The sequence below is a fragment of the Ranitomeya imitator genome, chromosome 3, assembly GCF_032444005.1.
Source record: "Ranitomeya imitator isolate aRanImi1 chromosome 3, aRanImi1.pri, whole genome shotgun sequence".
Classification (NCBI taxonomy): Eukaryota; Metazoa; Chordata; class Amphibia; order Anura; family Dendrobatidae; genus Ranitomeya; species Ranitomeya imitator.
Genome location: NC_091284.1, coordinates 812,034,632 through 812,171,253, shown reverse-complemented (window position 1 = coordinate 812,171,253; position 136,622 = coordinate 812,034,632). Strand labels below are relative to the sequence as shown.

General features: G+C 45.3%; 2 protein-coding genes across 11 annotated transcripts in view; one reads left to right on the top strand and one right to left on the bottom strand.

Moving 5' to 3' along the window:
- Window positions 1-59,445: 59,445 nt before the first annotated feature.
- On the top strand, window positions 59,446-105,284 carry CCDC83 (coiled-coil domain containing 83). 2 transcript variants are annotated; one of them, XM_069759294.1, is made up of 11 exons: window positions 59,446-59,530; window positions 82,506-82,624; window positions 83,772-83,856; window positions 85,378-85,546; window positions 87,689-87,856; window positions 90,071-90,162; window positions 90,711-90,779; window positions 91,033-91,154; window positions 101,566-101,657; window positions 103,055-103,185; window positions 104,808-105,284. In XM_069759294.1, exons 2-11 carry the CDS (start codon window positions 82,518-82,520, stop codon window positions 104,967-104,969), a joined length of 1,197 nt encoding a protein of 398 aa, XP_069615395.1. In that variant the 5' UTR covers window positions 59,446-59,530; window positions 82,506-82,517; the 3' UTR covers window positions 104,970-105,284. The 2 variants fall into 2 exon arrangements, with proteins under 2 accessions (XP_069615395.1, XP_069615396.1); XM_069759295.1 differs by lacking the exon at window positions 59,446-59,530 and adding an exon at window positions 80,710-80,787.
- A 19,078-nt stretch (window positions 105,285-124,362) lies between these two features.
- The window catches only part of PICALM (phosphatidylinositol binding clathrin assembly protein), an 81,052-nt gene continuing 68,792 nt past the window's right edge, over window positions 124,363-136,622 (bottom strand). For 4 of the 9 annotated variants that reach the window (XM_069759286.1, XM_069759289.1, XM_069759288.1 and 1 more), the window contains 3 exons: window positions 131,752-131,811; window positions 131,043-131,147; window positions 124,363-125,822 (listed from right to left, as the gene is read on the bottom strand). In XM_069759286.1, coding sequence (XP_069615387.1) covers window positions 125,808-125,822; window positions 131,043-131,147; window positions 131,752-131,811 — 180 coding nt within the window. In that variant the 3' untranslated portion in view covers window positions 124,363-125,807. Of the gene's footprint in view, window positions 125,823-127,788; window positions 127,900-131,026; window positions 131,148-131,751; window positions 131,812-136,622 lie in introns of those variants that run through there. The other 5 variants (XM_069759292.1, XM_069759285.1, XM_069759284.1 and 2 more) reach the window with 4 other exon arrangements.

The following is a 136,622-nucleotide window of genomic DNA, read 5'->3' as shown; positions in this document are numbered from 1 at the left end:
TGTGTTGCCTGTTTACCTGCAGTGTTTGCTGGGGATAATTTTTGGACACATCCCCATCTCTATGCATTCTCTCGGTACTTTACTCAGCAGATCAATTGTTGCAGAGATGAAAGGAGGTAACTTTTAGTGCAGGAAGTTTGCTGAAGAAACAAGTTCATTGACTCATCGGGAATTTCCTGTTTCCTGCTAGCGGCTATTATAGGCCAGTAGGATGGTCATATGTGGCACAGAGATATGGCCCTGGCATGGATAAAAATATTGTCTAGTGGTTCTTATAGAAGCTTTGGATATATGTAATGTCCCATTTATCATAATGTTCACCCCCTTGATATTCCAAAAGGTCACTAAGAGTGGGCAACCTGTTGAGCCACTACCAAAGGTTCCAGCCGACCGCAGGTTGTCCACAGCACAATACCATCCATAAATTATCGTCAGGTATGCTTTGTGCTGCTATAGCTTATAGTGTACCTATCATTATTTTCTAGATTAATCCCTCCCATGTGTGAATGCATGGAAATGTTATCATGGGAAGTTACAACTTTCTCAGCTTCCATCAGTATGTAATTTCCCTTTTCCTGTCTATAAACCCAAGAAAAATGTTCAGAAACCTTCTCAATCACCAATGAATCCATCTTAGTAAAACAGTACAAAGAAGATAGGGAGGAGAGGAGGGGGATGCAGCAGCAGTTCATCCATCAAGAAAGTAGGAAAACATCAGGAGAAGGGGGAGGAGGAGCAGGTAAGAGATCGAAGGACACTGCTCAAGCCAGGAAAAGTCTTCTGACTCAGGACACGTGATGAAAAAATGGACATTTACAGAAAACACTCATGATAGCAGGTAATTATGATTTACATTATGGATATGATCCCTTATAGCTCCATGTAAAATACTATCACCATCTATTTTCGGCTTCAGATTAAGAACCCAAAATGTGACTTTTATTAGATTGTGAGTCAAAAACAAAAAAATTTTTGGACAAAACAAACTGCCCAGAAAACTGTTGGTGCTCAGAAGATGCGATCCTCTAATGTCCAACATCACCCGACTTGTAAGACTTTTTGGCGACTTTGGTTCCATGGGGGTGGCCTGTGCCCGTTTCACTCATCCAAAAAATATCGATAGTATTCAAACTTTGCTAGTCACCTAAGCTCGTTTGCATTTTTTCTAGATTTGTTTGGTTGTTTTTGCTAACTTCTTTTGTGGGATGTTAATATGGGTGACAGTTTTTATTCCAGTCTGTTTGTGGTAGACAATGTGACCGGCTGGGCAGAAGATAAGTTCCATCTTTACAGATGATCTATGGAGATACAACAAGTGATGTTCTTTACAAAAATTAGGAAGTGGCAGAAAAGGAGCTCGTATCATAGCTATCGAGGTTTCCCTTACACTTGAGCCCAGGAGCCTCAGGGGGTGCTGTGGGGCAGATATATTAGTCTTTTTATACCAATATTTGCTCTATATGAAAGTCAGCCATAATCAAGGCACTTTTTACTAATAAAACTGGTCAAAATGTAGTCCGAGGAGATTTTTGATATATGAATCGTTTCCTTCAGGCTTCATGTTAACACTCCACCTTTTTACGTCCTTCCGTGCCACAACTGCACATTAATTATCATTCTTCAGATGACAGCACTGTCAGGATTCACCGCACAAAAACTTCCTTTAGAGATAGAACTATTCAGAATATTTTGCAGCTTTTTAAGCGTTATCAGAAATGTAGCATTTATTTTAACACTTAATTATAATTTTTGTCATTTTTTCCTAAATGTAGATGTATGATATCATTTTGTGGAACAATTTGAGAATACAAGTAGATGCAAACCCATTCTACCTTTTGTGTCCTATAACAGGACTATATAGTTTTTTTCTGTTATAATATACTGAAATACTTATGTGCGTTATTGTAATTTGCGCCTGTCACATAAGCACTTGCATCCACTAGGCAGTACCACTTACCTCAGTGGTGGCCTCCTTTGCTTGACATTATGGGCACTGAGCAGTGGTGGTGTAACTAGAGTCCGATGGACCCTGGTGCAAAATTTGGACTTGGTCCCCCACCTGCATGTTGGTCAGGTCAGATGTGTATTGGCCTTTGTAGCATTCTAGATCCTATAAAGACATGCGTGTTCACTCCCATATAATAATGTACCCCGTCCTGGCCCCCAATGCTTCAATAATATCTCTCATCTTTGGCACCTTCCTAAAATAATGTCCCCTCTCCTATGCCCCTTCCTGTTGTAATATCCACTTTCCAGGACCTCTTCCTGTTATAATGTTCTCCATACTGAAACCTTCCGGTATAATGTCCCCCATGCTATAACAATTTCCCAGATCCTTTAACAATGTCCCCTCTTCTGGTATACTGTCCCCCATCTTGGGCCCCTTCTTGGTATAATGACCCTCATCCTTGGCCTCATTGTGGTATAATGATCCCCCATCCTGTGCCCCTTCCTGAAGTAATGTCGTTCTGGGTGACTTCCTGGTATAATGTGCCCCATCCTGGTATAATGTCCTCCATCCTGGGCCACTTCCCGGTATAATGTCCCCCATGCTGGTGTAATGTCTTCCATTCTAGGCCACTTCCTGGTATAATGACCTCCATCCTGTGTTCCTTCCTGGTGTAATGTCCTCCATCCTAGGCCACCTCCTGGTATAATGTCCCCCATCCTGGTGTAATGTCCTCCATCCTGGGCCACCTCCTGGTATAATGACATCCATCCTGTGCCCCTTCCTGGTGTAATGTCCTCCATTCTGGGCCACTTCCTGGTATAATGACCCCCATCCTGGTGTAATGTCCTCCATCCTAGGCCACTTCCTGGTATAATGACCTCCATCCTGTGCCCCTTCCTGTGTAATGTCCTCCATCCTGGGCCACTTCCTGGTATAATGTTCCCCATCCTGGTGTAATGTCCTCCATCCTGGGCCACTTCCTGGTATAATGACATCCATCCTCTGCCCCTTCCTGGTGTAATGTCCTCCATCCTGGGCTACTTCTTGGTATAATGTCCCCCATCCTGGTGTAATGTCCTCCATCCTGGGCTACTTCTTGGTATTATGTCCCCCATCCTGGTGTAATGTCCTCCATCCTGAGCCACTTCCTGTTATAAAGACCTCCGTCCTGTGCCCCTTCCTGGTGTAATGTCCTCCATCCTGGGCCACTTCCTGGTATAATGATCTCCATCCTGTGCCCCTTCCTGGTGTAATGTCCTCCATCCTGTGCCCCTTCCTGGTGTAATGTCCTCCATCCTGTGCCACTTCCTGGTATAATGACCTCCATCCTATGCCCCATCCTGGTGTAATGTCCTCCATCCTGGGCCACTTCCTGGTATAATGTCCCCCATCCTGGTGTAATGTCCTCCATCCTGGGCCACTTCCTGGTATAATGACATCCATCCTCTGCCCCTTCCTGGTGTAATGTACTCCATCCTGGGCAACTTCTTGGTATAATGTCCCCCATCCTGGTGTAATGTCCTCCATCCTGGGCTACTTCTTGGTATTATGTCCCCCATCCTGGTGTAATGTCCTCCATCCTGAGCCACTTCCTGTTATAATGACCTCCATCCTGTGCCCCTTCCTGGTGTAATGTCCTCCATCCTGTGCCACTTCCTGGTATAATGACCTCCATCCTGTGCCCCTTCCTGGTATAATGTCCTCCATCCTGTGCCACTTCCTGGTATAATGACCTCCATCCTGTGCCCCTTCCTGGTGTAATGTCCTCCATCCTGTGCCCCTTCTTGGTGTAATGTCCTCCATCCTGTGCCCCATCCTGGTGTAATGTCCTCCATCCTGGGCCACTTCCTGGTATAATGACCTCCATCCTGTGCCCCTTCCTGGTGTAATGTCCTCCATCCTGGGCCACTTCCTGGTATAATGACCTCCATCCTGTGCCCCTTCCTGGTATAATGACCTCCATCCTGTGCCCCTTCCTGGTGTAATGTCCTCCATCCTGTGCCACTTCCTGGTATAATGACCTCCATCCTGTGCCCCATCCTGGTGTAATGTCCTCCATCCTGGGCCACTTCCTGGTATAATGACTCCTATCCCGGGTCCCTTCCTTGTATAATGCACCCATATTGTGCCCCTTCCTGGTATAATGTTCTCCAACACATTAAAAAAAGATTGTTGTTGCCTTCCTTTGCTTCCATGACGTACAATGTCCTCTTCTGTAGCTGGCAGATGACTTTAGAGTGCAAACACTGGCAGCGCATGACGTCACTTCCATGTCCCGCCATGACAGGTACGCAGACATCAGCTGCCGATCAATGATTGGCCATTGGCGTGTTTTGAAGTGCAGGGAACTAGGGCATCCAACTTCAGCTGAATGTGCCTCCTTCGCCGAACATTCAGCTGGAATAGGCGTTGACGTTGCATGCGTAAGGTCGCTCTATTTACTTACTGTATAATTAGAGGATGTCATGTTTACCGGGAATTTTTTATCTAGAATCACACAGTGCTCTGGAATTTTTATGATCTACAAACAGAATCTTAGATGAAAAATATGAAAAAAAAAGCAGTCAGGGTGGCGAGCTTATCACATGCGTCGGACACAATGCATGGGAAATACATATCATCAAAACTGGTGGCCTGTCTCTTCTGGACCAAAAAAACTGTTGGGATCTTGAGTAAAGAGGTTTGCGTGATTGAAAAATACAATTTGGGGATGAGGAATTAAGGAAGAGTAACTTTCTTATCTTAATAAGGGGAACAGCTAAAATGTCTCTGGAGGACACATCATGTCACTGCGCTACATAGACAGTTACTGATTTAATTAGGCACCATGCAATTCTTTGGTTCACCACTAGTTGTGCTGTCGGGTAAATAACAAATTGCTGCTGGAGTCGCTAACAGAGGTCACCACCCTATACTAAGCAAAATGGAGCTGATATTAGATAGCTATCAGCCAAAATATTATCCAGCCAACAGCTATCTATCTCAAAGAAATGCTCTGCTCTGATGAGCTCTCCAGTGTCCTCTCTGAGAGTCACCGTCAGACTCCTCTAGCAGCGACTTATCTCTGCACCAAGCTAAAAAGACCACCCGTTGAAATTGATTCTCTACCCAAATTCATTAGTCTGGGTGTGTCGGCAGACCCCTATATACAGTTATATGAAAAAGTTTGGGCACCCATATTAATCTTAAGCTTAATGTTTTATAAAAATTGTTTTTTTTGCAACAGCTATTTCAGTTTCATATATCTAATAACTGTTGGACACAGTAATGTTTCTGCCTTGAAATGAGGTTTATTGTACTAACAGAAAATGTGCAATCTGCATTCAAACAAAATTTGACAGGTGCATAAGTATGGGCACCCCGCCAGAAAAGTGACATTAATATTTAGTAGATCCTCCTTTTGCAAAAATAACAGCCTCTAGTCGCTTCCTGTAAGCATAATGTTTTTGATCTAGTCGCTTCCCTTAGCTTTTAATGAGTTCCTGGATCCTGGATGAAGGTATTTTTGACCATTCCTCTTTACAAAACAATTCCAGTTCAGTTAAGTTTGATGGTCGCCGAGCATGGACAGCCCTCTTCAAATGATCCCACAGATGTTCAATGATATTCAGGTCTGGGGACTGGGATGGCCATTCCAGAACAGTGCAATTGTTCCTCTGCATGAATGCCTGAGTAGATTTGGAGCGGTGTTTTGGATCATTGTCTTGCTGAAAGATCCATCCCCTGCGTAACTTCAACTTTGTCACTGATTCATGAAGATTATTGTCAAGAATCTGCTGATACTGAGAGGAAGCCATGCGTCCCTCAACTTTAGCAAGATTCCCGATGCCGGCAATGGCCACACAGCCACAAAGCATGATGGAACCTTCACCAAATTTTACTTTGGGTAGCAAGTGTTTTTCTTGGAATGCTGTGTTTTTTGGCCGCCATGCATAACGCCTTTTTGTATGACCAAACAACTCAATCTTGGTTTCAACAGTCCACAGGACCTTCTTCCAAAAAGAAATTGGCTTCTCCAAATGTGCTTTTGCATACCTCAGCCGACTCTGTTTGTGGGGTGCTTGCAGAAACGGCTTCTTTTGCATCACTGTTATTTATGACCTGGTGGTTAGGAGCACCCGGTACGACCTGATAGTTAAACTCACACAGAACAAGCTCTGGGATGTGGGAGCTCTGCTGACCGCAAGCCCTAATCCTATCACAACAACTAGAAATAGCCGTGGAGCGTTCCTGACTCTCCCTAGACGCCTCTTCACAGCCTAAGAGCTAGCTAGCCCTAGAGATAGAAAATAATGCCTACCTTGCCTCAGAGAAATTCCCCAAAGGAAAAGGCAGCCCCCCACATATATTGACTGTGAGTAAAGATGAAAGTCACAAACGCAGAAATGAAACAGGTTTCAGCAAAGGGAGGCCAGACTTATTAAACAGACAGAGGATAGGAAAGGCATCTTTGCGGTCAGCACAAAAAACTACAAAAGACCACGCAGAGTGTGCAAAAAGACCTCCGCACCAACTAACGGTGCGGAGATGCCACTCTGCATCCCAGAGCTTCCAGCTAGCAAGACAAAATCATGATAACCAGCTGGACAAGGAAACAATGAACAAATAATAACTATCAGGAACTTAGCTTCTGCTGGAGAAGACAGGTCACCAGAAAGATCCAAGAGCGAACTGAACCAATGCAGGAACATTGACAGCTGGCATGGAGTAACGATCTGAGTGGAGTTAAATAGAGCAGCCAACCAAAGGATAAATCACGTCACCTGTGTAAGGAACCTCAGAAGCAGCAGCTTCACTCACAGCCACCAGAGGGAGTCCATGGACAGAACTCGCCGAAGTACCATTCATGACCACAGGAGGGAGTATGACAACACAATTCACAACAGTACCCCCCCCTTGAGGAGGGGTCACCGAACCCTCACCAGAGCCCCCAGGCCGATCAGGATGAGCCAAATGAAAGGCACGAACTAGATCGGCAGCATGAACATCAGAGGCAAAAACCCAGGAATTATCTTCCTGACCATAACCCTTCCACTTGACCAGGTACTGGAGTTTCCGTCTCGAAATACGAGAATCCAAAATCTTCTCCACCACATACTCCAACTCCCCCTCGACCAACACCGGGGCAGGAGGATCAACGGAGGGAACCATAGGCGCCACGTATCTCCGCAACAACGACCTATGGAACACATTATGGATGGCAAAAGAAGCTGGAAGGTCCAAACGAAATGACACAGGATTAAGAACTTCAGAAATCTTATATGGCCCAATGAAACGAGGCTTAAACTTAGGAGAGGAAACCTTCATAGGAACATGACGAGATGACAACCAAACCAAATCCCCAACACGAAGTCGGGGACCAACACAGCGCCGGCGGTTAGCGAAACGTTGAGCCTTCTCCTGGGACAATGTCAAATTGTCCACCACATGAGTCCAAATCTGCTGCAACCTGTCCACCACCGTATCCACACCAGGACAGTCCGAAGGCTCAACCTGCCCTGAAGAGAAACGAGGATGGAAACCGGAATTACAGAAAAAAGGAGAAACTACAGTAGCCGAGCTGGCCCGATTATTAAGGGCGAACTCAGCCAAAGGCAAGAAGGACACCCAATCATCCTGATCAGCAGAAACAAAGCATCTCAGATATGTTTCCAAAATCTGATTAGTTCATTCGGTTTGGCCATTAGTCTGAGGATGGAAAGCCGAAGAAAAAGACAAATCAATGCCCATCTTAGCACAAAAGGACCGCCAAAACCTCGAAACAAACTGGGAACCTCTGTCCGAGACGATATTCTCTGGAATGCCATGCAAACGAACCACATGCTGGAAAAACAATGGCACCAAATCAGAGGAAGGCAATTTAGACAAGGGTACCAAATGGACCATCTTAGAGAAGCGATCACAAACCACCCAAATGACCGACATCCTTTGAGAAACAGGGAGATCAGAAATAAAATCCATGGAAATATGCGTCCAGGGCCTCTTCGGGACCGGCAAGGGCAAAAGCAACCCACTGGCACGAGAACAGCAGGGCTTAGCCCGAGCACAAGTCCCACAGGACTGCACAAAAGAATGCACATCCCGTGACAAAGAAGGCCACCAAAAGGATCTAGCGACCAAATCTCTGGTACCAAAGATTCCAGGATGACCAGCCAACACCGAACAATGAACCTCAGAGATAACTCTACTAGTCCATCTATCAGGGACAAACAGTTTCTCCGTAGGACAACGGTCAGGTCTATCAGCCTGAAACTTCTTCAGCACGCGCCGCAAATCAGGGGAGATGGCAGACAAAATTACCCCCTCTTTAAGAATACCCGCCGGCTCCGGAACACCCGGAGAGTCAGGCACAAAACTCCTTGACAGGGCATCAGCCTTCACATTCTTAGATCCCGGAAGGTATGAAACCACAAAATCAAAACGGGAGAAAAAGAGCGACCATCGAGCCTGTCTAGGATTCAACCGTTTGGCAGACTCGAGATAAGTTAAATTCTTGTGATCCGTCAAGACCACCACGCAATGTTTTGCTCCTTCAAGCCAATGTCGCCACTCCTCGAATGCCCACTTCATGGCCAGCAACTCTCGATTGCCAACATAATAATTGCGCTCAGCAGGCAAGAATTTTCTAGAAAAGAAGGCACATGGTTTCATCACCGAGCCATCAGAACTTCTTTGCGACAAAACAGCCCCTGCTCCAATCTCAGAAGCATCAACCTCGACCTGAAACGGGAGCGAAACATCTGGCTGGCACAACACAGGTGCGGAAGAAAAACGACGCTTCATCTCCTGAAAAGCCTCTACAGCCGCAGAGGACCAATTGATCACATCAGCACCTTTCTTGGTCAAATCAGTCAACGGTTTAGCAATACTAGAAAAATTAGCGATGAAGCGATGGTAAAAATTAGCAAAGCCCAGGAACTTCTGCAGGCTCTTCACAGATGTCGGCTGAGTCCAATCATAAATGGCCTGAACTTTAACAGGGTCCATCTCGATAGTAGAAGGGGAAAAAATGAAACCCAAAAATGAAACCTTCTGAACTCCAAAGAGACACTTTGACCCCTTCACAAACAAGGAATTCGCACGAAGGACCTGGAACACCATTCTGACCTGCTTCACATGAGACTCCCAATCATCCGAAAAGACCAAAATGTCATCCAAATATACAATCATCAATCTATCCAGGTACTCTCGGAAGATGTCATGCATAAAGGACTGAAACACAGATGGAGCATTAGAAAGCCCGAATGGCATAACCAGGTACTCAAAATGGCCCTCGGGCGTATTAAATGCTGTTTTCCATTCATCGCCCTGTTTAATTCGCACAAGATTCCTATGAGGAGGTAGGGCACCGGATTTGGGCTCTTCAAATACATCCCGGTAATCTGATAAAAACTCAGGGACTTCAGAAGGAGTGGAAGGCGAAATTGACAACAATGGAACATCACCATGTACCCCCTGACAACCCCAGCCGGACACAGACATAGATTTCCAATCCAACACTGGATTATGGACCTGTAGCCATGGCAACCCTAAAACGACCACATCATGCAGGTTATGCAACACCAAAAAGCGAATATCCTCCTGATGTGCAGGAGCCATGCACATGGTCAATTGAGTCCAGTATTGAGGCTTATTCTTGGCCAAAGGCATAGCATCAATTCCTCTCAATGGAATAAGACACTGCAAGGGCTCCAAGAAAAAACCACAGCGCCTGGCAAACTCCAAGTCCATCAAATTCAGGGGAGCGCCTGAATCCACAAATGCCATAACAGAATAGGACGACAGAGAGCAAGTCAGAGTAACGGACAAAAGAAATTTAGACTGTACCGTACCAATGGTGGCAGACCTAGCAAACCGCTTAGTGCACTTAGGACAATCGGAGATAGCATGAGTGGATTCACCACAGTAAAAATCCAGCCCATTCCGACGTCTGTGGTGCACAGCATTGCGGTCACGCAAGCGCCGATCGATCTGAATGGCCAAGGACATAGACTCATTCAGACCAGCAGGCGTGGGAAATCCCACCATGACATCCTTAAGGGCTTCAGAAAGACCCTTTCTGAAAATTGCCACCAGGGCACACTCATTCCACTGAGTAAGCACAGACCACTTTCTAAACTTCTGACAGTACACCTCCGCTTCATCCTGACCCTGACACAAAGCCAGCAAGATTTTCTCTGCCTGATCCACTGAATTAGGTTCATCATAAAGCAATCCAAGCGCCAGAAAAAACGCATCAACATCACGCAATGCAGGATCTCCTGGCGCAAGGGAAAATGCCCAGTCTTGAGGGTCACCACGCAATAAAGAAATAATGATTTTTACTTGTTGAACGGGGTCACCAGAGGAGCGGGGTTTCAAAGCTAGAAACAGTTTACAATTATTTTTGAAATTCAAGAACTTAGATCTATCCCCAGAAAATAAATCAGGAATAGGAATTCTAGGCTCTAACATAGGATTCTGAACCACAAAATCTTGAATGTTTTGTACCCTTGCAGTGAGATGATCCACACAAGAGGACAGACCTTGAATGTCCATATCTACACCAGTGTCCTGAACCACCCAAAGGTTTTGGGGAAAAGAAAGACAAAATACAGTGCAAAGAAAAAAAAATGGTCTCAGAACTTCTCTTATCCCTCTATTGAGATGCATTAATACTTTGGGCCAGCTGTACTGTTATGACCTGGTGGTTAGGAGCACCTGGTACGACCTGATAGTTAAACTCACACAGGACAAGCTCTGGGATGTGGGAGCTCTGCTGACCGCAAGCCCTAATCCTATCACAACAACTAGAAATAGCCATGGAGCGTTCCTGACTCTCCCTAGACGCCTCTTCACAGCCTAAGAGCTAGCTAGCCCTAGAGATAGAAAATAAAGCCTACCTTGCCTCAGAGAAATTCCCCAAAGGAAAAGGCAGCCCCCCACATATATTGACTGTGAGTAAAGATGAAAGTCACAAACGCAGAAATGAAACAGGTTTCAGCAAAGGGAGGCCAGACTTACTAAACAGACAGAGGATAGGAAAGGTATCTTTGCGGTCAGCACAAAAAACTACAAAAGACCACGCAGAGTGTGCAAAAAGACCTCCGCACCGACTAACTGTGCGGAGATGCCACTCTGCATCCCAGAGCTTCCAGCTAGCAAGACAAAATCATGATAACCAGCTGGACAAGGAAACAATGAACAAATAATAACTATCAGGAACTTAGCTTCTGCTGGAGAAGACAAGTCACCAGAAAGATCCAAGAGCGAACTGAACCAATGCAGGAACATTGACAGCTGGCATGGAGTAACGATCTGAGTGGAGTTAAATAGAGCAGCCAACCAAAGGATAAATCACGTCACCTGTGTAAGGAACCTCAGAAGCAGCAGCTTCACTCACAGCCACCAGAGGGAGTCCATGGACAGAACTCGCCGAAGTACCATTCACGACCACAGGAGGGAGTTCGACAACAGAATTCACAACACATCACTCTCCCATACAGTTTCTCCTTGTGCAAAGTGCGTTGTATAGTTGACCGATGCACAGTGACATCATCTGCAGCAAGTTGATGCTGCAGCTCTCTGGAGGTGGTCTGAGGATTGTCCTTGACTGATCTAACCATTCTTCTTCTCTGTCTTTCTGATGTTTTTCTTGGCCTGCCACTTCTGGCCTTAACAAGAACTGTACCTATGTTCTTCCATTTCCTTACTATGTTCCTCACAGTGGAAATTGACAGGTTAAATCTCTGAGACAGCTTTTTGTATCCTTCCCCTGAACAACTATGTTGAATAATCTTTGTTTTCAGATCATTGGACAGTTGTTTTGAGGAGCCCATGATGCCACTCTTCAGAGGAGATTCAAACAGGAGAACAACTTGCAAGTGGCCACTTTAAGTAGCTTTTCTCATGATTGCATACACCTGGCTATGAAGTTCAAAGCTCAGTGAGGTAAGAAAACCAGAAAAAGTGCTTTAGTAAGTCAGTAAAAAGTAGGTAGGAGTATTTAAAACAAGAAAATCATAAGGGTGCCCATACTTATGCACCTGTCAAATTTTGTTTGAATGCAAATTGCACATTTTCTCTTAGTACAATAAACCTCATTTCAAGGCAGAAAAATTACTGTGTCCAACAGTTATTAGATATTTGAAACTGAAATAGCTGTTGCCAAAAAAACTATTTTTATAAAACATTAAGCTTAAGATTAAAAGGGGTGTCCAAACTTTTTCATATAACTGTAAATGAGATGGTCATGCGGTGTAATGTGTATGAGGTCCTTTAGTCTGGCTCAGGATTACACCTTTTGGACGCGGTTTACATAAACTGGTGACTTTTGCCCATTGACAATAATGGTAGTTGGACAGTAGATCGTAAGGTCCTTCTGACATAAATAAAGCCCTTAAATTCACATAGTTGTTTAAATAAGGGATTGTTACACCAAATAATGTTGTGACTTAATTGAAAGCTTCTTGTAGAACTTTTCGCCTCTGTCCAGCACTTGTCGTCTCCTTTATGCCGTCCCCGGCAGCCCACGCAGAGGCGGTGATGCGACTAATCTCTCAGCCGATCTTCATTCTCTTCCTTTTTACACAGAAGGGTTGATATTAACCTACGCTCAATATTTGCATTGAGGGAGGGAGCGTTAGGAGAAGCAGCATTGCCCGGAGAAATGTTCGATTCTTTCTCTCGTCGTAACATCCAACATCCATATTTTTTATTCTATAAATTGATGATTTTTGTTTTGTGGGTTTTTTTTCGATACCAGTTAGTGCACCTGATCAATGTCAGCAAGAAGTTCCTTCCCACGTGAGACGTGACATTCTGAGCGCTCACCCTCCATGTTTACAGTCCTCCATCATAAACCAGGGCTGGGAGTAGATGATAGGTTAGGCAGAGTAGGCAGCAGTCTAGGGAACCATAAAGAAGAGGGGCACAATTCCAGTAATTATCAAATTCCTGCATTTTACAAATATTGGGGTATACACCAGAATTTAATGAGCACACTGCAAAAAAAAAATGGGGGGAAGAGTACAAAGGTAGAGCCTGAACTTAGCCTGTATTCAATATAGCATCAATCAGCTGTATAAAAGGCACAAAGTGAAGTGACAAGAGTGATAAATGTATGGCAAATACTTTTATGTCAAAAAAAAAAAAAGGATCACATATTTATTGTACATCAAGTGTAAGAATTAATGGGTCCTCCAACAATTGGTGTCGGACCCCCACTAAACTGATTTTAATGACCTTGGACATTCTTGGAAAATGTGACGGCTTCATCTGGATGTATGTGATAATCGTGACTGGTGGTCTCTTCTAGAACTACTTATTATTAGGATCCTATTCAAATTCCTCCTAAGGGTCCAGAATTAATAGAAGGGGTCTCCCATTAAATTGAATCTGTCACCATCTGCCTTGTGGCTAATCAGAGACCCGGACACTAGCGATGTCTCACTTATTGGGCTACTTGCTGTTGTTTTGATCAAATAATTTTTTTCTCAACAGGAGGGGACTGGTAAACCTGCTTCAGGAACCAAGTCTATGTATGAGCTCAGTATAAGTCCTCCCCCACCACTGATAGGCAGCTTTCTGCCTATGCACAGTGTACACAGAAAGCAGCCAATCAGTGGTGTGGGTGGAGTTATACAGGAAAATAGAAAAAATTGGAGTCCGGCTTAACATGACTGGATTTTCCTTTTCATTTTATTTATAGCAATAGTAGTTCTTCTCACCTAACAACATACTCCAGAGCTGAACTCACTGTTCTGCTGGTGGAATCTCTAAAATGTGACATATTTATGCCATGAATCTGTAGAGCATACAGAGCCCTGCCGGCAGTAAAACAAAATTCACAAATGTTTTGGAAGATTCCCTTTAAGACGTGAAATACTATATTTTGTACACAAATTCTTTAGGTGAACACACAAGACATCACATGTTGGGCCATGTTATCACCAGACTTCCCTGCATCCCCAGTAGCCGAACACAGTGCGGTATTGTGAGGTGGGTAAAAAGAGGGAAACATTTGTACAATGGAGACGTTGTGCTCCCAGCTCCTGACCAGTTCATCCCAGTAATGTCCATTGAACACCATTGTTTTCAGGAGGGATCCATAGCAGACATCTGACTCTGTGAAGAGGCCCCGGCCGTTCATTCAGGTATTGTTCCTCACGCCTCAAGCTGATCTTATTTCACTTCTAACAGCTGTAAAAGCAAAAGAAGGGTCTCAAGATGGCGGCTACAAAGCACGGAGCTGGCGGCATCACCACATTGCCACAGATTTTAACGTATCGATTCCCGTTACCTCCTTGTTTTCATTTGTAGATTGTGAGTCCTCACGGGCAGGGTCCTCTCTCCTCCTGTACCAGTCGTGACTTGTATTGTTTAAGATTATTGTAGTCGTTTTTATTATATATACCCCTCCTCACATGTAAAGCGCCATGGAATAAATGGCTCTATAATAATAATACTAATAATCCACTATAAAGAAAACATATATTGTCGGTTATATAATGTACATAAAGAGCAGTATTATAGTAGTTATATTCTTGTACATAGGAGGCAGTATTATAGTAGTTATATTCTTGTACATAGGAGGCAGTATTATAGTAGTTAGTAACATAACATAGTAACATAGTTAGTAAGGCCGAAAAAAGACATTTGTCCATCCAGTTCAGCCTATATTCCATCATAATAAATCCCCAGATCTACGTCCTTCTACAGAACCTAATTGTATGATACAATATTGTTCTGCTCCAGGAAGACATCCAGGCCTCTCTTGAACCCCTCGACTGAGTTCGCCATCACCACCTCCTCAGGCAAGCAATTCCAGATTCTCACTGCCCTAACAGTAAAGAATCCTCTTCTATGTTGGTGGAAAAACCTTCTCTCCTCCAGACGCAAAGAATGCCCCCTTGTGCCCATCACCTTCCTTGGTATAAACAGATCCTCAGCGAGATATTTGTATTGTCCCCTTATATACTTATACATGGTTATTAGATCGCCCCTCAGTCGTCTTTTTTCTAGACTAAATAATCCTAATTTCGCTAATCTATCTGGGTATTGTAGTTCTCCCATCCCCTTTATTAATTTTGTTGCCCTCCTTTGTACTCTCTCTAGTTCCATTATATCCTTCCTGAGCATCGGTGCCCAAAACTGGACACAGTACTCCATGTGCGGTCTAACTAGGGATTTGTACAGAGGCAGTATAATGCTCTCATCATGTGTATCCAGACCTCTTTTAATGCACCCCATGATCCTGTTTGCCTTGGCAGCTGCTGCCTGGCACTGGCTGCTCCAGGTAAGTTTATCATTAACTAGGATCCCCAAGTCCTTCTCCCTGTCAGATTTACCCAGTGGTTTCCCGTTCAGTGTGTAATGGTGATATTGATTCCTTCTTCCCATGTGTATAACCTTACATTTATCATTGTTAAACCTCATCTGCCACCTTTCATCCCAAGTTTCCAACTTATCCAGATCCATCTGTAGCAGAATACTATCTTCTCTTGTATTAACTGCTTTACATAGTTTTGTATCATCTGCAAATATCGATATTTTACTGTGTAAACCTTCTACCAGATCATTAATGAATATGTTGAAGAGAACAGGTCCCAATACTGACCCCTGCGGTACCCCACTGGTCACAGCGACCCAGTTAGAGATTATACCATTTATAACCACCCTCTGCTTTCTATCACTAAGCCAGTTACTAACCCATTTACACACATTTTCCCCCAGACCAAGCATTCTCATTTTGTGTACCAACCTCTTGTGCGGCACGGTATCAAACGCTTTGGAAAAATCGAGATATACCACGTCCAATGACTCACCGTGGTCCAGCCTATAGCTTACCTCTTCATAAAAACTGATTAGATTGGTTTGACAGGAGCGATTTCTCATAAACCCATGCTGATATGGAGTTAAACAGTTATTCTCATTGAGATAATCCAGAATAACATCCCTCAGAAACCCTTCAAATATTTTACCAACAATAGAGGTTAGACTTACTGGCCTATAATTTCCAGGTTCACTTTTAGAGCCCTTTTTGAATATTGGCACCACATTTGCTATGCGCCAGTCCTGCGGAACAGATCCTGTCGCTATAGAGTCACTAAAAATAAGAAATAATGGTTTATCTATTACATTACTTAGTTCTCTTAGTACTCGTGGGTGTATGCCATCCGGACCCGGAGATTTATCTATTTTAATCTTATTTAGCCGGTTTCGCAACTCTTCTTGGGTTAGATTGGTGACCCTTAATATAGGGTTTTCAGTGTTTCTTGGGATTTCACCTAGCATTTCATTTTCCACCGTGAATACCGTGGAGAAGAAGGTGTTTAATATGTTAGCTTTTTCCTCGTCATCTACAACCATTCTTTCCTCACTATTTTTTAAGGGGCCTACATTTTCAGTTTTTATTCTTTTACTATTGATATAGTTGAAGAACAGTTTGGGATTAGTTTTACTCTCCTTAGCAATGTGCTTCTCTGTTTCCTTTTTGGCAGCTTTAATTAGTTTTTTAGATAAAGTATTTTTCTCCCTATAGTTTTTTAGAGCTTCAATGGTGCCATCCTGCTTTAGTAGTGCAAATGCTTTCTTTTTACTGTTAATTGCCTGTCTTACTTCTTTGTTTAGCCACATTGGGTTTTTCCTATTTCTAGTCCTTTTATTCCCACAAGGTATAAACCGCTTACACTGCCTATTTAGGATGTTCTTAAACATTTCCCATTTATTATCTGTATTCTTATTTCTGAGGATATTGTCCCAGTCTACCAGATTAAGGGCATCTCTAAGCTGGTCAAACTTTGCCTTCCTAAAGTTCAGTGTTTTTGTGACTCCCTGACAAGTCCCCCTAGTGAAAGACAGGTGAAACTGTACAATATTGTGGTCGCTATTTCCTAGATGCCCAACCACCTGCAGATTTGTTATTCTGTCAGGTCTATTAGATAGTATTAGGTCTAAAAGTGCTGCTCCTCTGGTTGGATTCTGCACCAATTGTGAAAGATAATTTTTCTTGGTTATTAGCAGAAACCTGTTGCCTTTATGGGTTTCACAGGTTTCTGTTTCCCAGTTAATATCCGGGTAGTTAAAGTCCCCCATAACCAGGACCTCATTATGGGTTGCAGCTTCATCTATCTGCTTTAGAAGTAGACTTTCCATGGTTTCTGTTATATTTGGGGGTTTGTAACAGACCCCAATGAGAATTTTGTTACCATTTTTCCCTCCATGAATTTCGACCCATATGGACTCGACATCCTCATTTCCTTCGCTAATATCCTCCCTTAAAGTGGACTTTAGACAAGACTTTACATAGGGACAAACCCCTCCTCCTCTCCGATTTTTACGATCCTTTCTAAACAGACTGTAACCCTGTAAGTTAACTGCCCAGTCATAGCTTTCATCTAACCATGTCTCGGTTATTCCCACTATGTCAAAGTTACCTGTAGATATTTCTGCTTCTAGTTCTTCCATCTTGTTTGTCAGGCTTCTGGCGTTTGCGAGCATGCAGTTTAGAGGATTTTGTTTTGTTCCAATCTCCTCGCTGTGGATTGTTTTAGAAATGTTCTTACCTCCCTTCTGAGTATGTTTTCCTGGATCTTCTTTGTTCAAGTCTAATGTTTTTCTTCCCGTCCCCTCTTCTTCTAGTTTAACGCCCTAGTTATATTCTTGTACATAGGAGCAGTATTATAGTAGTTATATTCTTTTACTTAGGGGGCAGTATTATAGTAGTTATATTCTTGTACATGGGGCAGTATTATAGTAGTTATATTCTTGTACATAGGGACAGCATTATAGTAGTTATATTCTTGTACATAGGGGGCAGTATTATAGTAGTTATATTCTTGTACATAGGAGCAGTATTATAGTAGTTATATTCTTGTACATAGGAGCAGTATTATAGTAGTTATATTCTTGTACATAGGAGCAGTATTATAGTAGTTATATTCTTGTACATAGGAGCAGTATTATAGTAGTTATATTCTTGTACATAGGGGCAGTATTATAGTAGTTATATTCTTGTACATAGGAGCAGTATTATAGTAGTTATATTCTTGTACATAGGGGCAGTATTATAGTAGTTATATTCTTGTACATAGGAGCAGTATTATAGTAGTTATATTCTTGTACATAGGGGCAGTATTATAGTAGTTATATTCTTGTACATAGGAGCAGTATTATAGTAGTTATATTCTTGTACATAGGGGCAGTATTATAGTAGTTATATTCTGGTATATAGGGGCAGTATTATAGTGATTATATTCTTGTACATAGGAGCAGTATTATAGTAGTTATATTCTTGTACATAGGAGCAGTATTATAGTAGTTATATTCTTGTACATAGGAGCAGTATTGTAGTTATATTCTTGTACATAGGAGCAGTATTATAGTAGTTATATTCTTGTACATAGGGGCAGTATTATAGTAGTTATATTCTTGTACATAGGAGCAGTATTATAGTAGTTATATTCTTGTACATAGGGGCAGTATTATAGTAGTTATATTCTTGTACATAGGAGCAGTATTATAGTAGTTATATTCTTGTACATAGGGGCAGTATTATAGTAGTTATATTCTTGTACATAGGAGGCAGTATTATAGTAGTTATATTCTTGTACATAGGAGCAGTATTATAGTAGTTATATTCTTTTACTTAGGGGGCAGTATTATAGTAGTTATATTCTTGTACATGGGGCAGTATTATAGTAGTTATATTCTTGTACATAGGGACAGCATTATAGTAGTTATATTCTTGTACATAGGGGGCAGTATTATAGTAGTTATATTCTTGTACATAGGAGTAGTATTATAGTAGTTATATTCTTGTACATAGGAGCAGTATTATAGTAGTTATATTCTTGTACATAGGAGCAGTATTATAGTAGTTATATTCTTGTACATAGGAGCAGTATTATAGTAGTTATATTCTTGTACATAGGGGCAGTATTATAGTAGTTATATTCTTGTACATAGGAGCAGTATTATAGTAGTTATATTCTTGTACATAGGGGCAGTATTATAGTAGTTATATTCTTGTACATAGGAGCAGTATTATAGTAGTTATATTCTTGTACATAGGGGCAGTATTATAGTAGTTATATTCTGGTATATAGGGGCAGTATTATAGTGATTATATTCTTGTACATAGGAGCAGTATTATAGTAGTTATATTCTTGTATATAGGAGCAGTATTATAGTAGTTATATTCTTGTACATAGGAGCAGTATTATAGTAGTTATATTCTTGTACATAGGAGCAGTATTATAGTAGTTATATTCTTGTACATAGGGGCAGTATTATAGTAGTTATATTCTTGTACATAGGAGCAGTATTATAGTAGTTATATTCTTGTACATAGGGGCAGTATTATAGTAGTTATATTCTTGTACATAGGAGGCAGTATTATAGTAGTTATATTCTTGTACATAGGAGCAGTATTATAGTAGTTATATTCTTTTACTTAGGGGGCAGTATTATAGTAGTTATATTTTTGTACATGGGGCAGTATTATAGTAGTTATATTCTTGTACATAGGGACAGCATTATAGTAGTTATATTCTTGTACATAGGGGGCAGTATTATAGTAGTTATATTCTTGTACATAGGGGCAGTATTATAGTAGTTATATTCTTGTACATAGGGACAGCATTATAGTAGTTATATTCTTGTACATAGGGACAGTATTATAGTAGTTATATTCTTGTACATAGGGGGCAGTATTATAGTAATTCTATTCTTGTACATAGGAGCAGTATTATAGTAGATATATTCTTGTACATATGAGCAGTATTATAGTAGTTATATTCTTATACATAGGAGCAGTATTATAGTAGTTCTATTCTTGTACATAGGAGCAGTATTATAGTAGTTATATTCTTGTACATATGAGCAGTATTATAGTAGTTATATTCTTGTACATAGGAGCAGTATTATAGTAGTTATATTCATGTACATAGGGGCAGTATTATAGTAGTTCTATTCTTGTACATAGGAGCAGTATTATAGTAGTTCTATTCTTGTACATAGGAGCAGTATTATAGTAGTTCTATTCTTGTACATAGGAGCAGTATTATAGTAGTTATATTCTTGTACATATGAGCAGTTTTATAGTAGTTATATTCTTGTACATAGGGAGCAGTATTATAGTAGTTATATTCTTGTACATAGGAGGCAGCATTATAGTAGTTATATTCTTGTACATAGGAGCAGTATTATAGTAGTTATATTCTTGTACATATGAGCAGTATTATAGTAGTTATATTCTTGTACATAGGAGCAGTATTATAGTAGTTATATTATTGTACATAGGAGCAGTATTATAGTAGTTATATTCTTGTACATATGAGCAGTTTTATAGTAGTTATATTCTTGTACATAGGGACAGCATTATAGTAGTTATATTCTTGTACATAGGGACAGTATTATAGTAGTTATATTCTTGTACATAGGGGGCAGTATTATAGTAATTCTATTCTTGTACATAGGAGCAGTATTATAGTAGATATATTCTTGTACATATGGGCAGTATTATAGTAGTTATATTCTTATACATAGGAGCAGTATTATAGTAGTTCTATTCTTGTACATAGGAGCAGTATTATAGTAGTTATATTCTTGTACATATGAGCAGTATTATAGTAGTTATATTCTTGTACATAGGAGCAGTATTATAGTAGTTATATTCATGTACATAGGGGCAGTATTATAGTAGTTCTATTCTTGTACATAGGAGCAGTATTATAGTAGTTCTATTCTTGTACATAGGAGCAGTATTATAGTAGTTCTATTCTTGTACATAGGAGCAGTAGTATAGTAGTTATATTCTTGTACATATGAGCAGTTTTATAGTAGTTATATTCTTGTACATAGGGAGCAGTATTATAGTAGTTATATTCTTGTACATAGGAGGCAGCATTATAGTAGTTATATTCTTGTACATAGGAGCAGTATTATAGTAGTTATATTCTTGTACATATGAGCAGTATTATAGAAGTTATATTCTTGTACATATGGACAGTATTATGGTAATTATATTATAGTGTAGGGAATAATATTATTGTCATTATTTGCTTGTACACAGGCATTGGTATTATCGCTGTTCTAGTTTTTTCAGCCATGGCCAATAGTATATTAGTCATTGCTTTTGCATCGTAGTTTGTGGGGCTTGTGACATAATGGACCTAATAACTTGTGCTGTCGGAGTAATCCAGTAATGCGCTTACAAGGTTACGAGCAGTTCACATTCTTCCTAGTCTTTTCTATTATTGGAATTCTTTGCTCATGTAGGGATTTCAGGAATAGCTGTAGATCGAGGAATTGCCATTTATGCCATTTTATTCTATATTAGTGAAGATTTACCAAAGTTGACCCTGGGCTTTGATGCATTGTGCGGTGTCTGTGTGCATTAGGTGTACATGTGAAGAACATTATCTACTGTACATATTTGGGTATCAGCTTTTCTTCTTAGGGCCTATTAATACTCAGAAGTGACTCATTTCTGCGGGGAGGAGAATATTAAATATTGGTAGAATACACAACTAGTGAGTGACATGTTATAGATAATGGTGGATAGGATGACATCACGTGGAGGATTGTCGCTGCATACAGGGGTCTGAATAATACTGTAGATTTACTTGTAGATTTACAGCCGATAGAGCTGTGATAGCCGAAACACACAAGCTAGTAATCTCTAGAACAAAGTGGTCCAGTTCTGGGGCTGAACCTTCAGAATGGGGCTGGTTCTGTCGTATACTTACTGATAAGTCCAATGTAGTGCCCTGGTAATGGGCTACTACTAGCCTCAAAGTGAACCGACATCTTGAATTGCTTATTGTACTGATTATAACTCAGTCTGCAGTAAGCTCCCCCTAGTGGTGGCTGCAGGCGGACAGAATTTTATCTTTTAACTTTTTTGGCCAAGTAAAACGGAGTACTTGTTATATGCCTCACAAACTACTCCAAATCAGGGTGACAAGTGCCTTGGCTCTTTTTATGAAACCCTCCCCAATCCCCTTTCTATAATATACAATGCTATTCTTTGCTGTTTTCTGGAGCCCCCTGGGAGGTTTGCGAATGGTTTAGGGATGAGAGCCAGAGCACTCGCCTGGTCTTGACACTAATTCAGAACACCCCTCTGTTCAGGCACTCATTGCACCCCAGTCCTAATTTAGAATGACCACTATTATCAATGATCATATTTAAGACACGACCATAGTTGTTATGACTCTGTCTTCTCAACTCTATAGCCTATCAATGCTCTTTATGCCAATACATTATTCCATCCCATAGATCATCTTTCCTTTAAAGCGGTGATCCGGGACTATTTTTTTTACTGTGGGCTTAAGAACTAACAGGCAGATACTTTGCTACTTACCTGCCTGTTGTGTCTGGCGTCGATCTCCGCCGGCACAGAGTGGTGACAGACCGCTCCTGCCGGCGATTCAGCAGCTTCCAATGATGACACGTCGACAGAGCAGCCGATTCTCTTTCCCTCTGCACTATTGACGGTCAGTCACTGTTGATGTCATGCCCATTGCCTAACTGCAGGAGTCGGCTGTCAATCTGCATGACGTCGGCAGTCAGGCCCTTCGACAGAGCAGCCCGGAAGAGGAAGAGTTTCACAATTGATGTGGAGCAGCTGAATCACCAGCAGCAGCGGGCAGTAACCACTCTGAGTTGTGCCAGCAACTACCTGTCTGCTAGTTTTTAGGTCCATAGTAAAAAAGAAAAAAGTCCTCGACAACCTCTGATGTCACCTGGAAATTTTAGTTTATGCTTCTTACAAGTTAGTTTAAAGTTGTCCAAACCCAATGATTGGGCACCCGTTTTATTTCTCCCCAGAAAAACAAAGTATCACACATTTAAATGTTTTGAGAAAAAGTGTTTAACCCCTTCCAGATTTCTTATTGTTTTGCATGTTTATCACACTTAGGCCTCTTTCACAAAAAAAAAAACATGATCCGTCGCTGAATTCCTGCGAGTGACGGTCAGCGACGGATCCTGCGTCCATAGGCTTCCATTGTAGCCGACGACGGACAACGCAGGACCCGTCGCTGAACGATTTTCCGACATGGACACTGCCGACGGAAGTGTGAAAGAGGCCTTAAATGTTTCAGATCACCAAACACATGTACTGTAAATATTAGACAAAAATAACACAAGTAATCACAAAATGCAGTTTTAAATTGAAGGTCTTTATTATTAAGGAAAAAAGAAATCCAAACCTACATGACCCTGTGTGAAAAGGTGATTACCCACCCCCTTAAAACATAAATTATCAGTAGTTTATCGCATCTTTGGAAAGCTAAATTCCAAAATTCCCTGGCCACACCCAGGCCTGATTTCTGCTACAGCTGTTCTCAATCAAGAAATCACTTAAACATGACATGCCTGACAAGGTCAACTAGACCAAAAGGTCCTCAAAAGCTAAACATTATGTCGTGATCCGAAGGAATTCTGGAACAAATGAGAAACAAAGTAATTGAGATCTATCAGTCTGTAAAAGGTTATAAAGCCATTTCTAAATCTTTGGGACTCCAGCGAACCACAGTGTGAGCCATTATCCACAAATGGTGAAAACATGGAATAGTGGTGAACTTTCCCAGGAGTGGCCGGCCAACTAAACTAACCCCAAGAGCATAGTGACGATAAGTCACACTGTTGACTTATGTGCAGTCTGTGTTCTATTAGTATACTGTTGTGAATTCCGCTCTTGGGCTCCTTCCGGTGGTTGTAAGTAGCATTTTTGTGAGTTCTGCTCTTGGACTCCCTCCTGTGGTTTTGAGTGGTATGGCTGCTTCTTGGATTTAGCTTCAGCAGCTGTTTTCACTGATCGTCTTTCTGGCTCGGCTATATTAGTCTGGCCTTATCCCTCATTCAATGCCAGTTGTCAATTGTTCCTGCCTGGAGTCATTGCTCTTAGGATTTTCCTGACACTCTGACCAGTTCAGCAAAGCTAAGTCCTTGCTTGTCCTTTTGCAGTTCACTTGTTGTGGACTTTGTTGTTCAGCACTTTCTATGTTTTGCTCATTTGTCCAGCTTATCAGTATGGATCTATTCAGCTAAGCTGGAAGCTCTGGGCAGCAGAGTTTGCCCTCCACACCTTTAGTCAGGTGTGGAGATTTTTGCATTTCTCTGCGGTGGACTTTTTCTAGTTTTTTACTGACCGCACAGCGTTCTGTCCTGTACTATTTCTATCTAGCTAGAAGTGGCCTCCTGTGCTAAATCTTGTTTCATACTACGTATGTCATTTCCTTCTCCTCTCACAGTCATTATTTGTGGGGGGCTTATCTATCCTTTGGGGATTTTCTCTGAGGCAAGATAGTTTTCCTGCTTCTATCTTTAGGGGTAGTTAGCTCTTAGGCTGTGACGAGGTGCCTAGGGAGAGTTAGGAGCATCCCACGGCTACTTCTAGTGTTGCGTTGAGCTTAGGGACTGCGGTCAGTATAGTTACCACCTGCTCAGAGATAGTCGCATGTCGCTCCTTAATCACCAGACCATAACAGTATACCAAAGTCTTTTTCACCCGTGCTGTTGCTTAGTTATATTCCTCCCATTCTATAGATGTAATGTTTATTTTTCTTGCCCCGATGTAGAATCTTGCATTTATCCCTGGTAAATACAGTTCTATTAGTTACTGCTCATTGTTCAAGCTTATCTAGATCCTTTTGAATCTTTTCTGTCTTCTTTAGTGTTAGCTGTCCCTCCTAGCTTTGCATCTATTGCAAATTTGATTAGTTTACCTGCAGTTCCCTTATCTAGATTTTTTATACAAATGTTGAACAACCCTGGGGCCAGGACAGAGCTTTGTGATACCCCATTTGAAATACTCTTCCAACTGAATGTGTAACCATTTATTACCACTCTTTGAGTACAATCACTAAGCCAGCTAGGAATCCACTTAACTGTAGCTTTGTAAATCCTACACTTAGTCATATTTTCAATAAGGATAGTATGAGATACTTTATCAAATGGTTTCCTGAAGTTGAGATATACTATATCTACCACATTTTAATGATCCACCCAGTCAGTGATTCCATCATAGAAGAAAATTAGATTAGTCTGGCATGACTTGTTTGCTACAAGCCCATGTTGGCTCTGGTTAATAACTGTATTGTTATCCAATTACAGTACTTACATACATGCTGTTTAATATTTTGTTCAAAGATCTTTCCTGGTGTAGGAGTAAGGCTCACTGGCCTGTAATTTCCTGCCTCAATTTTCTTTCCTTTTTTGAAGATAGGGACAACATTTGCCCTTCTGCAATCTTCTGGGGCTACTCCTGTTCTCCAGGATTTTTCAAAGATTCTGGATAGTGGTTCTAAAATTTCCTGTTCTAACTCTTTCAGTACCCTAGGATGTAATTCATCTGAACCAGAAGATTTAAATTTATGTAAATTAGCTAAATGTTCCCTCACCATCTCATCATCTCCATCTATCTATTCTATTTATTATCTATCTATCTATTATATATCTATCTATCTATCTGTTGTATTATATATCTATCTATATCTGTATATAACATTGCTTTATTAGTTTGTAAACTTGCTTTAAGTTACATAGAGAATTACAATATGTAAAAGATTATGTTAAAAACGCATCGCATACAGATACTAGGTGAGGAAAAAAAGGCACGCTCGCATGGCACCCGCATGACATATGGAATGACATATGGAATGACATACTCCTGACACTCGTCCAACTTTTTTTTTTCCCCATGCACTAACCTTCTTCACTTTTGTGTTGTCACACTCTTTGTGTACAGTTTCTTCATTGCTCTATGACTTTCTCTCCCTATGTCTATGTTGAAGCTGTGAGTTGTGACGTTTTCTCACTATTCAGATTCAACACAAAGTGGCAGCTGCATTCCTTGCTTCTGCTTTTATACAGGCTGTGATAGTCCCTCCTTATTAGCACTACTATGGCATGTAATGTGATAGTTGCAAATCGTTATGGGAAAGCCAGATCCATCTCAAATGTATAAAATACCATCTGCAGTTTTACATGAGTTGCATACATTTTCAATTTGAACAAAGAAAATTACAAATTCCCCAAAAATTTGGCACAAATTCGATTCACGTCAAATCACTTTCCTCATTTCTAATAATCCAATAAGATTGATCAACCGCAACTAACCTATTACTGAAGGTTTTTAGAAAGCAACATTATGTTTTTATATAACACAAACATAAAAGTTAAGTGAAAACAGAAATGAAACATAATAAAGAAATATTATGAAGATGCCGATATTTTATAATTGCTGACTATAGGGCTAGTCCTAATTAATGACAGAGTATCATTTTAAATGCCATCTATTATTCCTCTTTTCAATAAGAGGGACACAGTCACAGGTTCAAAAAACTTACTGAGGCATCACGATTCTTGCAGCAAGGTGGGGCGGACAGGAAGGAATTTCACCTTTTACTTATTCTGCATTTGTAGTTTCAGAAGTCGATAAAAAGAATGAAAAATGTTATTTCTGACAACCGTGTTCTGATTATACATAAAGGATAGCTGAGCCTGCATTAAACAAGTTCTTAGAAATCCTCAACGAGACTTCATAGATGTCAAGTGCATGAAAGTAACTGTGATCTATGTAGATTTACTAAAGGCAGGAGAAAGAACTGGAAATGTTAGAGTAATAAAATATTAAAGAAACCCTCACAACTTTTTTTTACGCTTTGTATTTTTATCAACTCCTGCTGACATCACTGCGGTTAGAAGAGGGTGAAAAGGAAAGAATACTTTACAGGATTTCAAGAGATTGTGCCTTTAATTAGTGGAGCTTAAAAGTTGTCAATCATTCAGAAAGACCGCCCACTGGACTCTGAGTGAGCATAGATTTAAAGGGCAAGTATCGTTGCTTTTGACTAATTGATATTCATGCTCCTTTTTTTTTGTTTTAATTAATTCTGTTGGCTTTCCATAATTATGGGGACAGTTATTTTGCCTGAGTTGCTTAGTCAGTTTTATTTCTAGCTGGATGTAAGAAAACTAAGGCAGAAAACAACTTTTACTTTAACTTTTGACTTCTACGAGTGAGTGTTGTGGGCATGCTCTCTGATCAGAGCATAAATCAAAGGGAAACTAATAGGAAATTCAAGCCCTCCATACATGTTAAATAGCTGTCGTCCAAATGGTTGTGTGGCAGTTACACAAGACAGGTCTTGGCTCGGCCGAGAGCTCCTGTGTTCTCTACGAGAAGCCCTCTCTTCCAAGCTCCTTGGGTTATGTCTCCGTGTACAAAAAGAGTTGGCAGTCCAAAGTCAGACATGCCAAATCCTTCTCTCCCTCAACATCATCTATCTGGTGACAGTCGGGAGGATCCCATACGCAATCCCACCGATATGTCAACATGTCCAGCTGTTATACCGGCCTTCTCTGACGCTGCGGTCCCTTCTCCTGTCGGCTCCTCTCACTGCGTCTCCACTCGCCGCTCTCAGCATCGCACCGGTTCCCCGGTTCCTCTTCCTGCTGCTTGGGGATTCCGGCGTGGTGTCCGGGCTTCCTCCTTCCTCCGTCCTGTGCCTGCTCCGCACATGCGCCTTAGGTCGCGGGCGCGCGCTCCTTCTTCCTCTTAGCCCCTTCCGCATCCTCTCTGCTCCTGGGTTCTCCAATCAGGTAGTTCCTTGGGCTATATCAGGCGTCTCCTCCATAATGGAGGCGCCTGATTATTGTGTGCAGTTCGTACTCAGTTCAGGCCTTGTCTGGTTCTGATTCTTGTCCGCTCCAGACTGGTCTGTCCTCGCAGGCTATTTTCCCGTATTATCCTCTTGTCTCCCTCCGTTTTCTAGCCCTGCCTCCTGTAGTCCATTCTTTGTTTCCCGCTTCCTTTTCCTTACAGTCCTGTTAGTCTTCCCTCCTCACTCCCGTCCACCCTCTCCTGTCTCTTCCAGAGCCGTCCCTCTTGGTACCGGCTGTTGCGGTATTTGTCCCCCTCGGGCCTGCTCCCAACTATCCCTGTATAGGGGTTTGCATCCCGGGTTCGCTCGCCCCTGGGTGCGACAGTACCGTGACCCAGGGGGTCCACTCTATTTTCGTCATTCTGAAACGTCACACCAGCCAACTTTAGGCCTTTGCCGTGCAAAGAGAAGGAGGAGGAGCTGTTTCCAGTACAAGTGGTTTGATCAGCAGAGGTCCCAGAGGTCAGACCCCCGAGCCATCAAACCATAAAACAGTATAGAACATTTACATTACTTTCCTGATTCTTTACAGTGGTACAAACTGTTATTTCACCGGCCATCCAGACCCTCCGATCTCCCACCTTCTATGAGTTTCTTGTCCATTTATCTCTACTTCCCTCACTGGAACTGGTTCACATTGTGCTTCATTAGAAATCTCATCTAGTGCGATATCAAATGTAAGTTTAAAATCTGCATTTTGCTCAATAACTGGTTAATTTCCCCATAAAAAGAAATGGCGGATAATGCCGGAGCCTGGACTGGAGGACATGAAAGAGATTTTCAGAAGAACGGGTTTAGACAATACTGAGAAAAGAATCTCACCCAGTGACTTGTAAGAAAATATGTTACACAAACGTTAGATACAGTACTTGTGTTTGTTTGCATATTATTAAAGAAAACTTTTTTTGGGGGAAAAATATGGCCGCCATAGTCACCATTCAATTATCAGGGATCTAGAATATGCTTCGATATTGGGTATCCAGTCGCTATCTCTGTGTATAATGAGACATAAAGCTGCACAGTATTCCAGGTGCGGGCTGAGCAAACGATTGTTCCTTTCCATGCATCACGTGATTTTATTTGCCTTGGCAGCAGCTGTCTGGCATCGGTTAGCACTAATGCTGTTCTCGAGTCCTTTTCATGCCATTCTAACCCAAGTGTATCTGTTTAAGCCGTAGGCAGCACATTTGTTGTGGCTGTCTGAGTGCGTAGCCTTACGACTATCCCTGTTTTAACGCCTCTACATTTCTCTACTTGCGTTTTCAATTTCTATCTATTCCCCATTATTACACGCCTCAAAGGTGAAATTGCAGAACAAAGAAGGAAACGTCGTGGGTTTATGGAAATCACAAAATGGACAGATACGTTACTGATCTGCAAGCGATAAAAAGATAATGTCAAAATATCTGGATTTATTCAGTATGGGGGATGAGCGCCACGTGCAGAAATCCCGGCATTTAATGCCTTCGGCTGCTATCGATGAGGTTATTATTGGTTGGGTGAGGAGTGTTCTGGATGCGCTTGGGAAAATCATCAAGATCCGCTGCTGGCAGCTTGCTTTACAATTACTGACCAATGACGTCCCACGTGTAACATGCAAACCGATGTTGTCATGTTGAAAAATGTATTTTAGGACACTTTGGAGTAATGGCAGCATCCAGAGGTATAGCTAGGGGTTTAGGTCAGATGGGGCAAAACATCTAAGTGGGCCCCTAACCGGAAAACCATGATTACAACTATGGTGGGGAACCTTAATTGTAGGTATAGGGGAACCTCAGCAGGAGACTGCACTGTTAAAAGTAAATCTTTGCATAAAGACCAACACTGATATTACCACCATATGGTCACATATATTGGTAGCTACAAGTCCTGCAGAACATATAAGAGATTATGAGTCGCCCGCCAGGGCCATGGGGTACTCGACATTGGGTTTGGTCAGCTTACAGGGAGATGTCACGGTGGCGGCGAACCGGTCCGTGGCCCTGGGCGCCCATGTCAAAGGGAATGTCTTTAAAGAGATGTGGTGAATAAAGTTTATGTTCGTGACGCCACCTGTGGTTTTCGTTCAGTAGGGACCAACGCTGCTTAAAGGGGTCCTCTGGGGTGATGTTACTGCAGCAAGATGGTGACGCTTCCCACAGGTGAAGCGGGGTCCCCAGGGCTCGCAAGGTGCATAGCACAGATGGTGTGGTGGATGGTATAGTAAAGAATGGAGGACACAGGTTTGCAGTCTTTACCTGGTTTACTGATGGTAGCAGTCAGCCTCAGTCCAGGGTACCAAGTACAGGGGTAGCTGTGGTCCGGCCGGCTTGGAGGCAATAGAGGATCTCTATCCCAGGTGAGGTCTGTAAGCCTTTCCTACTCGCGTTACATGGCGAGGTCCCTGCTGCTTGTAGCTTGCTGGCAAAGTCCTCTCTCTCCTGTCCTGAGACAGATGTCTGTATGATAGGCAGTGTGAGCCGTTTTATAGGGTCTCTATCTTGACCCGGCCTCTCAAGTTACTGCTTCACCTCTTTGTGTGGGCAATTGACATACAGTCCTCCTCCGGTTCTGTCGCGCATCCTGGAGAACAACACAACCTCGGGCTCCCAGTACCCAGTTACTACGCTTTGGCTCTGAGGGTGTCCGGTCGCTGTTCCCCTCTGAGCCTTTTCCTCCACTGTGCTTCTTTCCTCTTTAGCTCCCCTACAATTCAACCCCTCAGGTTATCTCTCTCTCTCTTTTCCAGAGGCTGCAGCTCCCACGTGGCTGCTAGGCCTCTCTGTCTGTTCCAGACGTCCTTCTGCTATCTCTCCCTCCGGGAGATTCAGAATGTGTTGAATGTAAGTGCTTACCTGGTAAAAAGAATCCTCCTTGCCTCCAAGCATGATATCACCCTCCCCGAAGGGAAGGCAACATCACTGTAACAACCGGTTACCTGGGGTGTTACAATTACAGTACAGTAATTTATAGTGACTTACAGATGACCTTCTTTCTGGTAGAGTCGTTCACTTTTGCCATCTTTTCCATCTGGCCCGGACCTATGTAACCACTTCTCCAGCCATGACTCATCTGCAGAGATTACAACAAATACACATTTGTTCACATTTCCTGCACTGTCCCCATCTATCCCCAACCTGCCCACACTCCTCCACCCTCACGAGAACCACCAGGGCGACCAGGATGAGCCCTATGAAATGCACGGACCAAATCAGCAGCATGAACATCAGAGGCAACCACCCAAGAATTATCCTCCTGACCATAACCCTTCCACTTGACCAAATATTGGAGTTTCCGTCTGGAAACACGAGAATCCAAGATCTTCTCCACAACATACTCCAATTCTCCCTCCACCAGCACCGGAGCAGGAGGCTCAAGCGAAGGAACGACAGGCACCTCATACTTCCGCAACAACGACCGATGGAACACATTATGAATAGCAAACGATGCCGGGAGATCCAAACGAAACGACACAGGGTTAAGAATTTCCAAGATCCTATAGGGACCGATGAACCGAGGCTTGAACTTAGGAGAAGAGACCTTCATAGGAACAAAACGAGAAGACAACCACACCAAGTCCCCAACACGAAGTCGAGGACCCACGCGGCGACGGCGATTAGCAAACTGCTGAGCCCTCTCCTGGGACAACTTCAAATTGTCCACCACATGACTCCAAATCTGATGCAACCTATCCACCACCATGTCCACTCCAGGACAATCAGAAGGCTCCACCTGACCAGAGGAAAAACGAGGATGAAACCCCGAATTACAAAAGAAAGGAGAAACCAAGGTAGCAGAACTAGCCCGATTATTAAGGGCAAATTCGGCAAGCGGCAAAAAGGTAACCCAGTCATCTTGATCAGCAGAAACAAAACACCTTAAATAAGTTTCCAAGGTCTGATTAGTTTGTTCCGTCTGGCCATTCGTCAGAGGATGGAATGCAGATGAAAAGGACAAATCAATGCCCATCTTAGCACAGAACGTCCGCCAAAATCTAGACACAAACTGGGATCCCCTGTCAGAAACGATGTTCTCCAGAATCCCATGCAAACGAACCACGTTCTGAAAAAACAGAGGGACCAACTCAGAGGAGGAAGGCAACTTAGGCAAGGGTACCAGATGAACCATCTTAGAAAAGCGGTCACACACAACCCAGATGACGGACATTTTTTGAGAGACAGGGAGATCCGAAATAAAGTCCATGGAAATGTGCGTCCAAGGCAAAGGTGACAACAATCCACTGGCCCGAGAACAGCAAGGCTTAGCCCGAGCGCAAACCTCACAAGACTGCACCAAAGAACGCACATCCCTCGACAAGGAAGGCCACCAAAAAGACCTGGCCACCAAGTCTCTAGTACCAAATATTCCAGGATGACCTGCCAACGCAGAAGAATGGACCTCAGAGATGACTCTACTGGTCCAATTATCCGGAACAAACAGTCTTTCAGGCGGACAACGATCAGGTTTATCCGCCTGAAACTCCTGCAAAGCACGTCGCAAGTCTGGGGAGACAGCCGACAAAATCACCCCATCCCTAAGGATACCAGTGGGCTCAGAATTTCCAGGGGAGTCAGGCACAAAACTCCTAGAAAGAGCATCCGCCTTCACATTCTTTGAACCTGGCAGGTATGAAACCACAAAATCGAAACGGGAGAAAAACAGTGACCAACGAGCCTGTCTAGGATTCAGACGCTTGGCAGACTCAAGGTAAATCAGATTTTTGTGATCAGTCAAGACCACCACACGATGTCTAGCACCCTCAAGCCAATGACGCCACTCCTCAAATGCCCACTTCATGGCCAAAAGCTCCCGATTACCAACATCATAATTCCGCTCAGTGGGCGAAAACTTTCTAGAAAAGAACGCACATGGCTTCATCACTGAGCAATCGGAGCTTCTCTGTGACAAAACCGCCCCCGCTCCAATCTCGGAAGCATCAACCTCAACCTGAAAAGGAAGCGAAACATCTGGCTGACGCAACACAGGAGCAGAAGAAAACCGGCGCTTAAGTTCCTGAAAGGCCTCCACAGCCGCAGGAGACCAATCAGCAACATCAGCACCCTTCTTAGTCAAATCCGTCAAAGGCTTAACAACACTAGAAAAATTAGTTATGAAACGACGATAAAAATTAGCAAAGCCCAAGAACTTCTGTAGACTCTTAAGAGATGTAGGCTGCGTCCAGTCACAAATATGAAGACACAAAAGAGAATGGTAAAACCAAAAACACTCAGTTTGAAAAAATGTTTGCAGTAATCCGCAAGTGCTAGTAAAAGATGTAAATAACAGGGTATTTGGTTGATACGTTTTTTGCAAAAAATGTATACTAAGCTGCTCTACCAATCTTCACGGTATACCCATATCAGAGCAGTCCTAACTAATGTATTCAATCCCTATCTGATGTATTTAAAAACCTGATCATCTGTATATTACCTGTGTGAACAGGGTTCAGAGAGGAAAAATCCACAGCCGCAGGAGACCAATCAGCAACATCAGCACCCTTCTTAGTCAAATCCGTCAAAGGCTTAACAACACTAGAAAAATTAGTTATGAAACGACGATAAAAATTAGCAAAGCCCAAGAACTTCTGTAGACTCTTAAGAGATGTAGGCTGCGTCCAGTCACAAATAGCCTGAACCTTGACGGGATCCATCTCAATAGTAGAAGGGGAAAAAATATACCCCAAAAAAGAAATCTTCTGGACTCCAAAGAGACACTTTGAACCTTTTACAAACAAAGAATTGGCCCGCAGGACCTGAAACACCTTCCTGACCTGCTGAACATGGGACTCCCAGTCATCCGAAAAAACCAAAACATCATCCAAATACACAATCATAAATTTATCCAGATATTCACGGAAAATATCGTGCATAAAGGACTGGAAGACAGAAGGAGCATTAGAAAGTCCAAAAGGCATCACCAAATACTCAAAATGGCCCTCAGGCGTATTAAATGCGGTTTTCCACTCATCACCCTGCTTTATCCGCACAAGATTATATGCACCCCGAAGATCAATCTTAGTGAACCATTTAGCCTCCTTAATGCGAGCAAACAAATCAGTAAACAATGGCAAAGGATACTGATATTTAACTGTAATCTTATTGAAAAGACGGTAATCTATACAAGGCCTCAAGGAACCATCTTTTTTGGCCACAAAAAAAAAAACCTGCTCCCAAAGGGGACGAAGATGGACGGATATGTCCCTTTTCCAAGGACTCCTTAACATAATCCCGCATAGCAGTATGCTCTGGCACTGAAGGTTGAACAAACGACCTTTAGGAAATTTACTGCCAGGAATCAAATCTATAGCACAATCGCAATCCCTGTGAGGAGGAAGCGAATTGAGCTTAGGCTCCTCAAAAACATCCCGATAATCAGACAAAAATACCGGAACCTCAGAAGGAGTAGATGAAGCGAAAGAAATCGGAGGTGCATCATCATGAACCCCCTGACATCCCCAGCTTAACACAGACATTGTTTTCCAGTCCAGGACTGGGTTATGAGTTTGTAACCATGGCAGACCAAGCACTAAGACATCATGTAAATTATACAGTACCGGGAAGCGAATCACCTCCTGATGAACGGGAGTCATACGCATGGTCACTTGTGTCCAGTACTGAGGTTTATTCATAGCCAAAGGTGTAGAGTCAATTCCTTTCAAAGGAATAGGGACTTCCAGAGGCTCCAGACTAAACCCACAGCGGTTGGCAAATGACCAATCCATAAGACTCAGGGCAGCGCCTGAATCCACATAGGCATCGACGGAAATGGCTGATAATGAACAATTCAGAGTCACAGACAGAATGAACTTAGACTGTAAAGTACTAATGGCAACAGACTTATCAACCTTTTTTGTGCGTTTAGAGCATGCTGATATAACATGAGCTGAATCACCACAATAAAAACACAACCCATTTTTCCGCCTATAGTTTTGCCGTTCACTTCTGGACTGAATTCTATCACATTGCATTGTCTCAGGTGCCTGTTCAGAAGACACCGCCAAATGGTGCACAGGTTTGCGCTCCCGTAAACGCCGATCAATCTGAATAGCCATAGTCATAGACTCATTCAGACCTGTAGACGCAGGGAACCCCACCATGACATCTTTAATGGCCTCAGAAAGGCCATCTCTGAATCTTGCAGCCAGGGCGCACTCATTCCACTGAGTAAGCACCGACCATTTCCGAAATTTCTGACAATATATTTCTGCTTCATCTTGCCCCTGAGAGAGAGCCAATAAAGCTTTTTCAGCCTGAATCTCTAGGTTAGGTTCCTCATAGAGCAAACCCAATGCCAGAAAAAACGCATCCACATTGAGCAACGCAGGATCCCCTGGTGCCAATGCAAATGCCCAATTCTGAGGGTCACCCCGCAGGAAAGATATAACAATCTTGACTTGCTGAGCAGGGTCTCCAGAAGAGCGAGATTTCAAAGAAAGAAACAACTTGCAATTGTTCCTAAAATTCAGAAAACTAGATCTATCTCCAGAAAAAAACTCTGGGATAGGAATTCTAGGTTCAGACATAGGAGCATGTACAACATAATCTTGTATATTTTGAACCTTAGCAGCAAGATTATTCAGGCTGGAAGCCAAACTCTGGACGTCCATGATAAACAGCTGAGGTCAGAGCCATTCAAGGATTAAGAGGAGGTAAGACGCAGCCAGGCTGCAATTAAGGCTATGCAGCAAACTCTGAGGGGAAAAAAAAAAAAAAAAACTTCCTCAGACTACTTTTCCTCCTACTTGAGCCAATACGATTACCACTTTTAGGCCGGCTATACTGTCATGATCCCAATGGCAGGGGATCACAAAAGGACAAGCACAAAAAACAAAACAAGCTCTAGGGTGATGGAAACTGAGCTGACCGCGATCCTGAACCTCAACACACAACTAGCTGTAGCCGGGGAACGTGCCTACGATGATTCTAGACGTCTCGCGCCAGCCGAAGAACTAACTTTCCCTATTAGAAGAAACACAGACCTCTCTTGCCTCCAGAGAAACACCCCACAGAAATAGCAGCCCCCCACATGTAATGACGGTGAAATGAGAGGAAAGCACATACGTAGTTATGAAAACAGATTCAGCAAAATGAGGCCCGCTAAAGCTAGATAGCAGAGGATACAAAAGTGAACTGCGCGGTCAGCGAAAAACCCTACAAAAAACCATCCTGAAATTACTTGAACTCATGTTCCAACTCATGGAACATGAGGAGTAATATCAGCCCACTAGAGCAACCAGCAAAAAGGAATCACATATCTGCAAGCTGGACTAAGACAAAAATTAAGCAAAACGTGGAACAGGAAAATCAAAAACTTAGCTTGTCCTGAAGAATACAGAAGCGGGAAGCAGAGGTAACAAGACACACTGATTACATTGATAGCCGGCGAGGAAATGACAAGAAAGCCAGGTTAAATAGGAAACTCCCATATCCTGATAGAACAGGTGGACACCAGAGACCGCAGAGAACACAAGTCACCCAGTACCATCTGTAACCACCAGAGGGAGCCCAAAAACAGAATCCACAACAGAACCCCCCTAGACAGACTCTATATAGTATAATGCACTCTCCATAGGCAGACTCTATATAGTATAATGCACTCCCCATAGGCAGACTCTATATATAGTATAATGCACTCCCTATAGGCCTGAATATAGTATAATGGACTCTCCTCAGGCAGACTCTCTATAGTATAATGCATTCCCTACAGGTAGCCTCTATATATTATAATGCACTCCTCATAGGCAGACTCTATAGTATAATACACTCCCATAGGCCTGTATATAGTATAATGCACGTCCCATAGGTAGCCTCTATATAGTATAATGCACCCCATAGGCAGACTCTATATAGTATAATTTACCTCCCCTAGGCAGACTCTAGATAGCATAATGCACCCACATAGGCCTCTATCGTATAAAGCCCCCTCATAGGCAGACTCTATATAGTATAATGCACTCCCCACAGGCAAACTCTATATAGTATAATGCACTCCCCATAGGCAGACTCTATATAGTATAATGCACCCCCATAGGCAGACTCTAAGCACTTCTTGTAGGCCTCCATACAGTATAAGGCACTCCCCATAGGTCTTCATACAGTATAATGCACTCCCTGTATATTGTATAATGCACTCTCCATAGGCACACTCTATATAGTATAATGCACTCCCTATAGGCAGACTCTATATATTATAATGCACCTCCATAGGTAGATTCTTTATAGTATAATGCACCCCCATAGTCCTCTATAGTATAAATCACCTCCATAGGCTGACTTTTTAGTATAAAGCACCCCCATAGGCAGATTCTATAGTATAATTCACCCCAGTACACACTCTTTATAGTATAATGTACTCCCATAGGCAGACTCTATATAGTATAATGCACTCCCCATAAAAAATTAAATTAATACAATATTCACCTCTCCTCCTCGTTCCCCCATTTCTCCGAGCACCTGCTCATCTCAGGACAGCAGGCATCAAATAATGAAGTTATTGCGCCCGCTGTCAGTGTCAACGTTATTGATGTCAATGATGATGGGGAAGTAGCATGTCTCTCCCTGTCTCATCATTGCTTTCAACTTTCAGCATCCAGCCAATACAGTTAAACTTGCGATGACTGGCGGTGCTGGCATCGGGCCCCCCTCCTGCTCAAGGCTCCAAAGCGGCCGGGTGGTAGTGCAGGAAGATCGAGTCTCCCTGCTCTGCTGCATTGTGTAACTATATGGGTGCACCCATACATTTAACAGTGGCGTAGCTCTGAGAGGGCTCCTCAAAGCTTGGGGCTCAGGGCGAACACCCCCTCTGTCCCCCCGGTAGCTATGCTACTGTCGGGGACTCATGAGAGCAGGCACACCCTGCCATGATTTGGCAGTCTGCAGTCAGACTTCAGACATTTATTCCTTAACTTTATAATAATAAGAAGAAATAGCTTATTATGAAATTACTAAATATAAGGCAGCTCGTGCCATGGTTACTATATGGGGGCTTTTTATACTAACAGGATGGGGCATACCGTACAGACCAAAAGTTTGGACACACCTTCTCATTTAAAGATTTTTCTGTATTTTCATAACTATGAAAATTGTAAATTCACACTAAAGGCATCAAAACTATGAATTAACACATGTGGAATTATATAGTTAATAAAAGTGTGAAACAGCTGAAAATATGTCTTATATTCTAGGTTCTTCAAAGTAGCCACCTTTTGCTTTGATGACTGCTTTGCACACTCTTGGCATTCTCTTGATGAGCTTCAAGAGGTAGTCACCGGAAATGGTCTTCCGACAATCTTGAAGGAGTTCCCAGAGATGCTTAGCATTTGTTGGCCCTTTTGCCTTCACTCTGCGGTCCAGCTCACCCCAAACCATCAGGTCATCTGGCGTAGCACCCCATCACTCTTCTTGGTCAAATAGCCCTTACACAGCCTGGAGGTGTGTTTGGGGTCATTGTCCTGTTGAAAAATAAATGATGGTTCAACTAAACGCAAACCGGATGGAATAGCATGCCGCTGCAAGATGCTGTGGTAGCCATGCTGGTTCAGTATGCCTTTAATTTTGAATAAATCTCCAACAGTGTCACCAGCAATGCACCCCCACACCATCACACCTCCTCCTCCATGCTTCACGGTGGGAACCAGGCATGTAGAGTCCATCCGTTCACCTTTTCTGTGTCGCACAAAGACACGGTGGTTGGAACCAAAGATCTCAAATTTGGACTCATCAGACCAAAGCACAGATTTCCACTGGTCTAATGTCCATTCCTTGTGTTCTTTAGCCCAAACAAGTCTCTTCTGCTTGTTGCCTGTCCTTAGCAGTGGTTTCCTAGCAGCTATTTTACCATGAAGGCCTGCTGCACAAAGTCTCCTCTTAACAGTTGTTGTAGAGATGTGTCTGCTGCAGGAACTCTGTGTGGCATTGACCTGGTCTCTAATCTGAGCTGCTGTTAACCTGCGATTTCTGAGGCTGGTGACTCGGATAAACTTATCCTCAGAAGCAGAGGTGACTCTTGGTCTTCCTTTCCTGGGGCGGTCCTCATGTGAGTCAGGTTCTTTGTAGCGGTTGATGGTTTTTGCAACTGCACTTGGGGACACTTTCAAAGTTTTCCCAATTTTTTGGACTGACTGACCTTCATTTCTTAACCCCATTACCCCCAAGGGTGGTTTGCATGTTAATGACCGGGCCAATTTTTACAATTGTGACCACTGTCCCTTTATGAGGTTATAACTCTGGAACGCTTCAACGGATCCTGGTGATTCTGACACTGTGACATATTGTAATTCATGATAGTGGTAACATTTCTTTGATATTACCTGCGTTTATTTGTGAAAAAAACAGAAATTTGGCAAAAATTTTGACAATTTCGCAATTTTCCAACTTTGAATCTTTATGCAATTAAATCACAGAGATATGTCACACAAAATACTTAATAAGTAACATTTTCCATATGTCTACTTTACATCAGCACAATTTTGTAACCAAAATTTTTTTTGTTAGGGAGTTATAAGGGTTAAAAGTTGACCAGCAATTTCTCATTTTTACAACACCATTTTTTTTTAAAGACCACATCTCATTTGAAGTCATTTTGAGGGGTCTATATGATAGAAAATACCCAAGTGTGACACGATTCTAAAAACTGCACCCCTCAAGGTGCTCAAAACCACATTCAAGAAGTTTATTAACCCTTCATGTGTTTCACAGGAATTTTTGGAATGTTTAAATAAAAATGAACATTTAACTTTTCTTCACAAAAATTTTACTTCAGCTTCAATTTGTTTTATTTTACCAAGGGTAACAGGAGAAAATGGACCCCAAAAGTTGTTGTAAAATTTGTCCTGAGTACACCGATACCCCATATGTGGGGGTAAACCACATGACAGAGCTCGGAAGGGAAGGAGCGCCATTTGACTTTTCAATGCAAAATTGACTGGAATTGAGATGGGACGCCATGTTGAGCTTGGAGAGCCACTGATGTGCCTAAACACTGAAACCCCCCACAAGTGACACCATTTTGGAAAGTAGACCCCCGAAGTAACTTATCTAGGTGTGTGGTGAGCATTTTGACCCATTAAGTGTTTCACAGAAGTTTATAATGCAGAGCCGTAAAAATAAAAAAATCATATTTTTTCACAAAAATGATGTTTTCGCCCCCAATTTTTTATTTTCCCAGGGGTAAGAGAAGAAATTGGACCCCAAAAGTTGTTGTACAATTTGTCCTGAGTACACTGATACCCCATATGTGGGGGTAAACCACTGTTTGGGCGCATGGGAGAGCTCGGAAGGGATGGAGTGCCGTTTGACTTTCCAATGCAAAATTGACAGGAATTGAAATGGGACGCCATGTTGCATTTGGAGAGTGACTGATGTGCCTAAACATTGAAACCCCCCACAAGTGACACCATTTTGGAAAGTAGACCCCCAAGGAACTTATCTAGATGTGTGGTGAGCACTTTGACCGACCTAGGGCTTCACAGAAGTTTATAATGCAGAGCCGTAAAAATAAAAAAATAAAAATTTTCCCACAAAAATTATTTTTTAGCCCCCAGTTTTGTATTTTCCCAAGGGTAACAGTTGAAATTGGACACCAAAGGTTGTTGTACAATTTGTCCTGAGTACGCTGATACCCGATATGTGGGGGAACCATCGTTTGAGCGCATGGCAGAGCTCGGAAGGGAAGGAGCATCATTTGGAATGCAGACTTAGATGGAATGGTCCGCAGGCGCCACATTGCGTTTGCAGAGCCCCTCATGTACCTAAACAGTAGAAACCCCCCACAAGTGACACCATTTTGGAAAGTAGACCCCCTAAGGAACTCATCTAGTTGCGTTGTGAGAGCTTTGAACCTCCAAGTGTTTCACTACAGTTTATAACGCAGAGCCGTGCAAATAAATAATATTTTTTGTCCCACAAAAATTATTTTTTAGCCCCCAGTTATGTATTTTCCCAAGGGTAACAGGAGAAATTGGACCACAAAAGTTGTTGTCCTATTTGTCCTGAGTACGCTGATACCCCATATGTTGGGGTAAACCCCTGTTTGGGCACACGGGAGAGCTCGGAAGGGAAGGAGCACTGTTTTACTTTTTCAACGCAGAATTGGCTGGAATTGAGATCGGACGCCATGTCGAATTTGGAGAGCCCCTGATGTGCCTAAACAGTGGAAACCCCCCAATTCTAACTGAAACCCTAATCCAAACACACCCCTAACCCTAATCCCAACGGTAACCCTAACCACACCCCTAACCCTAATCCCAACCCTATTCCCAAACGTAAATGTAATCTAAACCCTAACTGTAACTTTAGCCCCAACCCTAACTGTAGCCCCAACCCTAGCCCTAGCCCTAACCCTAGCCCTAACCCTAGCCCTAACCCTAATGGGAAAATGGAAATAAATACATTTTTTTAATTTTTCCCTAACTAAGGGGGTGATGAAGGGGAGTTTGATTTACTTTTATAGCGAGTTTTTTAGCGGATTTTTATCATTGGCAGCCGTCACACACTGAAAGTAGCTTTTTATTGCAAAAAATATTTTTTGCGTTACCACATTTTGAGAACTATAATTTTTCCATATTTTGGTCCACAGAGTTATGTGAGGTCTTGTTTTTTGTGGGACGAGTTGACGTTTTTATTGGTAACATTTTCGGGCACGTGACATTTTTTGATCGCTTTTATTCTGATTTTTGTGAGGCAGAATGACCAAAAACCAGCTATTCATGAATTTCTTTTGGGGGAGGCGTTTATACCGTTCCGCGTTTGGTAAAATTGATAAAGCAGTTTTATTCTTCGGGTCAGTACGATTACAGCGACACCTCATTTATATCATTTTTTTATGTTTTGGCGCTTTTATGCGATAAAAACAATTTTATAGAAAAAATAATTATTTTTGCATCGCTTTATTCTGAGGACTATAACTTTTTTATTTTTTTGCTGATGATGCTGTATGGCAGCTCGTTTTTTGCGGGACAAGATGACGTTTTCAACGGTACCATGGTTATTTACAATCCATCTTTTTGGTCACGTGTTATTTCCACTTTTTGTTTGGCGGTATGAGAATAAAGCGTTGTTTTTTGCCTCGTTTTTTTTTTTTTACGGTGTTCACTGAAGGGGTTAACTATATAGTTTTATAGGTGGGGTCGTTACAGACGCGGCGATACTAAATATGTGTACTGTTATTGTTTGTTTTTTTTATTTAGATAAAGAAATGTATTTATAGGAAGAATATATATATATTATTATTTTTTGGAATTTTTTGTTATTTTTTTTTACACATGTGAATGTTTTTTTTTTAACACTATAACATTGCCCCACACATTTCATGAGTGATATCTATTGTAAATTCTACAATAACTCAGAAACCGGAAAGTATAGTCCTCCATAAAGTATTATGGGCACCACATAGTGCTCCATACAGAATAATGAGCCCCATATATTGCTCCATACTATATTATGGGCCCCATATATTGATCCATACAGAATGAGCCCCATATAGTTTAATGAGTCCCATATATTGCTCCATACAGAATAATGGGCCCCATATAATGCTCCATACAGTATTATGGGCACCACATAGTTCTCTATACAGTATTATGGACACCACATAGTGCTCCATACAGAATAATGAGCCCCATATATTGCTCCATACTATATTATGGGCCCCATATATTGCTCCATACAGAATGAGCTCCATATAGTTTACTGAGCCCCATATATTGCTCCATACAGAATAATGGGCCCCATATAATGCTTCATACAGTATTATGGGCACCACATAGTTCTCTATACAGTATTATGGACACCACATAGTGCTCCATACAAAATAATGAGCCCCATATCTTGCTTCATACAGAATGAACCCCATACATTGCTCCATACAGTTTAATGAGCCCCATATATTGGTCCATACAGTATATAATGGGCACCAAATAATGCTCTATATATAATGGGCACCATATGATGCTGCAGTATATGAGGGGCCCCATATATTGCTCCATACATAATGGACCCCATATAATGCTCCATACAGTATATGGTGGGCCCATATAATAGACACCCCTGGTATTGGATTTCCCCTTCAGTTCTTCCTCTTGTTTGCTAGTAATAAGGTTCCTCGTGGGAGGGGACTTCTTCATAAATCCTTGCTACTCCCCAGGGATCTGCTTCCTCCAGGGACACCATGGTCATGACTATACCCACCAATTCAGTAGAGGTGGTACCAGCCGCATCCTTTGTGATTCAATAGCCAATTGTAGACTTGGTGGGCTCTCATGTGCCCACTCCATACATGAGGACACAAAAATATATTGTTAATGCTTAGTATAAACTTTTGCCCTTTTTCCAGCTGCAGTGTCTCTCTCGCTCTAGTGCATGGATAGATGTTTTCTTCTTGGCACCATTGACGCCAAGAAATTATGTTGTGAGAAACTGGACTCAGAATAGTGATTGAATGTTGTCCTGTGACAGAAGGTTAATCCTACCAGCTATCACACCTATTTTGTACATAGAACTGGTGATAGGACATTCCTGACCTGTTTTCTGACTACATGCTTAAAACCACAATGGGGGAGGACTTGAGCATCAGAGTCAGCACAGGACACACAGGGATGAAATAGCAGAGTCCAGCAGCATAACAGAGTTGAGTTTGTCAAGTCATTTAGTGGAACGAGGGAGTAGAATCCCGCAATGTAACAAAGCTGAGTATGCCAAATCCTTCACTGGAACGATGTAGCAGAGCCCAGCAGTGTATCAGAGTTGATTATGTGAAGTCACTCACTGAAGCAATGAAGAAGAGTCTGACAGATTTGGTTATGTTAGAAGACTCACTGTACTGTAGCAACGTAGCAGGGTTGAATATGTCAGAAGACACAAAGGAATAATATAGAAAAGTCTGGCAATGTAGCAGAGTTACACGTCACTTTCTGCAAAAATATAGCAGTCGCAAAGTGTAGCAAAGTTGAGTATGCCAAGTTACTCGATAGAACGATGTAGCAGAGTCTGGCAGTGTAGAAGAGATGAGTATATCAGAAGACACTCCTGCAGTCAGGAATAGTAGAGCATTGAAGTAAGGAATGGTAGCTACCAAGCCAATTACCTGAATACTCAGTCAGCAAGGCGCCACCTGAGCTGGCCTATAAGGCCTAGAAACGTCACCTTGGGGACTCACACACACGCTTACTTGCACACAGAGACTCCATCGTGAGTGCAGCTCTGGAGTATAATGCAAGATGAAATTGAGGATCAGTGCAGGAGCAGTAATGTATGTACAAAGTGACTGCACCAGCAGAATAGTGAGTGCAGCTCTGGGGAATAATACAGGATGTAACTCAGGATCAATAGTGTAATGTATGTACACAGTGACTGCACCAGCAGAATAGTGAATGCAGCTCTGGGGTATAATACAGGATGTAACTCAGGATCAGTAATGTAATGTATGTACACAGTGACTGCACCAGCAGAATAGTGAGTGCAGCTCTGGGGTATAATACAGGATGTAACTCAGGATCAGTAATGTAATGTATGTACACAGTGACTGCACCAGCAGAATAGTGAGCGCAGCTCTGGGGTATAATACAGGATGTAACTCAGGATCAGTAATGTAATGTATGTACACAGTGACTGCACCAGCAGAATAGTGAGTGCAGCTCTGGAGTATAATACAGGATGTAACTCAGGATCAGTAATGTAATGTATGTACACAGTGACTGCACCAGCAGAATAGAGAGTACAGCTCTGGGGTATAATACAGGATGTAACTCAGGATCAGTAATGTAATGTATGTACACAGTGACTGCACCAGCAGAATAGTGAGTGCAGCTCTGGGGTATAATACAGGATGTAACTCAGGATCAGTAATGTAATGTATGTACACAGTGACTGCACCAGCAGAATAGTGAGTGCAGCTCTGGGGTATAATACAGGATGTAACTCAGGATCAGTAATGTAATGTATGTACACAGTGACTGCACCAGCAGAATAGTGAGTGCAGCTCTGGAGTATAATACAGGTTGTAACTCAGGATCAGTAATGTAATGTATGTACACAGTGACTGCACCAGCAGAATAGTGAGTGCATCTCTGGGGTATAATACAGGATGTAACTCAGGATCAGTAATGTAATGTATGTACACAGTGACTGCACCAGCAGAATAGTGAGTGCATCTCTGGGGTATAATACAGGATGTAACTCAGGATCAGTAATGTAATATATGTACACAGTGACTCCACCAGCAGAATAGTGAGTGCAGCTCTGGGGTATAATACAGGAGGTAACTCGGGATCAGTAATGTAATGTATGTACATAGTGACTGCACTAGCAGAATAGTGAGTGCAGCTCTGGGGTATAATACAGGAGGTAACTCAGGATCAGTACATTACAACTACTGGATTACCAGGAATGAAGAATTAACCACTGGATCACCAGTAATGGATGCTTACCAACTGGATCTCCATGAATGAAGGCTAAACTATAAGATTACTAGGAATGGAAGGTGCCATAATGATAAGAAGCGAGGAAAACTAGAAGGATAGAATAAAAATATATGATTATTGGTTACAAAAGAATAAAAACATGATAAAAAGAGAGGGCAAAGAAATGGCCTCCAATAAAGGGTGGAGAGCAGCAAATAAATTGTATTAACAGGTACACTGTGGGCCAGTAGGACTTGAAAAATATATACACTGCTCAAAAAAATAAAGGGAACACTAAAATCCCACATCCCAGAATTTTTATTCATTGCATAGTGGAATGTGTTCAGAACAATGAAACATAACATCACTTTAAAGCAAAATGAATATCTCACAGAGTTCTGGATTTGGAATGATACTCAAAATCAAAGTGGAAAATCAAATTACAGGCTGATCCAACTTCAGTGGAAACGCCTCATGACAAGGAAAAGATGCTCAGTAGTGTGTGTGGCCTCCACGTGCCTGTATGATCTCCCTACTGTACAATGCCTGGGCATGCTCCTGATGAGGCGTTGGATGGTCTCCTAAGGGATCTCCTCCCAGACCTGGACTAAAGCATCCGCCACCTCCTGGACAGTCTGTGGTGCAACGTGAGGTTGGTGGATGGAGCGAGACATGATGTCCCAGATGTGTTCAATCAGATTCAGGTCTGGGGAACGGGCGGGCCAGTCCATAGCTTCAATGCCCTCATCTTGAAAATAGGAGGAAGACCGAGTGTACTGGGTTAAAAATACAATACTTTATTATAACATCTCTAATATAACAAACAGTACAAAAATATCTAAAACCAGAAAAGGATGTATGGATAAACCCCGGGACCCATCAGCCCACCATAGCTGTAGAAGGTAACTCAATGGTAAAGCGCCAACTCCCCATATAACATACAAATCCAACAACCAAGTGGTTAAATATGAGCACAGTATGCTAACGCAGCGCTTACCAGAAAAATAAGTGATGAGTACACAAAGCCGGGTGGCTGGTGGGACCAGGTAGGATCTTGCAGACGCCCCAACGTACATTTCGCTTCTTTAGTACGCAGCTTTTTCAAGGGGATGCCGCCATAGATCAAGAGGGACCTTTTATGCGCCGCATTACATCACATGAGGCCGCTCACATGTTGTGAGACGGCCAATCATATTGGCATAAGCGGCGCATGCGTCCGGCAACCCGCGGGTCCCGTTCCGGCCGACGGCGTCAAGCGCAAGCGCGCACGCGCGAGAGGCTAAAGAGACGCCGCGACCGAAAGAGGAAACCGCGGCAGCCGAGCGCATGCGCACAGCCGGATAACCATAAGAAGAGAGGGGGGGGGAGAAGACACACATATCCGCAGAAGTACAAAATCCACCACAGATAAAGAAAATCCACTAGTGCAATCGTGTTCCATTAGTCCATATAAATTCCAGGATGATATTCACAGTGGATAATCCTTCAACGGCTGTGATGTCTCCACATAGCATATATTCTTGCCGTGGTATCAAATTCCATCCAAATTTATGCAGTGCCACAGAGTCACTATGGGCACGAATAGGCGCATTAAGGTCCATATCCTGAGCATAACTGAAGACATAAAGAAAATTAAACAAAAATTAAAAACAATATAAAAATATACCCAAAGGATCCAAATCAAGATCCCGGGGGAGCAAGGTATTACAAAAATGGGGACGTTTTCATGACCGATTTGGAAATATGTGTAAGATCATAAGAATGACGCAAAGCTCAACGACTCGTTTAGCCCATATGGTACCATTGTATTGAGGCGCACTATCCAGCTTGCCTCTCGTTGGGCTAAAAGTTTTTTATAATTCCCACCTCTAACGCCCAGGTGTAGGCTTTCGATCCCCCTAACCCGAAGGGACCCCGCGTCACAATCATGGAAAGTCCTGAAGTGACGCGGAATCGTCCTCAGCCCAGAGGGGTCAACCACCGCCCTGGCCGCGCCAATGTCCCGAACGTGCTCACGCACCCTAACCCTGAACTCCCGAGACGTAAGACCTACATAGATCTTAAAGCACATGTGGCATAATAGATGACATTTTTTGTGCTACACGTAATGTGCTGTCTAATTTGGACTTGTCTCAGCCCGTCGGAAGTTTCAAAGGTAGAGGTGCGCTGGACATTGGCGCATGCCACGCAGTGGCCACACTGAAAGCAGCCCAAGGGGGGGCCCCTAGTACCTAATGGCAGTCAGGCTACCTCTGCTGAGCACATGGAGGGCTGTGCGGCCCTCCAAAGATATGCCACCCCACACCATTACTGACCCACTGCCAAACCAGTCATGCTGAAGGATGTTGCAGGCAGCAGATCTCTCTCCACAGCGTCTCCAGACTCTGTCACGTGCTCAGTGTGAACCTGCTTTCATCTGTGTGGTGAATTTGCCAATCCTGATATTCTGTGGCAAATGCCAAGCATTCTGCACGGTGTTGGACTGTGAGCACAATCCCCATCTGTGGACGTTGGGCACTCAGTCCATCCTCATGGAGTCGGTTTCTAACCGTTTGTGCAGACACATGCACATTTGTAGCCTGCTGGAGGTCACTTTGCAGGGTTCTGGCAGTGCTCCCCCTGTTCCTCGCACAAAGGCTGAGGTAGCGGTCCTGCTGCTGGGTTGTTGTCCTCCTACGGCCCCCTCCACTTCTCCTGGTATACTGGCCTGTCTCCTGGTATTGCCTCCAGCCTCTGGACACTACACTGACAGACACAACAAACCTTCTTGCCACAGCTTGCATTGATGTGCCATCCTGGATGAGCTGCACTACCTGAGCCACTTGTGTGGGTTGTAGAGTCCGTCTCATGCTACCACGAGTGTGAAAGCACAACCAACATTCAAGTGACCAAAACATCAGCCAGAAAGCATTGGTACTGAGATGTGGTCTGCGGTCCCCACCTGCAGAACCACTCCTTTATTGAGGGTGTCTTGATAATTGCCAATAATTTCCATCTGTTTTTTATTCCATTTGCACAACAGCATGTGAGATTGATTGTCAATCAGTGTTGCCTCCTAAGTGCACAGTTTGATTTCACAGAAGTTTGATTTACTTGGAGTTAGATTCTGTTGTTTAAGTGTTCCGTTTAGTTTTTTGATCCGTATATATATATATATATATATATATATATATATATATATATATATATATATATATATATAGCAAACAAGGCAACTCCCTAAGAAAAACAACAAAACTTACGGGTGCTCAAGATCTTTCCCATAGAGATTGAAAACTACTAACATAGAGCCCAATAATGGAGCTGAGTTTTGCCAGTGCAAAGTTTGAAAGATCTTAGGGGAGAAAATTGGGTCCAGTAAGTAGGATGCACAAATAGAGGGATATATCCATGTGCCATAGGTGTATATATTCAATCCATACCCAGCAAGCCAAAAGGACAAAAAACACCCATGTAATGGTGTTGTATGAAGTTATTTTACCTGTTAGGTGTATAATGTAGCTTAGGACAGTGCAGCTGGGTGAAAGCAGCCTTCCAACTCTGGGCAGGGTTGTAAAGCTACTTTCACCCACCTGTACTGTCCTACAGCTACATTATACACCTAACAGGTGCCCTGAACGAGAGCTGTGGGTATAAAAGGTGCCCGTCTCTCTCTGCAGTGAGAGGCTACAGGACAGCAGGCAAGGAACCTCGGCTCCAACTGGTGGACTACAGATCTGCTCCACTGCCCACCACTGAACCAATGAAGCCGTCTGGAGCCGCTACCACTTCTCTGTTGGTGCCCACCAAAAGCAGGGTGCTACTGGTTGGGAAAGTTGTCCCTGGATGTCCCGAAGTCGCAGATGTTCCAGTCCCCAGCGAGCCAGCAGAAGGGTGAGCCTTTGTCATTTGCACCATCTTGTGTGCTTGCTGGGACTGTACTATATGTTATTTACTTTTGGTGACCCAATAAAGTCTTACCGGAGTGCGGCACCCTCGCTCTGTGTTGTCTGAGTAGTATTCTTCCCACGGGGAAGGAATGCGGGCGTCCAGTGAGATGAGCCCTGGCCCGTGCGCTCTTTCTAAAGACTGCCAGGCCAGCGGACGATAGCACCTACTGCCCCCCCATCACCTTCCATCAGCTACAATTACCGTGCAGTGGCCACTACAGGTGGACTGTAGTATTACACGCTGGCCATCCACTGAGTCCTCCAGGGCGTGAACCATCCTTTGAGGCTGCTTTATGATGGTAAGTAAATCATTATGTAACATGCATTATTGCAGTATTGCTGTTTGCCTATTATATTGCTTTTCCCACCAGACTGTGACTCAGTCGTGTGAATTTTAGAATCAAGTGGTTTTTTTTTAAAAGATTTTGAAGCTAAACCTGTTTGTGAGACATCTCAGCCATGACAAGTATTTGGCACAGGAAAGTTCTTGCCATGCTTGACTAGTTACAAAGATGCCTCCAAGGGATTAATAAAGGTCGTTGCTTCTACAGCAGAAGATGCAGCAGCGCCCTCCGCTGGTTACTTAGAGAATTACATCTGATGCTCGGGACATCTTTCTATAACCCGTAAATATGAATTTACACTGTCGAAGATTTACAGTTGTGGCCAAAAGTATTGACACCCCTGCAATTCCGTCAGATAATACTCAGTTTCTTCCTGAAAATGATTGCAAACACAAATTCTTTGGTATTATTATCTTCATTTAATTTGTCTTAAATGAAAAACACAAAAGAGAATGAAGCAAAAAGCAAAACATCGATCATTTCACACAAAACTCCAAAAATGGGCCAGACAAAAGTATTGGCACCCTCAGCCTAATACTTGGTTGCACAACCTTTAGCCAAAATAACTGCCTTCCGGACAGATGTTACATTATCACTAGTCACACATATAACCCTAGACATATGTCCCTACGCACATATACGTAGATATATATATATATATATATATATACACACACATATTTCACCACATTCTGCAGCACTTTTTTCCACACCTGACTAAAACTTTTCCTCTGTATTTGGTAATATTACTAGTGTCCTTGAATAAATATATAATAAACATTTATATACCTCGGCCAAAGGGACCCATGGTAGTGATCACCGTATAGAGTCTGGAGAAGACTATTTAAAAGGGCAGTTCAGCTCTGTATGCTACGGTATTGTTTGTCTCATAGCCTGGGCTGTCTGTACCCCCATGCTGGTCAGGATGATGGCGTCTGACCATGAAAGGTGCCATTTCTATGGATAGCTGTAGGAGGTCTTCACCAAGGATGGCAGAATAAGAAACCAACCATCCTCCGGTACCTGCCATCACTTGAGATGCAGATTTTTCTCTCTCACCTATGGAAAATCTGGGAACAAAAAATACGGAAACGAGTCCATGCCCTCACCCTCATAATGCCACCTTAGGCACTGGACCTCGAGGATCAAAGATCTGCACAGGTTTTTCTTTAGTTCCCCACACAGCTGTGCCAGGGCATCGCAGATTTGTAGTGTGGATACAAGTTGTGTATTTCTGCCTTAAGGGAATTGGCAGAAAATAACATTATTTTAATCAATAAATGTTAAGCATTTTTTTTTTCAGTTTCATGGTTTCTAAGGTTGAAGGTAGACATAAGTCCATCGAGTTCAACCTATAGCCTAATGATGGAAGCACCATAACCAGCCGCGGCCACCATTGATTTTAAATGGTATAAAAGAGACTACTGGGCCATTATGCACATATGGACTGACCCCCTAGGACGAAGCTAACGCGAAACGCGCGTCGGGGCGCCACGTTGCATTACCAGGTCATGTATATCTTATTTACCTTAAACTCTTACTTCCTCTCATTGGGATTTACCATTTAGCATTAAGCTTACCTTTAGCACAATGGGATCTTCTTTAGATATAACCTTTGCTATATGACTCCACTTGGAAATTCTATCTTTGAACATGGTATTAACTTAGATCTGATAGAAGGTTATTTAACTATTTATTGAACCTATTTTTGTGGGAAAGGAAGCTTATATTACTGAAGACTCTCAACCAATTGCTTTGAACTATATATATATATATATATATATATATATATATATATATAGTGAATTGCTTTGAACTAACTGTTGTTGGTAATATTTGTACGTGGAGTCTTGCAAGAACTAACTGCTTTTGAAATCAATGCTTTTGGGCTAGTCTAGCCACCTTTGACTATAGCCTTGATACAAAATTAAATCAGTAACTGCCTCTTAGACTGAATGTAGCACTTCACGTTAGTAATATCCTGAAATTATTCAGCGAAAATCTTTATAAACAGTGAAAGGTATATTACCTATCTATGTATGGTGACTCCTATATGAAGCATACTGTGCTCAGGCCTTTATCAGCTGGGACCACCATTTTTTTTATTTGAGTCTCCATTCAATAGATTTCTGACTTTCCAACATACGGTTATTTATTGAAGTATCTATACCTTTTAAAGGGCCATTTTTTTTTGCTCTAATTAAGCAGTTTTTTGTACATGAACTATTAAGATAAACTCCTGTGTTTGCAGTCATTTTTGTATCCGTAATTATGTTTTAACCTTTTTACATTATTTGTTTAATAAAGAATATAACTTTTACATACAGGTCCTTCTCAAAAAATTAGCATATAGTGTTAAATTTCATTATTTACCATAATGTAATGATTACAATTAAACTTTCATATATTATAGATTCATTATCCACCAACTGAAATTTGTCAGGTCTTTTATTGTTTTAATACTGATGATTTTGGCATACAACTCCTGATAACCCAAAAAACCTGTCTCAATAAATTAGCATATTTCACCCATCCAATCAAATAAAAGTGTTTTTTAATAACAAACAAAAAAACCAACAAATAATAATGTTCAGTTATGCACTCAATACTTGGTCGGGAATCCTTTGGCAGAAATGACTGCTTCAATGCGGCGTGGCATGGAGGCAATCAGCCTGTGACACTGCTGAGATGTTATGGAGGCCCAGGATGCTTCAATAGCGGCCTTAAGCTCATCCAGAGTGTTGGGTCTTGCGTCTCTCAACTTTCTCTTCACAATATCCCACAGATTCTCTATGGGGTTCAGGTCAGGAGAGTTGGCAGGCCAATTGAGCACAGTAATACCATGGTCAGTAAACCATTTACCAGTGGTTTTGGCACTGTGAGCAGGTGCCAGGTCGTGCTGAAAAATGAAATCTTCATCTCCATAAAGCATTTCAGCCGATGGAAGCATGAAGTGCTCCAAAATCTCCTGATAGCTAGCTGCATTGACCCTGCCCTTGATGAAACACAGTGGACCAACACCAGCAGCTGACATGGCACCCCACACCATCACTGACTGTGGGTACTTGACACTGGACTTCAGGCATTTTGGCATTTCCTTCTCCCCAGTCTTCCTCCAGACTCTGGCACCTTGATTTCCGAATGACATGCAAAATTTGCTTTCATCAGAAAAAAGTACTTGGGACCACTTAGCAACAGTCCAGTGCTGCTTCTCTGTAGCTCAAAAGTGGCTTTACCTGGGGAATGCGGCACCTGTAGCCCATTTCCTGCACACGCCTGTGCACGGTGGCTCTGGATGTTTCCACACCAGACTCAGTCCACTGCTTCCTCAGGTTCCCCAAGGTCTGGAATCGGTCCTTCTCCACAATCTTCCTCAGGGTCCGGTCTCCTCTTCTCGTTGTACAGCGTTTTCTGCCACATTGTTTCCTTCCAACAGACTTACCATTGAGGTGCCTTGATACAGCACTCTGGGAACAGCCTATTTGTTGAGAAATTTCTTTCTGGGTCTTACCCTCTTGCTTGAGGGTGTCAATGATGGCCTTCTTGACATCTGTCAGGTCGCTAGTCTTACCCATGATGGGGGTTTTGAGTAATGAACCAGGCAGGGAGTTTATAAAAGCCTCAGGTATCTTTTGCATGTGTTTAGAGTTAATTAGTTGATTCAGAAGATTAGGGTAATAGGTCGTTTAGAGAACCTTTTCTTGATATGCTAATTTATTGAGACAGGTTTTTTGGGTTATCAGGAGTTGTATGCCAAAATCATCAGTATTAAAACAATAAAAGACGTGACAAATTTCAGTTGGTGGATAATGAATCTATAATATATGAAAGTTTAATTGTAATCATTACATTATGGTAAATAATGAAATTTAACACTATATGCTAATTTTTTGAGAAGGACCTGTATTTGGCATTGGCTTCCTTATGCTTGTAGGTGGATAACTATAGCCTAATGAGTTGATCCAGAGGAACTCAAAAACGATCATTGGAAAGATTTCAGTGCTGTCCCTTCATATAGTACTTGTGTCCTTATTACATAGTAAAAAACAAACAAACACTAAAACCAGTGCAATTTTCACACTGGGCAGTATCTATCTTTAGGGTAACACCTCTTGTCACTTTAAAAAAATATTTCACCTCTAGAAAGGCCGTACTGGGGGCCCACGGCACGTAAAGGGAGGCCGCCATGACGGGGTTACGTGGGACCTGGGGAGCTGGAGCAGTTAGAAGGGATACGGTGGTAAGGGGTTAACTGGGAACTTGAGGGGTGGCTTTAGGGGCATTTTTTGAAAATAAGGTGTGGAACTAGGGGACTGTGGGGAGGGGGCACATAAAAAGGGGCACGCTCCTCACGCAGGCATCCATTTTAGGTGCCTGCGTGACAAGTGAGGAATCTCTGTCACACTTACCAGAATGGACGTTGAAGCGATCCTCCAGCGTCTCCGGACGGCAGCCAGCTCCCAGGGGACAGATTGGCTGAATGCATCCGTTAACAGCCTTCTCCAGGGGACATCGGGAGCACCATCGCAGGCACCGCAGGACGGGCGCCGGCCGCGGAGGACTAGGCCTCCGGCGCGCCTATGCCCGGACATCATCCCCAGGGCCCGGCGCCGAAATAGGAGCCCCTCTGCGGACCCTCCGGTAAGCAGCGCTGTTCCCTCCACCTCACAGCGCGGCGCCGGGAGGAATCCTCCAGTGCGGCGGGGCCTACAACGGGGGGTGGATCCTTCCTCCCCTCCTTCAGTGTCCGGGCGACGTGGGGCGGCAGGAGCAGGAGCCGGTACGGCGGCCGTCAGCATGCCCGCTGGCGCCGCTCAGCGTGGGAGGCAGCGACAGCCGAGGAGACGGGGGTCAGGTGCGGTGGCCCCTCAGCGCCGAGGATTATGCGGGCGGCAGTCGGCTGGCCCTGGCATCAGCGTGCGGCCTTCTGCAGCGCATAGCTCTGGAGTCTTCAACGCAGCAGCGCCCTCTGCTGGTGGTGGCCTGGATATTGCTAGTTCTGCGCCCTCTGCTGGTGTTGGCCGGGATTTTCCTGCAGCTGCGCCCTCTGCTGGTGATGGCCGGAACTTTCCTGGATCTGCGTCCTCTGCTGGTGGTGGCGGAAATTTTCCGGATTCCGGCAGGCGACATTCCGTCGCTTCGGTACGCAGTGCCGGGGACGTATCCGTGGCAAGGAGCCGCACATCTTCCATCGGGCGGCAGGATGCTGGCTCGGCCTTTTCCCTTTCCGCAGCACCAGGGCAGTCGACGGCATCACCGAGTCGCCAGGACACGGATACGGCCGCCAGGAGTTCGGCGGGCAACATCGCGGATCAAGCCGGTCGGGATGCAGGACACCTTCGGCTGGGAGCTGGATCTTCGGCTGCTGGGCTCACAGCACCCAGGCAGCTAGGTGAGAACATTTTCCCTATCTTTAATTTGCCAGGCATAGTTTCCCCTGAAGCTAGGAATAGTGACATTACTTCGGGAGTTGCTAGCGGGGGTATGGGTTTAATCCTTAGAGGTTTAGGGGAGCTAGCGGGCTTGTGGGGGTCCGGTCTTAGCAGGGGGTCTTTGCCGTCAGCTGCTTGGTTGGGAAATACGGGGTCGTTTGAGGGGTCTAGACAGTTGTCTGAAGTTACGGGTACATCCAGCAGTGCGGGTCCTGCGGCAGACACGGGGAGCTCATCAAGGGAGAAGGACGGAACAGCACCAGGGCCTGGGTCAGGAATTGATGCACCAGGTGAGGGAGCTTTGCAGGATAAGGAAAAGGAGGATGTACCGCAACTAGACGATGCGGCTAGGGGGGAGGTCTATGTCTGCTTCGAGGGCCCGTTAGGGGCACATTTAAAACAAGAGGTTAGGGAAAAAATCTGGAAAGGGGAGTACATAGAAATATTTTCTCTTTTACCCCTAGAGAGATTTAATTTGGATAGACCTAGAAGGGAGGACTCTAAAAAAGAAGATGAGGAGAAACGGAGATATAGGCTGATTCCCAGATCATTTTCAAATTGGCTGCAAGCTTTCGCTATTATGGCTAGCATAATCGGGGAGAAGGCCCCGGAAAATTGCTCGGCATTATTTTGTTACTTAGATGCCATAGGGGAGGCTTACAGGACCTATGGGGGACAGGGTTGGTTACGCTATGACGAACAGTTTCGTCAGCGTAAGGCTTTTAGGCCAAGTATCAGGTGGGATCACAAGGACATAGCGTTGTGGATGAGAGTTATGGTCCCGTCCCGTTTAGGTCAGACTAGCCAGCCTTTTCACGGGGGCGCCGGGAGTTCAGGGCAGTCAGGACACTCGGCGGCTTTGCAGAAGGGACTGTGTTTCGCCTTCAATGATGGCATATGCAGATTCGGGAGCAAGTGTAAATATAGGCACGAGTGTTCAACCTGCGGGGGGGTGCATAGCGCTTCAAAATGTTTCAGGGGTAACAGGAAAAAAGTTGGAGATTCAGCTGACAAAAGGGGTGACTCCGGTGCAGTGGGTCGTGATGGAGGCCTTTCTAAGTAGATACCCTGATAGGTCAGCTGCAGTTTTATTGCGCGACGGTTTTAAGGAGGGTTTCAAAATCCCTTATGTTGAGCAGGATGTTAGTTTAAAAAGAAAAAATTTGAAATCGGCGTTACAATTCCCGGAGGTCGTGTCGGAGAAGTTGAATAAGGAAGTTGCTCTGGGAAGAATGGCAGGCCCGTTTGTCGCCCCTCCGATTGCAAATCTGAGGGTGTCACCTCTTGGCGTGGTCCCTAAGAAAGAACCTAATAAATTTAGGTTAATCCATCACCTGTCATTTCCGAAGGGATCTTCGGTTAATGATGGTATTGATCCCGAGTTGAGTTCGGTGTCGTACTTATCATTCGATTCAGCGATGGAGTGGGTTAGAGCATGTGGAAAGGGGGCTAAGCTGGCTAAGACCGACATCGAAGCGGCCTTTCGTTTGTTGCCAGTTCATCCTGACAGTTTGCATTTATTGGGTTGTTTTTGGGATGGCGGCTTCTTTGTTGATCGTTGTCTTCCCATGGGTTGCTCGATTTCATGTGCTTACTTTGAGGCCTTCAGCACGTTCCTAGAATGGGTGGTGAAAGATGTGTCTGGAATACGCTCATGTTCGCACTATCTGGATGACTTTCTGTTTATAGGGCCAGCGGAATCAGCAGATTGTTCGATTTTGTTGCATACAATGGAGAGTGTGACAAAAAACTTCGGGGTGCCTTTGGCGGAGGATAAAACAGTTGGTCCGGTGACAGTGTTGAGCTTCCTAGGCATTGAAATCGACACGGTAGCAATGGAATGTAGGCTACCTGCAGACAAGGTTACCGCGTTGCGCCAAGATGTGGTTAATACGATTGGTTTGAAGAAGATAAATTTGCGCAGTTTGCAATCGTTGTTAGGGAAACTGAACTTTGCATGTAGGATCATGCCGATGGGTCGAGCGTTCTGCCGCCGCCTATCCTTGGCAACAGTAGGGGTAAAGTCCCCTTTGCATTTCATCAGGATAAAGAAAGAGTTTCGGGACGATTTGAAGATGTGGGCGGATTTTCTGGACGAGTACAATAGCAGATCTCTGTGGATTCAGCCGGTGGCAGATGCTACCTCCTTGGGCATTTTGGTGCATGTCGTTGAAATGAGTGGCTTTGGTCTTTTCTTTCATGGTAGATGGTCAGCAGCGGCTTGGCCGGAAGAATGGAAGGAGGAGGGGTTAACAAACAACCGGCTACTGTTGCATTTGTTCCCCAGGGTAGTTGCGTTGGCCCTGTGGGGTGACAAATTGAGGAATTTGAAGATTTCTTTTCATTGTGAGCATGTTGGAACGGTGACGGCGGTAAACTCGTTGTCAGCGGCTACGCCTGCAGTAGTGAAGGTCTTGCAGCACTTGGTTTTCCTGGGTCTTAAGTTTAACTTATGGATTGTATCTGAAGTTAGCTTGTCAGCGCCTGATCCAATAGTTGTTGCTCTTTCTCAATTTCAGTGGCAGCTTTTCCGGGATTTGGCACCACAGGCGGAGAGCGCGGGCCGGGATTGTCCAGTGGAGTTGTGGAACCTGCCGCGAGGGCCGTAACAGAGTTATTTACCAAATCGCTCGCGGATTCATCTTGGTCTCATTATAATCAGGCTTGGAGCTTGTGGGAATCCTGGATGTCAAGTATGGACCAGGATGTGGAGGAGGAGTATGGTTTGTTGTTGTTCTTAGGTCATCATTGGGAGGCAGGTTGGTCTGTGACACGTTTGAATAAGTTTCTGGCGGGGCTAGCCTTCAACCTTAAATGGAGGGGGGGTAAGGATATAACGAAATCCTTCTTGGTTCGGCAAGTTGTTCGGGGTTGGAAGAAAGGCTGGAAGGCTTCGGACGGTCGCCGACCCGTGTCCTATGAGGTGCTTTCAGCCATTGAGCGGAAGTTGCAAGAGGTGTGTTTTTCCGAATGGGAAGTGGTTCTGTTCTGTGCAGCCTTTTCTTTGGCCTTCTTTGGGGCATTTCGGTTAGGTGAGTTGGTTAGCCCGTCCGTTAGTAAAAAAGGTATTTTGTTAAGAGAAAACGTGGATGTCGAAGGGAATAAGGTGGTAGTGTTTATTAAGGCTTCCAAAACGGACGTGTATGGGAAAGGGTGCAAAGTGGTGTTGTTCAATGTTGAAGGATCCCCGGTGTGCCCGGTGGCATCCGTGAAGAAGTACATGGCAAAGGGCGGGGTGTTAGACGAGCCATTCTTGGTGCACGAAAATGGGTCTTTCTTGTCCCGTTTTCAGTTTATTTCTGTTTTTAGGAAATGTTTGGCGGCAGCGGGCTTACCTGCAACACAATATAGTGGTCACTCCTTCAGGATCGGGGCAGCGACTGAGGCCGCTAGGTGGGGCCTTGGTGAGGATGTGGTTCGGAGAATTGGGAGGTGGGAATCTTCAAGATTCCAGTCGTATGTTCGCCCAAACCTATTGTTAGAAGCTGTGTTAAGTTAATTGTTTGTTGCCTTTCTTTCTGTGTTGCAGGGCCTGATCCGATGCTCGTCTGGATCATGGGGCATTCGTATGTTGTATGGGCTGCGTTGCGTGCTGCGGTTCGTCCGGACGGTCGTCAGTTGGGTCTTTCTCGAGAGACAGTGACTTTACGATGGATCGGTAAAAGGGGGATGGTGTGGAAGGAATGGTTACCTGAATTTCATCGTTTTGTTAGACTGGATAGAGTGCCGGAGATCGTGGTGATACATTTAGGGGGGAATGATTTGGCTAAACGGTCTTGTAGGGAGCTGATTAAGGATATCAAATTCGATATCCTGAGGTTCTGGGTCATGTTTCCAAAAGTGTTGTTGGTGTGGTCCGACATCATTCCCCGTAAAAGATGGAGAGGTGCTAGATCACACGAGGGGGTGAACAGGACCCGGATTAAAATAAACAGGGCCATATCTCGGTTTATGGTGAGGAATGGCGCGTTGGCCGTGAGACATGTGGACTTGGAATCGGGTCAAGGAGCTTACTGGAGAGCTGATGGCGTGCACCTGAACGCGGTGGGTAATGATATGTGGTGTTTGGCTATCCGTAGTGGCATTGAATTAAGCTTGAAGGTGTGGAGGGACATGAATGGCTAAGGTGTCAGGCCATTCGTGTTCGTGGCGGGGGTGGAGGTCCTCGAAGTCGGTGGAAATGGTAAATCGTGGTTCAATGGGGTGGGGATCTTGAGAGGTCCTGGACACCCCATGAGAGAATTTAACAAGGCGCGGTACGGTTATTCCGCGTGAGGTGGATTTATGGACCCCTGGCATGGGGGTGGGTTCGGTGGACCAGGATTGGTTGTTATCTATCCCTGAGCTGGTGCTTTACGGCTGGGGGTAAGACTCATCCTGGGCTGAACATTGTGGAGTTTTTGGGATACTGAGTTTTTTATAACTTTGGGGCTTCGAGGACCGCCCCTCCTATTCTGGGTTGTCATAAAAGTTCTGTTATCTTTTATTTAATAAAATGGCTGCTGTGGCCAATTAAATCCAACATATGTCTCCGTCTGCTGTTTTGAGTACGTTAGAAGTTTATTCTTTAGATTGTTAAGAGATCTGTTTAAGGGGTTTGGGGTAATTTTTTCCAGGTCACGGAACTCACGTATACCCTATGTCAAGCATAGGACAGAGATCTTGTTGTGTAACATTTTAAGTGTCCAGCAGGTGTCGCTAGAACACTGCAGGCAGCATAGAATGCAGCACAGATTCAATGTAGCTAGTCAGTTGTTGCTATGGTGATAGAATGTTGTGAACTGTACAGGCTGCTGCATGGTGTGGGGAGATCCAGGAACAGTTTTCCTCATATGCTGGACACAGGTGGGTGAGGAGTCCACATTCCAGTATTAATATATGTATACTCAAGAGCTGACACTCGATGGTGCCTGTACTGGGCAGGGTGTAGAACTATGATCCATTTCTAGTGGGTGTAGTCTGTTTTTAGGGTCGTTTTTCAGCACAAGGTCCAGCGTCGGACTGGAGCACCTTGGGCCCACCAGAGAAAATCATTCTTGGGGCCCACTATGTAGCTACATAGAAATAGATACAAGACCACCAATTGTGCGGTAAAAAGCGCTATCGGGGTATAATATAAGGTAGTTCACGTCGGTGAGTCATTGGACGTGGTATATCTCGATTTTTCCAAAGCGTTTGATACCGTGCCGCACAAGAGGTTGGTACACAAAATGAGAATGCTTGGTCTGGGGGAAAATGTGTGTAAATGGGTTAGTAACTGGCTTAGTGATAGAAAGCAGAGGGTGGTTATAAATGGTATAGTCTCTAACTGGGTCGCTGTGACCAGTGGGGTACCGCAGGGGTCAGTATTGGGACCTGTACTCTTCAACATATTCATTAATGATCTGGTAGAAGGTTTACACAGTAAAATATCGATATTTTCAGATGATACAAAACTATGTAAAGCAGTTAATACAAGAGAAGATAGTATTCTGCTACAGATGGATCTGGATAAGTTGGAAACTTGGGCTGAAAGGTGGCAGATGAGGTTTAACAATGATAAATGTAAGGTTATACACATGGGAAGAGGGAATCAATATCACCATTACACACTGAACGGGAAACCACTGGGTAAATCTGACAGGGAGAAGGACTTGGGGATCCTAGTTAATGATAAACTTACCTGGAGCAGCCAGTGCCAGGCAGCAGCTGCCAAGGCAAACAGGATCATGGGGTGCATTAAAAGAGGTCTGGATACACATGATGAGAGCATTATACTGCCTCTGTACAAATCCCTAGTTAGACCGCACATGGAGTACTGTGTCCAGTTTTGGGCACCGGTGCTCAGGAAGGATATAATGGAACTAGAGAGAGTACAAAGGAGGGCAACAAAATTAATAAAGGGGATGGGAGAACTACAATACCCAGATAGATTAGCGAAATTAGGATTATTTAGTCTAGAAAAAAGACGACTGAGGGGCGATCTAATAACCATGTATATAAGGGGACAATACAAATATCTCGCTGAGGATCTGTTTATACCAAGGAAGGTGACGGGCACAAGGGGGCATTCTTTGCGTCTGGAGGAGAGAAGGTTTTTCCGCCAACATAGAAGAGGATTCTTTACTGTTAGGGCGGTGAGAATCTGGAATTGCTTGCCTGAGGAGGTGGTGATGGCGAACTCAGTCGAGGGGTTCAAGAGAGGCCTGGATGTCTTCCTGGAGCAGAACAATATTGTATCATACAATTATTAGGTTCTGTAGAAGGACGTAGATCTGGGGATTTATTATGATGGAATATAGGCTGAACTGGATGGACAAATGTCTTTTTTCGGCCTTACTAACTATGTTACTATGTTACTATGTTACTATGTCTTAATAATGTAGCAGGGGTTGGGGTAGCCCCCTCACAGAATATAATGTAGTCCCCTGAGAGAATGCAGTTCCACCATAGAATATAATGCAGCCCCCCCCCATAGAGTATACTGTAGCCCCCCATAATATAATGTAGTACCCTGAGTATAATGCAGTCCCCCCACAGAATATAATGTAGCCGTATTTAGATTTTCTGCTGCCCTAGGCACTCTTAGTGCTGCCTCCCCCATTGGTGAGTATGACACTATCGGCAGTGACTTTGGCAAGAATCACTGATGTGAAAGTCGCATTTTGCAGCAGATCAGGCAGTTTTTCTGCATCTGCCGCGTAACGGATCACTTACAGGAACACTGCGTTCAGCCTCATTCATTCCCTATGGGATTTGCGGCACTTGCCGTGATCTGGCAAATGTTGTACCATACCTCCCAACTTTTGAAGAAGGGAAGGAGGTATAAAGTTTGCGGCGCGCGTAGTGCGCTGCCGCAAATTTTAGGCCATGCCTCTGACCACACCCATTTCACAACTAGTCACACCCATATCCACGTCCCAACCACAGCCATTTAGCACTGCTGATCACACTGTTTTACATACAATAATTATAAACAAAAAGAAATATGGCCACACAATAGCCACACATGATGCTCCATACTGTATAATGACTGCACATGATGCTCAATACTGTATAATGGCCACACATGATGCTCCATAATGTATAATGGCCACATAGTGCTCCATACTGTATAATGGCCACACAGTGCTCCATACTGTATAATGGCCACACACAGTTCTCCATACTGTATAATGGCCACACATGATGCTCCATACTGTATAATGACTGCACATGATGCTCAATACTGTATAATGGCCACACATGATGCTCCATAATGTATAATGGCCACATAGTGCCGTATACTGTATAATGGCCACACATGATGCTCCATACTGTATAATGACCGCACATGATGCTCAATACTGTATAATGGCCACACATGATGCTCCATAATGTATAATGGCCACATAGTGCTCCATACTGTATAATGGCCACACAGTGCTCCATACTATATAATGGCCACACATAGCGCTCCATACTGTATAATGGCCACACACAGTTCTCCATACTGTATAATGGCCACACATGATGCTCCATACTGTATAATGACTGCACATGATGCTCAATACTGTATAATGGCCACACATGATGCTCCATAATGTATAATGGCCACATAGTGCCGTATACTGTATAATGGCCACACAGTGCTCCATACTATATAATGGCCACACATAGCGCTCCATACTGTATAATGGCCACACACAGTTCTCCATACTATATAATGACCACACATGATGCTCAATACTGTATAATGGCCACACATGATGCTCCATACTGAATAATGGCCACACATGATGCTCCATACTGTATAATGACCACACATGATGCTCCATACTGTATAATGGCCACACATGATGCTCCATACTGTATAATGACCACACATGATGCTCCATACTGTATAATGGCCACACATGATGCTCCATACTGAATAATGGCCACACATGATGCTCCATACTGTATAATGGCCACACATGATGCTCCATACTGTATAATGGCCACACATGATGCTCCATACTGTATAATGGCCACACATGATGCTCCATACTGTATAATGGCCACACATGATGCTCCATACTGTATAATGGCCACACATGATGCTCCATACTGTATAATGGCCACACAGTGCTCCATACTGTATAATGGCCACACATGATGCTCCATACTGTATAATGGCCACACATGATGCTCCATACTGTATAATGGCCACACAGTGCTCCATACTGTATAATGGCCACACATGATGCTCCATACTGTATAATGACCGCACATGATGCTCCATACTGTATAATGGCCAAACATGATGCTCCATAGTGTATAATGGCCACACATGATGCTCCATACTGTATAATGGCCACACATGATGCTCCATAATGTATAATGGCCACACAGTGCTCCATACTGTATAATGGCCACACATAGTGCTCCATACTGTATAATGGCCACACAGTGCTCCATACTGTGTAATGGCCACACATGATACTCCATACTGTATAATGGCCACACATGATGTTCCATACTGTATAATGGCCACACATGATGCTCAATACTGTATAACGGCCACACACAGTTCTCCATACTGTATAATGATCCCACATGATGCTCAATACTGTATAATGACCCCCCCCCCTCCTGTATGCTTAGTGGCTCATATCCCCCCCTCCTGTATGCATGGCTCTTATTCCCCCCTCCTGAATGCATGGCTCTGGCTCATATCCCACCCCCCTGAATGCATGGCTCATATTCCCCCCTCCTGTATGCATGGCTCTGGCGCATATCTCCCCCCCCCCCTCCTGTATGCATGGCTCATATTCCCCCTCCTGTATTCATGGCTCTGGCTCATATCCCCCCCCCCTCCTGTATGCATTGCTCATATTCCCCCTCCTGAATGCATGGCTCTGGCTCATATCCCACCCCCCTGAATGCATGGCTCATATTCCCCCCTCCTGTATGCATGGCTCTGGCTCATATCCCCCCCTCCTGTATGCATGGCTCATATTCCCCCTCCTATATGCATGGCTCTGGCTCATATCCCCCCCCCCCCCCGAATGCATGGCTCATATTCCCTCCCCCCCCCCAATGCATGGCTCATATTCCCCCCTCCTGAATGCATGGCTCTGGCTCATATCCCCCCCGTGAATGCATGGCTTCTCTCCACCACCCCACCACCCCCCGCTCCCACTCCTGCATGCTTATGTTCACCTTCATCCCCCCGTCCCCCCTGTCCCTCCCGTCCCGACTCCCGGCGCAGCACCTTCTTCCTGCGTAGCACCTTCTTCCTGCGTGAGCGGTCATGTGATACCGCTCATTAAGGTCATGAATATGCGCATATTCATGACATTAATGAGCGGTACCACGTGACCGCTCATTCAGGAGGAGCTGCAGACACCGTGACCAGGCATCGCTGGAGCATGGTCAGGTGAGTATCGTCTTCAAGGAGAATGGGTGGGAGGGAGGCGGGCGAGCGTGGGGGGGGGGGGGTCCCTGGAGCAGTGGGGGCCTGTCCGAGCCTGACAAGGTCCCTATTGTCTACAACGCACTGGAGGACCCAGAATCAAACTACAACTTCTCAATATTTATCTGTGTATGGTGATAATATTTGGACATTGAATTGCAATGTTCCGTATAAATGTATAACTCTACAATGTAGGATGTACATTGGGGAAAATAAGTATGGTTTCTGCTCCCACCAAAGATCTTCTATTGAGTTCAGGTCTGGAGACTGGCTAGGTCACTCCAGTACCTTGAAATGCTTCTTATGGAGCCACTCCTTAGTTGCCCTGCCTGTGTGTTTCAGGTCCTTGTCATACTGGAAGACCCAGCCACGACCCATCTTCAATCCTCTTACTGAGGGAAGGAGGTTGTTGGCCAAAATGTCACAATACATGAACCCATCCATCCGCCCTTAAATTCGGTGCAGTCGTACTGTTCCCTTTGCAGAAAAGCACCCACAAATTCTGATGTTTCTTCCCCCATGCTTCACGGTTGGGATAGTTTTCTTGGGGTTGTACTCATTCTTCTACTTTCTCCAAACACAGCGAGTGGAGTTGATATAAAAAGTTCTATTTTGGTCTCATCTGACCATATGACCTTCTCCCATGCCTCCTCTGGTTTATCCAGATGGTCATTGGCGGATATCAAACATGGGCATGTGCTGGCGTGAACAGGGGGACCTTGATTTTAATCCATGACTTTATATGTTATTAACAGTAATATTTAAGACTGTGGTCCCAGCTGTCTCCAGGTCATTGACCAGGTCCTCCCGTGGAGTTCTGGGCTTATTACTGACCTTTCTCGGAATCAACCTTTCCTCAGATGGCAATATCATGCATGGAGCCCCAGACTGAGGATGATTGACAGTCACCTTGTATTTCTTCCATTTTCTAATAATTGCTCCAACATTTGTTGCCTTCTCACCAAGCTGCTTGCCTATTGTCTTGCAGTCCACCCCAGCCTTGTGCAGGTCTACAATTTCGCCCCTGGTGTCCTTAGACAGCTCTTTGGTCGTGGCCATGGTGGAGAGGTTTGAGTGTGATTGATTGAGTGGACAGGTGACTGTTATACATGTAGCAAGTTAAATATATGTCCAAGTAATACAGGTAATGAGTGCAGAGTAGTAAGACTTCTTAAAGAAAAACTAATAGATCTGTGATAACCAGAATCCTCTGTACAAGAATATAGCGACAATAATACTGCCCTATGTACAAGAATATAACTACTATAATACTGCTCCTATATACAAGAATATAACTACTATAATACTGCCCCCTATGTACAAAAATATAACTACTATAATACTGCCCCCTATGTACAAGAATATAACTACTATAATACTGCCCCCTATGTACAAGAATATAACTACTATAATACTGCCCCCTATGTACAAGAATATGACTACTATACTACTGCCCCTATGTACAAGAATATAACTATTATAATACTGCCCCTATGTACAAGAATATAACTACTATAATACTGCTCCTATGTACAAGAATATAACTACTATAATACTGCCCCTATGTACAAGAATATAACTACTATAATACTGCCCCCTATGTACAAGAATATAGCTACTATAATACTGCTCTTATGTACAAGAATATAACTACTATAATACTGCTCCTATGTACAAAAAAATAACTACTATAATACTGCCCCTATGTACAAGAATATAACTACTATAATACTGCCTCTATGTACAGGAATATAACTACTATAATACTGCCCCCTATGTACAAGAATATAGCTACTATAATACTGCTCTTATGTACAAGAATATAACTACTATAATACTGCTCCTATGTACAAAAAAATAACTACTATAATACTGCCCCTATGTACAAGAATATAACTACTATAATACTGCCTCTATGTACAGGAATATAACTACTATAATACTGCCCCTATGTACAAGAATATAACTACTATAATACTGCTCCTATGTACAAGAATATAACTGCTATAATACTGCCCCTATGTACAAGAATATAGCTACTATAATACTGCCCCTATGTACAGGAATATAACTACTATAATACTGCCCCTATGTACAAGAATATAACTACTATAATACTGCTCCTATGTACAAGAATATAACTGCTATAATACTGCCCCTATGTACAAGAATATAGCTACTATAATACTGCCCCTATGTACAAGAACATAACTACTATAATACTGCCTCCAGGGCCGTATTTGCCACTAGGCACTTGAGGGCACGTGCCTAGGGCGGCGGGATGCGGGGGGGCGCCCTTGAGCTAGGTTTTTTCCTTTTTTTTATTTTTTTTATTTTATAAAACTCCGGGGTCAAGTTTCCGCCCCCCCTCCTCCCTCCCCCCTTCCCGCCCCCCCCCTCCTCCCTCCTTCCCGCCCCCCTCCCTCCCTCCCTGAAGACGTAATACTCACCTTCCTCCAGCGGTGGCTGCAACTGCGTCTCAGCGCCGTCCTGTCTTCAGCGGTCACATGGTACCGATCATTAAGGGTGATGAATATGCGCATATTCATCACCCTTAATTAGCGCTACCATGTGACCGCTGAAGACAGGAAGGAAGACGCTGAGATGCCAGGAAGTTCTGTGCTGCGCGCCGGTGAGAGGTAAGTATGACAGGGAAAAAAGTGGGGTGCCGTGCACACAGGGGAGGAGGATGGGGAGCCATGCATACAGGGGAGAAGGATGGGGAGTCGTGCATACAGGGGAGAAGGATGGGGAGTCGTGCACACAGGGGAGAAGGATGGGGAGCCGTGCATACAGGGGAGAAGGATGGGGAGCCGTGCATACAGGGGAGGATGGGGAGCCATGCACACAGGGGAGAAGGATGGGGAGCCATGTACACAGGGGAGAAGGATGGGGAGCCGTGCACACAGGGGAGAAGGTTGGGGAGCCGTGCACACAGGGGAGAAGGATGGGGAGCCGTGCACACAGGGGAGAAGGATGGGGAGCCATGTACACAGGGGAGAAGGATGGGGAGCCGTGCACACAGGGGAGAAGGATGGGGAGCCGTGCACACAGGGGAGAAGGATGGGGAGCCGTGCATACAGGGGAGAAGGATGGGGAGCCGTGCATACAGGGGAGAAGGATGGGGAGCCATGAACGCAGGGGAGAAGGATGGGGAGCCATGAACGCAGAGTGGGAGGATGGGGGAGCCATGAACGCAGAGTGGGAGGATGGGGGAGCCATGAACGCAGAGTGGGAGGATGGGGGAGCCATGAACGCAGGGGAGAAGGATGGGGGAGCCATGAACGCAGGGGAGAAGGATGGGGAGCCATGAACGCAGAGTGGGAGGATGGGGGAGCCATGCTTGCAGGGGAGAAGGATGGGGGAGCCATGAACGCAGGGTGGGAGGATGGGGGAGGCATGAACGCAGTGTGGGAGGATGGAGTATAAATATGGAGTATAAATACTGGGCCCTATAAGGGGGACACAGTGTGAGAGGACAGTGTGAAGAGGGGACTGGTATAGAAAGGAGAGGACAGTGTGAAGAGCATGTACCATAAGAGGGACAGTGTGGGGGTCATACTTTGTGCAGACAATATAGTGAGGGGCAATTTTTTATTTGGGAGCATTATAATGACACTTGTATCTTTAAGGGCGTCATGTGGAGACTTTCTGCAAAAGAGCGGCGAAGATGGAAGTCTGCAGAGACGGCTGTGGATGAGAAAACTCATCATGGGATCTGGACAAGATGAAGAAAAGGAGAACGGCTCCAGAGGCGACGTCATCTATCAGGTACCTGGATGTAAATGTTATTTGTGATGCTAACTCTCATGTTTTTATATATGTTAGGAGATTTAAAGGGACACTGTCACCTGAATTTGGAGGGAACAATTTTCAGCCATAGGGGTGGGGTTTTCGGGTGTTTGATTCACCCTTTCCATACCCGCTGGCTGCATGCTGGCTGCAATATTGGATTGAAGCTCATTCTCTGTCCTCCGTAGTACATACTGTACCTGCACAATCTGCAATCTTGCCTTGCGCAGGCGTGTACTATGGAGGACAGAGAATGAGCTTCAATCCAATATTGCAGCCAGCATGCAGCCAGCGGGTAAGGAAAGGGTGAATCAAACACCCGAAAGCCCCGCCCCTATGGCTGAAAATTGTTCCCTCCAAATTCAGGTGACAGAGTCCCTTTTAAAGGGGATGTCCAGGCTTGTGATGAGTCTGCAGTCATTCTTTGTGACTGCAGACTTCTGAATTCTCACAGTGCACACTGCACGCTGTCAGGATTCTCTCATGCTGGGGATTTACATTAATGCGATCACGTGCTGACTAGACATGCGTGACCTCCGTCAATGAAAATGAACTGAGCGAGGCCGGGCACATCTAGTCAGAATGTGGTCAGAAGTCTACAAATCACATACTTGTGCTGACATGACCGTCCACCGGCAAGGGAGAATCCTAAAAGTGCAGTGCATGCGTTGTGAGAATTCAGAAGCTGCGATGTCAGGATTCAGCTCTGCAAGTTCCAGTAGTCGTCACATGGACACGTCACTCATATGCGATTTTTCAGACTTAGGGTGTGTGTCCACGTTCAGGATTGCATCAGGATTTGGTCAGTATTTTACATCAGTATTTGTAGCCAAAACCAGGAGTGGGTGATAAATACAGAAGTGGAGCATATGGTTCTATTATAGTTTTCCTCTAATTGTTCCACTCCTGGTTTTGGCTACAAATACTGATGAAAAATCCTGACCAAATCCTGATGCAATCCTGAACGTGGACACATACTCTTATGGTCCTGCGACATCGAGCTTCTCTTCTGCTTCTCTTAGTTTTTCACTGAACATTGAGAGCATTAGGGAGAGGAGCTCGTGGGCACATGACTGAGTGTGCAAATCACATATGTCCTTGGCGGAGGGGGGGCACCAAAATGAATTCTTTCCCCGGGTGCCAGAAACCCTAGATACACCTCTGCTGGTATGCTACTGCGAGCGGTGATTACCGGGTGCGGTGGAGGGAGGTCTGTGCACAGGCAGTGAGGCAGGGACTGAGGGTGTGCACAGAGAGGATGGAGACCCGGAGACTGCCCGTCCCAGTCTACGCCGTAGCCTAGAGCCCTCATTATCATAGGAATATGGCAGTTAATAAATTGCTTTTCTGAAGCTTTATAGTGTAGTTTTAGGTCAGGGAGGGTTGGATAGGGATGAGCTAGCAAGGTGCAGGGACAGGTAATGATGGCTACTTGCGAACATGTGCGGCAATTGCGGTTTTGCACTTACGATGATACATAAAACACTGCTAGTAGTGTTTTTTCTCATTGCTGCAAGTACCGCATTTGCCGGATGGCGGCAAAACCGCAAGAGCCGCACATGTCTGTAAGTCCCATAGGGAATGAATGAGGCCGAACGCAGTGTTGCCCTAAGTGATCCATTACGCGGCAGATGCGGAAAAACTGTCGGATCTGCTGCAAAAGGCGACTTTCACATCAGCGATTTTTGCCAAAGTCACTGCCGATAGTGTCATACTCACCAAAGGGGGAGGCAGCACTAAAAGTGCCTAGGGCAGCAGAAACTCTAAATACGGCCCTGACTGCCTCTATGTACAGGAATATAACTATTATAATACTGCCCCTATGTACAAGAATATAACTACTATAATACTGCTCCTATGTACAAGAATATAACTGCTATAATACTGCCCCTATGTACAAGAATATAACTACTATAATACTGCTCCTATGTACAAGAATATAACTGCTATAATACTGCCCCCTATGTACAAGAATATAGCTACTATAATACTGCCCCTATGTACAAGAATATAACTACTATAATACTGCCTCTATGTACAAGAATATAGCTACTATAATACTGCCCCTATGTACAAGAATATAACTACTATAATACTGCCCCTATGTACAAGAATATAACTACTATAATACTGCCCCCTATGTACAAGAATATAACTACTATAATACTGCCCCTATGTACAAGAATATAGCTACTATAATACTGCCCCTATGTACAAGAATATAACTACTATAATACTGCCTCTATGTACAGGAATATAACTACTATAATACTGCCCCTATGTACAAGAATATAACTACTATAATACTGCCCCTATGTACAAGAATATAACTACTATAATACTGCCCCCTATGTACAAGAATATAACTACTATAATGCTGCTCCTATATACAAGAATATAACTACTATAATACTGCTCCTATGTACAAGAATATAGCTACTATAATACTGCCCCTATGTACAAGAATATAACTACTATAATACTGCCCCCTATGTACAAGAATATAGCTACTATAATACTGCCCCTATGTACAAGAATATAACTACTATAATACTGCCCCCTATGTACAAGAATATAGCTACTATAATACTGCCCCCTATGTACAAGAATATAACTACTATAATACTGCTCCCTGTGTAAACAGATTTCTGCTGCTGCCTTGATGTTCTGATTGCAGTAATGCAGGGCCGGCGTCAGCACCCAGCGCACCTGGGCAAGTGCCGGGACCCTGAGCAGGCAGGGGGCCCACTCGCCGTCGGGGACACTGGCGCGCTATAGTGCCGACCCCTGCGAGTGGACCCCCCGCCTGTCGGGCCCCGGCTCTTGCGATACTTACCTCTCCCGGTTCCAGCGTTGCAGCGTCTTCCATCCTCTGACTATATAGGAATACACGCGTGCACAGCCGTTAGAGAGGTGCCAGAGTAGGTTCCAATACCATGAATAATAGCAATAAACTCGGCACTCAGACTTAGCTTAATCAGATAAAGTGATTTAATGGTGTCCACGGTAAATAACAGGAGAAACGTTTCGGTCCTATAGCCGGATCTTCATCAGTCACAATATTTGATCGTGAACGGAAGCTAGTGGACCCGAAAGATTATGGGTTTTCATTAAGGTCATAGATATACAGTTAGGGCCAGAAATATTTGGACAGTGACACAATTTTCGCGAGTTGGGCTCTGCATGCCACCACATTGGATTTGAAATGAAACCTCTACAACAGAATTCAAGTGCAGATTGTAACGTTTAATTTGAAGGGTTGAACAAAAATATCTGATAGAAAATGTAGGAATTGTACACATTTCTTTACAAACACTCCACATTTTAGGAGGTCAAAAGTAATTGGACAAATAAACATAACCCAAACAAAATATTTTTATTTTCAATATTTTGTTGCAAATCCTTTGGAGGCAATCACTGCCTTAAGTCTGGAACCCATGGACATCACCAAACGCTGGGTTTCCTCCTTCTTAATGCTTTGCCAGGCCTTTACAGCCGCAGCCTTCAGGTCTTGCTTGTTTGTGGGTCTTTCCGTCTTAAGTCTGGATTTCAGCAAGTGAAATGCATGCTCAATTGGGTTTAGATCTGGAGATTGACTTGGCCATTGCAGAATGTTCCACTTTTTGGCACTCATGAACTCCTGGGTAGCTTTGGCTGTATGCTTGGGGTCATTGTCCATCTGTACTATGAAGCGCCGTCCAATCAACTTTGCAGCATTTGGCTGAATCTGGGCTGAAAGTATATCCGGGTACACTTCAGAATTCATCCGGCTACTCTTGTCTGCTCTTATGTCATCAATAAACACAAGTGACCCAGTGCCATTGAAAGCCATGCATGCCCATGCCATCACGTTGCCTCCACCATGTTTTACAGAGGATGTGGTGTGCCTTGGATCATGTGCCGTTCCCTTTCTTCTCCAAACTTTTTTCTTCCCATCATTCTGGTACAGGTTGATCTTTGTCTCATCTGTCCATAGAATACTTTTCCAGAACTGAGCTGGCTTCTTGAGGTGTTTTTCTGCAAATTTAACTCTGGCCTGTCTATTTTTGGTATTGATGAATGGTTTGCATCTAGATGTGAACCCTTTGTATTTACTGTCATGGAGTCTTCTCTTTACTGTTGACTTAGAGACAGATACACCTACTTCACTGAGAGTGTTCTGGACTTCAGTTGATGTTGTGAACGGGTTCTTCTTCACCAAATTAAGTATGCGGCGATCATCCACCACTGTTGTCATCCGTGGACGCCCAGGCCTTTTTGAGTTCCCAAGCTCACCAGTCAATTCCTTTTTTCTCAGAATGTACCCAACTGTTGATTTTGCTACTCCAAGCATGTCTGCTATCTCTCTGATGGATTTTTTCTTTTTTTTCAGCCTCAGGATGTTCTGCTTCACCTCAATTGAGAGTTCCTTTGACCGCATGTTGTCTGCTCACAGCAACAGCTTCCAAATGCAAAACCACACACCTGGAATCCACCCCTGACCTTTTAACTACTTCATTGATTACAGGTTAACGAGGGAGACGCCTTCAGAGTTAATTGCAGCCCTTAGAGTCCATTGTCCAATTACTTTTGGTCCCTTGAAAAAGAGGACGCTATGCATTACAGAGCTATGATTCCTAAACCCTTTCTCCGATTTGGATGTGGACACTATCATATTGCAGCTGGGAGTGTGCACTTTCAGCCCATATTATATATATAATTGTATTTCTGAACAAGTATTTGTAAACAGCTAAAATAACAAAACTTGTGTCACTGTCCAAATATTTCTGGCCCTAACTGTAGGTGGACACAGCCAGTGTCCCAGTGTCTCAGTGGGATAAGTCCGGCGGTATTGCCCTCTGTGGTATAGAGCCTGCGTGTCCTGGTCAGTGGAGGACGTGGTATCCACCGCACAGACTTGTGGTGAAGACCGCATCCTCCACTGACCAGGACACGCAGGCTCTATACATATATATATCAGTAGGCAATACCGCCGGACTTATACTCCTTATCTTTCAGGTCCACTAGCTTCCGTTCACGATCAAATATTGTGACTGATGAAGGTCCGGCTATAGGACCGAAACGTTTCTTCTGCTATTTACCGTGGACACCGTTAAATCACTTTTTCCATCCTCTGACTGTGACGTTCAGGTCAGAGGGCGCGATGACGTCACCAGTGCGCACCCTCTGCCTGAGCAGTCGCAGCACAGAGAGCAGGAAGACGCTGACGTTGAGGAGTCCAGAGCAGAGCAATGACAAGCAGCGAGAGGTGAGTATTTAATTTTTTTTTAATATTTGGAGCAATATATGGGGACCATCAGAAGGGGCCCATATATGGAGCATTATATGGGGCCAATTCTATAGGGAGTATCTTATGGGGCCAATAATATAGGGAGCATCTTATGGGGCCAATTCTATGGGGAGCATTATATGGGGCCGATTTAATATGGAGCAGTATATGGGGCCAATAATATATGAAGAATCTTATGGGACGAATTATATATGGAGCATTTTATATGGCCAATTATATATGGAGCATTATATGGGGCCCATTATACATGGAGCATCTTATGGGGCCAATTATTTTTGGAGCATTATATGGGACCCATTCTGTAAGGAGTATATGGGGCCCATTCTGTATGGAGCAATATATGGGACTCAGTATACTGTATGGGGCCGATCATATACTGTATGGAGAATTATATGTGGCTCACTATACTGTATGGAGCATTATATGGGGTCAATTCCGTATGGAGCAATATATGCTGCTCATTCTGTATGGAGCACTCTGTGGTGCCCATTATACTGTATGGAGCATTATATGAGGCTCATTATTCTGTATGGAGCATAATATTGGGCCCATTATTCTGTTTGGAGCAATATGGGGCTCATTATTCTCTATAGGGCACTATGTGGTGCCAATTATACTGTATGGAGCACTATATGGGGCCATTATACTGTATGGGGCAATATATGGGGCTCATTATTCTGTACAGAGGACTATGTGGTGCCAATTATACTGTATGGAGCACTATATTGGGCCATTATACTGTATGGGGCAATATATGGGGCTCATTATTCTGTATAGAGGACTATACTGTCTGGTTTCTGAGCTAATGTAGAATGTACAATAGATATCACTCATGTAATGTAAGAAGTAGGTGAAATCTTTGGCATTGTACTATACCTTTATTTCTCTGCCGTATCCGTACATTATGAATTGTGGTATGTGTTCAAGGGGCCCACCGGGACTCTTTCGCCCAGGGCCCATGAAATCCTGGATCCGGCCCTGCAGTAATGCACTGTATCTTTGATGTTGGCTCTGGGGTTGCGCACAGATGAACGTATATAATTGTGCAGCTGATGCTACAGTTTATGTTGTGAGTTGCGTTGTTTCTGTCCTTTCTGTATTTAGACTTTTATGAATGGGCCCGTTTGATGCGGAGTTTCCCGTGTACCATACGAATCCCCCAGTAATTCAGGACCTGTTACAAGGCTTTGCTTTCACGCCGAGTATAAAATCTGAGGATAATGAATTTTTTTTGGCCGAGACCTTCCCTTCCTGTCTACTCAGCTGTTCTTCATCCACAACAGAAATCACCAAACAGAACCCAGTCCTATTTCAGCTCATAAATGAAGTGATTCTTCCTCCGATGACGACACATTTTCCTCTCGGGATAAGAGCCAGGAGGGAGTTTTCATCAGGAGATGCTGTCCCTCAAGTCAAGATTCAATAAGTACCCAGATCCAGCTGTTTACTGCGCCTTTAGTTCCAGCCAAGATGTAGGATCCGGGCGGAATCCTGGGATTTTTTGCTTTATTTTTACCCTTCTTGTAATATTATATAATCTGTCGAAAAAAGCCGGCACTTATTCCTCCTTAAAAGAATTCTTTATTGCTTAATCCATCTGTTTAGACACGGATACATAGTAACGCGTTTCGGAAGTAGATTCCTTATTCATAGATCTATGAACTGAGCAATAAAGAATTCTTCTTAACTGCAATTTATGCTTCTACACTTGCTCTGACTGCCGAGCACTCGGGATGGAATTGTTGCAGGTGTTGTGAGTTATTTTGCATTTTCGTTGGATTATATAATCTACATCCATCATATTTAGATTACAATCACACACTGCTGACCATGGCTCTACTGCTGCAGCGAATTTCGCCTATGATATGAATGTAAATCTTGAGGGTTAAAAAGGTCTTCCTGACTCCACATACGCAGGGCTGCCACTAGAAATTTCGGGGCCCCATACTGGCAAATTTTTCGGGGCCCCCTTGAGACTCTGCCCAGGCTCCACCCCAGCCCCGCCTCCACGCTCCACCCCTCGAACTGTCCACAGTCCCACCACTCTCATTAACAGTTCCCATCACCAGATCACACATATAGCCAGCAGCTTTTGTTTTGGCCAAAAGATTTTCTAAGCTGCCACCATAACACGGTAGACACTTTTGGCCGGGCCCTACTCTGCTGTAACCTATTAAATATTTGTGAAAATATGCAATATAATTTAGGTATATTTTTATTTATTTTTCAATTTTTAAAATGACAAATAATATCACATACAAGGAACAAATACCACCGCACCATGTCAAGACCACATATTACCACCACAGTGATCGAATAACATCACATACAAGGAACAAACACCACCACATCATGACCAGACACCATATTATTACCACATAGTGACCAAATAGCACATACAAGGGACAAATACCACCGAACCATGACCATACACCATATTATTACCACAAAGTGATCAAATAGCACATACAAGGGACAAATACCATCGCACCATGACCAGACACCATATTATTACCACAAAGTGATCAAATAGAACATGCAAGGAACAAATACCACCGCACCATGACCAGACACCATATTATTACCACAAAGTGATCAAATAGCACATGCAAGGAACAAATACCACCGCACCATGACCAGACACCATATTATTACCACATAGTGACCAAATAGCACATACAAGGGACAAATACCACCGCACCATGACCACTTTCATCCAGCACGGACCGCCGTCACTTCTTCCAGCCAGGACTCGTCTCTGCAGGAAATAACACAGTTATCTCGAACTCCGCTTGTAGAACACATTACTTAATTTTTCCCAACTTCTACATTACACCACATGAAGAAAAAGAGGCGACATAGTATCACTCTTCACAGTAACAGGACCGCCCCCCATTTAAAACAGTATACTCAAAAAATAAAATAAATACGTCACTGCAGTAATAATATCCCTTAATAGCCCCTATGGTAATAATATCCCCCATCCTCGCCCCCGTGTGCCTCATTCCTGTATCCAGCCATATGTTCTCGCATCCTGCCCTCATGAGTATCCATTCTGCCCCATATGATCTCTCCATCCTGCCCCATATGATCGCCCCATATGATCTCCCCATCCTGCCCCATATGATCTCCCCATCCTGCCCCATCTGTCGCCATCGCATCCATCCTGCCCCATGATCCTGCATGATCTGTCTCCAATCATGTCCCCATGTCTTTCATTCTGCCCCGTGTCTCCATTTTGCCCCCAGTGTCTCCAGCATTTCTGCCCCCAGTGTCTCCAGCATCTCTGCCCCCAGTGTCTCCAGCATTCTGCCCCTGTGTGTCCAGCATCTCTGCCCCCACTGTCCAGCATCTCTGCCCCCAATGTCCAGCATCTCTGCTCCCAATGTCCAGCATCTCTGCCCCAGTGTGTCCAGCATTTCTGCCCCCAGTGTCTCCAGCATTCTGCCCCTTGTGTCCAGCATCTCTGCCCCAGCGTGTCCAGCATCTCTGCCCCAGCGTGTCCAGCATCTCTGCCCCAGCGTGTCCAGCATTTCTGCCCCAGCGTGTCCAGCATCTCTGCCCCAGCGTGTCCAGCATTTCTGCCCCACTGTGTCCAGCATCTCTGCCCCAGCGTGTCCAGCATCTCTGCCCCAGCGTGTCCTACATCTCTGCCCCAGTGTGTCCAGCATCTCTGCCCCAGCGTGTCCAGCATCTCTGCCCCAGCGTGTCCAGCATCTCTGCCCCAGCGTGTCCAGCATCTCTGCCCCAGCGTGTCCAGCATGTCTGCCCCAGCGTGTCCAGCATTTCTGCCCCAGCGTGTCCAGCATCTCTGCCCCAGCGTGTCCAGCATCTCTGCCCCAGCGTGTCCAGCAGTTCTGCCCCAGTGTATCCAGCATTCTGCCCCAGTGTGTCCAGCATCTCTGCCCCAGCATGTCCAGCATTCTGCCCCGGGGCCCCCTGGATCGCCGCTCTCAAAAAAAAGCAAAAAACACGAGTTCTTACCTGGCCGCGCTCCTGCGGTGGGCGAAGCTCACTCTCTCCACGCAGGTGAAGCACGCACTTGCCGGCGGCTGACAATGACAATCAAGTCAGCTGCCAGCCTCCGTCAATAGGGTGCCGCAGCACCTGTAGGGGGGGCCCGGTGAGCAGATGAGACAGGGCCCGATGCGGGTCCCCTCTGCCCACCGAGCCCCATATGCAAGTCAGGGCAGTAATGCCCTGATGGCGGCCCTGCACATACGCAATCAGACTAGTTCCCTGGATCAATGTCACATCACAGAATCTAGTGCCTATAACCTGTAATAATATATTTTTTAAAAAATTGTATCCAACTCTCGCTTGAATTTTACACCATCATGTGGCAGAGAGTTCCATAGTCTCACTGCTCGTACAGTAAAGAATCCATAGTCTCACTGCTCGTAAAGAATCCATAGTCTCACTGCTTGTACAGTAAAGAATCCATAGTCTCTCTGCTCGTACAGTAAAGAATCCATAGTCTATCTGGTTGTACAGTAAAGAATCCAGTCTCACTTCTCATACAGTATAGAATTCATAGTCTCACTGCTCGTAGAGTAAAGAATCCAGTCTCACTTCTCATACAGTATAGAATTCATAGTCTCACTGCTCGAACAGTAAAGAATCCAGTGTCTCACTACTTGTACAGTAAAGAATCCATAGTCTCACTGCTCGTACAGTAAAGAATCCATAGTCTCACTGCTCGCACAGTAAAGAATCCATAGTCTCACTGCTCATACAGTAAAGAATCAATAGTCTCACTGCTCGTACAGTAAAGAATTAAGTCTCACAGCTCATACAGTAAAGAATTCATAGTCTCACTGCTCGTACAGTAAAGAATCCACAGACTCACTGCTCATACAGTAAAGAATCCATAGTCTCACTACTAATACAGTAAAGAATCCATAGTCTCACTGCTCATACAGTAAAGAATCCATAGTCTCACTGCTCGTACAGTAAAGAATCCATAGTCTCACTGCTGTACAGTAAAGAATCCATAGTCTCACTGCTCATACAGTAAAGAATCCATAGTCTCACTGCTCGTACAGTAAAGAATCCATAGTCTCACTGCTCATACAGTAAAGAATCCATAGTCTCACTACTAATACAGTAAAGAATCCATAGTCTCACTGCTCATACAGTAAAGAATCCATAGTCTCACTGCTCATACAGTAAAGAATCCATAGTCTCACTGCTGTACAGTAAATAATCCATAGTCTCACTGCTCATACAGTAAAGAATCCATAGTCTCACTGCTCATACAGTAAAGAATCCATAGTCTCACTGCTCATACAGTAAAGAATCCATAGTCTCACTGCTCAGAGTAAAGCATGCATAGTCTCACTGCTCATACAGTAAATAATCCATAGTCTCACTGCTCATACTGTAAAGAATCCATAGTCTCACTGCTCATACAGTAAAGAATCCATAGTCTCACTACTCATCCAGTAAAGAATCCATAGTCTCATTGCTCGTACAGTAAAGAATCCATAGTCTCACTGCTCATACAGTAAAGAATCCATAGTCTCACTGCTCATACAGTAAAGAATCCATAGTCTCACTGCTCGTGCAGTAAAGAATTCATAGTCTCACAGCTCATACAGTAAAGAATCCATAGTCTCACTGCTCGTACAGCATAGAATCCATAGTCTCACTGCTTGTACAGTAAAGAATCCCTGCCTCTGATGAGGATTAAACTTTCTTTCTTCTAGACGTAGAGGATTCCCCTTTGTTACCGTTGCAGGCCTATGGGTAAAACTATAATTTTACAGATCTCTGCACTGACCTTTCATATATTTGTACATTGTAATGAGATCACCTCTAAGCCGTAGTTTTTCCAAACTGAATAACCACAAGTCTGATAACCCATCTCCTGCAGTCACCCATTCCCTTAATAACCTTAGTTGCTCTTTTCTGCACCCGTTCATCTCTGTTCTCAGGGCCGCCATCAGGGCCGTGACTGGCGTATGGGGCCCGGTGAGCAGAGGGGGCCCGCATCGGGCCCCCTTTTACCTGCTCACCGGGCCCTTAGCGGCGGCCGGCGCTGCAGCTGTTTAACGCTATTGACGTGCGGGCCCGCGCCCGCACGTCAATAGTTAACAGACGCCAGCTGCAGCGTGCAGGTCGCCGGCGTCTGACGTCATTGTCAGTCGCAGGCGAGTGCACGCTTCAGCTGCGTGGAGAGAGCAGGAGCGCGGCAGGTAAGCAGAACTTGTTTTTTTTTTTTTTTATTGAGAGCGGCGACCCGGGGGGGCCCAGGGCAGTAAGCTGGGCACAGGGGCAGAAAGCTGGGCACAGGGGCAGAAAGCTGCGCACAGGGGCAGAACGCTGGACACAGGCAGAACGCTGGACACGGGCAGAAAGTTGCACACAGGGGCAGATTGCTGGACGCAGGGGCAGATTGCTGGACGCAGGGGCAGAAAGCTGGACACAGGGGGGGCAGATTGCTGGACACAGGGGCAGATTGCTGGACACAGGGGCAGATTGCTGGACACAGGGGCAGAAAGCTGGACACAGAGGGGCAGAAAGCTGGACACATGGAGGGCAAAAAGCTGGACACAGGGGGGGCAGAAAGCTGGACACGGGGGGGCAGAAAGCTGGACACGGGCAGAAAGCTGGACACAGGGGCAAAAAGCTGGACACGGGGGGAAGAAACCTGGACACAGGGGGAACAGAAAGCTGGACACAGGGGCAGAAAGCTGGATACAGGGGCAAAAAGCTGGACACAGGGGCAGAAAGCTGCGCACAGGGGCAGAACGCTGGACACAGGCAGAACGCTGGACACGGGCAGAAAGTTGCACACAGGGGCAGATTGCTGGACGCAGGGGCAGATTGCTGGACGCAGGGGCAGAAAGCTGGACACAGGGGGGGCAGATTGCTGGACACAGGGGCAGATTGCTGGACACAGGGGCAGATTGCTGGACACAGGGGCAGATTGCTGGACACAGGGGCAGAATGGAGAAACGGGGCATGATTGGAGACACAGGAGGCAGGATGACAGACATGGCGGCATGACTGGAAACACTGGGGCATGACAGGAGACAGATGGGGCAGAATTGAGACACAGGGGGCATGATTGGAGACGGGGCAGAATGGTGATACGGGCATGATTGGAGACAGATGGGGCAGGATGGATACGATGGAGACAGATGGGGCCGGATGGAGAGATCACATGGGGCGATCATATGGAGCAGGATGGATACTCATTAGGGCAGGATGGGAGAACATATGGAGCAGGATGGATACTCATTAGGGCAGGATGGGAGAACATATGGCTGACGCCAGGAATGAGACACACGGGGGGCTAGGATGGCGAATATTATTACCATAGGGGCTAATTAAGGGATATTATTACTGCAGTGATGTATTTATTTTATTTTTTGAGTGTACTGTTCTAAATGGGGGGGCGGTCCTATTACTGTGTAGAGTGATACTATGTCGCCTTATTCATGTGGTGTAATGTAGAAGTTGGGGAAATTAAGTAATGTGTTCTGCAAGTGGAACTCGAGATAACGGTGTTATTTCCTGCAGAGACGAGTCCTGGCTGGATGAAGTGATGGCGGTCTGTGCTGGATGAAAGATGAAGGACTTCACCTAGAGACGTCACTGGTGAGTCAGTGTTACCTATACACTGACACTATACACTGTATACTATATACAGAGGTCCTGTGTATAATGTCACCGGTGATCACTGTATTACCTGTACACAGACACTGCATACTAAGTACAGATCTCCTGTGAATACTGGCACTTATGGTGATAGTATTGTGGTTTTTTTTAAATTATTGATCAGTATTGTAGTATTCAGTCACTATGTGGTGGTAATATGTGGTCTGGTCATGATGTTGTGGTATTTGTTCCTTGTATTTGATATTATTTGATCACTGTGGTGGTAATATGTCATCTGGTCATGGTGTGGCGGTATTTGTGCCTTGTAGATAGTATTATAGGTCACTGTGGTGATATGGTGTCTGGTCATGGTGCTGTGGTATTTGTCCCTTGTATGTGATATTATAGGTCATTTTAAAAATTGAAAAATAAATAAAAATATACCTAAATTGTATTGCATATTTTAACAAATATTTAATAGGTTACAGTAGAGTAGGGCCCGGCCAAAAGTGTCTACCTTGTCATTTTGGTGGCTTAAAAAATCTTTTGGCCAAAACAAAAGCTGCTGGCTATATGTGTGATCTGGTGATGGGAACTGTTAATGTGTGATAGGTGAGAAGTGGAGTTTTTCCAAGAAAGAGTGGTGGGACTGTGGACAGTTTGAGGGGTTGAGCGTGGAGGCGGGGCTGGGGTGGAGCCTGGGCGGAGTCTCAAGGGGGCCCCGGAAATTTTGCCAGTGTGGGGCCCTGAAATTTCTAGTGGCAGCCCTGTCTGTTCTTCTTACACGTTGAAGCCCAATATTGTACGAAGTATCTATTTTTAGCAGCACCAGTGACTTGTATGGAGGCAAAACTATGCTTTTGTCATGAACATCTGTGCTTCTTAAAATGCATCCCAGAATTTTATTGCCTTTGCAGCAGCTGCCTGGCACTAACCACTAAAGTTGAGTTGCCATCCACTGATACACCCAAAACTTTTTCAGTGACAGTTTACCCAGTGTTTTACCATTTAGTAAATAATTGGACATTTTGTTTACTCAGCCCAAGTACATGACCATACTTTTTTATGTTTTTTACTTCAATTGCCTTTTCTCAGCCCAATCCTCCAGCTTACATAAATCATTCTGTAATATTAAATTATCCTCCTCTGTGTTGATTACCTTGCATAGTTTAGTATCACCTTTTGACATTTTACCCTGTGTGCCTCAACAAAGTAATCGATAAATATATTAAAAAGAAGATGGCCCAATACTGACCCCTGTGGTACCCTACTATTAACTATGATCCAATCAGAGTGTGTTCCATTAATAACTACCCTGGTTCCTATCACTGAGCCAAATTTTTATCCCAACTGCACATAATTTCCCTCAGTCCCATTGCTCTCACTTTATGAACCAAACTTTTATGTGGCGCCGTGGTCCAGTATAGAGTTTACCTCCTCATTGAAGCTGATCAGATTAATCTGATAGGACCGATCCCTTCTAAACACTTGTGGATGATGGATTATGACATTATTTTTATTGAGGTACTCCATGATAGCATCACTCTATGTAGCCCACGGCATTGGCTCTCCCAGGGATTGTGAGCAGAAGTGTCAGCACTGGCTCTCCCAGGGATCGTGTAGCATCATTATGTCATGCAATCCCTGCTGCAGATCCCTAAAGAATATAAAATGGTAGTATTCCTTTAAAAATATAAGTTTTCTTAATTTTTTTCAAGTTAAATTAGAACATGGGGAAGAGTGAGAAGAAGGGTAAGAAAGGATCCAAGAAAAAGAAGCAAAGTAAAAAGTCACAGGAAGACAAGATGACATTTGCGGAAGCTCTTCTGGCTTATCAGTGAGTATCAGGGGTGTAGATCGAGGGGTACAGAGGTAGCAGTCATACCCGGGCCCCCCTCTACCACAAATGTATTCTTCAGTATTATAAATGACTTAGCATACTAGGTAGGGAGTTTTGTTACAGTTTTTTGCATTAGGGTCCCTCCTTTTTGGTAAGTACCTTCAATACTTCAATATCTTCAAACCCATTTTAATGACAAATATGTAATACTTCATTTCTCCTGTGGAGGCACTGTAGGGATTTGGAACACCTGTTTCCTTGTTCCCACACATCTTATCGCTGATTGCTGGAGCTCTGGGCAGCAAGACACTCCGTTATCAGCCCATCATTAGGGGAATTTTTAATTAAAACAGGATTATTTACATTAACGTTTTTTGCTCCATATTCTTCAAAATGGTTCATAAGAAAAAAAAAAATCTCTTTATTTTTGTCTTTGAAAGTTTTTTGGAGCCAAAAAATCGGATGTTCCATTACAAATTAGCAAAATTTGCATAATAAAAAATCAAGCATACATGACTCCAGCCGGAAACAGGAATATGCTTGAGAAAAAATGTTACAATTTTTTTTTTCAACTGATGAATCAGACAAAAACTACTGTCAGTAGAAAATATTTGTTTGTTATCACCGTACGCCGACACGTGCCCATAGTACTGACATCAGGACTTTACACATGGAGATGAGATGTTGGTTGATCTTAGAAGTTGCTTCTTTATTGTAGTAATTTGTTCAGAGTCGTCCAGGCGTTGTAGCAATGCATCGATCCTCGTCCCGGCCACTTTTCTTTCTTTGTTTCTCCTCTAGTGCTTCATCTGGAGCACAATCAGCTGTTTATGACCCATTTCTACTCCCAGATGAAGCTCAGGTTTCCTTTAGTTCATTTAGAAAGTGTTAAACAAGAGGCCAAATATTTATACCCTCAACATAAAAAGAACCAATTTAATCATCACGCCAGGTCGAAAAACAGCGCCTGATTTCACCACATCTCTTCTATATGAGTAAAGGCCTCATCAGATGTAGCAAGTTGCGATCCACCATTGGTTCATCATCCATGAAGGTCGTTAAGTTCCACCATTGCACTTGCAGTTTTCCGACGTGACGTTGCGGAGTGATTTTAATCCGGATATGACATTAATTCAAATTCTAGAATTCAGATGAAGGAGAGTCGGATCGAAGAGTTACTGGCCGAGGTGAAACAAGCTGAAGAAAAGAATGTGAGATATAAAGAAAGGGTAAGTGCCGTCATTCCAAAAGACAGAGGCGAAGATTGAATTATAGGGAAGCGATCATCAGGTTTACATGTTTATTTTCTTATCAAGATATTTATTATGAAAACACATTAGTAATCTTGCATTCTTCACACTGGTCACCAGGGTTAATTTTCGACTTCCTGTCTTTTTAAAGGGAACCTGTCACCTGAATTTGGCGGGACCAGTTTTGGGTCATATGGGCGGAGTATTCAGGTGTTTGATTCACCCTTTCCTTACCCGCCGGCTGCATGCTGGCCGAAATATTGGATTGAAGTTCATTCTCTGTCCTCCGTAGTACACGCCTGTACTAGTAATCTTGCTTTGCGCAGGCGTGTACTACGGAGGACAGAGAATGAACTTCAATCCAATATTTCGGCCAGCATGCAGCCGGCGGGTAAGGAAAGGGTGAATCAAACACCTGAAAACTCCGCCCATATGACCCAAAACTGGTCCCGCCAAATTCAGGTGACAGGTTCCCTTTAAGAAGAGTTTTCAGCAGGCTCCTTTTCATAAGAGGCCGGATTACAATGTCTGATAACATCTCTATATACCATAGATAATACAAGATCCACCAAGAACGGTAGGTGATGTCACAGCTCACCTCCTCCTCCTTCTGTACAATGACTGATAACACCTCTATATACAGTAGATAACACAGGATCCACCATTCACAATAGGTGATGCCACAGCTCACCTCCTCCTCCTGTACAATGACTGATAACACCTCTATATACAGTAGATCACAGGATCCACCATTCACAATAGATGTCACAGCTCACCTCCTCCTCCTGTACAATGACTGATAACACCTCTATATACAGTAGATAACACAGGATCCACCATTCACAATAGGTGATGTCACAGCTCACCTCCTCCTCCTGTACAATGACTGATAACACCTCTATATACTGTAGCTAACACAGGATATACCATTCACAATAGGTGATATCACAGCTCACCTCCTCCTGTACAATGATTGATAACACCTCAATATACAGTAGATAACACAGGATCCACCAATCACAATAGGTGATATCACAGCTCACCTCCTCCTCCTGTACAATGACTGATAACACCTCTATGTACAGTAGATAACACAGGATCCACCAATCACAATAGGTGATGTCACAGCTCACCTCCTCCTCCTGTACAATGACTGATAACAGCTCTATATACAGTAGATAACACAGGATCCACCAATCACAATAGGTGATGTCAACCCCCCCGATCCAGGCAGCTACCCTTAATGATTGTGGCCGAGGGTGGTCAGGCACAGCAGAGGAGCAGGAGGTGGCAGCAGTGCTGATAGGGGGTGAGTAGCCACTGTAAAGACAGTGGCAGCAGGAGGGCAGGCAGTAACATCTGACCTCTTTACTGACAGAAGGAGTAGGGTCAGGATTATTTTTTACAGATGCTGTGCATACCCCCTGAGGCTGCAGAAGGTTTCGCCTGATAGCTAAGCAAAAAGTAAGCAAGTCTCATTGACTCTAATGTAACCCGTAGAACGAGCGCCTAAAAGCCGAGCAATCCGTGCACGTTAAGGAGCTGCTCAGCGAGGCGAAGGCCCAGGAGAAAGAAATGGAAACCAAAGACGTCGTCAACAGAGAACAAGTGGATGAGGTGATAAAAGAGAAGTGGGGATATATCCGCCAGAAGGAAATGCTATTTGAAGGTACTGGACCAAATATTAAATTGTATCAGCCAGCCAGTCTAAACTCTGTGCGGTCTCCATACACAGAATATTACCCTAATTTAGGTGCAAATTTGGGTTTAATATTACGTGTGAGCAAAAGCTTTTACGCCACATTCGCCAAGCGTAGGGTCCCAACGTATTGTGAGCAGAGCCTCATCACCGCTGGATCTCGCCTTCCCCCCAGTCTCATCATCGTACCAGATCTCAGATAAATCCAAAGTTGATTAAATATAAAACCTTTTCTCACGCTGTGACGGGCATGGGAAACGGCCAGCTCGGCATTCTCACACCAGCTTTGCTGAGTGGCAGAATTTATCTAAATTTCCATCTGATTTGCATCTAAGATATGTTGTCCTGACCAAGACAGGTCGTGTCCTTGAACGATAACACTATAGTTTAAAAAACCTAAAAAGAACGGGGACAAGTCTTCTGTATGTGTCCATTTCTCAGGTTTCTCCTTCTAGTGAAAGTTTTAAGAAAGTTGTTGCACTTGTTTTTTTTCCGGCTGGGAGGCAGCTTGCTGTGGCTGAAACCTTCCTCGAGCTTCCACTCGAAGTTCCAACTCTTTCCCAAGATGGTTTGTTAGAAGATCTTGTAGAAAGACTGAGAAATGTTCTCGAGTTGTTTCTTACCTTCATTTCTAGTCGTTCTGTCCTTTTAAGTACTCCGATTCATGGTAAGATATTTTCTCTGTAATATTCCCAGTGAAAATTCTCCTGGGAACGAGACTATTTTTATATTTTATTTTTTGCGCAGCTCTTCAGAAATACTCAATATTTATCTCCCTAGAGCCCAGATCTCGGCAAAGACTATTAGTTTAAGAGCAATTAAGTATCGCAGTCTGCCCTTAAAGTGGAGCTCGAAAGCCGAAGGATCTGCTTAGTCAAATGAGATGGGAATGTATAAGGGAAGGGAGCAAATAACAAGGAGCTTGGATTAGAGGGCGAATATTCCTCACGAGAATCCTCTGGGGGGGGGGGGTGTTCTTGTTCGGGATGACCTTGTAACTGAAGGTTACTCTCTGTCAGATAAGATCACTCTGATTGCACATAAACGGTGGCATCTTCATCACCTTCTCTTTTCCCTGCACGCACCATCTCTAAAAACGTTCACAAACCTCCTCAGTCACCGATAAAGTTCATCAATAGTAACAAGGTAAATAAAAGGTAAGGAGGAGGGATAGGAGGGGGATGCAGCTGCAGTAACTTTCCTTTAATGCCTGTGTGCGAGGCTTCCAGCTAGAAAAGGAGAGCAGCATTCAATGGCAGTCTACGGATTGAGGCACCCCAACCTCATATTAGGATAAAGCTTGTATTTCCCCTCTCCCTGTCTGCAACCCTCCTCAGTACCTCAAATATTCAGAGAAGAAATAGGAAAAGAAGACAGGCAGATTGGAGTGGGAGGGGATGGAGCAGCTCGTAATTGACCCACTCCTTCATTACAACCCCTTAATTGGGGGAAACTTGAACAGAAGACATGGAGTTGCGGAGAAGAGGGGGATGCAGCTGCAGAAATTCGATTCATCATTGCTTTTTCACCAGTTTGTTTTTTTTTTTGCACGAATAGCTCTCAATTAGTGACTTTTTTTTTTTATTTGCGAACAAATTGCTGCTTTTTTTTTTAAAGTTGTCTTTTGTTGTTTAGTTTTCTGTTTGTTTTTATGCACCAATGTGGCCTCTCTGAATATTTTAGACTGATTCATCAAAAAGGTTGCAAATTTTGGAGTGATTCTATGTACGCCAGTTATTTAGGCACAAGATTTTTAATTTTTGGTAAAACGTACAACTTTTTGCCTTTTGTATACAGCTCTGATGCAGAGATGTGTTTCCACGGTTACAGACTACAAATACACCCTGTGTAGTCTAATCTTGCAGTCGTACTTCATTCCATCTGCCTCCCAGTTTTGATTTCCTCACGTTACCAAAAAGTGGTGGACAAGTGGAAGGAAATATAACTGTAGCATCAGACTACACAGTGTTTGTTTGTAGTCTGTTACTATGGAAACACTTTAAAAACAAAAGTGACTGCACTTGGTGAGATCGTTACCTTGTGGCACACATCTACATGGAGGAAGGAAAACATGGCGTCTTACATTCCTGACTTTTACGTCTTTGTTTTTAGAGCTTCGCGGGGAGATAAATGGTCTGGAGCATCAGATTCTGGTAGCAGAAGCTGAGAAGGATTACTGGCTGCAGTATAAGAATGTGGGAAGCTGGGAACACGCCAAACAGATTAATCACCTACAGGAAGAGATCAGCGACATTAAACAGAACTTCTCTGAAATAGACGGTCAGTTTGGTGGGATTTAGACAAGACAGTAGATGACGTTCGCTCACTTTACTTGTTAGGAATCGCTATGTATCTGTTGTGAAAAAAGGTCACTCGGCCATAGAACACACAGGAGGCGTGCAAGCAAAATTGGATTTTAGAGACGTAGTGGAAACAATACAGGATACTGTAGGTTTGAACCATGGATGTTGTCTCTTTCGATACCCCCAGTGACTCTGTTTGCATTTTTAGAATGATGATGCTCCTAACACAGTTCTTGATGACCAGTTATTTGGTGTTCCTGAGAGTCCTTAGTGTCTGATTAGTTCACACTTCCTTTGGTCTTCCATTGTTTGGCGTCCCCGGACAGTCTTTGATGGCAAAATTTGGTGCTCTAGACCCAAGACACAAACTGTGGTACGTGTATCAGGTAGTCCACATTTTCCATTGTTTTGCTCCATACATCATGTGGTATCGGGTGTTTGGTGCCAAATAATTTAGAACTTTAGTCAGTTCTTGGTGTTTGGTACCAGGAACAGTTCATGAAGTCCATAAGTTTGGTGCTGTAGACAGTTTTATTTTATATATATATAGTACTGTGATCGCCCAGACCTCTCTAGGTGTCCACTACCTGAGTCTATACATCTCTTGACGCTTAATAGTTTGGTGCTTCAGGCAGTCCTTGGTCTCTAATAGATTAACAGTTAAGGTGGTCTTTAGAAGTTGTCCACTTTAGGAATTTTTGGTGTCTAGTAGTTTGATGCTTCAGGCAGTCCTGGGTCTCCTGTAGTTTAAACCTTCAGACAGTCATCAGTCTCCAGTAGATTGGTACGACATATGGTATTAAATCTATGGTATTATGGTAGCTGGTTCCTTCAGATGATGCTTAGTCTATTGTAGCTTGGTCTTTCAGGCAGTCCTCAGTCTTCAGTAGTTTGGTCTTTCAGGTAGTCCTCAGTCTTCCATAATTTGGCAGTCCTCAGTCTAGAGAAGTTTTCTCTTTTAGACAGTCCTTGGTATCCAGTAATTTGGTACTTCAGGCATTCCTCAACCTCTGGTAGTTTGGTTTTTAAGGCAGTCCTTGGTCTATGTTAGAGTGGGCCTTCAGGTAGTCCTCAGTTTCCAATAGTTTGGTCCTTCAGGAATTCCTCAGTTTTCCATAGTTTGGCACTTCAGGCAGTCATTAGTCTGGAGAGGTTTTCTCCATCAGGCAGTCCTTGGTTTATGGTAGATTAGTCCTTCAGGTAGTCTTCATTCTCCAATAGTTTGATCCATCAGGAATTCATCAGTTTTTCATAGTTTGGCACTTCAGGCAGTCATTAGTCTGGAGAGGTTTTCTCCTTCAGGCAGTCCTTGGTCTATGGTAGATTGGCCCTTCAAGTAGTCTTCATTCTCCAATAGTTTGGTCCTTCAGGAATTCTTTAGTCTTCCATAGTTTGTCACTTCAGGCAGTCATTAGTCTGGAGAAGTTTTCTCCTTCAGGCATTCCTTGGTCTCCTGTAGTTTGGTCCTTCAGACAATCCTCCATCTTCAGAAGTTCGATGCTTCAGGCAGGCCTTAATCTCTGGTAGAATCCAAGAAAAACCAGTGTCAAGTGGCACTCACCATCCAAGGTGGACATGCTAACAACGGCCGTTTCACGCTGCAACTAGCGCATAACTCGCGTGAAATGGCCATCATCAACCGTTTGTTCCCTAAAGCAATGCACTTTTAGTAGGTGTTGAAGAAATAGGAGATTTTTGGATGGTGAGTGCCGCTGGTCCTTGGTTTTTCTTGGATTTTACATGTTTTTAAACAATTAGTATAGCACCATATTAATCAGGGCAGCAATGAAAATAAATATTTTGCCTTACTGATAGTTCCAAGCTGTTTATCTCTTTTTCTGGAATATGAACATGGTAGTTTGGTCTTCCATGCAGTCTTTAGTCTCCAGTAGTTTTTTCCTGGAGGCCGTACTCTGTCTTCAGTAGCTTAATGCTTCAGTCATTCATTGGTCTGCTGTAGTTTAGAGCTTCAGGCAATCCTCGGTTTCCAGTAGTTTGCTCTTTCAGGCCGTCCTTGGTCTCCAGACAATCCTTGAACATATTCCTCTGAAACCTTAACAAAAACAACCAACTCCTCTTCCCTATAGTGATTGTCCCTTATCATGGACACCCTAATGAAACTTGTCCATGATTTGTCATCTAACTGCCGGAGTTCTTCTTTAATTTAATTTCTGTTTTTCATCCTGAAAAGAATATTTCAGAAAAAACTTGGAGAAAACAAAACACGACATAGACAATGAAACAGAGAAGAAAATGGATCAAACCAGAGAAATCGCAACACAGGTAAAATACGGCACATACTAAATGTGGATCCCTAAAGAAAACCCAAGTGATTTGATGCTGATTCCCCAGCACATTTATGTGCAATACCCTCTTTATTACACATTAAGTAACCCGTTTGTCTGATGAAGGTCAATTGTGACCGAAACGTTATGAATAGCAATAAAACATCGAGCACATCTGGGACGTCATTGGTCGGTGATTACAAAGAAGCTGCCAGCAGCGGACCTTGATGATTCACCCAAATGCATTCAGCAGCTGAACCTTCCTCAGTCCATTAATAACATCATTAATAGCGGCCAAGGTTGTAAGTGCGAGGATTTCTGACATATATCAATTTCTAGAACTGACCGTTCACTGCTGCCTAACATTCCAGGAGACGTGATTCTCTTAACCTGGCTGAGGTTTTATTGTCATGGCTGATTGGTAGATATACAATACATTATTTTTGATAAACTGAGAAAATTGCCAGGATCAGATAACAAAGGAAAATGTTATATATATATATATATATGTATATATATATATATTTTTTTTTTTTTTTTTTTCAGGACGCAGTGAAGCACATTGATGAAGAGAGTCGGAGGGAGATTAACGAAAACGAATGGTTAAAGCGAGAGGTAATTCCATAGCTAGAAACCGAGGTCAGAAGTGTGAGCACCCCAGAAGTGACAGAATTTTATAATTAAGTTCTGTTATTTTTCATGGGATTTGGAACCCTGGATCAGAAAAACGCAGCTCCGACCACTAAAAACATCTGAATCATTAGAGAATATTGGTCTAAAAAAAATTGACAAGGGGTTTAAAAAGGAAAATTCCCTTTGAGACCGTCACAGAGATAAGATCGTGTTTAACGTTTCTTGTCCCCTACAGTTTGATATCTACAAGAAAGACGTTCAGGATCTGGAGGTGTCTGTCTGCAAAATGGAGCAAGAGAATCTGCAATTAATAAATCATCTTTTTGATTGTCGGCTTCATGATCTAAAAATACCAAGGTACAATTACCGGGAGTGCAGAAATAAGTGATGTGAACGGGATTAACTCTGCGGAGGCCGGATCGCTTCATTGCACCAAATAGGGAGACTGTCAGTCTGAATTTGTAAAGTTCAATCGATGCATAATGAAAAGTTTTGCAACTTTCCAACATACTTTCTCTGCCTTAACATTTTGCTTACTATCATAGAATGTTAGAGTTGGAAGGGACCCCCGTGGTCCTTGTGTCCCAGGGCTGCCACTAGAAATTTCGGGGCCCCATACTGGCAAAATTTTCGGGGCCCCCTTGAAACTCCGCCCAGGCTCCACCCCAGCCCCGCCTCCACGCTCCACCCCTCGAACTGTCCACAGTCCCACCGCTCTCTCTTGGAAAATCTCCACTTCTCACCTATCACACATTGACAGTTCCCATCACCAGATCACACATATAGCCGGCAGCTTTTGTTTTGGCCAAAAGATTTTTTAAGCCGCCACCATAACACGGTAGACACTTTTGGCCGGGCCTTACTCTACTGTAACCTACTAAATATTTGTTAAAATATGCAATACAATTTAGGTATATTTTTATTTATTTTTCAATTTTTAAAATGACCTATAATATCACATACAAGGAACAAATACCACAGCACTATGACCAGATGACATATTACCACCACAGTGATCGAATAATATAAAATACAAGGAACAAATACCGCTACACCATGACCAGACCGCATATTACCACAAATGACTGAATACTACAATACTGATCAGTAATAAAAAAAAACCCACAATACTATCACCATCAGTGCCATTATGCACAGGAGATCTCTAATTATTAAGCAGTGTCTGTGTACAGGTAATACAGTGATCACCGGTGACATTACACACAGGAGCTCTGTATATAATGTATAGGTAATACAGTGATCACTGGTGACATTGTACACAGGACCTCTGTATATAGTATACAGTGTATAGTGTCAGTGTATAGGTAACACTGACTCACCAGTGACGTCTCTAGGTGAAGTCCTTCATCTCTCATCCAGCACAGACCGCCATCACTTCATCCAGCCAGGACTCGTCTCTGCAGGAAATAAAACAGTTATCTCGAGTTCCGCTTGTAGAACACATCGCTTAATTTTCCCAACTTCTACATTACACCACATGAAGAAGGCAACATAGTGTCACTCTACACAGTAACAGGACCGCCCCCCCATTTAAAACAGTATACTCAAAAAATAAAATAAATACATCACTGCAATAATAATATCCCTTAATTAGCCCCTATGGTAATATTCGCCATCCTAGCCACCGTGTGTCTCATTCCAGGCTCCAGCCATATGTTCTCCCATCCTGTCCTCATGAGTATCCATTCTGCCCCATATGATCTCTCCATTCTGCCCCATCTGTGTCCAGCACTCTGCCCCATCTGTGTCCAGCACTCTGCCCCATCTGTGTCCAGCACTCTGCCCCATCTGTGTCCAGCACTCTGCCCCATCTGTGTCCAGCACTCTGCCCCATCTGTGTTCAGCACTCTGCCCCATCTGTGTTCAGCACTCTGCCCCATCTGTGTCCAATCCTGCCCCATCTGTGTCCAGCACTCTGCCCCATATGTGTCCAGCACTCTGCCCCATCTGTGTCCAGCACTCTGCCCCATCTGTGTCCAGCACTCTGCCCCATCTGTGTCCAGCACTCTGCCCCATCTGTGTCCAGCACTCTGCCCTATCTGTGTTCAGCACTCTGCCCCATCTGTGTCCAATCCTGCCCCATCTGTGTCCAGCACTCTGCCCCATCTGTGTCCAGCACTCTGCCCCATCTGTGTCCAGCACTCTGCCCCATCTGTGTCCAGCACTCTGCCCCATCTGTGTCCAGCACTCTGCCCCATCTGTGTCCAGCACTCTGCCCCATCTGTGTCCAGCACTCTGTCCCATCTGTGTCCAATCATGCCCCGTCTGTGTCCAGTACTCTGCCCCGTCTGTGTCCAATCCTGCCCCATCTGTGTCCAGCACTCTGCCTCATCTCTGTCCAGCACTCTGCCCCATCTCTGTCCAGCACTCTGCCCCATCTCTGTCCAGCACTCTGCCCCATCTCTGTCCAGCACTCTGCCCCATCTCTGTCCAGCACTCTGCCCCATCTCTGTCCAGCACTCTGCCCCATCTCTGTCCAGCACTCTGCCCCATCTCTGTCCAGCACTCTGCCCCATCTCTGTCCAGCACTCTGCCCCATCTCTGTCCAGCACTCTGTCCCCCATGTGTCCAGCTTTCTGCCCCCCCTGTGTCCAGCTTTACTGCCCCCTCTGTGTCCAGCTTTACTGCCCCCTCTGTGTCCAGCTTTACTGCCCCCCCTGTGTCCAGCTTTACTGCCCCCCCTGTGTCCGGCTTTACTGCCCCCTCTGTATCCGGCTTTACTGCCCCCCCTGTGTCCGGCTTTACTGCCCCCTCTGTGTCCGGCTTTACTGCCCCCCCTGTGTCCGGCTTTACTGCCCCCCCTGTGTCCGGCTTTACTGCCCCCCCTGTGTCCGGCCTTACTGCCCCCCTGTGTCCGGCTTTACTGCCCCCCCTGTGTCCGGCCTTACTGCCCCCCCTGTGTCCGGCTTTACTGCCCCCCCTGTGTCCAGCTTTCTGCCCCCACTGTGTCCAGCTTTACTGCCCCCCCTGTGTCCAGCTTTACTGCCCCCCCTGTGTCCGGCTTTACTGACCCCCTGTGTCCGGCTTTACTGCCCCCCCTGTGTCCGGCTTTACTGCCCCCCCTGTGTCCGGCCTTACTGCCCCCTCTGTGTCCAGCTTTACTCCCCCCCCTGTGTCCGGCTGTCTGCCCCCCCTGTGTCCGGCTTTACTGCCCCCCCTGTGTCCGGCTTTACTGCCCCCCCTGTGTCCGGCTTTACTGCCCCCCCTGTGTCCGGCCTTACTGCCCCCTCTGTGTCCGGCCTTACTGCCCCCTCTGTGTCCGGCTTTACTGCCCCCCCCTGTGTCCGGCTTTCTGCCCCCTCTGTGTCCGGCTTTACTGCCCCCCCCTGTGTCCGGCTTTCTGCCCCCTCTGTGTCCGGCTTTACTGCCCCCCCTGTGTCCGGCTTTCTGCCCCCCCTGTGTCCGGCCTTACTGCCCCCCCTGTTTCCGGCTTTACTGCCCCCCCTGTGTCCGGCTTTACTGCCCCCCCCTGTGTCCGGCTTTACTGCCCCCCCTGTGTCCAGCTTTCTGCCCCCCCTGTGTCCAGCTTTACTGCCCCCCCTGTGTCCAGCTTTACTGCCCCCCCTGTGTCCGGCTTTACTGCACCCCCTGTGTCCGGCTTTACTGCCCCCCCTGTGTCCGGCCTTACTGCCCCCTCTGTGTCCGGCTTTACTGCCCCCCCCTGTGTCCGGCTTTCTGCCCCCTCTGTGTCCGGCTTTACTGCCCCCCCCTGTGTCCGGCTTTACTGCCCCCCCTGTGTCCGGCTTTACTGCGCGGGCCCGCACGTCAATAGCGTTAAACAGCTGTGGCGCCGGCCGCCGCTAAGGGCCCGGTTCAGCCTGCGGCTGCCGGTAGGGGCCCGGTGAGCAGGTAAGAGGGGGCCCGATGCGGGCCCCCTCTGCTCACCGGGCCCCATACGCCAGTCACGGCTGTAATGCCCTGATGGCGGCCCTGTTGTGTCCAACCCCCTGCTCAAAGCAGGAGTCACTAAACCATCTCAGACAGATGTCTGTCCAGCCTCTGTTTGATGACTTCCATTGTAGGAGAACTCACCACCTCGTATCTCAATGTCCACAGGCTGTTGCTTTACCAGTGAATAGAACCACGGCATGATGATGTGCCCCTACCCCCTTCCCGAACAAGCCTCAAATTAACTGGTCTTTCATTAGTTTACAGATAGCAGAGATCTTGAATAAATAATGAACCCTGCGGGGGCTAAGTTTTCGATTGTGCGTGCCTGGCAGGGTGATCCGGGTTGGAGCTGGGAACATTTTGTGATGTGAAGTAAAGTGCACGACCCCTACAGATACATCCATATTATAATGATAAAAGGATTAGATTATTATTATTATTCCGATCCCAGATTACATTTACAACCCACACATCACGATGACTCACGGTGGATAATTTTATATGAAATTTTACCATCCGGATGGATTTCAGCTCTGTACAGTAAGCCGCCCGATCTCAGGCGCTGGCTTCGAGGGTCGATTTGCTATGTGTCGTCCCTTTTTGTATCATGCCTGGAATCAGCAGAAACATTGTACCTACTGGTCACAGGAGTATCAGTGAGGAGGACAGCAGTGGGAGCAGAGGGATGTGATTGTCGCCCCACTGTGCCACAAACCAGACTACCCTGGAAGGGGCGTGACTATGACAGCTGCTTGGGTTTTCACTGGAGCCTCTGATGGTGAGGTCAGGCTTGTGCAGCAGACAGCTGCCAGGTGCTACTCCAGGGTGGTGTCTGGCTGTGGCTGCTGATCCCACTTGGGAGACAGGAACACCAGGATTGGTGCGGGCATTAGGCAGGACTGGCAGAAGAGCACGGCTGGAACTCAGACGAGTAGGCTGGCATGGCTGAGACACAGGGCTGGCAGAGACACGGCAGATAACACAGGGCTGGCAGAGACACGGCAGATAACACAGGGCTGGCAGGAACACAGGACTGGCAGGGACGGCAGGAACACAGGACTGGAAGGCACGGCAGGAACGGCTGGACTGGCAGGAACACTGCATAGGAAGGCACAGCAGAGAACACAGGACTGATTGATGTGGTGTATGAATGAACAGGTAGGGGCCTGTTCACACTGGAGGTGCAGGTATGGATATGTAGTTAGGAGGAACAGGTAGGGACCTGTTCACACTGGAGGCGCAGGTACAGAAATGTAATATGGAGGAACAGGTAGGGACCTGTTCACACATGAGGTGCAGATACGGAAATGTAGTATGAAAGAAGTAAGAGGGAACAGGTTGGGACCTGTTCAGACTGGAAGAGAACTGCAAGGCTGCAAATAGGAGCGGTAGAGCAGCAAGAGATAGCACAGCAATAAAAGCTAAGCAGAGCGGAGCCACAAGGAATGTGGAGAGGAGCTGCAGCAAGAGATTAGTGCAGCAACGGGAGCGGAGCAGAGCAGAATGGAGCAGAACCGCAGGAGTGCGGAGTAGAGATCAAGCCACAAAGGTACATAGCAGGCAGAGCCGCAAGAGTGCGGAGCATAAGCGGACTGAGAACACAAGGAAAGACACAGCAGGGAAGGAAGCCACAGACAAGGAGACCGAGATAGGACAAAGTACAGACAAGGCAATGGAACAAGACACAGAGACAAAGACACAGGGACCAGGATATTCTGCCTCCTGGAGGGCGGACAACAAGATAAAGGCAATAGCACAGAGAAAAGCCTCCAGAGAGGGAGTAACTCAGAGCAAGGTCAGGCAAACTCAGCAGCTAAACACTAACTGAGCTAACACATTGCACAGGCCCAGAGCACAGGGTGGAGCTGCACTATATACAGGAGGCCTCTTGATAATTGGTCAGGAACTGATTAGACAGATGCACCCGATTCCTATAAGAACCAGAGAGTTCAGGCGCCGGCCCCCTATACACATAGCCATGAGGCATGCAGAGAGCAGACACACAGAACATGGAGCTGGCATGAAACAGAAACCACATCATGGCCTGGAGCAGTGGGTAAGATAGTGTGAGAGATGTGAGGCCATGCTGTGATGCCAGCAGAGTTGTTACAGTGATCTTGTAGGGGAAAGTGACCTGTTTACTCACAAAACTGCATACAATGAATGGCCCCTTTATTAGAGACCCCGGCCCTTTCCTTACCATATGGAAATTAGTCGCATGACCCCCACAGTACAGCATAACAGTGCACGATGTTCTGTGCATCAGATTCAATGAATCCTCATGAGAATGGGAAAATTGAGAGGTCAGAAAGGCTTAGAACGAAGGATGTTCATCGGTACTAGACTAGTCGGGGATACGATTCCATGAGTATACAGAGAGTGATGTGATCGATGCCGTGAGTATACAGAGAATGACGTGATCGATGCCATGAGTATACAGACACTGACGTGATCGATGCCTTGAGTATACAGAGAGTGACGTGATCGATGCCGTGAGTATACAGAGACTGACGTGATCGATGCCATGAGTATACAGACACTGACGTGATCGATGCCTTGAGTATACAGAGAGTGATGTGATCGATGCCGTGAGTATACAGACACTGACATGATCGATGCCTTGAGTATACAGAGAGTGACGTGATTGATGCCGTGAGTATACAGAGAATGACATGATCGATGCCGTGAGTATACAGAGAATGACGTGATCGATGCCGTGAGTATACAGAGAATGACATGATCGATGCCGTGAGTATACAGAGAATGACATGATCGATGCCGTGAGTATACAGAGAATGACGTGATCGATGCCGTGAGTATACAGAGAATGACGTGATCGATGCCTTGAGTATAGAGAGTGACGTGATCGATGCCGTGAGTATACAAAGACTGACGTGATCGATGCCATGAGTATTCAAAGACTGACGTGATCAATGCCATGAGTATACAGACACTGACGTGATCGATGCCTTGAGTATACAGAGAGTGACGTGATCGATGCCGTGAGTATACAGACACTGACGTGATCGATGTCGTGAGTATACAGAGAATGACGTGATCGATGCCTTGAGTATACAGAGAATGACGTGATCGATGCCGTGAGTATAATGACGTGATCGATGCCGTGAGTATACAGAGACTGACGTGATCGATGCCGTGAGTATAGAGAATGACGTGATCGATGCCGTGAGTATACAGAGAATGACGTGATCGATGCCGTGAGTATAGAGAATGACGTGATCGATGCCGTGAGTATAGAGAATGACGTGATCGATGCCGTGAGTATACAGAGAATGACGTGATCGATGCCGTGAGTATACAGAGAATGACGTGATCGATGCCGTGAGTATACAGAGAATGACGTGATCGATGCCTTGAGTATACAGAGACTGACGTGATCGATGCCGTGAGTATACAGAGATTGATGTGATCGATGCCGTGAGTATACAGAGAATGACGTGATCGATGCCGTGAGTATACAGAGAATGACGTGATCGATGCCGTGAGTATAGAGAATGACGTGATCGATGCCGTGAGTATACAGAGAATGACGTGATCGATGCCGTGAGTATAGAGAATGACGTGATCGATGCCTTGAGTATACAGAGAATGACGTGATCGATGCCTTGAGTATACAGAGACTGACGTGATCGATGCCGTGAGTATACAGAGATTGATGTGATCGATGCCGTGAGTATACAGAGAATGACGTGATCGATGCCTTGAGTATACAGAGAATGACGTGATCGATGCCGTGAGTATAGAGAATGACGTGATCGATGCCGTGAGTATACAGAGACTGACGTGATCGATGCCGTGAGTATAGAGAATGACGTGATCGATGCCGTGAGTATACAGAGAATGACGTGATCGATGCCGTGAGTATAGAGAATGACGTGATCGATGCCTTGAGTATACAGAGAATGACGTGATCGATGCCTTGAGTATACAGAGACTGACGTGATCGATGCCGTGAGTATACAGAGATTGATGTGATCGATGCCGTGAGTATACAGAGAATGACGTGATCGATGCCTTGAGTATACAGAGAATGACGTAATCAATGCCGTGAGTATAGAGAATGACGTGATTGATGCCTTGAGTATACAGAGAATGGCGTGATCGATGCCGTGAGTATAGAGAATGATGTGATCGATGCCGTGAGTATACAGAGAATGACGTGATCGATGCCGTGAGTATAGAGAATGACGTGATCGATGCCTTGAGTATACAGAGAATGACGTGATCGATGCCGATGCCTTGAGTATACAGAGACTGACGTGATCGATGCCGTGAGTATACAGAGATTGATGTGATCGATGCCGTGAGTATACAGAGAATGACGTGATCGATGCCGTGAGTATAGAGAATGACGTGATCGATGCCGTGAGTATACAGAGAATGACGTGATCGATGCCGTGAGTATACAGAGAATGACGTGATCGATGCCGTGAGTATAGAGAATGACGTGATCGATGCCGTGAGTACAGAGAATGATGTGATCGATGCCGTGAGTATACAGAGAATGACGTGATCGATGCCGTGAGTATAGAGAATGACGTGATCGATGCCGTGAGTATACAGAGAATGACGTGATCGATGCCGTGAGTATACAGAGAATGACGTGATCGATGCCGTGAGTATAGAGAATGACGTGATCGATGCCGTGAGTATACAGAGAATGACGTGATCGATGCCTTGAGTATACAGAGACTGACGTGATCGATGCCGTGAGTATACAGAGATTGATGTGATCGATGCCGTGAGTATACAGAAAATGACGTGATCGATGCCTTGAGTATACAGAGAATGACGTGATTGATGCCGTGAGTATAGAGAATGACGTGATCGATGCCGTGAGTATACAGAGAATGACGTGATCGATGCCGTGAGTATAGAGAATGACGTGATCGATGCCTTGAGTATACAGAGAATGACGTGATCGATGCCGTGAGTATAGAGAATGACGTGATCGATGCCGTGAGTATACAGAGAATGACGTGATCGATGCCGTGAGTATAGAGAATGACGTGATCAATGCCGTGATTATACAGAGAATGACGTGATCGATGCCGTGAGTATACAGAGACTGATGTGATCGAGGAAAAACATCCAGAAAAAGAGGATCCTGTGGACAAAGAATTGGGTCTGAGGAGGAGGTTAGGAATTATTTTGCCGTACAGTCAAGAAAACCGCAGCTGAATGCTACGCTGACATCCAACTTACATCTTGTATGTTCCTTAGAGTTGGTAACATCAGCTGACCGTTAATGTCTAAAGAAAATAGAAAGGCAAGTGGGCAAAAAAAAAAGCGCAAAAACTGTGTCACAGAGCAGCATAAAAACATCAGCCAGTCACATGAATCCGGGTTCTCGTTGCACCGCGCTGATGGAAGGATCAGACTTTGGCACAAGCAGCATGGGTCCAGGACACCTCTCTGGTGGAGGTGCTGGAACAGTGGAAGAAAGCTTTCCTGGCACACCCTGGTTCTCCATATACCTGTGGATGGATGACCCCGTCCTTTACAGGCTGATGAAGGTGCAATCATTGTGGAGGAAGGTTTTCTTGGCATATCCAGGTTCTCCTTTTACCTGTGGATGGATGACCCCTTCTGACAAGTTGGTAGGCATGCAGTAACGGTGGAGGAAAGTTTTCTTGGCTCACCCTGATTCTCCTTTTACCTGTGGATGGATGACCCCGTCCTTGATAGGCTGATGAAGGTGCAATCATAGTGGTGGAAGGTTTTCTTGGCACACCCTGGTTCTCCATATACCTGTGGATGTATGACCCCGTCCTTTACATGAAGGTGCAATCATAGTGGTGGAAGGTTTTCTTGGCACATCCAGATTCTCCTTTTACCTGTGGATGGATGACCCCGTCCTTGACAGGCTGATGAAGGTGCAATCATAGTGGTGGAAGGTTTTCTTGGCACACCCTGGTTCTCCATATACCTGTGGATGGATAACCCCGTCCTTTACATGAAGGTGCAATCATAGTGGTGGAAGGTTTTCTTGGCACATCCAGGTTCTCCATATACCTGTGGATGGATAACCCCGTCCTTGACAGGCTGATGAAGGTGCAATCATAGTGGTGGAAGGTTTTCTTGGCAGAACCTGGCTCTTCTGTTAACTGAAGATGGACATTTGAACAGTAGGGCCTTACCTATTATAATAAATAATCTTTATTTTTATATAGCGCTAACATATTCCGCAGCGCTTTACAGTTTGCACACATTATCATCGCTGTCCCCGATGAGGACCACAATCTAAATTCCCTATCACTATGTCTTTGGAATGTGGGAGGAAACCTGAGAACCCGGAGGAAACGCGGGGAGAACATCCTTGCAGATGTTGTCCTTGGTGGGATTTGAACCCAAAACTCCATCGCTGCAAGGCTGCAGTGCTAACCACTGAGCCACCGTGCTGCCCAACCTAAGCGATATGGCCGACCATCTTCAGTATAGTCATGGATTGGTTCTAGAGAGATGACTGCATTTCCTTTTCTTCCCCGTCCTCCACAGAGCACAGAAATGTCCGACGTGCTACTGGATGGATGTCTCTAATAAAGTGGCCATTCAATGTATAATAGGGGCAGTTTCATGATAGGAGATGAAAGAGGACAAGCAAGGAATAAATTTTTTTTTTTTTTAAATATAGTCTTTCCAGCAGGACAGAGTATTTCAGGAAAGGAGTGTGCTGATCTGGTAGTGGAGGCAGCGCTCTCTCCACTCACACGATGATGTTGATGAGAACAGGACTCCATGTAATGGTCTAGCCCCAGTACTGGTGGAGAGGTAGGACAGGTGACCAGCTCTAGTAGGGTCAGGCTCTTCTCTAAACCATGTTCTTCTATTGTAGGAACACGTTTGTGACTCAGATGGCCGGTCTGGATCTATCAGAGTATGGATTACTAGAAGGCTTTGAAAAACTTGACCTGGACTCAAGATCAGGTTCTAAAATTTCTTAAAAAAATTGAATTTTGTAAAAGTCCTAATTTAGAGACAGGACTGGATACCCTTCCTGAGAGAGGCCTTGGGCCCTGTTCACATATATCTATCGTACACACCATGAAAATGTCCCATCACACTAGTTTAACAGAGGCTGTAGAGGATTGTGCAGTGTGCCCGGCCGGATGAAATGGTGACGTATGCTACCATAGTCCATGTTTTATTCTCCTGGTTTACAGGCTGGAAGAGGTGATATCAGTCATTGTGCAGGAGGAGGTGAGCTGTGACATCACCTATTGTGAATGGTGGCTCCTGTGTTATCTGCTGTATATAGAGGTGTTATCAGTCACTGTACAGGAGGAGGAGGTGAGCTGTGACATCATCCATTGTGAATGGTGGATCCTGTGTTATTTACTGTATATAGCAGTGTTATCAGTCATTGTACAGAAGGAGGAGGTGAGCTGTGACATCACCTATTGTCAATGGTATATCCTGTGTTATCTACTGTATATAGAGGTGTTATCAGTCATTGTACAGGAGGAGGTGAGCTGTGATATCACCTATTGTGAATGGTGGATCCTGTGTTATCTTCTGTATATAGAGGTGTTATCAGTCATTGTACAGGAGGAGGTGAGCTGTGACATCACCTATTGTGAATGGTGGATCCTGTGTTATCTACTGTATATAGAGATGTTATCAGTCATTGTACAGGAGGAGGAGGTGAGCTGTGACATCACCTATTGTGAATGGTGGATCCTGTGTTATCTACTGTATATAGAGATGTTATCAGTCATTGTACAGGAGGAGGAGGTGAGCTGTGATATCACCTATTGTGAATGGTGGATCCTGTGTTATCTACTGTATATAGAGGTGTTATCAGTCATTGTACAGGAGGAGGAGGTGAGCTGTGACATCACCTATTGTGAATGGTGGATCCTGTGTTATCTACTGTATATAGAGGTGTTATCAGTCATTGTACAGGAGGAGGAGGTGAGCTGTGACATCATCCATTGTGAATGGTGGATCCTGTGTTTACTGTATATAGCAGTGTTATCAGTCATTGTACAGAAGGAGGAGGTGAGCTGTGACATCACCTATTGTGAATGGTAGATCCTGTGTTATCTACTGTATATAGAGGTGTTATCAGTCATTGTACAGGAGGAGGTGAGCTGTGACATCTATTGTGAATGGTGGATCCTGTGTTATCTACTGTATATAGAGGTGTTATCAGTCATTGTACAGGAGGAGGAGGTGAGCTGTGACATCTATTGTGAATAGTGAATCCTGTATCAGTAGGTTTCACCATGTTAGGTGCCGATGAGATGACCGAGTCCTTCGTAGCGTCACAGGTTCACCTTTCATAAGAACAGAAGATGGATAAATAATGTGTTTGCCTCTAGGTAAATATCAAGGACACAAGTACAAGACAATCGAGGCCAAAGATGTTATTTATGAGAAAAGAAAGGAGACAAATTCCAACACAAATCTTGAGCTGAACCATCTATTAGAGGAGGAGGAGAAAAGCTTCCCGGTGAGAGGGTTGTTATAGCTTTCAATTAAAAGGAATAGGAAGTCCGAAAATGAGCAATTCTTTTGTGGGGGGGTTTTTTTGTTCAATGTTTCACATTAACAATAATAATATGAAGCTTGGCTCAAAATTGTCTGATAGGCCTTATATTAGACCCAGACTCTCTGTTCTGTAGCAATAATATCCGGTACCTACTGTACCTCCAATAGGTGACACTGGGGTGAGTGTTCCCCCTTCCATATAATGCAAAAGAAAGCAATCAAAAAAGTTGTATACACCCCAAAATAGTTCTAATAAAAACTACAAAACATTACGCATCAAAAAAAAAAAAAGCCAGCTCCATTGGCGGAAAAATGAATTTTTTTTTTAACCAATGTTTACATTTTATCACCATTTGAATAAATAAAAAATTATAAAAAGAATATACGTTTGGTATCACCGTACCCGTTCTCACCTGAAAATTCACTCTACAGTGTCATTGCCACTGTCCAAACAATGGCACAATTGCAGTTTTTTTTTACCATAATTCTTTTTTCTTCTTCTCGTTTTTCAGGACATTCTATGGTAAAATGAATGGCCTCTTTCAAAGCTACAACTCATCCAGCAAAAAAAACAAAGCGAAACAAACCCTCGTACAGCTATGTCAACAAAAAAATAATAATAAAGTTCTGACTAACAATGGGAAGGAAAAAACAAACAAAAAGTCGCACAATCAGGAAGGGATTATTTAAAAAACAAAAAACATTAATTTTGTCACTGAGCCGGATACCAGATTCAGACTTTCTAGTCTGTAGAGTAAAGGACGTGTTCACACAGAGTTCTAGTCTGTAGAGTAAAGGACGTGTTCACACAGAGTTTTTCGGTTAAGTTTTTGATGCAGAAACTCTTCAATCAAAATATGTGGTTTTTGGAGAGTTTCTGCTCTGGAAAAAAGAAAAAAAAAAAGCTTTGCTGTCATTTTAGGGAGCTATCCTTATTAATTTATAGCTCCGCACATTGACTTATTTGGTAGCAGCATTAGCAAGACAACACTCTCTAAGTCTTCTTAAAGGGAATCAATCAGCAGGTTTAATCTGACAACAGTATGAAATAGGGCCAGAGATTCTGATTCCAGTGATGTGTCACTTAGTTTACTGGTGCAGCAGTCGTGATACAATCACAGTTTTCTCTGCTGCAGATCTAGCAGAGCTGGAAATGCTGAGCACTGTATGACCCCGCCCCCACCACTGATTGGCAGCTTCCTGTATACACTGTATAGAAGGCTGCCAATCAGGGGCTGGGGGCAGGGTTGGACTAGGAGGTACAAGACACCTAGTCCTGTAGTGATAATCTCCTGCTAATAAAACACTGATTGTATTGAAACATCAAAACTCAGTCTACTAAAAGACATCACTTGCAATCAGGGTCTCTGCCCCTACATCATGCTGATCTTTGATTACATAACAAAAAAAAAATGCCATCAGATCCCCTTTAATGAATCCAAAGGTGCATCCTGTGACTATAACCAATGAATATGATGAATTCACTAATTGCAAGACACTTCAACTGCAAGGAATCGCTACAAAAAGTATATTATTGAGAACTTTATTACACAACGTGCTGACTTTTCTTTTACATTTTTATAGGACTATTTACAACTGGGCCCACTGGAGTGGAAAATGTTAAGTGTCATGGGACAAAGCAAACCTATACACAAGCCGAGCGCGGGCACGAAGCTTCCAGAGCAGTCAGATGGCAGAGGGCAGTGGCCGCTAACACCGAGAATGATCAAATCCGCCATCCCGTAATCAGCCAAACATTAAGCAATAACAAGCAGCACTTAATAGTACCACCATCATTCATCACACACCAGTACACGGCACAGGAAGGTCCATGGCATCTACTTTGGTCCAACATGGAAACCAGCAAGACCACCGTTTCCTGAGATAGTGAGGCTGAGCACAGAGGAAATGGCGCGGGCTCATGCGACTGTACCGCAACATGTGGCTCATACTATTAAGACTCACAGAAGCCGCGGCTATTGTAGTGGATTCTGCAGGCTGCCTTCCTATATAAATCATCATTTAAACTTTGGCTTAATACAAAAGGTTTTATCAGAAAGTGACCTCTTGTTTACACGTTGCATGTTTTTTTGTGTTAAATGTGTTTTAATGTTTTCATATCACAATCTGTATTAATCTCACATCGGCCAGTCGGGATTTTTTTTAGGCTCTAACTTCCTGTTTCTGGAAATAAAACATGTACATTAGCAGCAACAAACAGTCAGATCCTATCTTTTTTATATTGAAGCATCTAATGGGAATGTGCAAAGGTTGAGTTGATGGTAATAGGTGAACTGTGACATCACCTGTTGTGAATGGTGGATCCTGTGTTATCTACTGTATATAGAGGTGTTATCAGTCATTGTACAGGAGGAGGAGGTGAGCTGTGACATCACCTATTGTGAATGGTGGATCCTGTGTTATCTACTGTATATAGAGATGTTATCAGTCATTGTACAGGAGGAGGAGGTGAGCTGTGACATCACCTATTGTGAATGGTGGATCCTGTGTTATCTACTGTATATAGAGGTGTTATCAGTCATTGTACAGGAGGAGGAGGTGAGCTGTGACATCACCTATTGTGAATGGTGGATCCTGTGTTATCTACTGTATATAGAGGTGTTATCAGTCATTGTACAGGAGGAGGAGGTGAGCTGTGACATCACCTATTGTGAATGGTGGATCCTGTGTTATCTACTGTATATAGAGGTGTTATCAGTCATTGTACACGAGGAGGAGGTGAGCTGTGACATCACCTATTGTGAATGGTGGATCCTGTGTTATCTACTGCAGAGGTCCCCAACTCCAGTCCTCAAGGCCCACCAACATGTCATGTTTTCAGGATTTCCTTAGTTTTGCCCAGGTAATAATTGCATCACCTGTGCAATGCAAAGGAAATCCTGAAAACATGACCTGTTGGTGGGCCTTGAGGACTGGAGTTGGGGACCTCTGATCTACTGTATATAGAGGTGTTATCAGTCATTGTACAGGAGGAGGAGGTGAGCTGTGATATCACCTATTGTGTATGGTGGATCCTGTGTTATCTACTGTATATAGAGGTGTTATCAGTCATTGTATGGGAGGAGGTGAGCTGGGATATCCCCTATTGTGAATCCTGTGTTATCTACTGTATATAGAGGTGTTATCAGTCATTGTACAGGAGGAGGAGGTGAGCTGTGACATCAACTATTGTGAATGGTGGATCCTGTATTATCTACTGTATATAGAGGTGTTATCAGTCATTGTATGGGAGGAGGTGAGCTGGGATATCCCCTATTGTGAATCCTGTGTTATCAGCTGCGTACACAAATGTTACCTGTCATTGTAATCCTGCCTCTACTGATATGGAAACTGCTGAAAACTCTTCCTGAAAGATAGGGACGTATGAGTGAAAAAAAGCCCCACTGGGCAAGTGTGAAGATTGCAAGATCATTAATTTTGCTTTAATTTAACCCTCCGTCACATATAATATTCGGACTAACGAGTTCACATACAATGTGCCTGTCAGGCGCCTGCTGGAAAAATACCTATAATATCTAATGTTTGCAATTTCAGTGCTCTAAAAGTGATCAGTGACCTTCATAAGGATGTAATAAAAGAGACTACACATAATCAGTTGCAAAAAAAAAAAACATTTACTTAACATAAAACTAATAACTATGAAATACAAACTTTTCAAAACTCCCGCCAAATAGTCCCCAGTTCGACTCTCTCAAAAAAATGTACAAAGAAAATTTTTGAACACAAACTTAATTTTAAGGTACCTTAAGTACTATTAAAAACATATTCAATCAGAAGTAGATGCTGAGGTTTCCCCAGAAAAGTCACACTTGCAGAGCAAGTAGGAAGAATTACACACCATTTTTGCATGTGTCAGGCAAATTGCTTTATGACATTTGAGACATTCATAATTTGAAAGCCTTCTGGTTCCGCTTTCCGTTTGGCAGGTGGTGCATCTCCTTCTTTTGTGAGGTGGTGCAGATGGTGACTTTTCACCATCATCTTCTGGGCGGAACCTTTTGAGCTGAACTTGAAGGCGAGAGGGGATACCGATTGTTTTCACGCTTCTCCTGCGTAGCTCTCCAAGTACTAGTTCATGGGCCAATTTTTTCAGATACAATCGTCTACGGAGTGGTTCAAGCTTGTTTTCAAGATAAATTACTTGTGAATTTATACCACCCAAATTCAACATAGCAAAAAATATGACCATTGGCCAGCGTTTGATGTTTCTGCTGACGTTGAAATTGGAGCACATCTGATCTGCTGTATCCACACCCCCTTTGGTGGCATTGTAAAATGTAATTATCTCCGGTTTTTTTTCTGCCCCAGTCCCAGGATCGATGGCAGCATCATCATGAAGTGTTGATAGAAGAAGTACGATTTTTTTGGCATGTGGTACATAGGAAACTAAAGCCTTTCCATTATGGAATGCAAACATACTGCTGTACTGTTGTCTCTCTTTCACACTTACAAACTGTGGCGGCTAGGGTTGAGCGACCTTGACCTTTTTAGAGTCGAGTCGTGTTTCGCGAAACCCGACTATCTTAGAAGTCGAGTCGAGTGGAATCGGCCGATTATCGCGAAAAGTCGGGTATCGCCCGAAACACGAAATCCAATGCAAGTCAATGGGGGAGCATAGTCGGCAGTGAGTGGAGGCCAGGAAAACACCTACACTGCCCATTTTAATGGCAAAACCATCCATTCTTCTTAATGAAGCTTGTCAATTGTAATTTAGCTTATAATAATTGGAAGGCATTTGAAATTGGGGGTCATTTGGCTAAAGTTGTGGGGGGTAGGGCTGGTTCAAGTAATTAGTGGGCCCAGGAAATCTGGAACGCGTCACGGCAGTGGAGCAGGGAGAGGAAAGTATTTCAACTTTGCAAGTGCTGTGAACCTGAGCAAGCAGGGGGGGCCCACTCGTTGGCATTGGCACTGGCACAGGGCCCCTCAAAGTACAGCGGTGTGTTTGCACGGTGGGGGCGCCTCCCACCGGCAGCAACACTTTTGCGTACTATGAGAGGCCCTGTGCCAGTGACGTCGCCAACTAGTATTCCTCCCCCCACCTGATGAAGGAACCTGCACTTTCATCTGCACCTTCCTCTTTGTCCCCGTGTAAGGTGGTATGGTATGCGGGAAGAGGAACCTGACTTTCAGCAGGGTCACAATCTTGCTGTGTAGCGTGCACGGGGAATTTAGCGTTATGGGTCAATGTACCAGCAGACTCATCTATCACTGGCTGGGCAATGGGCAGGATGAGGAGGAAACACAGATATAGGCCCAAAGAATAAAGTGGGCTAAATGCAGTTCAAAATTGGTAACACAGGACTAACCAGGGGGCATTGCAGTGGAGGACAACTGGAATGAGAGGCTGACAGAGAGTAGGCCCAAATCAGTAAGTAGTCGAAATGCAGTTCAAAATTGGCAACAATAGTAAACAGGCGGCACAGCTTTGTTCAGTGGAGGAGAACAGCAAGGAGTGGCAGACACAGATAGAAGGCCCCAACCCAACTAGTAGGCCAAATGCAGTCTAACATTAACAACTACTTAACGAGCGCCTGAAAATGGAATTTCAGGACAGGAAACCAGGAGAACAGCAAGGAGTGGCAGACACCGATAGTAGGCACCAACCCAACTAGTAGGCCAAATGCAGTCTAACATTAACAACTACTTAACGAGAGCCTGAAAATGGAATTTCAGGACAGGAAACCAGGAGAACAGCAAGGAGTGGCAGACACCGATAGTAGGCCCCAACCCAACTAGTACGCCAAATGCAGTTGTTCCATTTAACCACAATTTAATGAGAGCCTGAACATAGAAGCTCAGGAAAGGCAACCTGGAGAACACCTTGTAGTGTAACACACCATCTCTCTACACCCCATACCCAATTTGTAGGCCTAATGCAGTGTAGTTTCCAACAACTACTAAACGAGAGTCGGAAGACCGAAGCAATGTGGATGAAACCTGGGGAACACCTTGGAGTGTAACACACCATCTCTCTACACCCCATACCCAATTTGTAGGCCTAATGCAGCGTAGTTTGCAACAACTACTAAACGAGACCATGAAGATCGAAGCTCAGGAAAGGCAACCTGGAGAACACCTTGGAGTGGAACACACCATCTCTCTACACCCCATACCCAATTTGTAGGCCTAATGCAGTGTAGTTTCCAACAACTACTAAATGAGAGCATTAAGATCGAAGCAATGGCGAGGAAACCTGGGGAACACCTTGGAGTGGAACACACCGTCTCTACACCCCATACCCAATTTGTAGGCCTAATGCACTGTAGTTTCCAACAACTACTAAACGAGAGCAGGAAGATCGAAGCAATGGAGAGGAAACCTGGGGAACACCTTGGAGAGTAACACACCGTCTCTCTACACCCCATACCCAATTTGTAGGCCTAATGCAGTGTAGTTTCCAACAACTACTAAACGAGAGCAGGAAGATCGAAGCAATGGAGAGGAAACCTGGGGAACACCTTGGAGTGTAACACACCGTCTCTCTACACCCCATACCCAATTTGTAGGCCTAATGCAGTGTAGTTTCCAAAACTACTAAACGAGAGCATTAAGATCGCAGCAATGGCGAGGAAAACTGGGGAACACCTTGGAGTGTAACACACCGTCTCTCTACACCCCATACCCAATTTGTAGGCCTAATGCAGTGTAGTTTCCAACAACTACTAAACGAGAGTCGGAAGACCGAAGCAATGTGGATGAAACCTGGGGAACACCTTGGAGTGTAACACACCATCTCTCTACACCCCATACCCAATTTGTAGGCCTAATGCACTGTAGTTTCCAACAACTACTAAACGAGAGCAGGAAGATCGAAGCAATGGAGAGGAAACCTGAGGAACACCTTGGAGTGTAACACACCATCTCTCTACACCCCATACCCAATTTGTAGGCCTAATGCAGTGTAGTTTCCAACAACTACTAAACGAGAGCAGGAAGATCGAAGCAATGGCGAGGAAACCTGGGGAACACCTTGGAGTGGAACACACCATCTCTCTACACCTCATACCCAATTTGTAGGCCTAATGCACTGTAGTTTCCAACAACTACTAAACGAGAGCATTAAGATCGCAGCAATGGCGAGGAAACCTGGGGAACACCTTGGAGTGGAACACACCATCTCTCTACACCCCATACCCAATTTATAGGCCTAATGCAGTGTAGTTTCCAACAACTACTAAACGAGAGCATTAAGATCGCAGCAATGGCGAGGAAACCTGGGGAACACCTTGGAGTGGAACACACCATCTCTCTACACCCCATACCCAATTTGTAGGCCTAATGCACTGTAGTTTCCAACAACTACTAAACGAGAGCATTAAGATCGCAGCAATGGCGAGGAAACATGGGGAACACCTTGGAGTGGAACACACCATCTCTCTACACCCCATACCCAATTTGTAGGCCTAATGCACTGTAGTTTCCAACAACTACTAAACGAGAGCATTAAGATCGCAGCAATGGCGAGGAAACCTGGGGAACACCTTGGAGTGGAACACACCATCTCTACACCCCAGACCCAACTTGTAGGCCGAATGCAGTGTTGTTTTCAACAACTACTTAAGAAGAGCCTGAAGATCAAAGCTCAGAAAAGGCAACCCGGGGAACACCTTGGAGCGGCAGACACTGGTAGTAGGCTGTAAACCCCAAATTTTGGTCAATGGAGTTTATGAAATGTTCCAGGGGTACACAGGCAGCATTGGTGTGGTAAGCGGAGGACAATTTATATTTGGGACTGCAGACAGACTTTGTAGGCTGTCCCCTGTGGACCATGCATCCACAACATTAACCCAGTGCGCCGTAATGGACATCTAACCTTTCGTGGACATGCCTACTGGTCCATGCATCTGTTGTCAGGTGCACCTTTCTACTATTAGATAGCCAGAGAGCATGGACAATGCAGATTTTTACATGATGCTGTAGTGCTGGGATGGCTTTTCTCGCAAAAGAAGTGACGACTGGGTAGCTCTTACCGTGGTACAGCGTAGTCCATCTGGGCTTTATAATTGTAAAATAGAGAATAAAAATTGGCTGTATGCACTTTAAAATAGGTTGCAGGGGTACACGGGCGGCAGTGGTCTGGTCAGTGTAGTTGTAGTAGAAAGAAGGGACCGCAGACAGGCTTCGAAGGCCTAACATAACAAATTGGACAGGCTGTAGGCACTTTTACATTGGTTCCAGGGGTACACGGGCAGCAGTGGTCTGGTCAGTGTAGTAGTAGTAGAAAGAAGGGACTGCAGACAGGCTTCGAAGGCCTAACATAACAAAATTGGGCTGTTGGCAATTTAAAATTGGTTCCAGGGGTACACGGGCAGCAGTACAATGGCCAGTGGAGGCCTAGTGGAAGGAGGGACCGCAGACAGGCTTCGAAGGCCTAACATAACAAAAATGTCAATACAATGGTATTGTCAGTGCCAGGCATTGAAGGATGTCAGCGCATAGACTAAACATTGGTGGAGCTGTGAGAGATAATTTTGCAAGTGGTAGAGCACTGTTTGAGCTTGGGGGGGGGGGAACTGTCTTGTGGCCGGCGGTACAGGCCCAGGGCCCCTCATATTACAACGGTGTGTCTGACGTTGGGTGCGCACCACCACCGCCAGAGACACTTTATTGTACTATGAGGGACCCAGTGGCAGTGCCGTCGACCAAAAGCGGGCACACCCACCTCTTCAGAAAAAAAACAGCACTCTCACGGGTACTGGCGCCAAGTGGCGATACCACGGCCCCGTGTGGGGAGTTTGGCCATTTAGGGAGGTGTAAACATGTCGTATGCTTGACAATCAGGTGCAGCAAATTACGATATTGGAAAAGTCATTCATAATAGTCCACAGGCAAGACCTTTTCATAGGAAAGCTAGGTGTCAGCCGGGCAAGGTGGGGCAAAAGATTTCGAAATACAGTTGTGGTTCATTTTAATGAAGGTTAGATCATCTACATTTTGGGTAGCCAGACGAGTCCTTTTTTCTGTTAGTATTGAACCTGCAGCACTGAATACTCTTTCTGATAGGACACTAGCTGCCGGGCAAGCAAGCTCCTGCAATGCATATTCTGCCAATTCTGGCCAGGTGTCTAATTTCGATGCCCAGTAATCAAATGGGAATGACGGTTGAGGGAGAACGTCGATAAGGGATGAAAAATAGTTTGTAACCATACTGGACAAATGTTGTCTCCTGTCACTTTGAATTGATGCTGCAGTACCTGTCCTGTCTGCCGTCATAGCAAAATCACTCCACAACCTGGTCAGAAAACCCCTCTGGCCAACGCCACTTCTGATTTCTGCCCCTCTAACACCTCTGGTCTGCTGGCCCCTGCAGCTCGTGTGAGAACGATCACGGGCGCTCTGTGCAGGGAATGCCAGAAGCAAACGGTCAACAAGAGTTGATTGTTTGGTTGCTAATATTAGTTCCAAGTTCTCATGTGGCATTATATTTTGCAATTTGCCTTTATAGCGAGGATCAAGGAGGCAGGCCAACCAGTAATCATCATCGTTCATCATTTTAGTAATGCGTGTGTCCCTTTTGAGGATACGTAAGGCATAATCCGCCATGTGGGCCAAAGTTCCAGTTCTCAAATCTGCGGTTGTGCTTGGTTGAGGGGCAGTTTCAGGCAAATCCACGTCACTTGTGTCCCTCAAAAAACCAGAACCCGGCCTTGCCGCGCCAACAATTTCCAGTGGCCCCGGAAAAGCTTCATTAAAAATATAATCATCCCCATCATCCTCCTCCTCCTCTTCGCCCGCTACCTCGTCCTGTACACTGCCCTGGCCAGACAATGGCTGACTGTCATCAAGGCTTTCCTCTTCCTCAGCTGCAGACGCCTGATCCTTTATGTGCGTCAAACTTTGCATCAGCAGACGCATTAGGGGGATGCTCATGCTTATTATGGCGTTGTCTGCACTAACCAGCCGTGTGCATTCCTCAAAACACTGAAGGACTTGACACATGTCTTGAATCTTCGACCACTGCACACCTGACAACTCCATGTCTGTCATCCTACTGCCTGCCCGTGTATGTGTATCCTCCCACAAAAACATAACAGCCCGCCTCTGTTCGCACAGTCTCTGAAGCATGTGCAGTGTTGAGTTCCACCTTGTTGCAACGTCTATGATTAGGCGATGCTGGGGAAGGTTCAAAGAACGCTGATAGGTCTGCATACGGCTGGAGTATACGGGCGAACGGCGGATATGTGAGCAAAGTCCACGCACTTTGAGGAGCAGGTCGGATAACCCCGGATAACTTTTCAGGAAGCACTGCACCACCAGGTTTAAGGTGTGAGCCAGGCAAGGAATGTGTTTCAGTTGGGAAAGGGAGATGGCAGCCATGAAATTCCTTCCGTTATCACTCACTACCTTGCCTGCCTCAAGATCTACAGTGCCCAGCCACGACTGCGTTTCTTTCTGCAAGAACTCGGACAGAACTTCCGCGGTGTGTCTGTTGTCGCCCAAACACTTCATAGCCAATACAGCCTGCTGACGTTTGCAAGTAGCTGCCCCATAATGGGAGACCTGGTGTGCAACAGTGGCAGCTGCGGATGGAGTGGTTGTGCGACTGCGGTCTGTGGACGAGCTCTCGCTTCTGCAGGAGGACGAGGAGGAGGAGGAGGGGATGCGAACGGCTACAGCCAACTGTTTCCTAGACCGTGGGCTAGGCAGAACTGTCCCAAAATTGCTGTCCCCTGTGGACCCTGCATCCACAACATTCACCCAGTGTGCCGTGATGGACACGTAACGTCCCTGGCCATGCCTACTGGTCCATGCATCTGTTGTCAGGTGCACCTTTGTGCTCACAGATTGCCTGAGTGCATGGACGATGCGCTCTTTAACATGCTGGTGGAGGGCTGGGATGGCTTTTCTGGAAAAAAAGTGTCGACTGGGTAGCTCATAGCGTGGTACAGCGTAGTCCATCAGGGCTTTGAAAGCTTCGCTTTCAACTAACCGGTAGGGCATCATCTCTAACGAGATTAGTCTAGGTATGTGGGCGTTCAAACCCTGTACGCGGATGCGAGGCTAAGTACTTCCTTTTTCTAACCATAGTCTCATGTAGGGTGAGCTGGACTGGAGAGCTGGAGATCGTGGAACTAGCGGGGGTGCCGGTGGACATGGCAGACTGAGAGACGGTGGGAGATGGTATTGTTGCCGCCGGTGCCCTAGATGCAGTGTTTCCTACTACGAAACTGGTGATTCCCTGACCCTGACTGCTTTGGCCTGGCAAAGAAACCTGCACAGATACTGCAGGTGGTGCGGAAAATGGTGGCCCTACACTGCCGGAAGGGATGTTGCGTTGATGACTAGCTTCATTGGCCGAGGGTGCTACAACCTTAAGGGACGTTTGGTAGTTAGTCCAAGCTTGCAAATGCATGGTGGTTAAATGTCTATGCATGCAACTTGTATTGAGACTTTTCAGATTCTGCCCTCTGCTTAAGGTAGTTGAACATTTTTGACAGATAACTTTGCGCTGATCAATTGGATGTTGTTTAAAAAAATGCCAGACTGCACTCTTTCTAGCATCGGATACCTTTTCAGACATTGCAGACTGAGCTTTAACCGGATGGCCACGCTGTCCTCCAACAGGTTTTGGCTTTGCCACGCGTTTTGGGCAAGATACGGGCCCGGCAGATGGAACCTGTAGCGATGTTGATGCCTGCTGCGGCCCCTCCTCCTCCGCTTCAGAACTGCTGCCGCCTGCACCCGGTTCCCCCAATGGCTGCCAATCGGGGTCAAGAACTGGGTCATCTATTACCTCTTCTTGTAGCTCGTGTGCAACTTCGTCTGTGTCACCGTGTCGGTCGGTGGTATAGCGTTCGTGATGGGGCAACATAGTCTCATCAGGGTCTGATTCTTGATCATTACCCTGCGAGGGCAATGTTGTGGTCTGAGTCAAAGGACCAGCATAGTAGTCTGGCTGTGGCTGTGCATCAGTGCACTCCATGTCAGATTCAACTTGTAATGGGCATGGACTGTTAACTGCTTCACTTTCTAAGCCAGGGACGGTATGTGTAAAGAGGCCCATGGAGTAACCCGTTGTGTCGCCTGCTGCATTCTTCTCTGTTGTTGTTTTTGCTGAAGAGGACAAGGAAGCGACTTGTCCCTGACCGTGAACATCCACTAACGACGCGCTGCTTTTACATTTACCAGTTTCACAAGAGGAGGCAAAAGAGCTAGAGGCGGAGTCAGCAAGATAAGCCAAATCTTGCTCTTGCTGCTCCGGCTTTAAAAGCGGTTTTCCTACTCCCAGAAAAGGGAGCGTTCGAGGCCTTGTGTAGCCAGACGACGAACCTGGCTCCACAGCTCCAGACTTAGGTGCAATATTTTTTTTCCCACGACCACCTGATGCTCCACCACTACCACTACCCTCATTACCAGCTGACAATGAACGCCCCCGGCCACGACCTCTTCCACCAGACTTCCTCATAGTTTGGTTACGTTTTTAAAACAAACGGTATTTGTTGCTGTCACACAACTTACACGGTGAGCTATAACTTCAGTATGATTTAGCTACCCCTTTACAGGTGAGTGAGACCACAACGAAAATCAGGCACAATGTTACACACTCTGTTTTTGGTGGCACCAAATGAGAGAGATGCCACACACGCAGGACTGTCACTGAAGCACAAATGTAAATATTAATCTCCCACTGTTTTTTTTTATTTTTTTTCAGGGAGACTTTAGAAACAAAATAAAATAAAATGATTTTTTCAGGAAGAATTTAGAAACCAATTAAAATAAAATGATTTCTTCAGGGAGAATTTAGAAAACAAATAAAACAAAAAATAGGCTTTCTATGGCCCACTGAGTGAGAGATGACGCGCACAGGAGTCAGGAGTGGCACACAAGCCCAGAGGCCAATATTTTTCTCCCAATGATTGATGTGATTTTTTCAGGTAGATTTTGGAACCCAAATCAAGCTACAAATAGGCTTTCTATGGCCCACAATTGGAGAGAGAGAGAGATGGCACACCCAGGAGTCAAGACTGGCACACAAGCAGAAAGGGCAATATTAATCTCCCACTGATTTTTTTTTTTTTTTTTCAGGGAGACTTTAGAAAAAAAAAAAAAAATAAAAAAAAATGATTTTTTCAGGAAGAATTTAGAAACCAAATAAAACAAAAAATAGGCTTTCTATGGCCCACTATTTGTGAGAGAGATGGCACGCTCAGGACTGGCACACAAGCCCAGAGGCCAATATTTATCTCCCACTTTTTTTTTTTTTTTTTCAGGGAAAATTTATAAACCCAATAGAAAAAATAATAAATAGGCTTTCTATGGCCCACTATCTGAGAGAGAGAGATGGCACGCTTAGGACTGGCACACAAGCCCAAAGGCCAATATTAATCTCCCTTTTTTTTTTCAGGGAGAATTTATAAAACCCAAAAAAATAAATAAATAGGCTTTCTATGGCCCACTATTTGTGAGAGAGATGGCACGCTTAGGACTGGCACACAAGCCCAAAGGCCAATATTAATCTCCCACTGATTGATTTATTGATTTTTTCAGATAGAATTTAGAACCCAAATAAAGCAAAAAAAAAAAAAATAGGCTTTCTATGGCCCACTGAGTGAGTGATGATGCACACAGGAGTCAGGAGTGGCACACAAGCCCTGAGGCCAATATTTTTCTCCCACTGATTGATGTAGTGATTTTTTCAGGTAGATTTTGGAACCCAAATCAAGCAAAAAAATAAATAGGCTTTCTATGGCCCACTGAGTGAGAGATGACACAGACAGGGATGGCACTCTAGCAGAAATGCCAATCTTAATCTCCCACAAAAAAAAAAAAAAAAAAAAAGGAACTGTCCTTCAATTACTATCTCCCTGCAGTAATCTCAGCCAGGTATGGCAGGCAGCAATAAGGAGTGGACTGATGCACAAATTAAATAAAAAGTGTGGACAAACAAACAAGATAGCTGTGCAGAAAGGAAGGAACAAGAGGATTTGTGCTTTGAAAAAAGCAGTTGGTTTGCACAGCGGCGTACACACAGCAATGCAGCTATCAGGGAGCCTTCTAGGGCAGCCCAATGAGCTACAGCGCTGAGGGGAAAAAAAAAAATTTAGCTTCCACTATCCCTGCACACCGAAGGTGGTGTTGGACAGTGCAAATCGCTACAGCACAAGCGGTTTGGTGGTTAATGGACCCTGCCTAACGCTATCCCTGCTTCTGACGAAGCGAAGCGGCAGCAACCTCTCCCTAAGCTCAGATCAGCAGCAGTAAGATGGCGGTCGGTGGGAACGCCCCTTTATAGCCCCTGTGACGCCGTGGACAGCAAGCCAATCACTGCAATGCCCTTCTCTAAGATGGTGGGGACCAGGACCTATGTCATCACGCTGCCCACACTCTGCGTTTACCTTCATTGGCTGAGAAATGGCGCTTTTCGCGTCATTGAAACGTGACTTTGGCGCGAAAGTCGCGTACCGCATGGCCGACCCCGCACAGGGGTCGGATCGGGTTTCATGAAACCCGACTTTGCCAAAAGTCGGCGACTTTTGAAAATGAACGACCCGTTTCGCTCAACCCTAGTGGCGGCAATTTCCTTTTGTTTTTTTCTTACAGTTCCCACATATGACAGCTTCTGAATTTTCAGATAATCAATCAGATCACAACTTGTAAACCAATTGTCAGCTGTAATATTGCGACCCGATCCAAATAAGGGTTCAGCCAGTCTTTTTACAACATCAATGGGTTTGTTGCTCACACAGTAAGGTCCTTCTGGTTGTTTTCCTGCATAAACTTCCAGGTTGTAAGTGTAGGTCTTACTGGCATCAACAAGGGCATACATTTTTATTCCATATTTGTTTGGCTTTGATGGAATATATTGACGAAAGGCACATCTACCACGAAAACCAGGGAGCATTTCGTCAATAGTGAGATTCTCTCCAGGGTAATAACTTTGTTTACAGTTTACAACAAATCTTTGAAATATATCACGAATTGGAGCAAGTCGGTCATGTGTTTTGCGTTCGGTTCGGGTAGTTCTGTCGTCACACCGAAGGCAACGAATTAGAATCTTGAATCTGTTTATGGACATAAGGCTAAATTTTTCAACTCCATCCCCATCTTTACCCCAAAGTTCCTCCAAACTTTGTCTATTTGCCCTATAAGCTCCTGCAAGGTACAGTAATCCAAAAAAAGCACGCAGTTCTATTTCTTCTGTGGGCTTGATGGTTCTGTTGCAGATGTACTTGTCCTTTATAATGTCTATATATTGGTTGGTATATGTGACAATAGAGTCCAGAATGTCATCTGTAAATATACTGTTCCAGCATTCAACTGCAGTTTTTGCATTACGTGCAGTTCCTATTACTGCAGGAAGGTGAGTAATAATGTTTAAAGGTTCCCTACGTTTTTTCTGGAATGGCTTCTTGTTCCATTTAGTATTTTTATCTTTTCCAATATAATATGATCCAACTTCTTCATCCTCACCACTGTCACCATCTTGCTCTGTTTCAGAATCCAGGACACATTCTTCCACCTCATCATGAGAATCAATCTCACTTTCCTCTCCTAAATCCTCATTCAGTGTGAGGTCTCTATCATCTAACAGCATGTTTGTTACTTCCTCAACATCAAGTTGTTTGGATAAATTGTACATTTTCCTCTCCATTTCAGCAGATAATCTGAAGCAAGAGAAGGAATATGTTAGGGAACTACTGTATATGCCTGAGCAGCACACTTTCTTTTATAAAATCTCCCTTATTTCTATTAAATATCCTCACATTTTGTGCTATACATTCATAAAACAAGCTAAATAAACTATTGTGATGAATAAAAACATAAAATACCAATCTTACTGAATGTGACGTATTCACATACAATGAGCCTGAGAGATCTGTGCAGCTATATCCTCTCCCCTGAAGCTCTGAAATCCAACTGTGATATCAGGTTTCACAGACCTTCAAGAGACAGGAGACTACCTGGAGGGAGGGGGTTTCCTCACAATCTGGTGAGGAAGGAGAAATGAAAGTAAAAGAGAAGCGCCTGTCAGATCAGTTGTATGTGACGGAGGGTTAAAAAAAAAAAAAAAGGTTCCCAAATACACACATACATACCCTCATCCCCACACACTAGCACAAACCTGAACAAAAAAGTCATTTTCTGAGGATACAATCCCATCTAAAGAAGTGAGGCGATATCATCTTGAGATCACAGCTTCTTACTCTCCAGCTTTTCCTCTGCACATGGCCGTTCCCACAACTTTCCGGAGGACAGCTTCACTGAAGAGTGTGTGGCCGGCTGCAGAACCCTACATAGCTGGGCCGCCATAAGCAACAGTGGAGAGAGAAACTATGGAGGGAACGCAGCACTTGTACTCACGGGCTGTACCAGCATCGCGTGTCCGTGCTGCTCACTGGCATTGGCAGCATTGCCCACGTCACCTTAACAGCGATTAAATGGGCCGTTCAGCCCCAGGGCAGGTGCAGACGGCCTTATCCTAAACATCGGATCGCCCCCGGAACAGTGTTAGTCCGTGGGCCTGTGCACATGTGCAATTATTTCCTTGGCCAGAGTCTGACCAAGGGAAAAATAAAGTCCCTTTATGTCAGTTTGATCCAATATTTAGATCACAACCATGAGTGCAGACCGATCTCTATTCACTGACACAACGGAGACATTTTGTGCTCCATCTTCCCCTCATCTAAGATAATCTGATCACTTTCATAATCAGCACGTACCATGAGGATTCTCCGGTGCCTGGAGCAGGCGGCCATACTTCCGGCCACATTCCGACTAGACGTGTCTGGCTTCATTCAATACACTAGCATTGAGCGAGGTTGCGCACGTCTAGTTGGCACGATCGCATGTATGAAAATCACATATTTGACAGTCAAGCTCCTGCCGCTCCAGACACCAGAGAATCCTGACAGAGCGCAATGTGAGAGTCACAAGTCTACAGTCACAGAGTGACTGCAGACTTGTAGTCTAGGGCCAGACAAACTCTTTAAGCCAATCAGTGGATCTTGCCCCGCTCCTGAGACCCTGAACGCTCGGATTATCTGCTGCAGCACCACAGGCGACACCAGGCCCAGGTGAAGACTCACCGGTGGATCGTGAGTACAGTGCGGTTGGTTTTAATAAAATGTTGCCTGGGAAGGAATTTAATTGAAAGTGAACCACCCCTCTAATAACATGCGAAGACCCTCTCATGAACACTGGTAGAACTGACTGTACCTAAATGGGACTGTGGCAGCTCCCTCTTAAATCTCATCGGCACCCCGAGATCTTGTTTGTGTGGTCCTGATGTTTGCCATGGTAGTTCACGGCCAAATAACGGCCTTAGTCTGCCGGCTACACTGACCTGTTCAGAAGTTATACAAATATAGGTGGTAAACACATTTTTCACTCCTGTCAAGTCACTTTCTGTTAATTACTGATAAGCACCTGAAGGGTTAAAGCAAGTTTGAAAATTACAATTTTTTTTTTTTTTAAATTCGTCAAGTTGCTGATATTTTTATGAATTAAAGCAAAACATATCCACCTAAATTCACCATTATCATAAAATATAATGTATCACGAGAAAAAAAATCTCAAAATCATTGGGATAGAGTGGGGAAAAATGTATTTAGTCAGCAACCAATTGTGCAAGTTCTCCCACTGAAAAAGATTAGAGAGGCCTGTAATTTACATCATAGGTAGACCACAACTATGAGAGTCAAAATGGGAAAACAAATACGGAAAGTCACCTTGTCTGATCTGACAAGATTTATTTTGCAAATGAACAACATGCCTACTGTGAAGCATGGGGGTGGCAACATCATGTTTTGGGGCTGTTCCTCTGCAAAGGGGCCAGGACGACTGATCCGGGTACATGAAAGAATGAATGGGGCCATGTATCGTGAGATTTTGAGTGCAAACCTCCTTCCATCAGCAAGGGCATTGAAGATGAAACGTGGCTGGGTCTTTCAGCATGATAATGATCCCGAGCACACAACCAGGGCAACAAAGGCGTGGCTTTGCAAGAAGCATATGAAGGTCCTGGAGTGGCCTAGCCAGTCTCCAGATCTCAACCCTATAGAAAACCTTTGGAGGGAGTTGAAAGTCCGTGTTGCCAAGTGAAAAGCCAAAAACATCACTGCTCTAGAGGAGATCTGCATGGAGGAATGGGCCAACATACCAACAACAGTGTGTGGCAACCTTGTGAAGACTTACAGAAAACGTTTGACCTCTGTCATTGCCAACAAAGGATATATTACAAAGTATTGAGATGAAATTTTGTTTCTGACCAAATACTTATTTTCCACCATAATATGCAAAATAAAACTTACCAAGGTGATTTTCTGGATTTGTTTTCTCATTTTGACTCTCACAGTTGTGGTCAATTACAGGCCTCATCTTTTTAAGTGGGAGAACTTGCACAATTGGACTAAATGCTTTTTTCCCCCCACTTTATGTTGAAGCAATTCAGAGTTATTGCTACATAAAGCGACACTGGGCTTTTTTTTTTTTTTTTTTAAATCTGACTAGTCACTAAGGGGTTAAACTTTCACTTTTGTAATAGTTATTTTCTGATAGTACATACCTTTATATGGGGGCCATCTTCTTGTGTGAGTCACTTAACAGCATTCCAAGGTTTGCCTATCAGTGGCCACAAGGACCATCCTTATAAACAAATTTTCTTTACTGTGTGAGCAGAGACACCACGGATTCTTTACCGTGCAAGCAGAGACACCACGGATTCCTTACTGTGCAAGCAGAGACACCACGGATTCTTTACCGTGCAAGCAGAGACACCACAGATTCTTTACCGTGCGAGCAGAGACACCACGGATTCTTTACCGTGCGAGCAGAGACACCAAGGATTCTTTACCGTGCGAGCAGAGACACCACGGATTCTTTACCGTGCGAGCAGACACACCACAGATTCTTTACCGTGCGAGCAGAGACACCACGGATTCTTTACCGTGCGAGCAGAGACACCAAGGATTCTTTTCCGTGCGAGCAGACACACCACGGATTCTTTACCGTGCGAGCAGACACACCACAGATTCTTTACCGTGCAAGCAGACACACCATGGATTCTATACCGTGCGAGCAGAGACACCATGGATTCTATACCGTGCGAGCAGAGACACCATGGATTCTATACCGTGCAAGCAGACACACCATGGATTCTATACCGTGCGAGCAGAGACACCATGGATTCTATACCGTGCAAGCAGACACACCATGGATTCTATACCGTGCGAGCAGAGACACCATGGATTCTATACCGTGCGAGCAGACACCACGGATTCTTTACCATGCGAGCAGACACCATGGATTCTTTACCGTGCGAGCAGACACACCATGGATTCTTTACCGTGCGAGCAGACACCATGGATTCTTTACCGTGCGAGCAGACACACCATGGATTCTTTACCGTGCGAGCAGACACCATGGATTCTATACCGTGCGAGCAGAGACACCATGGATTCTTTACTCGCCTCCAAGACTTCTCCCGAATATCCCCATCCTCTGGAACTCTCTGCCCCAACACGTCCGACTATCAACCACAGTCGGATCCTTCAGACGGAACCTGAAAACTCATCTCTTCAGGAAAGCCTACAGCCTGCACTGACCCCGCTGCTGCCTCATCACTATCGAAGCTACCGCCTCACCAACACCAGAGCTACCGCCTCACCAACACCGGAGCTACCGCCTCACCAACACCGGAGCTCCTGCAACCCTCAACCTACTGTCTCCTTCCCCATAATCCTGTAGAATGTAAGCCCGCAAGGGCAGGGTCCTCGCCCCTCTGTATCAGTCCGTCATTGTTAGTTTGTTTACTGTATGTGATATTTGTAACTTGTATGTAACCCCTTCTCATGTACAGCACCATGGAATCAATGGTGCTATATAAATAAATAATAATAATAATACTGTACGAGCAGACACCACGAAATCTTTACTGTGCGAGAAGACAACATGGATTCTTTACTGTTCAAGCGGACACCATGGATTCTTTACTGTGCGAGCAGAGACACCATGGATTCTTTACCATGCGAGCAGAGACACCAAGGATTCTTTACCGTGCGAGCAGAGACACCACGGATTCTTTACTGTGCCAGAAGACACCATGGATTCTTTACTGTGCGAGCAGAGACACCATGGATTCTTTACTGTGCCAGAAGACATCATGGATTCTTTACTGTGCCAGAAGACACCATGGATTCTTTACTGTGCCAGAAGACATCATGGATTCTTTACTGTGCCAGAAGACATCATGGATTCTTTACTGTGCCAGAAGACAACATGGATTCTTTACTGTGCCAGAAGACAACATGGATTCTTTACTGTGCCAGAAGACACCACGGATTCTTTACTGTGCCAGAAGACACCACGGATTCTTTACAATCCCTGCAATTGTGAAACTGTGACTTTATGCTGTAATGTTTGATTCATTAAATAAACAAAAATGTATGAGGGCCTGATACTTTACTTGAAGAATATATTACAGGTTATGGGCACTGGATTCGGTGATGGGACACTGATCCAGGGAACTACTCAGATTGTTGTAAGTGGAGTAGGGAATGAATTTTCCCCCTTAATATGGGGCTAACAGCATCTGACTCATGAGATTTTTGTCTTCTGGATCAACACGTCAGGTTATAGGTTGAACTTGATGGACTCCGTCTCCTTAAAACCTTGGAGCTACGAGTATGTGACTCCGTTTCCATCTGACGCTTTGCCCCCTCTCCTCCACCCTCTTTTTCCTATTGATAATTGTGTACAGAGAGAAATAACATGAGAGCAGAATCCAATATAAATGTTGTTAAAATGTAAGGAACGCCAACCAGTTGTTACCATGTGGAAATTGTGTGTGTTTATAACGCTGTGTTGAGTATGGATAGAACGTGTTCCCATTAGTTTCTATGGGTCTTCTCACATGTATGCATTTAAGACTTTTTTTTTGTTGTTGTTGTCCCTATGGAGAAGCAGGGGTCCGCAGCTTGGCCGAGTAGTCACTTACTGTGTCGAAAAACGATGTAGAGCCCAGCGGCAAAACCTAGGGAAGCGCCAGAACAGAAGCAAAGGGCAAATCGGGACGTGTTTATTTTTGTTTTTATTATTCTTCTGACCTTCTTTAAAATTCCAGCCATTTCACAATAAAACACCGAGTCCCCCCCAAAAAAGAAAAAAAAAAATCCTGTTGAAGCTGAATTTTTATTTGTAAATCCACTGATTCCGACCACAAACAATTTTTAAATCTTATAAACAAAAATATAATCTGCAGAGACGACGCAGCAGAACGTGGTCCGTGGACAGAATTGCTTTCATGCCGACAATTTCCCTTTCAGTCGTTACCTTTTCTGGCGTGTTTTTTTTTTTTTTTTTAATAGATTTATTTACATGACGAGCGCTGATCAACAGCGCTGGGGAAAGAAAAAAAAATTAGAAGAAGAGGGGGCTGGGGTTTGTTCCCCCCTTTAAAACAGCGAGCCAAACAGAATGGGGGTATGTGTGCGGCTGTAAGGCACTGCATGATGACGAGGGTCGGACTTGGCGCTCTCCCGTAGGAATAGAGGGGGTTTATTCATTATTCGGGGTCCTCACCTGTATCAGCAATGGGTTACAGCGGGGGAGGGGAATTAGGAGTCAAATGGGTGGGGCTTGACCCTTCGCTTGCCAATATGGAACACATATATATGGCACTTAAAAGTGACAGCTTTAAATCCCTTCCCTCCCCATGATGTATTGTATTAACCCCCCCCCCCCCCCACCCATATCTCTTACAGGAAATCATACAATGAAAGCAATTCCTCACATTCATTTTTTTTTCTCCCATGTCCAATGTAAAATAATATTCCGCCAAAGCACAAAGCGATATTTTGTGTGTCCCCACCCGGCCCCCCTCTCAATAATCCGATTTACAACGTAGTGCTGATCGCCCCGGACCCCCGACCCTCTTTGCAGATGTCTCCCACCATTAGAATTAAAGCAGCTGAATAGGATCGATCCCCGGTGGGGTATATCGGCCTCACCCCTCTCCCCGGTAGCAGTATACGGACTTTACTAGTATTTAGTGCTTGGTATGGAGTCACTTTCATAATGAAAAATTAAAAAAAAATTAAAAAATAATAATTGTATACATCCATACATATCAATAAAGGTGTTTGATACATTAATTGTTAATGATAATCATAAATAAATACAAATAATACATAAGGAATGTCTACTGCAAACTGAATATATATATCTCTCTCTCTGAAGAGGTCGGGGGTGGGGTGCGGACCTCCTATACGGCCTGGAGGGAAGGAACGTGACTTGTGATGGTGGAGGAGCCCTCTGCAATATTCCCTTGTCCTGTGCCCTTAGGGGGATGAAGTGTACAGTAGAAGAAAGTTTGTACCCCCCACCCCTTCACTTCACACGGTATAGCCAAATGCATTACACGCGCCGAGAATCTACTGTATAGGTCCGGTTCTGGCCAGAGATGGCGGCGGCCCCCTCCCCGGACAGCTCCATCTGGTACCATTCGTGAGGACGTGGAGAGCGCTCAGCAGCAGCTTGGATTGGACTGGAAGTAGGGATTGGTTACGCAGCCCGGTTCTCTTGTTTTTCTTCTTAGAAGGGCGTTCTCACCATCCAGCTCGGTCACATGAACTGCATCTGGGAGGAACAAAAGGAAAAAAGGGACGGCCATGAGAAAAAGTCCTCTGGTTCTTGGCTCAGGAGAGAAGCTGGTCCGGGCCGGAGCAAAATACAAAACTCAATTCTAGGCTTGTAAAGCCCCAATGCAACGGGGTCACCAAAAAGGCCACATTGGTGTATTCGTCTCCTGTTCAGGAACAGTATACAGGGTGGGACAAAAATCAGAGGGGGGAGAAAGAAAAAAAAAAATGACACGAATCAGAAGGGGGAAAAAAGAGCCACAAATCAGAGGGGAGAAGAAAAAGCCACAAATCAGAGGGGAGAAAAAACCACAAATCAGAGAGGAGAAGAAAAAGCAACAAATCGGAGGGGAGAAAAAAAAAAGCAACAAATCAGAGGGGAGAAAAAAAAAAAGCAACAAATCAGAGGGGAGAAAAAAAAAAGCAACAAATCAGAGGGGAGGAAAAAAAGCCACAAATCAGAGGGGAGAAAAAAACCACAAATCAGAGGGGAGGAAAAAAAAGCCACAAATCAGAGGGGAGAAAAAACCACAAATCAGAGAGGAGAAGAAAAAGCCACAAATCAGAGAGGAGAAGAAAAAGCCACAAATCAGAGAGGAGAAGAAAAAGCCACAAATCAGAGAGGAGAAGAAAAAGCCACAAATCAGAGAGGAGAAGAAAAAGCCACAAATCAGAGAGGAGAAGAAAAAGCCACAAATCAGAGGGGAGGAAAAAAAAAAAAAAATCAGAGGGGAGAAAAAAAAAAGACACGAATGAGAGGGGAGAAAAAGAAAGACGAATCAGAAATGGAAAAAAAAAGGCACAAATCAGAGGAGGGGGGAAAAGCCACAAATCAGAGGGGAAAGGGGGGGGGGGGAGAGCCACAAAATCAGGATTAAAAAGAAAAAAAAAAAAAATCACAGAACAGTCGCATATCAGGTAAAGTGTCACAAAAGAAAAAAAAGTAAAGGATTTTCTTTCAAAAGCTCAGAAATCAGTGTTGTATCATGACAAGCCGGCCCGAGAAATCTCCCCAGGAGGTGCACAAAGAATAATCCAGACCAGTCACCTTTAAGAACACAAAATAAAATGCTCAATGCAAAACTTGGAGCAGTTTGTTTTTTTTTGTAAATAATCCGGAGGTGCTGCATGCAAGGAACGGACGAAGCTGTGTAGTACAGGCCTGCAAAGAGTGGAGATCATTGACACAAGGTGACACAAACACACCAAGAACTAAAGAGGATCAAGTGAGAAAAAGGGGAAGGAAGCAACACAAGGAGGTGGAGACGAGGGTCTACAAACCTTCCAGCATCCGAGAGCAGCAATCGCGGACTTCTCTAGGGCCACCCTACTAACAGATGTGGGGACCCTCCCCAAGACTAGGCATCCGTGGGCAAAGTCCAGCTACTCGGGTCTAGATTAAGTTAGGCAGTTGTGCACCATGTAAGGTGGGGATCTTGGGACATCTTAGAAGACGATCCCACCACACACCGCCTTTAGCACCTACTTTTCCTTGCTGATCGTGACTTGTGTCTTTCAATTTGAAGATCTTAACGACAAGTGAGAGCCGAGTCCAACACAGATCCGGCTATTCATGGAGTTAGTGCAAGGCCAAATCAAAGCGGTAATAAAACCGGGAGGTAAAACAGAAAGCAAATGTGTCACCAGATTGCACAATACAATCTGCATAATGCCATTGAACCTGATGAGGCTGGTCTACTTACTAGGTAAATCCAAGTCTGAATGGCTGTATCATCTGAAAGCCAACTCACGAGTCGGTTGAGCTGTACTGGCCTCACTGCCATCAAAATATGGATTTTTCTAAGTAAGTAGACCAGCCTCATCAGGAATGCAATCTGAACTGGGAGACCCGGTGACTACTCTGCTTTAAATGAAAAGTGGCAAAGCCCCCCCCCCCCCTGGAAGCAGCAGTAGTAGCCGGTGAGAAGCCTCAGGGGTGCTCTCCCTGCCCCCGCCTTGCCGTTTTCGCTGACTATACCTATAAGGTCCTACAAGAAATCCTGTAAAGAGAGCTGTGGATTGGGGTCCGTGCCGGGCGCTCTGTGAGGACTGGAGGGGCTCGAAGCTGCAGACAACTGGGCGAGAGGAGAGGCAGAGAGAAATACGTCTGAGAAATGGTAAAACACGGAAGGGAAAAGAGGTCATGATGGGGGTTATACCCGCTCACCCGTCCTCTCCACAGACAGAAATGGAAACAGTTTGAAAACCACAGATGGCAAAAACTGACAAAACATCGAGATCAGTGGTGTCCATATAGTGCAAAACACATACATGATATACACAGCGAGAGCCAGCACCGAGCGCCTCCACAGAGAGCCGTCTGCCCCCCACAGAGCCGTCTGCCCCCCACCAGAGCCGCCCATCCCCCCATCAGAGGGGACTGCCCGCCCCCCACCAGAGCCGCCCGTCCCCCCATTCAGAGGGGACTGCCCGCCCCCCACCAGAGCCGCCCGTCCCCCCATTCAGAGGGGACTGCCCGCCCCCCACCAGAGCCGCCCGTACCCCCATTCAGAGGGGACTGCCCGCCCCCCACCAGAGCCGCCCGTCCCCCCCATTCAGAGGGGACTGCCCGCCCCTCACCAGAGCCGCCCGTCCCCCCATTCAGAGGGGACTGCCCGCCCCCCACCAGAGCCGGCCGTCCCCCCATTCAGAGGGGACTGCCTGCCCGCCCCCCACCAGAGCCGCCCGTCCCCCCATTCGGAGGGGACTGCCCGCCCGTGCCCCCCACCAGAGCCGCCCGTCCCCCCATTCAGAGGGGACTGCCCGCCCGTCCCCCCCCCCCACAGAGAGCGCTGCCCGCCCGTCCCCCCCACAGAGAGCGCTGTCCGCCCCCACCACAGAGAGCGCTGTCCGCCCCCACCACAGAGCGCGCTGTCCGCCCCCACCACAGAGCGCGCTGTCCACCCCCCACCAGAGCGCTGCCCATCCCCACCACAGAGCGCTGCCCGCCCGTCCCCCCCAGAGCGCTGCCCGCCCGTCCCCCCCAGAGCGCTGCCCGCCCGTCCCCCCCAGAGCGCTGCCCATCCCCCCACAGAGCTGTCCGCCCCCCACCAAAGCCGCCCGTCCCCCCATTCAGAGAGGACTGCCCGTCCCCCCCACAGAGAGCGCTGCCAGTCTTCCCCCACAGAGAGCTCTGCCCGCTCCCCCACAGAGCGCTGTCTGCCCCCCCACAAAAAGCTGCCTGCCCCCCCACAGAGCGCTGTCTGCCACCCCACAAAGAGCTGCCTGCCCCCCCACAGAGAGCGCTGCCAGTCTCCCCCCACAGAGAGCGCTGCCAGTCTCCCCCCACAGAGCGCTGCCAGTCTCCCCCCACAGAGCGCTGCCAGTCTCCCCCCACAGAGCGCGCTGCCAGTCTCCCCCCACAGAGAGCGCTGCCAGTCTCCCCCCACAGAGCTCTCTGCCCCCCCTCAGAGCGCGCTGCCAGTCTCCCCTAGAGAGCTGTCTGCCCCCCACAAAGAGCTGCCCGCCCCCCACAAAGAGCACTGCCAGTCTCCCCCCACAGAGAGCGCTGCCCACCCCCCTACAGAGAGCGCTGCCAGTCTCACCCTACAGTGCGCTGCCCGTCCCCCCCACAGAGAGCTGTCTGCACGCCACAAAGAGCAGTCCGCCCCCCTCCACAGAGAGCGCTGCCAGTCTGCCCCCACAGAGCTGCCCACCCCCGTACAGAGAGTGCTGCCACTCTTCCCCCACAGAGAGCGCTGCCCGTACCCCCACAGAGAGTGCTGCCCGTACCCCCACAGAGAGCTGTCTGCCCCCCATAAAGAGCAGCCCGCCCCCCTTCACAGAGAGCGCTGCCAGTCTTCCCCCACAGAGAGCGCTGCCAGTCTTCCCCCACAGAGAGCGCTGCCAGTCTTCCCCCAGAGAGCGCTGCCAGTCTTCCCCCAGAGAGCGCTGCCAGTCTTCCCCCAGAGAGCGCTGCCAGTCTTCCCCCAGAGAGCGCTGCCCGTACACCCCTAGAGATCGCTTCCCGTCTTCCCCCCGCCAGAGAGCGCTGCCCGTACCCCCCCACAGAGAGCGCTTCCCGTCTTCCCCCGCCAGAGCGCTTCCCGTCCCCCCCCGAGAGCACTTCCCGTCTTCCCCCCCGAGAGCACTTCCCGTCTTCCCCCCGCCAGAGAGCACTTCCCGTCTTCCCCTGCCAGAAAGCACTTCCCGTCTCCCCCCCGAGAGCACTTCCCGTCTCCCCCCCCCCCCCCGAGAGCACTTCCCGTCTCCCCCCCCCCCCGAGAGCACTTCCCGTTCCCCCCCCCCATACAGAGAGCACTTCCCGTCTCCCACCCCCCACAGAGAGCACTTCCCGTCCCTACCCCCCCCCCACAGAGGGCACTTCCTGTCTCCCACACCCCCCCCCCCCCACACACACACACACACACACAGGGGGCACTTCCCGTCTCCCCGCATTAGTGGTCTCTACACGATAAACGCTTCGAATTGCAAAACAAGTATTAAAAAACAAGCGGCTGCAATCTACCGCTCATCACAAATGACCTCCACATTTTTATTTTTGTGGCCTACTGCTTGTTGCCCAAGTTAACAGCCACCTCTGCAGTCCATCAGCTACAGCCGTTCTCCTGGGCAAGGAGCGCAGCACTTACAAACTGTATAGCAAAGAGCTTGTAAGCGCTGCTCTGACGCGGTCCGGTGCCCCGCTCTCCCAGAAATGCCAACGTCTCCGGCCTAGAATTGGGAGCGAGACTACAACTCTCAGCATGCTACATGAGGTTATTAATTGGAGATCACCGCACTGTACCCAGACTTTTTTTTAACCCTCTGAAAAACATCATTTGTGTGAATGCGGATTACAGGGGGATGAGCCATGACCTTGGATCTGATGAAAGAAAAGATTAGAAAAGCAAAAACAGCATCGGATGATCTGGATTATGTGCTCACATATGATGATGAGCTGCCCAGAAAATATGATGCAGCCGCCGACACTTGTGGGGTAACTACAGGGGGTAGAGAGGCCCAAAAGACCCTCTTCTACACCAGCAGTGCTATATCTGATGCTGGGGGGCCGGGGCTTCACTCATAGCTCCAGGTTATATATCACCACTGAGAAAGGTAGGTGTTTCCCATTATTTTATTTACTGCATCTAAAAATGAAAAAAAAAAAAAAAGAAAAAAAATTGCAATTTTGCAAATAGTCTTAACTAGAAATCTCCCACCTGATCTGGGTCTACGGCTCCTGTGCATTGGTCGGGCTACACGGGGCAGGACCTACCTGTGCTCCTGATACAGGGCCAAAGGGATTAGGTGGTCTCATCACTGGCTGGCTGTATATCAATGACTGCTGTGGTATTACGGGGACCGGCGCCATTTGTGGAGGCTGGAAAACAAAAAGTAAAATAAATAAATAAAGGATCCACATTCACATCTTACACATGCTGCAGTACATGCACATAACATGCTTCCAGGGTGTCAGCTACCTGTTCAAAGGAAAAGGCAGAAGAGACGCAGGTTGTGTCTTCTGCCTTTCTGAAGACAAATTTTTCACTCAAAATTCTCAGAAAAATAAAAAACACGTCCACTCAGAAAATGTGATAAAAAGGGCCATGGTCACATATTTCAAGCTGCAATCTGTCATGGCTTGCTGCTTGAAATATGTGATGTCGGCCAATTTCACCGTATCGGCTTAGGTCTCTACTGGAAGTTGGTCATCTCGCTGTTCTGAGCAGGCGCCGATATGGTGGTGATAGGAGCATGCATGTGTGGAATTTCAATCAGAGCACTGCTGTCAATCAAAGAAGCAGGGGTGGTGCAGGTCGGACCGATTAACAGAAGGCTGTTCATTTTCAAGCTATTTAAGGGTTTTCTTGACACCTAACTCACAAATTTTGGAAAATCGTATGGCACACTGCCCTATATTGAAGATGTGCTACTTTATAACGTTACTTTGATAACTTCTCAAATAAAGCCCAATGTCACTTTACCATTCCAAATGCTGTGATCCCTGTGGGCGTTGTGGCTGGATACGCCATTATCGGTGGAGCCTAGGGCAATAGAAAACAACAATGCATGTTAAAAGTCGGGAAGCGACGGGAACACAAGGTCAGCGTTGTATCGGCCATTGCTTTGTGGCCATGCAGTGGAGGGGACCCAAAGCAAGAAGTGATCTGTGCTCCGAGTGAATCCCAAGCCCAAAAACAAAACCCCCCACAAAAGGACGGTTTATTTCCCGCATCAAGCAGGAGGCTGAATCCTCACAATCGTAAGACGCCACACTCGATTATTAAAGGGAAGAGCTGAAAGACGACAATTCCCGCAAGGGATTTTATTTTTCATGTCGACTTCTGAAGTCAAAACATGGCAGCTTCCGTCTCGGTGGCTGCAGAAGGTCAGATATGATAATAATGTTATGTAGGTGAGGACACGACCGGCTGGAGACATCGAGCGCGCCGACAATTTACTGTGACAAAAGCAGCATGAAAAAAAAAAAGAGAAAATAGAGGAAACAGGCGGCAGAGGAAAAAGAAATGGGGACCAAAGCGACAGGGCTCAGCGCCACGTTCACGGTGTTACAGAGCTTTATTATAAGTGCAGTCTACTGGCACAGGACGCTACAACAATGCCCCAATATACACAGAGAGCCGGGCCAACCAGCGGGTACAGCGCCACCAGACCACCAGGGCAGCAGCCCCGGGGAGGGATAGAAGAGACTCGGCTGAATCGCCGCGACACCACCACAGGAATCAATGTTTGTGCTCACAGTCACATCCACGCTCTGTCAATAGAAATCCATAATACCCGAGCACATAACTCACCCACACCACGTACACACCACACCGTGTACACCGTCCCCCTCCCCTACACTCACACTTAAGGACCAAATATTGATTGTCTGTATTACACTGCCAGCAGCCGTCTATTAACCCCTAATTGTAAGCAGAGCTCTATTGGTCTTGTGTGTGCAGTGACTGCTATATAGTGTGTGAAGGGGCTACCGGCCAGTCTGTACACACACGTGCCATCCTGACAAGGAAACCCAACTCTGCTCAATTGTACACTCATAGTAACAGTTATCAAGGCCAAAAAAACACATCTGTCCATCCAGTTCAGCCTATATTCCATCATAATAAATCCCCAGATCTACGTCCTTCTACAGAACCTAATAATTGTATGATACAATATTGTTCTGCTCCAGGAAGACATCCAGGCCTCTCTTGAACCCCTCGACTGGGTTCGCTTTCATCACCTCCTCAGGCAAGCAATTCCAGATTCTTACTGCCCTAACAGTAAAGAATCCTCTTCTATGTTGGTGGAAAAACCTTCTCTCCTCCAGATGCAAAGAATGCCCCCTTGTGCCCGTCACCATCCTTGGTATAAACAGATCCTCAGCGAGATATTTGTATTGTCCCCTTATATACTTATACATGGTTATTAGATCGCCCCTCAGTCGTCTTTTTTCTAGACTAAATAATCCTAATTTCGCTAATCTATCTGGGTATTGTAGTTCTCCCATCCCCTTTATTAATTTTGTTGCCCTCCTTTGTACTCTCTCTAGTTCCATTATATCCTTCCTGAGCACCGGTGCCCAAAACTGGACACAGTACTCCATGTGCGGTCTAACCAGGGATTTGTACAGAGGCAGTATAATGCTCTCATGCTGTGTATCCAGACCTTTTTTAATGCACCCCATGATCCCGTTTGCCTTGGCAGCTGCTGCCTGGCACTGGCTGCTCCAGGTAAGTTTATCATTAACTAGGATCCCCAAGTCCTTCTCCTTGTCAGATTTAACCAGTGGTTTCCCGTTCAGTGTGTAATGGTGATATTGATTCCTTCACCTCAATTTCCACCCACTTACTGACAGCTCCTAAGTGTCCCTCCTCCCCGATGTCAAATCTCCACATACCTGACAGCTGCTCCCGGATGCCGAATCCTTATGCACTTATTGATAGCTCCCCAGTGTTCCTCCTCCCTGCTGCCGAATCTCCACCCATCTGAAAGGTCCTCAGTGTCCCTCCTTCCCGCTGCCAAATGTCCACACACCTGACAGATCCTCTCTGATGCTGTATCTTCATGCACCTAGCCTTACTGATAGCTCCCTGCTGTGGAATCTCCACCCACCTGACAGGTCCTCAGTGTTCCTCCTGTCTGCTGCCAAATCTCCACCCACCTGACAGGTCCTCAGTGTTCCTCCTGTCTGCTGCCAAATCTCCACCCACCTGACAGGTCCTCAGTGTTCCTCCTGTCTGCTGCCAAATCTCCACCCACCTGACAGGTCCTCAGTGTTCCTCCTCCCTGCTGGGGAATGGCCACTCCGTGTTTTTGACTGACCGCTTCTCAGAGTTTCACCTTCCTGCTGCTGCTGAAATTACACCAACCTAAGCAAATGACGGCTCCTTAGTGTCCCCTCCACACTGGCGCTACTTGAAATCTCCCACAGCTCAGTACAAGCTGCAGCTGTCAGGCTGGATTGGAAAAGACTGAATACACTGACTCACAAGCTTATCACTCTGTAGCTGAACTCTACGTGTTTGTATGTACACCAGCCTCATTAGGTCTAGATTACTAAAAGGCAACAAGTTATTTAATTAATGAAGCCCAGTGCGGCTCTAGGCGATCGACAGATGTCTACCTCGCATGAACATAGGGAACATTCTGCTAATCTCCTGTAGCAGCGCTGGAAGAGCTGGCCGGGGGACAGTGCCAGGATACTCTGGTCATGGTCCAGGCCTGGATCTTCACACTATAAATGGCTCTGAAACCCTATAGTATTTTTAGAGGAAACTATACCTGGCGGAGATTCCTGCTCCCGTGGTTCAGGCAACATTAATAAGAAGACAGGTTCCCTTTACATTGTATGCAGCCTGTGCTGATCAGATCAGGCGCTGGATCCACACCAATGGAAGTCATTCTATTTACTACTCGTTTGCGTCACAAAAACTTTCTAACAAATAATCCCACTGACAGTGTAAGGAACTTTGGGTTACACTTGGGACAAAAAGCTAAAAATTCCACAAAGGTACAATGATAAAAATACGCAATGTCTGGTTAAATATCTGGGCGGCGTCTACCCATTTTGACCCACAAATTTGGCACAATTTGAAATGGAGGCAGCAGCAAAAAATATATAAATAAGACAATAAAAAGAACCAACACCACACCCTAGAACATACGCCAATAAGTCATTCTTCTGCAGATAAAAGTAGGAAAGGAACAACTGCCTTAAATAATTCTGTCACCACCAGAGTTAAAATACAAGTGGGGAGTCCCATTATGGGGGTCATAAGAGAAAGGGTACGTCCACATGGTATCATTTTTTAATGCATATTTGTGTAGATGCCACCGGGGAAGAGCGTACAGCCGCGGGTGCCTGCAGTCACTAGGGGCAGCATACAGCCGCGGGTGCCTGCAGTCGTCACTAGGGGCAGCATACAGCCGCGGGTGCCTGCAGTCGTCACTAGGGGCAGCGTACAGCCGCGGGTGCCTGCAGTCGTCACTAGGGGCAGCGTACAGCCGCGGGTGCCTGCAGTCGTCACTAGGGGCAGCGTACAGCCGCGGGTGCCTGCAGTCGTCACTAGGGGCAGCGTACAGCCGCGGGTGCCTGCAGTCGTCACTAGGGGCAGCGTACAGCCGCGGGTGCCTGCAGTCGTCACTAGGGGCAGCGTACAGCCGCGGGTGCCTGCAGTCGTCACTAGGGGCAGCGTACAGCCGCGGGTGCCTGCAGTCGTCACTAGGGGCAGCGTACAGCCGCGGGTGCCTGCAGTCGTCACTAGGGGCAGCGTACAGCCGCGGGTGCCTGCAGTCGTCACTAGGGGCAGCGTACAGCCGCGGGTGCCTGCAGTCACTAGGGGCAGCGTACAGCCGCGGGTGCCTGCAGTCACTAGGGGCAGCGTACAGCCGCGGGTGCCTGCAGTCGTCACTAGGGGCAGCATACAGCCGCGGGTGCCTGCAGTCGTCACTAGGGGCAGCATACAGCCGCGGGTGCCTGCAGTCGTCACTAGGGGCAGCATACAGCCGCGGGTGCCTGCAGTCGTCACTAGGGGCAGCATACAGCCGCGGGTGCCTGCAGTCGTCACTAGGGGCAGCATACAGCCGCGGGTGCCTGCAGTCGTCACTAGGGGCAGCATACAGCGGCGGGTGCCTGCAGTCGTCACTAGGGGCAGCATACAGCCGCGGGTGCCTGCAGTCGTCACTAGGGGCAGCGTACAGCCCTGGGTACCTGCAGTCGTCACTAGGGGCAGCATATAGCCGCGGGTGCCTGCAGTCGTCACTAGGGGCAGCATACAGCCGCGGGTGCCTGCAGTCGTCACTAGGGGCAGCGTACAGCCGCGGGTGCCTGCAGTCGTCACTAGGGGCAGCGTACAGCCGCGGGTGCCTGCAGTCGTCACTAGGGGCAGCGTACAGCCGCGGGTGCCTGCAGTCGTCACTAGGGGCAGCGTACAGCCGCGGGTGCCTGCAGTCGTCACTAGGGGCAGCATACAGCCGCGGGTGCCTGCAGTCGTCACTAGGGGCAGCATACAGCCACGGGTGCCTGCAGTCGTCACTAGGGGCAGCATACAGCCGCGGGTGCCTGCAGTCGTCACTAGGGGCAGCATACAGCCGCGGGTGCCTGCAGTCGTCACTAGGGGCAGCATACAGCGGCGGGTGCCTGCAGTCGTCACTAGGGGCAGCATACAGCCGCGGGTGCCTGCAGTCGTCACTAGGGGCAGCGTACAGCCCTGGGTACCTGCAGTCGTCACTAGGGGCAGCATATAGCCGCGGGTTCCTGCAATCGTCACTAGGGGCAGCGTACAGCCGCGGGTGCCTGCAGTCGTCACTAGGGGCAGCATACAGCCGCGGGTGCCTGCAGTCGTCACTA

What these genes read in the sequence shown, in the direction of transcription:
- CCDC83 (XM_069759294.1), top strand. Translation starts at nt 82,518, where the DNA reads ATGGGGAAGAGTGAGAAGAAGGGTAAGAAAGGATCCAAGAAAAAGAAG. An exon ending in GAAGCTCTTCTGGCTTATCA is followed by an intron (nt 82,625 to 83,771) that starts GTGAGTATCAGG and finishes TTCAAATTCTAG; the next exon opens with AATTCAGATGAAGGAGAGTC. An exon ending in ACGAATGGTTAAAGCGAGAG is followed by an intron (nt 90,780 to 91,032) that starts GTAATTCCATAG and finishes TGTCCCCTACAG; the next exon opens with TTTGATATCTACAAGAAAGA.